The sequence below is a fragment of the Mauremys mutica genome, chromosome 1, assembly GCF_020497125.1.
Source record: "Mauremys mutica isolate MM-2020 ecotype Southern chromosome 1, ASM2049712v1, whole genome shotgun sequence".
Taxonomy (NCBI): domain Eukaryota; kingdom Metazoa; phylum Chordata; order Testudines; family Geoemydidae; genus Mauremys; species Mauremys mutica.
Genome location: NC_059072.1, coordinates 7,309,524 through 7,452,848, shown reverse-complemented (window position 1 = coordinate 7,452,848; position 143,325 = coordinate 7,309,524). Strand labels below are relative to the sequence as shown.

Here is a 143,325-nt window from a genome sequence, read left to right as displayed (position 1 = left end):
ACACGGATATTAATTTGCCTACGCTGCAAGCCTTCCGAAAATGGCTAACTAGGTGCATTGCTTTGCTCAGAAGAAAAGCCCTTGTGTATATATTTATTCTTTTCTGGCAGACACTCTGAGGACAGAAATATCCATAATCATGTCCATTTCAATGGCTCCATGAATTAATAAACTTCTAAAAACTTCTCTTCTGAGCCCAAGAACAGATGCAAGAGGTGAGCATTGCACAAACACCGCCACTATGTACGGCATACACTGAAACCAACACCTCTGGGTGCCGTACCGGCATTGAGCAGTAACTTCACACAATCCAGATGCTCCCGGGCACAGGCTACGTGCAGAGGGGTTCCAAAGTGGCAATCGTGGGCCTCCAGGTTCGCGCCGACGTCGATCAGGAGCCGCACGCACTCCGGACTCCCTTTGAAAAGAGAACCGAGCAGTGAGAAACAGCCTGGCTTTGAGGGGAACTTCCCCGTGCTTTGTATCAGCTTGGCCTAAGAGCCCGTGTACGCTGCAGAAGCTACCTTGAATCCAGCTAGCACAGTAACAACGGCACTGAAGACACCCCAGTGTAGGCATCAGAGCTGGATTGTGACCCGAGTATGTGCCCAGGGTCTACACCAAGCTTGTACTACCTGGGCTGATGGGCAGTGGAAGCGGAAGTGCTCATGCCAAGGATTTCAAAAATTAGGAGCCTAACATTAGCTATTTAAGCACCTGCCAGGCTTTCAAAAGTGCTAAGCACCTGACAGCTCCCACTGACCTCACAGTGGGAGACAACCCCTGCCTCTAACATCAGACAATCTAACAGGACAGGCAAAGGATGGGTGAAGGAAGTGTTACCACACCCAATGTACAGAGGAGGGAAGTGAGGCACAGAGGAAATAAGAGACTTGGCCAAGGTCACATGGGGAGTCCATGCCAGATCTGGGAAGTGGTCGCTGGTCTTGAGTTCCAGTCCAGCACCTTCACCAGAAGTTCAACCTTCCCTCGACTCAAATCTGATTTTGATGGGAGTGTAAGAAACGGAGAGGCCATGGGGTGGGCCCAACATAGGGACGCCTCCTGGGCTACATTAACAAATAATGGAAGTTGTTGTCCTACCTAGCCAGGATTTTCTATTGTGTCCGTCACATAGTGTCCAACTGCCTTACACCTGCAATTTCTGTATTTGCCCAGTCCTACTGAACTTTTCATTCTGACTTCAGCGGGATCTCTGCTGACACAATGGGCCCTAACACCACACAACTAATCTTAACAAAAAGAGACGACAGGAGATACTTTCCAGCTGTTACAGTCTGAGGAACAACAGAACCTTACGGTTATTCCAGGCCCTTTGCAGCTGCCATGGGCGTGAGTGCACGATGAATATCCCCGTAGGATCTCGAGGGCTCACCATTCATGCAGGCTTCGTGGAGAGGGGACGCCGTGTAGAGCGGAGGATTCACCTTCGCTCCATGGGACAGGAGCACTTTCACACATTCAGTACTGCCTGAAGCACAAGCGTCACAGAGCGGAGTGCTGCCATCTATGTTCCTGGCATCCACCTAGAAGGCAGAAAGATAGTATTGACTCAGGGGCAGCTGTATGCCAGGGCTCTCTTACCTAGGTCTTTAACACACACTCCCGAACCCTGCAGAAGGCAGGAAGCTGCCCGTGGATATTGTCACCAACCTAGCCTGAGTATGGTCCCGGCACTCTAAGGTTAACCAGGTCTTTTCTTCCCAGAACAGAGCTAAGGGAAATATTAAAAGGAACGTAGCAATAAAATACAAAACCTGCCAGAGAATCCACTCCAGTTGCTTTTCCTGCTGCTCCCTCAGCGGCTTAGCGATCGCTTTGCATAGCAGGGCTGAAGCGAACTGACCCTGAAGGACAAGACTCTCCTGTGACTCTATAAGTGTTTCACGTCCCACTGATTCCAGCGAAGGGTTGGCCCATAGCAAGGACAGCGCAGCTAAAGTTTTTCCCCTTCAGGGGACATGTCACTTATTTAACTGGATCTGTAGCAATATCTACTTCCCCATTAGAAGGGTAATCAAGAGCAAAAGGCTGGGGGGAGGGGACACTCGAATGTATACAAACCTGGGCCCCTGCTGCAAGCAAGAGTTTCACACACTGCGTCTGACCTCGCAGGCTCGCCTCATGCAAGGGGGTGATAGAGTCGTAGGTGACCAGGTTTACGCAGGCACCATTCGCTATCAGCTGCTGCAGCTGCAGGATCTCTCCCCTCCTGGCCGCTTCGTGAACAGGCGTCCTATCCGCCCAGAAGCCTGGGGAGAAAGGCGAGAATGTGAATGATAGTCTGGGGGCTGGAGACAACTCACTTTACTGGCAGAGGAACGAGCATGGGCTAGTGGCTTGAATAGGCAACTAAGAGTTTAGGGTTCTAGTCCCTCCTCTGCTAATGACTCAGTGTGCAGCCCTGGGTAAGTCACTTTCACTTGTGTGCTACCGGGACTCCATGTATAAAAGCTGGAATACAGGGGGTTTCGTTGCACGGAGTTTCATTACTATTTGTCAAATATGTTGCAATCCTTGTGTGAATGTGCTCTCTGTCTACACGGTATTACTGTTATTTAAACGGTGGCTGTATGAAACAAAGGCAGCACTGTCTCCGTGTCAGTATATTTTGCTTACAGAGTTAGTGACGAACGCAGAACAGCTCTGGGCTCTTTCAATCTAGATGTGATGCCTTTTAACAGGACGCGTTCTGCCTCCATGCAAACAGGGATGACACCCCCCAAATCCTTGCAAAACAAGCCAGTAGCATTCATTGGAATTTTGTCTTCCGTCAGCTGCTGCTGTGTTTTCATGCAAGTCTTGCTCATTTCTATGCATCGTCACATATGGCCCCTCCACAGATTACTGCAGCTAAGGGCAGAAATAACCTGCATGGAGCTGTGTGCATAAAGGCCACTACCAGGGCACCAAGAAGACTAACAGACAGGCCATTCTATCGGCCCCATGCTGGAATACCCTTCCACACAGCCCCTGAGAAGCAACCACTCCATGGTGCTAGGGGTGGACAGGCAGGTGGAAGAGATTTAAGGTGAGGTAAGTGGCAAGCCTGCCTCGCAGGGGGTTCTAATCAGCGTGTATCAGGCTGCTCCAACCTTTTCAGGGACATGGGCCGCAAATGCAGTTGCACGGCACCTCTGCAGGCCACAAAACGGCACCCACCGCACAGCCTGACCTTGCACAGCCCATACACGTGAGGCTGTGCCGCACAGATGTTGTCTGGTCTGCATGTTGCCCATGGAGATGCCCACGTCACGGAAAAGGCTGGAGCCCCCTATAAAAATGTCCAGCTGTAGCTGCTACTGGATTGAAGCGCCTCTGCTAAATGCAAAGCTGCAGAGTCATGAACATTGCAGCAAAAAGCAGCAATATGATGCATTTGCACCTTGTGTGCATTCTTGCCCCAATCCTTGGTTCTTCTTTTCTGTTATTAAGGGTTGGTGTTTTCACGGCATACTTATACGCTGTAGTCTTCTGGGACCTCCGTTTCCTCACCCCCACTTGGAGCAAAGATATTTTGTGTTTAATGGCATTAATCCCGATTTGCATCACTGTAAGTGAGAGGGGAATCTGGCCCAGGAGAGGGCAGGCTGTTTGCTAATGAGCAGCCCTCCCCTGTTAGCAGCAGGACCGGAGGTGAGAAAGAGGGGAGCTGGGCCATTCGGGAGGCAAAGAAGAAAAGCAAGCGGCCTGTGTTTAAAGGCGATTCTTCTTGTGGCACAGATCAGACCGTTCAGCTCCTGGGAAACGAATCCTGCACACTGTAGCCTTACGTGCACTATACTACACGGCAGCACTGACACTCCGAATGGTGCAGTGCAAGCTGCTCTAAGCACCTGGCTCCGGCAGCACCCGACCCGCTGCCTACACACCCGAGTCCCTGCAGATTGCTGCACCTATCCTACGACCCCCACCCCCCGCATCCCGGAGCAGGTGCATACCATCTGCAGTGTGGCACATGCAGCAGCATCCGGGCGGACGATGTCCTTTATTCTGCTCCCAATAGCCCTGCCCCGCAGGAGGTCGTGTCATGGGGGCAGGAGCTCTCTCCCCTACCCCCACATGTCTACCTGGGGCTCTACACATTCCTCCCTAGGCACCCCGGCCCTCTCTAGGGAGCAGGGCCCCTGGCCCCCAATGGCTCCTCTCCCTCCTTCCCCAGGGAGCAGGGCCTCCCCAAACCACTCCCCCCTTCCTCCCCAGAAGCAGGCCCCCCACTCCTGGATAGCAGGGACCACCCCTGCTGGAAACAGGCGCCCCCCCATAGCTCCCCCCATTCTCCTGGGGAACAAGCCCCCTGCCCCAAATCACCCCTTTCCCCTCCACTGGGAGCAGAGCCCTCCCTCCCCCCCAAAAAATCCCCCCCCCCCCGGCAGCAGGACTCACTCACCGATCTCCCCCAGCCTGGAGCCGCTGACCAGCCACCCTTCCATGGCCCGCGGCTGGCCCTGCCCCGAACTACAAGTCCCAGCAGCCCCTGCTCACTGAGGGGCGGGGGCTGATCTCCCCCCCGCTCGCGGACCCGGACCCCGACCACCGCGCGTGCGGCTCCTGCGTTGGGGGGGCTTCGCTGACCCCTCTGCCCAGCCTGCCTGCGTCAGAGCCGAGGAAGGGGGCCAAAGGGCCGCCGCAAAGGCCTCTGGGACTTGTAGTTTTATGTTGCTGCCCACCGCAGCCGGCTTGCGGCCAGGCGCTTTGCACGGGATGCGGTGTTGTTATGGCTGAGGCCAGCTGGCCACACCGGCCCCGGGCCGAGCTGCCAGCCTCCCTGCGGCTGCTTTCGGAGTAATGCACCATGCAGTGGCGGCAGGGCATAGATCCCTGCTGGGAACCAGTCCAAAACCCTCACCGAGCCCTGCCTGCAGCACAGAGCCGGAAGCCAGGACTCCTGGGTTCTTTGTAATTATTGTCCTGATCAGTATTAGGGTGACAGCTGGAAGCCCCAGCTGCAGTCAGGGTCCCAGCATGGAAGGTGCTGCGGGCCCAGAGTTAGAGACAGCCCCAGGCCCCAATTTCCACTGAAACCAATGGGAGTTACGTGCCTAAATACCTTTGAAGATCTCCCTGTTTGATATTCAGTTTGCACTGGCATGAATGTCTACACTACGTGGCTGGCAGTGGCAAATCAGGCCCATGGTTGGTTGGTGTCTCTATGGGGATATGGCTAAGGCAGTCTGGGTGCCCTGTTTGAGGCGTGCAACCTGGACTCTGCCTTTCCTGGGTAGCTAATGTTTGGACTCGGAGGATAGTCTTGTAATCGCTAACTTTCTCACTAGGTCATATGCACTCAAATCACTGCCACCTTAACAAACTTCCTTTTCAGATGTAACAGCCACTTGGACTTAGCGGGTACTAATCCCTGCCATGTGACAATGTTCTTAATTAACCTTTTCTCATTCAGATCCGGGACTGGGTCTGAGCTCGGGAAAGAAAGAGTCTAGTACCAGCTTTTTTTGTGTCACCCTTGTATTACAATCCATCCCCACCCCATAACAGTCTTCCTCTTCCCTGATTGATCCCCACCCCCAAATCACTGGAAAATTCAAGCCAGGAGTAAGGGAGTTAGAACATCAAGTGAAAGACACAAAGAAAGAAATTGACTAAAGTAGTTCAGTCTCTGAAGTTAGTTGTTCTGTTGGGGGAAAGGGGCTAGCGCAGGGTTTTTCCACATGGCTGCACTACCCTATTTTCGCAACCTTTGTCCTAGCTCTTCCCCCATCCGCCTCGCTTCACCTCGCCTTACCTTTTCTGTGTTTATTCCCTTGGTTTGTGTGTTATGTCTGAATTCAGACTGCAAGCTCTTAGAGTCAGGGTGCACCCGTTTCCCCCTTCCATCCAGAGCAGGGTAAAAAATGAAACTTTCCCCCAAGGGCCCTAGAAAAAAGAGGAGCCTTTCAGAGAGAAATGTAAAACCTATTATTGCTTCATCCTGGCTTTCCCCCAGTGACCACTCAAAACAAAACGTCCCCTCCCTTTGGGGAATGGACAAAGAGAACCAGGGATCCTGTGTGCGTGTTGCACAGGTTGCAAGGTGCTCCGCTTGCTGTGGTGATGATGGCAGGATACAAACACGGAGTGGACAGACAGTGGAGTAGAGCTGGCTGGGAAAGAAAAGACTAAATACTGAGTTTTTGGAAAGATTTTCATCCTGAGTCAGGATGAGAAGCCAAAACCTCACCGTTTTTCACAGAATTGAAGCCCTGCAATCTTTTGTTTTGGAAACCCCCAAACATTCCCAGAAGCAGGAATATTGCAATGTTTCCAAAATGAAACATACGTCTCAGGGTCGCTGACTCCCCAGCTGCCCACCGGGCAGGCTGCCACAGAGGCGCCAGGGAGCCTGATCGCTCCAGCGGCCTGGCACCTTGCCAGGTGGGCCTGGAAGTCCTGACCACTCAGCAGCCTGGCTGGCAGGCCACCAAGAGATGGACCAATGGACAAATCCGAATTTTCCACCAAAAGGGCAATTCTCCCATGAAAAAATGTTGACTTTGCAGAAAGTGATTTTTTCTGCCGGGCAATCATTCTAATTGGAAAATTCCCCACCAGCTCTACTATGGACTGCGGCAGCTCTCACATACTTTACCATGTATATGAAAAGAGCATCAGCGCCGTCTCTACTTGTTTCTCTGAAGCCCCTGGTTCGCTCTTGCCAGCTCAAAATTAATAGATTCGAATAGCTTCAGTGCTTCAAGGATCTGTGGAGGGTAGGGCTGCACAGTATGTTTGGGATTTTTGCTTTATGCCCATGTGTATGATTGTCTGATATGGATTTGATGGCAGAAGGCTACCCACTGAAACGCCGTGTTAGTTAAAATAGATATATATTTGGAGGATGCAAATAGCTGACACAACTGTTTTAAAAAAATGAAATTGGGAAGTCAGAGTAACACGGAGAGAGGAACACTGTCGGCCTGAGTCTGATCAGGTCAGTAACAGTTACAAGCAGATGTTTAGTGACTTTAAAATTGGTATCCCTATATGTAGGCTTGGAAGGATTAGATTTTTACTGGTAAATGCCGGTAAACGTTGATTTCACCGTACACACATGGACCAACACAAATATTTCTGCCCATAATAATCAAAATTTACAAACAGGCAAAGTAAGAAAAATGATGCTTGAGAACTTAGAGTTTGATTTAAGCATATTTACTTGGTATATTTTTGACCTGTGAAATTCACAGTTTATGGTTTAACAGAGATGAGCAAACTACGACCAGTGGGCCGCATCCGGCCCGCGGGATCCTCCTGCCTGGCCCCTGAGCTCCTTGCCCAGGAGGCTCGCCCCTGGACCCTCACCTGCTGATCCCCGTGCCCCACAGCCTCAGCTCACTACACTGCTGGCACAATGCTCTGGGCGGCCAGGCAGTGCAGCTGCAGAACCGCTGCCTGTCCTGGTGCTCTGGGTGGTGCGGCTGTAGCGCCGAGAGCCACCGGTGCTCCAGGCAGCGTGGTAAGGGGGAAGGGAGCGGGGGGGTTGGATAGAGGGCAGGGGAGTTCGGGGCGGTGGTGGGATAGGGGTCGGTGCGGGGAACATGGGGGCAGGGATCCAGGGGGGCAGTCAGGAAGAACAGGCGGGGTTGAATGGGGTGGCAGGGGGCAGTCAGGGGCAGGGGTTCCAGGAGCAGTCAGGGGACAGGGAGTAGAGGGGGTGGATAGGGCAGGAGTCCCGGGGGGGGGCCGTCAGGGAGTGAGAAGCAGGGGCGGTCAGATAGGGGGCGTTGGCCAGACCATGCCTGGCTGTTTGGGGAGGCACAGCCTCCCTACCTGGCCCTCCATACAATTTTGGAAACCCGATGTGGCCCTCAGGCCAAAAAGTTTGCTCGCCCCTGGTTTAACAGTTACAAAACTTTAACTTTTTGGACATCAGCATCTACTGTCATTAAATAAAAGCAGCAAAGAGTCCTGTGGCATCTTATAGACTAACAGACGTATTGGAGCATGAGCTTTCGTGGGTGAATCCCCACTTCGTCGGATGCTTTTACAGATCCAGACTAACACGGCTACCCCTCTGGTACTTGTCATTAAATAGTTATTGTCAAAAACCCACCCCCTCCATTTGCTGGCCCTTCCATAATTTCTTACAATTATGAATATTTAAATAAATAAAAATCTTTTTGAAAAGAAAAACTTAAAAATAAACATCAGTATTATCCATCAAAATGGGCCAGACCAATGGTCCACAGACAGGGTACTGGGCTAGATGGACCATTAGTCTGACCCAGTAGTGGCCTCCTCAGTAAAATAAGGATATTACATACTTATGGTACCCGGCTCATGGAGGTATTTGAAAATCAGTGGACGGGTTGGGTTCCTTCATGGCAGCTGGGGACTTGATCCTCCAAAGTGCTGAGCAGCTTTGGATCGAGTCCTTCAAGCACAAGCATTTCTCGCTGGAGGCTTCCATCTTATGGTCCACAGTCAAGACTTTCATTTAAAAAAAAAATCTCTAGCTCAGTGGTTCTCAACCTATGGCCCACAGGCCACCCGTGACCAAATCAGCACAGAGCTTTGGCCCATGTGACATCCTCGGAGCCGTACAGGTAGTATATATATTGTGTGGACGTGGCTCACATAATGCATTCGTGGCCCAGAATGGTAAATAGGTTGAGAACCACTGCTCTAGCCTTTCATAATAGACACTGGTGTGGCATTGTCTGCCTGAGTCTGCAGGCAGCCTGAATGAGCTCAGAGAGGAGTGTGAATTGCTCCAATTTACCTCAATTTGATATTAACACTGAAGCTTAATGATTGCACTTTAAATTGTAACTTTGTTAACTTTTCACTGCTGATCAAAGCACACAAGAAAGAAGTGGGACAAGCCTATTAACATTTGAATAATCTAATGTGGGCAGCATTTCATTGTGGCCTCATCAGTGGATGGGGCTTGTGTTATGGAAGGAATTTGAGTCACCTCTTAAGGCTTGGCTACACTTGCAGCTGTAGAGCGCTTTGAGTTAAACCAGCCTTCAGAGAGCGCAGTAGGGAAAGGGCTGCAGTCCGTCCACACTGACAGCTGCTTGCGCACTGGCATGGCCACATTTGCAGCACTTGCAGCAGCATTGGGAGCGGTGCATTATGGGCAGCTATCCCACAGAGCATCTCTTCCCATTCTGGCACTGTGGCTTGTGGGAAGGGGGCGGGGCATTCTGGGTCCTGTCCCAACGCCCCGTGATGCATTGGTTCACATCCCAGCATTCCCTGTGCTTCCGTCCACATGTGGCGCCGTCTTTCAACATTTTTTGTGCAGCACGCTCTGTCTTCCCTTTCCATCTGCAGGAATGGAGCCCAAACTGCTGAGGAATATGCTGACGAGTCTCACCAGCATGTCACGTTTGGCAGTTGAGTTACTCCTTAAGATCCAAACTGACAGCGAGGACTCTGATGATATCGACTTGAGTAATGCATATGACACGAGATTGCTTGTGGCATTCGCGGACATGCTCACCACCGTGGAACGCCGCTTTTGGGATCACATCGTCATGCAAGTCTGGGATGACGAGCAGTGGCTGCAGAACTTTTGGATGAGAAGAGCCACTTTCACGGGAGTGTGTGCTGAGCTTGCCCCCACCCTGCGGCGCAAGGACATGAGATTGAGAGCTGCCCTGCCGGTGGAGAAGCGGGTGGCTATTGCAGTCTGGAAGCTGCCAACTCCAGACAGCTACTGATCAGTCGCTAACCAGTTTGGGGTGGGAAAGTCGACCGTTGGAATTGTGTTGATGCAAGTTTTTAGGGCCATTAATCGCATCCTGCTCAGAAGAACTGTGACTCTAGGTAATGTGCAGGACATTGTAGATGGCTTTGCACAAATGGGTTTCCGTAACTTCAGAGGGGCGATAGATGGGACGCATATTCCAATTCTGGCACCAGCCCACCTAGCTTCCGACTACATTAATCGGAAGGGGTATTTCTATATGGTTCTCCAGGCACTTTTGGATCACCGTGGACGTTTCGTTGACATTAATGCAGGCTGGCCCAGAAAGGTGCATGACGCACACATCTTTCGGAACACTGGCCTGTTCAGGAAGCTGCAAGCCGGGACTTTTTTCCCAGACCAGAAGATCACCATAGGTGAAGTCGAAATGCTCATTGTGATCCTTGGAGACCCCGCTTACCCATTAATGCCGTGGCTCATGAAACCCTACACAGGGAGCCTTGACAGCAGCAAGGAGCAGTTCAACAACAGGCTGAGCCGGTGCAGATTGACTGTGGAGTGTGCTTTTGGTCGTTTAAAGGGCTGCTGGTGCTCTCTGTATGGAAAGCTGGACCTGGGTGATGATGACAGCATCCCCGCGGTTATATCCGCATGCAGTATCCTCCATAACATTTGTGAAGGGAAGGGTGAAAGCTTCACTCAGGCATGGAACTCGGAGGTTCAACACCTGGAGGCTGAATTTGCACAGCCAGAGAGTAGGGCTATTAGAGGGGCCCAGCGTGGGGCTGCAAGGATTAGGGATGCCTTGAGGGAGCAATTTGAGGCTGAAAGCCACCAGTAATGTCTGGTGCCCTGTACGGGAGTGAAGTGCAGTGGTTCCAATATTAGTAGGAATCTCTGTTTGCTACGCTGACTTGCAGTGCCTGTTTCTTTCCTGGGCTAAGGTAACTTTTACTTTATGCAATAATAAAGACTGTTTTCAAAGCCAAAAAATCCATTTATTGAAAAGAAACACAACTGCCTGGGAAACAGAAAGGGCTAAGGGGGTGGGGTGGGGAACGGTACAATCACAGATTTGTGTATGTCCTGCCTGAGCTCCCTTGTACTGTTCCCTGCTCAGCCCTGCTGCAAGAGGCCTGAGCTCCCCTGTACTGTTTCCTGCTCCGCCTTGCAGCCAAAGGCCGGAGCCCCAGTAGACTCTGACTCTGTTGTCTAGCCTTAAAGGGACAGGGCAGATCCCACGTGAGACCAGCGGGCCGGTGTGGCTCCCCTTCTCCCCTCGGAGGGTTGAGCCCCGGACGCACCTGTTACAGGCCCCTATACTGAACACTGTCCCCACATTTTCCACAGGAGCTCATCCTGGAAGATATTTCACTGCTGAGGGTGACCTGGGAAGCAAGGGAGGGTCTTCTACTACAATGCAGCTTCTGCCCTGCCCCATATGCAGCTTGCCTGTGTGCAGCAATGGTCCCCCCGCCCCTCACGGCGCAGTGGTGTGGACATGTTAGCCTGACTGGGACAAGAACCACAGTGGCTCTCCCAAGAAACCTGCGCAAGCGCATTGCCCAAGTTCTGGCTGAGACCTTTGAAGACATCACCGAGGCCGATTACCGCGATGAGAGAGAGCACACCAACGCCCTATTCTGCATCTAGGCATGCATGCAGCCCTGACCCTCCTCGCCCCAAGAGCCCGCACCGAATAACTTCCTTCCCAAAATAGAAGCCACTTACCGGCAGGGGCAGCTCCAGGCACCAGCACGCCAAGCACGTGCTTGGGGCGGGCAAGCCACTGGGGGCGCTTTGCCGGTCGCTGCGAGGGTGGCAGGCAGGCTGCGGCAGGGTCTGCTGGTCCCGTGGCTTCGGCGGACCTCCCTGCTGTGCTTGGGGCTGCAAAATGCCTAGAGCCGCCCCTGCTTACCGGGAACCTCCTCTGGTGTTTGTCCTTCCCCAAGCACCAGCCGCTGCAAGTGGCTACCTTCCTCTTGGCTTGAGAACAGCTCCTGGCTGCATGCATCTAGGGATTCCAGGTGTCTTCCTCCTCCTCAGCACCCTCGCTCCCACTTTGCTCCTCCTCCTGCCTCATTGAACTGTGCTCTGAAGTGTCCATGGTGGTACTCGGAGTGGAGGTGGGGGTCGCCCCCAAGTATTGCATCCAGATCTTTGTAGAAACGGCAGGTCACGGGGGCAGCACCAGACAGAGAGGGTGTGTGGGACGGGGGCAGGGGTGGAGGGGTGAGGACTGTGGGGTGGGGCTGGGGATGAGGGGTTTGGGGTATGGGAGGAGGTTCGGCTGGACAGAGGGTTAGGGTGCGGGAGGATGAGGGGTCTGGATGGGGCTGTGGATGAGGGGTCTGGGGTGTGGGAGAGGCTCGGAGCTGGGGCAGAGGGTTGGGGTGTGGAAGGGGTGAGGGCTCTGGCAGGGGGTGCGGGCCCTAGGGTGGGGCAGGGATGGGGATGAGTTTGGGGTGCAGGCAGGCTGCCCCAGGGATGGGGCCAGAGAGAAGGACTCCCCCCAGCCCTCTCTCTGCCAGCAGCAGTGAATTCGGGGGGAGGGGCCCCCACTTCCCCCCCACACCCCAGTAGCACACTCACCCCCACCACTGTCACTGCAGGTGCTCCTAGGGACCCTCTCAAGTACAGGAAGCCCCCTTGTCTCCCTGGTGGTGGGTCCCGGGGGGCACCCATCACATGTACGCCCCCTCCCTTGCTGCTGCCCCTCACTGTAGCCTCACTGGGGATGGCCCTTTTTGGTGCCCCCAAATCTTGGCACCCTAGGCGACCACCTAGTTTGCCTAGTGGTTGCATCGGCCCTCATTGTGGGACACTTCTGGAGGCCGATCAGTGCGCATTAACAGACCAGGGCATCCGCACTGGCACTGCAGCACTCCAGCGGGGGCGCATCAAATGTTATTCCACTTGCCGAGGTGGAGTACCAGGAGCGCTCTAGCTGCGGAGTCAGAGCGCGCTACATGCCTTCACAGTGTGGACACATCATGAGTTAGAGCCCATGGGGCTGCTTTAATGCACTGTGACTCGCAAGCGTAGCCAAGCCCTTATTCTGATCTCACGCCTAGTAAGGAGTGCTACTAATGTTTAGAAAGGGTTAAGTAAACACTACATACTGTGTTGTTAGAGATGCTGGGTTTTGCTTCAAACTGAAAACAATGGGTTAACCAACCCCGATTGAAACTTTTCAAGAATCTACTTTTAAACAATAAGTCCCGGAAAAACCCACAGAAAACGGCAAAGGGCCTTTAAGCAGAATTCACACGCAGGCCACTGTAAAAGGCAACCTGTGTCACCTCATATTCATGTCCTCTAATAGGTAATAATTGGAGATATACCAATCTCCTAGAACTGGAAGGGACCTTGAAAGGTCATTGAGTCCAGCCCCCTGCCTTCACTAGCAGGATCAATTTTTGGCCCAGACCCCTAAGTGGCCTCCTCAAGGATTAAACTCACAACGCTGGGTTTAGCAGGCCAATGCTCAAACCACTGAGCTATCCCTCCCCCTTCTTTGCCTCACTTCTTGGTGGCAACAAGAAGTGGGGCGTGATTTTTGGCAGTATGAGAACCCACATAAGAACACTGTTTCTAAAGAGCTCTTAGGAGTTTTTTGTTTTTTTTTAAAGGGGGCCTGAACTTATTTCTCTGCTGCTGAAACAAACCATTTCCACTGAAATCTATGTTTTCACAACAAATTAAAAAGCCGATTTGCCAAGGAAGTGACCAGGCAGCCAGAAATAGACACCAGAAATGAATAAAACCAGAAACTGAAAACTGGAAGTCTTAACTGTTAAATAGCATTGGAGACTTAAATAGCATTGGACACTTAAACAGTTAAATAGTATGTGGCACTTTGAGTGGAGAAAATAGCATACCGGCAATCAGCAAACCCGAAGTGAGATGTGTTCCAGGCAGATGTAATGGAACAGGCAGGGCTTCAGGGCCTTTCTCAAGGAGCAGAGGCAAGAAGGAATCTTGACAAACAAGTACTTTATGCATTTAAAATATGTTGTGCCTAGCTAGCTAGGCACACACCGAGCATGTGATAAGCAGGATGCTTGCAGGAGGAAGGAATAAACTATTCCTCAAGAAGGAATACTCACCTGGACTCTGTCCTTTGCAATAAATCTGTAGCTGATCTGGATGCTCAGAAAACAGGTGGTTAACACGCAGCACGGTTCTCAAACTGGGGGTTGGGACCCCTGAGGGGGTCACGAGGTTATTACATGGCGGGGGAATGCAAGCTGTCAGCCTCCACCCCAAACCCTGCTTGCCTCCAGCATCTTTCATGGTGTTAAATATATTTAAAAGTGTTTTTAATTTCTAAGCGGGGGGGTTGCACTCAGAGGCTTGCTATGTGAAAGGGGTCACCAGTACCAAAGTTTGAGAGCCACTGCTCTAAATGAGACTGCCTGCTCACAATCCTTGCTGGAGAAGATCCTTGAATGTTTTATTTACCAGCTTTATTTCAGAGGGGCTTGCTCTGCATGGGTAAAAGCAAAACAATTCCTCCGCCTCAGCCTCTCCCCACCCCACCCCAATAAACCTACAGGACTTACTTGGGCCAAATGCAGACTGTAGTCTGGCAAAACTCCAAGTGAATTCTGAGGCCTGCAGGATCAGAATCATAGAGGGGAATTGGATGGCTTGATGGAGAAAGTGGGGAGAGGTAGCAGTGGCCGGTTGGTATTTCCTGTCAGCGAGAGAGATAGTGGGTCTTTGGGGAAGGGGACATGATAGACAGACTAAGTCCTCTGCTTTTCATTGTGTGTCTTTCCCCGCTCCTTCGGTAGAGGACTTGTTTCTTTCCCTATGCACATAACAATAAGGCAGAGGTGAGTGGGAATGTCCCTCTTCAGACACAGCTCTGGCTGTTGTACTAAACCAGAGGGTCCCAGCCCGTAAGTCGCTACCCACAAAATGATCACCAGCAACTGTAGCGGGCAGTTCTGAGTTAGCGACGAGCTCCCAGTCCTCCTCTGATGCCCAGAAGCTCCACACAAGCCAATGGTTGGTTCTCGGACTGACGCCTATAAAGAACCTCAGGAATCTACGCCTCATCTGAAGCACTGGGGGAACAGTATAAAGGGATCCGTGCGTGGCATGAGAACAGGACCAGTGGTGAGTGGCTGAATGAGGAATGCAAATGAGCTCTATATTATTTTGCTTTAAAAAAAAAATTAGAGATGGAGCCTGAACTAAAATCCCAGATCCAAACAGGCCTGACCTGGGGGCTTTATAAATGCAAATCTGAACTTCCCCACCTGAGAAGGTGTTTTGGTTCATTGAGTGTGTGGATCTGAGATTATAGAGAGAGGTTTAGCCTGGAAACCTAGATCTGGTGCTGGCAGGCTGGATCTGAGGATTTGAGTGAGTCAGTCCCATCTCTGCTCGAAACCTAGCACTGTGCTGAACCAAACTGCACAGGTCAAGTCAATAAGGAAGACCCCTCCCTGCGTGAGAAGCATTTCGGGGCAAGGTTCACAAGCTTCAGTGATGGACGCTATAGAAACACTCTAGATAGGGCTGGCCCTAGGTTTCATGGAGCCCTTTGAGAAATAAAACGTGATAGGTCCCCTCCAGCTCCTTTCCAGCTATAACAGGGTGTCACAACTCCTAGCTACCTTTCTCTGCCAGCCTCTTATCTGCAGCTGCCTCTCAGTCTTTTCCAATCCCCCCACTTCTTTGTGAGGCTCTGCAGCCTATAAAGACCCCCCCACCACCACCCCACATGGATTAGGAAGCAGACAGGGCTGCGGGGGGGGGGGCAGGAGGGCCATTTGGCCTGGGCCTCAAGCTCAAAGGGAGCCTCAAATTTAGACACTTGTTCATTTTTTGGCATTTGGTAAGTGTCGCAACTTGTTTTTATGCGCATCCCTGTCGGACCAAAATGTGACCCACTCTCAGCTCAGAGCTGCAAATTGAAGCAAATAAGAGAGGTGCTTTGGTAAAAAACACAGATTTTGTCATATTAAAGCATTAAAAATGTTCATAAATGTTAATAAAAATATATCGGTTCTGATGGCACAAGATTAGATCGTGATGAACGTGTCCTCTCAGATCAGCTGATTATATAAACAAACCACTGCTAGTGGCTGGTGCTGGATCAAGTGCGTGTTGAGAGGTAGAGAATTGGTACAATTTAGTGCCTTATTTTGGTGCCTTATTTTGTTTTCATGTGTCGCCATGTATATTTTAATTATGGCCAGGGGATCTCAAAAGCTGGAAGTGGCCCGGGCCTCTCTGGACCTCTGAGAGGGCCTGGAAGCAGATGATCAAATTTCCAAGGCCACACACTTAACTCCCCCAGCCCCGGGGCTGAGACGGAGAGAGATGCCTCTCCCTCCCACCTCTGGGGCTATGGTGGGGAGAGAGGAGGACTCCCCCAGTCCCACAGCTGTCATGGGGAGAGGCGCCTCTCCCCCAGCCCTGGCCCCAGCCCCAGCCCCAGTGCCCACACTCCAAACCCCTCATCCCCAGCCCCACCTTGGAGCCCACACCCCAAACTCCTCATCCCCGGAGCCCGCATCCCCAGCCAGAGCCCGGAGCCCTCACCCCCCAAACCTCTCCCCCAGCCCTGGCCCCAGCCCCGACCCCACCCCAGAGCCCACACTCCAAACCCCTCATCTCCGGCCCCACCCTGGAGCCCACACCCCAAACCCCTCATCCCCGGCCCCACCCTGGAGCCCACACCCCAAACCCCTCATCCCCGGCCCCACCCCAGAGCCCGCATCCCCAGCCGGAGCCCACTCACCCCCCAAGCCTCTCCCCCGGCCCCACCCCAGAGCCCGCATCCCCAGCCGGAGCCCGGAACTCTCACCCCCCAAGCCTCTCCCCCAACCCCGGCCCCACCCCAGAGCCCACACTCCAAACCCCTCATCCCTGGCCCCTCCCTGGAGCCCACACCCCAAACCCCTCATCCCTGGCCCCACCCCAGAGCCCACACCCCAAACCCCTCATCCCTGGCCCCACCCCAGAGCCCGCATCCCCAGCCAGAGCCCTCACCCCCCAACCCTCTGCCCCAGCCCTGAGCCCCCTCCCACATTCCGAACCTCTGGGCCCCACCCCCGCCACACATCACCTCCATAGTGGTGCACATAGCAAAATTCATTCCGCACGTGCGTGGGAAAAATTAGAGGGAATGTTGGTCACGAGCCACTTTGGGGTCCCAACCCACCATTTGAGAACCGCTGTACTTTCTTGCTTCATTAGGATTGTGCAAAGAGGGCCTGAAAGAGGTGTGGTTTCCTCTGCTTGTTCTTGTCACTTGGAAAGAACTGGCTGTCCCGGCTATTGCAGAAGGATCCGTGGATGACTCAGAGGCTGCTCCTTGTTAGTTCTCTCACCTTAACTGAAGGAAGGAGGAAGATGAATGGTTATCAAAGGCTTCCTTTCTCCCCTCAATAAAGCTAAATATGAGTCAAACAAACAAAAGACCAAGTTTCAAACAGGCTGACTAAAAATTCCTTCCTCTCTAACTTGCTCCACTTTCACTCCTGGAATACTCAGAGGGTGTGTCTATGCTGCGTCCACCGAGCTGTGGAAGTGTCTTCCCTTAAATTTGAATCCTGCTGGCTTTAGTGCCTCTCTGTGCTGACTTAATAACACCGTCTCCCTGAGTGGCGCAGAGTCATGGTCGACGTGGCGAGGTCGACGCAGCGTCAGTGTCGACGCTGCGTTACTTACATCGACAGTTACTGGATTTCAGGAGCCATCCCACAATGCCCCACATGGACAATGCAACCGAGACAAGTGCTCCCGGCGAGGATATGCACCGCCGCCACGAGGATCCAAGTGCGCACACAGACAAGCGATTTAATAACTGCAGGGTCTGCATGCCGACGTAAACTCAGTCGATACAATTTTGTGGAGCAGACATGGCCCCAGCGTGGGTAGACAGGGTCACACTAGCGCTGTTCAATCCGGGGGGTGGAGGTTGTGGTAGCTCAGGCTAGCCACCTGATTAGGTACCCCAGGGGTCAGGTGGGCTCAGACTCAAGCCACAACGCACAGGCGCCAACTTTCCATTGTGCCGGGGGGTGCTGGAGCCCCAGCTTTGCCCCAGGCCCTGCCCCCACTCCACCCCTTCCCTGAAGGCTATGCCCCTGCCCCGCCTCTTCCCACCCCACTCTGCCCACAAGTGCACGCCGCATCCTCGCTCCCTCCCTCCAGCCTCCTGCATGCCGCAAAACAGCTGATTGCAGTGGGTGGGAGGCACAGGGGAGGGAGGAGGAGGAGGCGCTGATTGGCAGGGCCCGCTGGCGGGCAGGAGGCACTGATGGGAGGGGGAAGTGCTGATAGGGGAGCTGCTGGTGGATGCTCAGCACCCATCATTTTTCTCCATGGGTGCTCCAACCCCAGAGCACTCACGGAGTCAGCAGCTGGGCCGCAACGTCCAGCCTGCAATTTTTAGCATGCTAACTAGCGCATCTGTCTACCCGGGCTGGGAATCATGCCTCCCAGCTGGAGTGTATGAAGACCCACAGAGTCTCCCAGGTGAGACAGAACCTGGATTTATAATTTTAAAAAAGAGCAGACAGAACCTTTAAAAAAAAACCCACAAAATCTTTCATGCCATGTTCATACAGTGCAAAGGAAAAGGGGGAGGAGAGGTACAAACGTTGTGCTCGCCCATCTGCCTGTATCATCTGTTGTTTTTTGTCTTAGGGGACTATGCCGGCATAGCAATGTCACCGTAGGTATGCCAGCATAACCTGGTAGCATAGGCACAACCTTCGCTGACAGACGGGTTCTTCCATCTCTGGCCACGTCTACACTACAAACATTGGTTGACTCAAGTTATGTCAGCGTACAGCTGCCAAAGATGATATCACTTGTGCACATGTATCCCGAGCTGCTTGCACTGGCATGGCGCTTACTTACCTGGAGTGCTTGCATCATGCAAAGTGAGGTGTACCACAAGTGCAACGTGCCACCAACTGGCACAATGCCTTTTAGGGAAATTTTCACAGTGTGTTGTGAGGTAGAAATGAGTCATGCAAGAATGTCTAGGAGTGAGGGGTTCAAGTTCCTATTGTTCAATTTTCTCCATCCCATCCATATCCCATAATTTTCATGCAGCGCAAACCCACTAGGCACTTTTCGCTGTCGGCCATCTCAGACTGAAGCCTGGAGCTCACAGAGCTCTGCACTGTTCTCATGAATATTGTTAATACAGCACTCACCATCTTCTGGTATTTGCAGACCCACAGGAACTACCACAACAATGGAGGACATGTTGATTTCTTCATGGAGAGGGAGATTGTGAAAAACAATTCACAGTTATTGGTGGCATTCATGGAGCAGCTGCAGATGGTGATGAGAGACTTGTGGGCTGAAGAAACAAGCGCTGACTGGTGAGATCACATCGCAATGCAGGTTTTGGACGATGAGCAGTGGATATATAACTTTTGGATGCAAAAGGTGACATTCCTGGATCTGTGTGCTGAGCTCAGCCCTCCAGTGGAGGGATACCAGGATGAGAACTGCATTGACAGTGGAGAAGCTAGTGGCGATTGCTCTCTGCAAGCTGGCAACGCTAAATTGCTACCAGTCAATGGGAATCATTCTGAAGTTGGAAAATCCACAGTGGGGGCCATGCAAATACGCAGGGCCATTAATTGTCTCCTGCTATGCTGAATTGTGACTGTTAGCAATGTGCAGGACTTAATGGCTAGATTTTCAGCAATGGGGTTCCCGAATGCAGTGGGGTGACACCAGCACACCTTGCTACAGAGTACATCAACAGAAAGGGCTGCTTTTCTAGGGCTACACAAGCATTGGTGGATGACTGGGAACATTTCACTGACATGAGCATGGGCTGGCTAGGGAAAGTGCATTATGCTCATGTCTTTAAGAACACAGGACTGTTCCAAAAGCTGCAAGCAGAGACACTGTGTCCTGACCGGTGGATTACCACTGGTGACATTGAAACGCCAATAGTGATTCTGGGACTCCTAGCTCATGAAGCCACACACTGGCCACCTCAACAGCACCAAGGAAAAAAGGTAATAATTGGAGATATAACAATCTCCTAGAACTGGAAGGGACCTCGAAAGGTCATCGAGTCCAGCCCCCTGCCTTCACTAGCAGAACCAGTTTTTTGCCCCAGATCCCTAAGTGGCCTCCTCAAGGATTGAACTCACAACCTTGGGTTTAGCAGGCCAATGCTCAAACCACTGAGCTATTCAACAACTAACCCAGCAGATGCAGAATGACAGTTGAATGTGCTTTTGGTAGCTTGAAGGGTCACTGGTGATGGTTACTCACAAGACTAGACTGAAGTCAGAAAAATATCCCAATGGTTATAGCTGCTTGCTTTGTAATATCTGTGAGGCAAAGAGGGGAAAGTTGCTGCCAGAGTGGAGGTGGAGCAGCTGTCTGCTACATTTGAGCAGCCAGGCACAGGAGCCGTTACAAGAGTTCCTCATGGAGCCATGCAGTTGCAGCAGTCTTTGACAGAGCTCTTTAACGGTCAGTCACATTAATGCGCTGTGTTTGACTGCGCACTGGCCCTGAAGGGGTTTGGGTTGTTAAGATGTGTAGTGCTCAGTGTACATTCATAAATGTTACACTGTGCGTTGCACCGCACCTATGGATTCTGCAATGCTGGCTGTACCTATACACATATGTCTGAGTGTTTTCTTGAACCCATGAGTTCTGTGGTGCTGGACACTTACCAGTACGTGGTGCTTTGAGTAACTGCTATGCATCCTGCAATATGTGTTGAAAACTAATAAAGATGAATTTATTTAAAATAAATAAATACATTTATTGAGTGGCAAAAACAATGCAAAGAAACAGTGTGCAAATAAAAAAAATACAATACAAACTTCTAACACAAGTTAACAGAGCTTTAAAATTAGAAAGGCCGCAAACATTTCTATCCATTTCAGTGCACAAATGCAGCCCATTTTGGCTGCACGTACACGGACTGTAGCAATCATGGGTCAGTGTATGTGAAGCTGTGGTTGTCCTCACTGTCCCCCAACACGGAGTGGTAGGGAAGGGACGCAACCCATGATGCAACGTGGAATGTTGGCTACTACAGTGGAGTTCTCCAGAGACAGCATAGGGAAGCAAGGCCATTGAATGTTGGACCTTGATAAATTCATGGTGGCTAAGTCCATAAATGGCTATTAGCCAGGATGGGTAAGAATGGTGTCCCTAGCCTCTGTTCATCAGAGGATGGAGATGGATGGCAGGAGAGAGATCACTTGATCATTGCCTGTTAGGTTCACTCCCTCTGGGGCACCTGGCATTGGCCACTGTCGGTAGACAGATACTGGGCTAGATGGACCTTTGGTCTGACCCGGTACGGCCGTTCTTATGTTCTTATGACCTATAGATCAACCAGAGTCTGCAGCATTTGTGTTTGCTGCCTGAGAAGCCCCATTATGTCCTGGTGCATCTCTCACTCCCTCTCTTTGTCCTACTGGGATTCCTGAGTTTTTCTCCATTTTCTCCTGTCCTCTTCTGTCCCTCTCCATGTCTGCCATGTTGGCCCACCAGCCTTTTGTTCACGGTCTGAGGCAACACTGACTTGCAAGATCTCAGTGAATGTATCCTCCCTAGTTCTCTTCTTTCTCCTCCTTATCAGGGCCAGGCATTCTGGGGCTGTGAAGGGGCCCTCAAGGCCACAACAGCAGCAGCTACAGATAAAACAGGCAGATGTATCATTGGATTTGCCGCCACAATGGAAAGGGAAAGATAAGTCCCTTCCCCTATTCCCGAAACTGTTTTAGTAAGACGTGCTTATTGACGCTTCAGCTTTGGAGTGCCTCTGCACAGCACCACTGTGTCCCAGCCAGGGTGAGTGTGGCCCACCAGGGGCGAGTGAGGGGGGAACGAGGAAGACATTAAGATTCTCGGCTGCATGAAACAATAAGATTTCAGCCCCTATTTCCAGGAGTGTGAGTATAGGGCTGTGGCACAGAATACTGGCACAATTCTCGGCTGGTGGGGGTTACTGTAGTGGATATCTCACTCATGAGGGTAACAAAGGCACAGAGAGCACAGCTGCTGCTGGGTGTCCCAAAGTCGCAAAGGCCCATATGCCACTAGCCTGTTGACTCCAATGGCGCCAGCCGAAGTCATCGTGGAGTGGCCTGGGAAAGTGTCCGTCTGCAGAGGAAGAAATAAGGCAGCCATCCCTAGAAACCTTCAGGAGAGGATTGCAGAGTATCATCATGAAAGTTTCATTGAGATCTCTCAGGATATAAGAGACATCCCTATGTACATAATATAACTCCTGGGGGAATTCTGCACCACTGCGCATGCGCAGAATTTGTGTCCCCAGCAGATTTCTTTGCTTCCCTGCAGAAAAATGACTTTCTGATCATAAAATATCAGGGTTGAAAGGGACCTCAGGTGGTCATCTAGTCCAACCCCCTGCTCAAAGCAGGACCAATCCCCAGACAGATTTTTGCTCTAGATCCCTAAATGGCCCCATCAAGGATTCTGACTGATTCTGAACTCACTACCCTGGGTTTAGCAGGCCAATGCTCAAACCACTGAGCTATCCCTCCCCTCTGGGAGGCAAAGGCAAGCTACAAGAGTGGTCATGCGACCCTCCCCAGCAGTATGTTTCAGGGGGCCCAGGGCAGCCGGCAGAGAAGTAAATCACTGTGGGGCAGGAGGTGGGACTGAGGAAGACCCAGATGGTGGCTCCTATCCTGTGCCAGGCTCAGCTGGTAGTCCCAGCTGATCTAGAGAAGACAGGACTTCGTCTTCTCCCATCTGGGGGTGGGTTAGATCAGACCCACCCCCAGATTTCAATCCTGGCTGAATGAAGCTCAACAAACTCCCCCCCACACACACTTCCTGTACCCATCACTCCTCAGCTGAAGGGGGGAGCGGTCCCTGTACAGGGAGCTTCTCCCCCATCTGTCCAACCCCTGGGCATCCAGACCCCCTCATATCCAGACCCTCACCCCCCCACACACACACACTCAGAACCTCTCCATCCAATGAGCTCCACTCCCCCTACACCTGGACAACCTCGATGAGCCACCTGCACTCGGATCCCCACCCCACCGTGCCCCAACCAGCTGCATCTGGACCCCCAACTGAGCCCCCACACCCATACCCCCCTGCCGAGCTCTATCCCTTCCACATCTAGATCCCCACACACACTGAGCCCCAACCACTTTCACCTGGATCCCCCTGCAGAATCCCATTACCGTTGCACCCAGAACCCCCCCTCCCAACAAGCTCCTCTGCATCCAGATTTCCCCCCCTCCCCTGCACCTGGATCCTGCCTGGCTGAGCCTGCCTGCCCACCCCTGGTGCACCTGGCACACAGGGGCAGGGCCCTGGGGTGTTTCTGGGGCAGCCCCAGGCCTTGCGCTGTGTCAGGGTTGGGTGCAGCCACTCTGCTGAGTCCGGGGCCGGGGCCGGGGGGCAAGCTGCATAGTGATCTCCCACCTCCCTGCAGCCAGTGGCCTCTGCTGCCCACTGCCATACTGGAGCCTCCACATTTATTTGACAAGTAAAATCCACAGAATTTTGCAGACTCTTAAAATATTGTGCTCAGAATTTTTATTTTTTGGTGGAGGCACAGAATGCCCTCAGGAGTAACATAAACAAACTGCTCTGCATGTCCCCCAGCCAGGGGCGGCTCCAGGTCCCAGCACGCCAAGCGGCGTGCCGAGGAGGGTCCACCGAAGCCGCGGGACCAGCGGACCCTCCGCAGGCAAGCCGCTGAAGGCAGCCTGCCTGCCGTGCTTGGGGTGGCAAAATCCCTAGAGCCGCCCCTGCCCCCAGCCCTGCAGCCTGACCCTCAGGAGAATGAACAGCAGATGTCAACTCTACCGCTGTTTGTTGTGCCAATACTACTTCTCAGACGAGTAAAACAACTGAAAGGCAATACCTGTGTCTTGTAAACATGGGGCTGGGCTGGACACCATGTTTACATTTAAACACTGTAAGGAAAAACGCACGCATACTCTCACCCGAGGTCTCTTCCCCTTCTTCAGGCTCGTCTGTACTCGCTGGCTACACTGTGGTGGAGTCTTAAAATCACAGACTCATAGGCCTAGAAGGGACCTCAAGAGGTCATCTAGTCCAGTCCCCTGCACACATGGCAGGACTATATGATAACTAAACCATTCCTGATAGGTGTTTCTCCAACCTGTTCTTAAAAACCTCCAATGACAGAGATTCCACAACCTCCCTAGACAATTTATTCCAGTGCTTAACTACTCTGACAGGAATAGGAGTATTTGTGGCACCTTAGAGACTAACACATTTATTGTAGCATAAGCTTTCGTGGGCGACAGCTCACTTCATTGGATGCATGTAGTGGAAAATACAGAAGGAAGATACACACATACATACATACATACACACACACATACACACACAGGGGAACATGAAACAATGGGTGTTACCATACACATTATAAGGAGAGTGATCAGTTAAGGTGAGCTGTTGTCAGCAGGAGAGAAAAAGAACTGTTTGTAGTGGTAATGAAAATGGCCCATTTCCAGCACTTGACAAGGAGATATAAGGAACTGTAGGGGGTGGAGGGAGAGAGAAGCATGGGGAAATAGTTTTACCTTGTGTAATGACCCATCCACTCCCAGTCTTTATTCAAACCTAATTTAATGGTGTCCAATTTGCAAATTAATTCCAATTCAGCAGTCTCTCGTTGGAGTCTGTTTTTGAAGGTTTTTTTGTTGTAATATTGTGACTTTTAGGTCTGTAATGAGTGGCCAGGGAGGCTGAAGTGTTCTCCAACTGGTTTTTAAATGTTATAATTCTTGACGTCTGATTTGTGTCCATTTATTCTTTTACATAGAGACTGTCCGGTTTGGCCAATGTACATGGCAGAGGGGCATTGCTGGCACATGATGGCAGATATCACATTGTAGATGTGCAGGTGAACAAGTCTCTGATAGTGTGGCTGATGTGATTAGGTCCTTTGATGGTATCTCCTGAATAGATATGTGGACAGAGTTGGCAATGGGCTTTGTTGCAATGATAGGTTCCTGGGTTAGTGTTTTTGTTGTGTGGTTGCTGGTATTTGCTTCACGTTTGGGGGCTGATGTTTACTTTTTTTGCAACAGTGTTACACTGTTGACTCATATTTAGCTTGCGATGCACTATGACCCCCAGATCCTTTTCTGCAGTACTCCTTCCTAGGCAGTCATTTCCCCTTTTGTATGTGTGCAACTGATTGTTCCTTTCTAACTACAGTACTTTGCATTTGTCCTTATTGAATTTCATCCTCTTTACGTCAGACCATTTCAACAGTTTGTCCAGATCATTCTGAATTTTAATTCTAACCTTCAAGGTACTTGCACCCCCTCCCAGCTTGGTATCATCCGCGAACTTTATAAGTGTACTCTCTGTGCCATTATCTAAATAATTTATTGAACAGATCCTGGCTTGTGACATAGCTAGACCCTGCCACCCCACCGCATCTCCCCCCACCCCTTCTCTTCCTCGCCTCACTGTTCACAACAAAGGTTTGTGTCTCGGGCTCCTCAAAGGTTTCTATGGTGGTTTGTGGGGTGCTAGTGGGGTCTCCACCAAGTATGGTATCCAGCTCATTGCAAAAGCGCCAGGTCTACGGCTCAACACCAGATCGATTGTTGGCCTCCCTGGCCTTGTGGCTGCCTTCCAGAGTGCCTTCACTTCATCCCTTTCCTACCCCATTGCCTGCATCCCCTATCCAAACTTTTCATGGATGTCCACGTTTCTGTGGCTGGGCTGTAGCTGTCCTCTCCTCATAGGCCCAGGAGATCCAAAACCTGTCTGCTCCAGGCAGGAGTAGCATGTAGTGCATGAAACCAGCATGGGCAGCTGGGCAGCTGCATGGAACAAGGAAGTGCTGGTCGCTGTGCTTGCCACTGTGGGCAATCTGGAAAAAGCATTTCAAGAATACGTAGGGTGTATTAAGGGGAAGGATGTGGCTTCCAGTCTCCATGATCCCTGGGCAGTGGAGTTGACAATCGAGATCAGAGCAGTCACTGTCGCAGGACTGCTAGGGTTGACACAAGTCACACCGTGTCTACACTAGCACTGCGTCCACCTCAGTAGGTCAACCAGGGCTCCACATTGTTCAGAGAGGTGGTTTTACTGAGTCACCGGAACTGGGTGCTTACATCGGCCAGAGACAAATTTGAGCATAGACACATGCACAAACAGGTCAATCTAACTCTGTAATGCAGACCAGGCCAGCCTAGGAACAGCAGCTCCCTGAACGACAGTATCTCCATGAATGGAAGCATTCTTACATTGACTTAACTGCTTTTAAACTAGGGGGTGGGTCAGTGTATCTATGCCATAGAGGGAGGGAGATTTTTCACACTAACTTAGCTCTGTTGACCTAAATTTTAGGTCCAAGGACCAAGCCTGATATTAGTGAGTTTTTTGGGACAGGGACTATATTTTTCTTCTGTGTTTGCACAGCAGCTAGAGCAATGGGATGCTGGTCCATGACTGTATACCACCACGATACTATTGCCATCCCATTATTTTTTATCCTTGCTTGTCACCTTTAAACAAAGTCAATTTCAGATTTCAAGATATCCCCTTTTTTCCCCTCCAGTTCAAAACATTTTAACATAACCTTATTTTTTTCCAGAATGGCTGAAAGTGTCTGATTCTGTCATTCAGTTTTTCTGACTAAACAAAAGAGGAACTTAGTCTAAAAATGACGACTTCTTTATTTTAGGTTTCCTCGCTGTACTTAACACCAAAACCAAAGATGAGTCATTGTTTCAGGGAAGCCAAAAATATAGTACTGCCAGTAATAAGGACCTCATCAAAGCTAGGTGATAGCCGCTTCTATTATTTCAAGTCGCACAAATGCACCTACAAGAGGGCACGAACAAACATTTAGAAACGCTACAGTCGCTCTAATTAGGGTGCCATCTCTACATAAAATTCTATTTAGCTCACAGAAAATAATAAGCTAGAGGAATTGCTAATGCCCTTCTCACCGAGAGACTGGAACAGAGCACTGAGAACAGAAGCTGGCATTAGAAATCCAGAATTGATTCTAATACGACCTGTGTTTTTAGCACACTCCCTGCTGTAACGCCTGAGCACTTAACAGCTTGTGAAAGAAACACATGGACTTGCAATTTCATTCTCAAGTTCGAATGGTCTCAAGTTGCCGTGGGGCAGGTCTAGGTTGGATATTAGGAAAAACTTTTTCCCTAGGAGGGTGATGAAGCACTGAAATGGGTTACCTGGGGAGGTGGTGGAATCTCCTTCCTTAGAGGTTTTTTAAGGTCAGGCTTGACAAAGCCCTGGCTGGGATGATTTAGTTGGGGATTGGTCCTGCTTTGAGCAGGGGGTTGGACTAGATACATCCTGAGAGCCCTTCCAACCCTGATATTCTCTGATTCTACATTTTATAACAAAAGCAGGGAAGTTCATGGCCTTTTTGATGTGTCCAAGTGGCAGGGTCCACAGATATAGATTGTACTTTATATGCCCTTGAAGGGGCAGGTTGGAACTCTGGCCTGGAGAAGGTTTTTCTAAATCATCTGACCCTGTAATGAGAACAACGGAACCTGGAAAACTATTTTTACCCCCAAGCCATCTAGGATCTGGAAAGATTTCTAAAATTAATCTTACTTGGTGGATTTAGGGCCACGAATGCCAATGGGTAGATTTCTGGTAAGGCAATGGGATCTAGAAGGGCTCTGACAAGCCTGAGCTATGTTGTTCAGTGGAGAAAGTGATGCACTAGAAGTCAGAACTCCTCCGTCATACTCCCAGCTCTGCTACTGACTCACCATGTGACCTGAGGCAAGTCACACAGCCCCTGTGTGCCTTCGTTTTGCCCTCTGAAATGATATGGGGCTAATAGAACACTTACCTATCTCTCGGCGGTGTACAAGAGTTCACCAGGGCTCGACCCTCTCCAGGGCGGTGGGGAGCCACGCCGGCTCACTACACACCGATGGGTCCAAGGAATCAGTCCGGCCGGGGGGGCACCAAACACTGAGTCAGGGGCTCAGGCCCTCAGGCAGGGCTGAGCAGTAATAATGGGCTCTGGCCTCCACAGACCAGGGAGAGGGGGAGTCTGCCACCCAGGAATGGGGTGGCAGAGGAGACGCAGGCGCTCCCACACCACTGTGTCCCAGCCCGGGGCCCTAGCAGCGGCCAAAGATCCGCTGCTTAGTCAGTGGGGATCCTGGCTGCAACACACCGACATAGGCTCTGGTAGTGCTGCAGCCAGACTGGGGTTGGCTGCCCCCAAGCTACTTCCACACTCCCCCTCGGGCCCTACCTGGGTCCTGGCATTGGCCTCTGGGGGGTCCAGGAGCATGGGTTCATCGCAGCCGGGGCTGGTCAGCAGATCTGGCAACTCCCCCGGATAGCGGGCGCAGGGCAGGTCCGGCAGCTCCTCCGGGTAGCGGGCACGGGGCTGCCTCGGGCCGCAGGAGCTTCCCAGTCTCAGGCTCCCCTGGGGACATCTGCTCCCTCTGGCGGCTGGGCTTCTACTGAGCTCTAAGGGCCAGCCTTTATAGTTCCGGGTCACCGCCTGACCCTCTGAGGGGCGGGCTCAGAGCTCCCTAGCTCCGCCCACTCTGGCCTCCGGATGGGCTTTTCCTCCTCCAGGGCGGTGGGGAGCCACACCGCCTCACTACAGGCGGCCATGTGGTTTAATTAATTGTAAGCTGCTTTGAGATCCTTAGGTGAAAGAATTATTTGTACTCTCTTGCGTCTTTGGCTCTGCCATTGACCTGTGTGTGATGTCAGGCAAGTCATTTCGTCTGTCCGTGCCCCCATTTCCGCTCCCACTCTTTGTGTGTCTTGTCTACTCTTGTTAGTTCTTTGGGGGTAGGGACTCTCTTACTCTGACAGTATATAGCACCTATAGGGCCCTGCTCTCAGCTGGGGCCTCGACACACGGCTGCAACTCAAATCAATGAGGATGGTGTTTACTACATGTTTATATGATGCCCAGAATGAAGAGGTCATGAGTTTGAAGATTCCAGGCAATAATAATGTGGTGAATGATAATGAAGCGCATTACAGGTACCGCAAGCCTTTATATCAGTACCGTCTAGATTAGGCTATCTATTGCAACACCTATAAGGGGCTGTGTTAGCTCAGTCTTCAGATGTACTCCCCAGCTAGATAGATAGATAGCATTTCAGTAAGTAATAATGAACCTAACCCCAACTACAGTCAGTCACTGGAGCAAACACAAGGTCGGCATCCACAGGTACCATGAGCGGCTCAGTAAAGCAAGACCTCCCTGCCCTGTGTATTTTGCCAGGCCTATTCCAGGCACAGAGGAGCAACAAAATCAACTAGTTAAATTTAAAGGGGTGGAGAAAGCTGGGGTCAGAGCCAAAAGATCAATAACGGGTCCTACTTCACTCCACTCTCTTTTTATAAGATAAGCAGCGACAAAAGTAACCACTCAACTCCAACATGGACTGATACAAGCCAGCTCTTGGTGGTTGAGGGAAATACATGTATTATTTATCTACTGTTTTTAATTTTCACTCAGCAGTTTTACTAGGATAGAATTTGGTTTAATAGAGGTGAATGACGTTATTTATCTGTATGTCTTCATTTAAATATACTTCCCTGGAAGAAGGGGAGCTGAAAGCGGGGGTGAGAGATTGATGATAATTTTCTTTTGAACGGGGAAAAAAATAATTGTGGGTTGTATGCTTGATTTCAGCCCACTTCAAGTCTTAGATCTGGCCCAGATCTTCAAAGGTAATAACTTCCATTGATTTCAAGGGTCTTAGGCATTTATAGACCTTTGAGGATCCAGGCCTTTGATCCTAACATTTAATAGCACTATATGTAGGGTTGGCAGAATTTGATTTTTATTTTTTTATAATTTAGTCTGATAATATCAATGTTTATTTTTAAGGTTTTTTTTCCAATTTTGATCTATTTAAATGTTCAGACTTGCAGGAAATTGTGGGGGGTCGGACAATTGTTGAATGACAGTAGACGCCGAGATTCAAAAAAGTTAAAGCTTTATAAACTGTTCAAACACCCGATGCCAACATCACTTGGCAAAATATACAAAGTAAATATGCTTAAATTGGTAAATCAGACCTGGTTTGGGTATCCATTCACTAGACCATTTGTAACAAGCCTGATTCAAAAGTCTAGTAAGTTCTCAAACAGGGGGTTTCTCACTTTGCCAATTTGTAATTTCAGTGATTATCAGTGCAATTATATTTTGTTTGGTTTGTGGGTATGCCCTGCAATCCATGTTTACTGACATTTATACAAATCTCATCTTTCCAAGCCTAAATATATGCATGTTTTCAACAGGGACATGTCAAGCTGAGTGATTTCCTATTATACCTTGTAGGGCATTGATATTCAAAATACACCTTTTTAACAGTCATGTTTCCTGCCTTTCCCCTTTAAACTCTCCTGTTCTCTTTAGATGTTAATCCTGACGCGCAGGCCAAAGATTTTCCTTTAGATGGAGACTCCTAGACTTCGGATTAATTGTATTGAATTAGATTTACTGTGCTCACCCAGGCCACGGGCGGGGTGGGTTTGCAGAGCGGGATGCCCCATTCCTTTTAACGAGGAAGGCTTTTACTGAAACGTCTCGCTGACCCATGCAAGATCTCTCTCTTCCTTCCCAATCCCCTCCAGGCAGCCTGGCCTCGCTGGGAAGGAGAAATGGGGATTCGAGTGTGTATTCGAAGCGTGCGACAGTGAAAACCCCATTCACACGGTAACACCTCTTTCTAAGGATCAACTTTTGTGGCACGATTTTTTTAAGCTCAGCCAACGGGTTGGCTCCCTGCTCCCGCGTGGGGGGGGGGGGACCCCCCAATCCCTCCACTCCTCTGCATAGGTGATGGCCACAGGGAAAAAAACTAAAGGCTTCGTGGCACTCAGCAGAACCAACTCCGCCTCTCGCTGGTTTGCAAAGGCAGCTGCTGGCTGGCTTGCACGGTGACCTTGCGGGAAGTATAACGCGTTAGCTTTCCGGTTCAGTTTTCACTTTCTCTCTCTCTCCTTTTTTTTTTCTTCTCTTCCTCCTTTTCCTCCCCAGCTCCGTTTTACTTCCTGGGGCTGGCGGATGGTGCGGGCAACCTCCCCTGCGAAAGCGGAGCCCGCCTCCGACATGTTTCCCTTGGCTTAGCGATGCCGCTTGGCCTGCCCGGGGGAGGGGATGGAAGAGGAGACCTGCCCCGCCGTGACCAGAGACAGGGGGGGGAGATAAACCCACCCTCCATGGCCCTGGCTCCCCGCTTCCCTGGCAGCGCGGTGCAACCCCAGCGCGGGCTTGAGAGCCGGGGGGGGACCCCCCCTGTGCCCCATTGAATGAGTGGGTCCCCCGCCCCCCTCCCCTCCTGCACCCGAGCCCGAGGCCGGGAGAAGCCCCCCCGGGGGGTTTGGAGCGGCCGGGAAGGCGCCGGTAAAGCCCCCGGAGGAAGCTGGGGCCACCCGCTGCCCTGCCACGATGCGGAGCGGCGGGGAGGGGCCGCCCGGCAGGCCGTGAGGGCGCGGGGGGGTGGCAGCGAGCCGGAGCCCCCGGCCATGGGAGAGCCGCGGAACGATGGCCCCGCACCGGCCGGCACAGGTGAGCGGGGCTGAGCCGCCGGGGAGGGCGAGTGGTGTCTGGGCAGGATTGTCTCTGTCCTTTAGGCCGATCTCGGCACCAGGGCGGGCTACGGCTCTGCACAAGGGGGTCATTGGGGGGGGGGGGGGAGGGTCTTTTTTTTTTTTTAATATCAGACGACACCGTCCACCCAGCTGGGCTTGGATGTTTAACCCTGTGCAGTGCCCAGGAGAGGCAGTCACGTGGGCATGTAGATTTCTTCCCTTCAGAGGTGATTCTCCTGGTTTTTTTTGGAGAGAGGGTTGTTGTTTTTGTTTTTTTGCAGATGGCAGGCAGCCTTAGCCATCGGAACAGCCCAGTCTCCTGGCAGTGGGGGTTTGAGCCTTGAATAGGCATTGGTGTGTTAAGGAGCCTGTACCATGTGATGCCTAACTCAGAACTATTGCTTGTCCAGTGATTGAAGAGGGAAGAGATTTTTTTTTTTTTTTTTAGTAAAGCCAGGGCTGTGTGCTCGATGCTGTATTAACCATGCCAAGGGAGACATGGCGCCTATTCCCAGGAGGTTATCTTTTAAACAAGCAAACTGCGTGGTCATTGAATAAAGAAAGAGAATGGCCCTGAGCTACCTGTTGATAATGCAATGCAAGAAAAGGGCAAATATAAACAAACAAACAAAAAAAATCTGTGCCAATCCTGCATGTCAGTGTGACCTCTTGAAAAATACACACGTGGAAAAGAAATCGTGTAGCTTCACTTTTTCCATGGATGAATTGCTACTTTACTTGAATTATTGTAATGTATAGCATTTCCAGACAGACATTTCTCCATCTGGAGACGAACAGCAAAATCTTCATATCGCCCTGCTGTCTCCGGATGGTATTTTGTGTGAAGAAAATTACCTGGTTGTGATAAGTGAGTGGGTTTGAGGGAGAGAGCCAGGAGGTCAGCTTATTTATGTATTGGAAACGTATTATTTAGGTCCCGAGTCGACAATGTGCATTGGATGATCCCCCTGCTCCTGCGCTGATTCTCTGCCTATGGAGAGGCCTGTTTGTGTGGATCATGTTGCAGGATAAAGGCCTGAGTTATTTATTAATTTTGCACAATGGCTTCAGATTCTTTGATTATTGCCAGTGCCACTGCAGAGGCAGTAAGAATCAGCCAGCATTTCATAAGAGGTGCTTATAAATTGACATTAAACCAGAAAAAAATGGTAAAGGGTCCAATTTACACACAACTCAAAACTGAAAAATCCATTCTTTGTTTATCATTTGTCACTTCAGTGTTCTGCTTAGGGATAGATTATTTGTTCAGTGCTATAAAGGCACTGGACATTTAAAGGAGAGTGTTGCGGCCCTAAAGAGTGTGTAATTTGTTATACAGGGGTCAAGTGAGTTTGTACTCGGGTGGCTAGTCCTTGCCATCATGGCCACACTGCCTATTTTAGTGTGCTAGTCAAGCACTAATGCCTTGTACGCCTACCCAATTAGGGAAATGCATCGCCCAGCTCCTGGGTAGATGTACCTTTTAGAGTCTCTGATCCTGCAATGTTCTATAATGTTTGGTCTGTTTTCCTCTTCAGTTAGGCATGAGATTCCCATTACCCTTAGGACTTCTCTCAATACTCAGAACATCTAATATATTCAATTGAAAAAAAAAAGTAAAGAGGAAACTGAGTTCCTCACACATCCAAATGGCATGTGTAGGTAGGCACAACAGATATGAATTACTTCAGCTACCACTGGAATACCACAACTGGGTTGAAACACAACAGCTGTTTGATCAGCTAACAGCAGGTTTGGAGGGAAGGTGAAGAATATTTTATCCAATATACACTGTATGTGATAGGTGGAGTAAATTACCTGCACTGCAACTTGGTCAGGACACTGCAGTTAGGAAGGGTTTTCTGCTACTTCACAGCTTTGCTTTTCTGCCTACTTGAAGCTGTAAGTGTGACTCAGTGATAGCAATGTGATTTCCTCTGAGGACTTTTAAACACATGATTATATCTTCACTGTTGAGTCAAGCAGGAGGAGAAGCTGAGCTGTGTCGGAGAAACACTTGGGCCTGGTCTATGCTTAAAAAATAGATCAAGCCAGCTGCGTCATTGCTCAACCCTGTGAAAAAATTCACACCCTGAGCTCCATAGTTAGGTCAGCCTAATCCATGGTGCCCACAGTGGAACAGCTTCAAGAGGAGAGAGTGGGAGAGCCCCCACATCAGAATATCCCACAGCTCGGTGATTAGAAGCACTAGCCTGAGAAGTGAGAGAGTTCTGTGCGAATCTTTTCTTCCGTCCACCCTTCAGGGGAATCGAACCTAGGTCTCTTACATCCCCAGGGAATGCTCTGACCACTGAGGTAAAAAAAGCTATAAGGTGGCCACCTCCACTACAGCCTCCCTCTGCCAGATTGTAAATGGGACCCGTTCTAGTAGGTAGCCCTTAAGCACGCCCACTGGATTGGGCCCATGGGTGAGCCAGACCTGGTTCGTGAATCACTAGGGCTTAGGAGGGAGATAGGTATCCAGCTGCCTCACCCTCACCCCCTGGTTTGTGAATCACTAGGGCTTAGGAGGGAGATAGGTATCCAGCTGCCTAGAAGGAGGCAGGAGTGCACATGCCCAGAAGCAGAAACTTAGACACTGAGGCAACTGCTATCCTGAAAATGTAGGGACTGAGTGTGTTTAGGTGCCTAGGGGGTTCACCAGGAATTTTGTGCATTGCAGTGAGGCCTAAAACTGGGATTTAGGTACCTAAACCCCAGACTGACACACCTATGGACCTTTGTGAGCCTCACCCAACACGTTCAGATGTGGGTGGCTAAATCAAAGGACTGATTTTTAGGGGTTCTAAGCACACTAGCTCCTATTTAAATTGACAGGGCAACATGGGTACTTGGCACGCCTGAATATCAGCCCGTATGTCAATGCCTAACTTTAGGCACCCAAGTTTGAAAAATCTGGTATAAGATTTGCCTAATGTCACAAAGGATGTCAGTTTCTGAGCCAGGACTAGAATCCAGGACTTTAGACTCCCTATCCTCTGCTCTTACCACAAGAAAATGCTGTTTCATGTTTAATTCAGGTATAAGTATTGCATTTTTTCCCTAGTATCGATGCCCCTCTTACATTAATAGGAAGTATAGGCCCAAAATCCAAGTTTGGGTTTTGTTGTGGTTTTTTTTTTCTTTTAATGCAAAACCTATCCAAAATATTTCTTGAAAATATCCTTCTATTGGGTTTAAACTTCCCCTGGCTTCCCTGGATACCCAAGTTCATCATCATTGTGCTTCTGTAGATGAATCAGAAAGTGAAACTGATTAGACACAAAAATGAAAGGGAATACAATAGAACCTCAGATTTACGAAAACCGGAGTTATTTATGAATGGCTGGTTAACCACACATCTCATTTGGAACCAGAAGTACACAATCAGGCCCCAGCACAGACCAAAAAAAAAAAAAAAACCAACCCAACTATAAAACTACTAAAAATATAAAGGGAAAGTTAAAAAAAAATACTTAACAAGGTAAGGAACCTGTTTCTGTGCTTACTTTGTTTAAATTAAGATGGTAAAAGCAGTATTTTTCTTCTGCATAATAAAGTTTCAGAGCTGTATTAAGTCAATGTTCAGATGTAAACTTTTGAAAGAACAACCATAATGTTTTGTTCAGTGTTACGAACATTTCAGAGTTATGAACAACCTCCATTCCCGAGGTGTTCGTAACTCTGAGCTCCTACTGTACTCTAACTTGTTTAACACTGTACCCACATGATTTGGAGGACAGAAAAGTGGAGGTTGCTAAAAGTGGTGACTGGATTTTGGTGAACCATAATCTTAGAAATGTAGGGCTAGTCCGTCCGCCTGCACTGAGACAGGGCCAAGTATACCTAGACCATCCCTGACAGATGTTTATCTAACCTCCTCTGAAAAACCTCCAGTATCAGGTAACTTGTTTCAGTGCTTAACTATCCTTATATTTAGAAAGTTTTTCCTAATATCTAACTTAAATCTACATTGGTGTGATTCAGAAAAATCAGGAGAGCTATATGAACCAGTTTTGTTGGAGGAAGATCATAGAGGAACCAGAAGAGAGGAAGCTAAATCATGTCCTAAGACATATAATATAGAGAGCAAGGAACAGGAAAACATTTAAAGTGAATCAGGTGAACCAGAGCAAAAGAGAAACCTGATGCCTGAAAAAGAGAGAGAAATAAGAAATGTGGCATGTTATTTGAGGATCAGAAGATTGTGAGCATCTTCTAGATGTGTAGGCTGCAAGTAAAAGTATCACTAATTTCCTAAATGCTAAAAGGTCTTTAAGTCATGGTGAAAGTGTGGTAGATTTGGGAATACTCAAATCAGATAAGTATTTGCAGTTAAGTGAATCCACAACAGGATGGCAACCAATTACTGGACCATCAGAAGAGATTATCTCCCTATTCCAACTAGGAAAGAATAAGTGAAGCCACCCAGGGAGGTATTTGAGAATAAGAAACTAAAATTTTCCAGGAGTGTTTACTGATTTTGGGTGCCTAACTTGAGACGCCTTTCTGCCTGATCTTCCCAAGTGGTAAAGACTTGGAGCTCCCCTTGATTTGGGTGGTATGGGTGCTCATACATTTGGGTAAAAATAGCCCAAGGAATATCAAAGCTTGGCAATCTAGACAGAAGCCATCCACTAGCTTCCTAGGGTTATATAGAAACTTCCCCTATGGACAGGTTAGTCTGTAATTGTCTGTTACAGGAATTTGCTAGTGCCAGAGCCAGCTTTAGGCCGATTGCCCGGAATCAGGCCCCACACCCATGCCTAAGGCGGCCCCGCACCCTAAAGAAGAGCGCCTAACTTTTTAATTTTTACTCACCCGATGGCGGTCCGGGTCTTCAGCGGCATTTCAGCGGCGGGTCCTTCAGTGCCGCAGAAGACCCGGAGCGAGTGAAGGACCCGCCGTCAAAGACCCAGACCGCCACCAGGTATTCGAATCGGGCCCCGCACGTCCTAAAGCCGGCCCTGGCTAGTGCTATCGGTTGTTGTCAGATGGGATACTGGACCACTGGTCTGACTCGTTAAGGCTTTTCTCCATCTTAGAATAGGAGATACCTTCATGCCACAATCACTCCAATGTGATAATTACATAGTCTTTTAAAATGTGCCTCCCCATGTGCCTGATTCAGAGCACAATGAGGTAAATAGAAACATTCCTGTTGCTCAGTGGTTTGAGCACTGGCCTACTAAACCCAGGGTTATGAGTTCAATCCTTGGGATCATTTAGGGCAAAAATCTGTCTGGGGATTGGTCCTGCTGTGAGCAGGGGGTTGGACTAGATGACCTTCTAACCCTGATACTTTAATGGAGGTTGGATCAGACCACATACACCTAGGAAAATGTGAAATATAAAAAGACTGTTGGAATCCTCTTCTTTTCCTTCAAAACATCTAGGTGGCTGCAACTAGCCTGGCTTTTCCCAGAAATTATTAATGCTGATCTCACAGGCAAGGGTGATTACTCAGGCACGCCCTTGCTCCAGGATCAGAACATACAGCTGTGCAAGTACTCCCATCCCCAGGGTTGACCTCAAGCTGCAAGACTGTCTCCTAGGTATACCCTTGATCTCTTATGTCATGTTTATTCCCCTGGCCCTACAGCTCTGATCACTAGAAGCACTAGGCACTTTAAACCCTACTCAGTGCTACCTGTGCCTGAAATACTAGAACCGTTGCCAGTGTCTCATAGTGAAGAGCTCAGGGAGGGGCAATGGCCAAGGGGGAGAGAATAGGTCAGGTAACAAGGGAGGAGATGACAAAGGGGAGCAGTAGAGAAAAGAAGAGAGACAGTGGGATTGTCCAATTTGCAGAAAGGAACAAGGTTGTAAAAGGAACTTTGCTCTCAAAAATCTGTCTCACTCTTGTAAGGGTGGGACTCCCTACCACTCAAGCAAATTTCTTGAAATGAATCCTGCCTGCCTTGGAAAAGAGGGCCTGAGTATGGCAAGGCAAGAGCCATAGCTATCGGAGATGCTTGCAGCTTTATCCATCTTGCTCTCTGAAGCATTCTGGTGCCACTGAGCTGCATATCGAGACTCATCAAAGAAAATTCTAATGGTCTTTCCTATACTGTGATTTGCCGAGTCCCTGGCAAGAATCTAACCATGCAGACCTGTACTTAGAAGTAGACAGTCAATATCTGCATGAATCTAGGCTGAAATCATTTGCCTTCCCTGTAATTACAGTGTTTTGTTCTATAGGTAGAGATTCTGACATACAGCAAAGGAATTAATTTCTAAGCATCTATTCATTGCAGTGCAGTAAGTGTTTGTTCCAAAACACTGCACTATATGCTTTATAAAAGTAATAACATGTCACTTGATCCATGAAGTGATTGGTAGACTACGTCCTGGGTTAGCCCCCGGTGGCCAATTTCCAAGTACCCATAATAACAATTAACCATGTAACAGTCTGTTAATTCTACGTGTATTGTTACTCTTGGAGCAATGCACATTATCTTACTAATTAGGAATACTTTGTTGTAGTCAGATGATAAAAAGTAGCATCTTTCCTATTAACGTATCTCAATGCCTTACAGACGTAATATATTTATAAATGGAGGCACCAGCCCTGCAAACTTTGATGCCTCAGAGTAACTTTAGGCATGTGAATAACCCCACAGATATCCGTAGGAGTAGGTGGGTGAGTGGAGTAGAGTAGAGTTCCAGGATTGGCCCTTAAATAGCGAAGGATAATTACAGAATGTGTACCATACAGAATATAGCTAGAGACTCAAAGTTAAAAAGATTTAATCAGGTATGTAAGACTACTCATTTTACGCAGCAAAATTCAGGGGACTCTCAGTACAATTTGTATAATAACTGAATGCCTGGGATTACTAAAACAATTAGCCTTACAAATCTAATTTTCTTTTCACCATTTATGCGGTTACTTTTCTTTCTCTTCTTATACTCAGCTAAGATTGTGGAAAATAGGCAGTTTCACTTTTGTTTCTATTCTTCTCTGTTTCACTTTCAGCTTCTCAGTACAGTGCAGACACTACAGGAGAATGCTTAAAGCTGAAACAGCTCTTTCCATTACAATTTTAAAAGCTTTCAATTTTTTAAGTTTTGCAACTTTTTTTTCAATGCAGAATCTAAATTTGGGCCTAAATATGGTTGAAAGTGCCCCTTTAGCCTTAAAGAGAATCTGAGAATTTTACTGAATTTCCAGATTTGTTGCATTTTCTGTAATTGTTTTCTCTGATACATATCTACATACTAACTTTTTAAATTTTCTCCAGTTTTTACTGAATATCTTATGCTTTAGGTAACATAACTCCTTGTTTCTAGTAAACTATAAATGTTCTGTTTCTGTCACATTTCAGAAAGCTTCCCAGGCTCTTGTGAGGTTGCCTTGTTGAACCTGATCCTGAAAGATGTCAGCCACTTAAAATTCTCATTGATTTCAGTCCATCGGGCCCTTAAAATGCATTCGCCTGCTCGTACAGGTTTATGACCCTCTATTATCTTTCTTTAGGCTCAGTGTGGCATTCACCTGCTGCGTAGTTTATATATAAGGATCACCAGCTAGGTATGATCTAAGGTTCTCAGTGCTGCAAGTACTGACACATACAAGTAACTTTACTAATGCAGCCACTCTGGTCAAACTCTGATGCTACGCTCAGTAATAAGTACCCCGAGCCTGGTAATATTTGCAGGATTGAGACTTTCGAGAAGGACACACAAGGCCCAGTGGCAAACTTGTAGCTTAGGGTTTTTAATAATGAAAAATATCATTCAAAATTCCTTAAACGATTATTAAAGCAATAGTGATTCAAGAATAAATCCACCAACAGGCTTGTAGTGATTGCAGCATATCATTTAAACATTCATGTGTTTAAGGACAAGATCTGCCATAGGTTTTTGTGGTTCATAAGGCATTTACCTGGGCGTTGCCACCTCCCCCTCCACACATAAAATCCTCTCACCTGAGTTTCGTGGTGCTTTCAGCCAGGGCTAGCTGGCCCAGCCAGGGGGTGGATTAGAGCCTGAATTCTGTTTTTACTTAGGCAGGTAACCCGCCCACTTTGCGGTATAGACACAAGCTAAACCACTTGAGTTCTCAGTCCTCCAGTGCCATCCCATAATTCCCCCCAGGTGCCCAGGAGGATGGACACATTCTCCCACAATTCACTGGGAAAGAGCAGCTCAGCTTACTGCTGCACAAAGAACCGTGGCATGGGCCCCCAGAAGTCGGGGGGAGCAGATGCAGTCACTCAGGTAGGGTGTTGCACAGGGCCGGCTTTAGGATGTGCAGGGCCTGATTTGAAAGAGCTGCCACCAAAATGCCACCAAAGACAGTGGCAGCGATTGAGCCGCTGCCAAAGATAGCTGCTGCAATTCGGCGGCAGCTCAATCGGTTGCCGCTGTTTCCGGCGGCACTTCGGCGGAGGGTGCGGGGCCCTCTTAGGCGTGGGGCCCGATTCCTGGGAATTGGGAGAATCGCCCTAAAGCCAGCCCTGGCATTGCAGGGCAGCTGCTCACACCAGGATTAAGCTAACCTGGATGCTGATCACCTGAGCTAACTCTGCAGCTAAAACAAGCCAGTGGAGTCTGAATTCAGTGTCTTCACTGTTCACTTGAGTTCTGCTGTCTGCCAAATTGTGTCTTCCAAGCCACAAATAGCCCACATTGGATGTAACATTTGGCCACGAAATGGGAAATCACTAAAAGGCTTGAATTAGCTGCATGCTGCTACCTTTCCTCCAGGCAGAATGTGGAGCTAGTTTTGCACACCAGGGAAAACTTACTACTGAAGGAATATGTTAATAATTCTGCATGAGAGAGACAGGCTGAGGTGTCAGTTCACCATTCCTCTGGCTCTTTTTTTTTTTTTTTTTACTCAAAAGATTGTGTTGCAGAGGAATGGTGGGAGGATCCCAATAAATGTGCGGGTTTTTATTTGGAAGTAGGGCAAGAAAGAGGGGATTGAATCTTCAAGCCATAAAGGGGCCAATGATGTTTTTTAGCTGATTAACCCAATTATGTTCCTGAAGTTAGCCAGGAAAAGTCATTCACGGCAGATGCTGTTATCAGTCGTGTAATGAGGTGAGACGAGACCTGGGTAAAGCCTTCATCCTCTTACCATCAGCCCCTTCTCCGACTGAAGACACGACAGTACACAAAGGTGAACCTTAGGAGAAGATCTGTTTCTCAAAGAAAAGCCAAGCGCCAGGCTGTAGCCACTTGCAGGGCCCAATCCAGCCCCCTTTGAAGTCAGTAGAAAGATGAGCACTGACTTCAGTGGGAGTTGGCACAGACCTTAATATATGGAGATATGCCTATATCTCATAAAGCTGGAAAGGACCCTGAAAGGTCATGGAGTCCCACCCACTGCCTTCACTACCAGGACCAACTACTGATTTTTGCCCCAGATTCCTAAGTGGCCCCCCCTCAAGGATTGAGCTCACGATGCTGGGTTTAGCACGCCAATTCTGAAAACCACTGAGCTATCCCTCCCCTTAGGGCATTGAGGGACTCGGACACACCCAATAGTCTCCTGATGTCATCGCTCGGCGTCTGAGGCCTGGTCCACATACTGCTTTTGTATAACTGTCAGTTAGGGGGGTGAATCTTTTTGGCTGGTACAGTTAAAGCAGTACAATTGCCCAGGCTGGCTGCAGTTATATATAAGTGCATCTTACACTATTAGCCCTGCTCTATGCTTAATATTTAGGTCGACATAGGTATGTGGTCAGGGGTGTGAAAAGTCCCCACTTCTGAGGGCTGTAACTATGCCGACCTAAGTCCCACCCCCAGTAGATGCAGGTAGGTCAACAGAAGAACGCTACCGTCACTGGGGGAGAAGGTGTTCCTATAGCAACGGAAAACCTCTTCCAACGGTGTAGGCTGTGCCTACACCATGGGGTGATGCTGGCATGGCCCCCCTCCCGATCCCTTCCCTGTGGAAACTGCCTCCACCTCCTGAAAACTGCCCCACTGCCCCCAATTCCCATCCCCCTGTAAAAATTTCCCTCTTCCTCCCAAAGTGCCCCCCAGATCACCCCCCCCTCCAGCCAGTCCCGCTCCAGCCAAGTCTCTGTCGCTAGGGGCATGCATCGCTGGCCCCTCTTCCAGCACTTAGCTTCGCCGGTGTCACCTGCTCACTCGGGATTGCTGCCCTCAGACAGGCCAGGCTACTCGGAGAGAGGTAACCACCCTCGGCTGGGCCTGAGTGGGAGAGGAACCAGCCTCCTGGGAGTCAGCCAAGCCTGCAGTTGAGGGGAAGGGGAAACCGCCTGCCCCACTGCCTCATCGCCTCCAGTCTCACCCTTCTCCTTCCTTCAGTGCCCTCACAACCAGCCTCCCTCAACGCCCCCTGCCCCCTCAGCCCTACCCCCAAATCCCCGGCTCCACCCACACACTCAGTCCTGAGCCCCTCGACCCTACTCCCAACCCTCCTAGCCTTCATCTTCCCCAAACTCAGCCCCCTCGTGCCCCCAACCCTACCTCATCCATCCTATCTTTCCTCACCCCATCTTTCAACCCTACCCCAAACCCCCTAGTCCCCATGCCTCCACACCCAAACCACTTAGCTCCCCATGTGCCCCACTCCCAGTCCCCAGCCCCCCCACACAACCATAGCCCTCCATCTCCCCTCCACACTCTGTCCCCAGCCTCCCCCACCCTAGGACCCTATCTCTCTCCCCCACTCCAACTACCTCCCACACCCTTCTTCTTTTGCCCACCCTGCCCCACATACGTATCTTTCCAAGCCCCCTTTCAGACCTCGTTCCCTCAATTTATTTCCCCCACCTCGTCCGATGAACCCCTACGCCCAGTCCCCAGCCCCAAACAGACATCTTCCCAATTCATTGGCATTGGAAGCCATCTTCCCAGTCTTCTTTCACACGCAGTCCCAACCCTGCCTCTGCCCTGTTTTACAGATGGGAAACTGAGGCCCGGGTTGACTTTCGCTTGGCCTATGTCACTCCGGAAGGTTGTGTCAGAGCTGGGGACCACCCTAGCAGAAGGAAGAGAGAGGAGAGCACAGATATGCTCTGCGGCTCGAACTTTTATGGCTTTGTGGCATTTCTGTGCCTTGTTTACTTTGAGAGAGCTGGACCTATGCAGGTGCTCAGAGGATAGAGCTAAACCTCTCCCACGTGCCCCTTTTTCCACACATACACACACACCGGAGAGAAAGTCCAGTAGGGAGTAGAGTGCACACACACTCCTACCCCACAGATCCAACATGGGAAAGCACAGAGTCCCATTGGAGTTTGGGGTTGAGCATTGTGGGAGACCATTTAGAAAGCCACATTCCTGAAGATTAACCCCTCAGCTGACTGTTACCCCTCAAATTCTCTTCCACTGCCCCCAAACACTTTATGGGGTCTCTGGGCCCAGTTGAGCCCCCATCTCTTGCAAAGCACGGTACAAGGCTTCTCACCCCTAATGGGTTTATCTTCACTAGACTTGTGGTGAAATACAAACAGCTGCATTTCCCCCTGTGAATTTCAGTATTGAGTTCCGTAGGCTTATGCCAACCACCCCCCCTTTAATGCCCACCACCTCTATTGATTAGGTTCTGAGAATTATAGGAGCTTCCTGCAAGTGGCTACTGCTGGTCCTGAAACCAGGTGTAAATCAGAAGTGTTTAAATGAGAATTAGAGAAAAAGCGAGAAATATAATTACAAAATGTGGCATTCAAAAGAGATTGCTTTACAGGCAGACAGAGAAGTGCCATCGAGTTGAGTGTCAGGCCTAGCTTCCCTCAGCCAATAATACATGAGTATCTGACACTTTAATAGTGCTTTCTAATCCAAAGGATCCCAAGGCATTAGACAAACACAGGTCCCAATACTGTAATTGGATCCATGCAAGCAGACTCTTAGACCCGTGTGGAGTCTCACTGAAGCCCCAACACCCCAATCTTACAAACGCATGGGTGAGTGACTCTTGTGAGTAGAATCGCAGGACTGGAAGGGACCTCGAGAGGTCATCTAGTCCAGTCACTTGCACTCGCGGCTGGACTAAGTATTAACTGGACTATCCCTGACAGGTGTTTATCTAACCTGCTCTTAAAAATCTCCAATGATGGAGATTCCACAACCTCCCTAGGCAATTTATTCCAGTGCTTAACCACCCTGACAGTCAAGAAGCTTTCCCTAATGTCCAACCTAAACGGCCCTTGCTGCAATTTAAGCAAATTGCTTCTTGTCCTGTCCTCAGAGGTTAAGGAGAACAATTTGTCTCCTTCCTCCTTGTAACAACTTTTTATGGACTTGAAAACTGTTATAATGTCCCCTCTCAGTCTTCTCGTCTCCAGACTAAAAAACCCAATTTTTTCAATCTTCCTTCATAGGTCATGTTCTCTAGACCTTGAATCATTTTTGTTGCTCTCCTCTGGACTTTCTCCAATTTGTCCACATCTTTCCTCAAATGTGGTGCCCAGAACTGGACACAAAACTCCAGCTGAGGCCTCATCAGCGCAGAGTAGAGCAGAAGAATCACTTCTCATGTTTTGCTTACAACAATCCTGCTAATACATCCCAGAATGGTTGCACTTTTTGCAAAAGTGTTACACTATTGACTCATATTTAGCTTGTGATCCACTATAACCCCCAGATCCCTTTCCTCAGTACTCTTTCCTAGGCAGTCATTTCCCATTTTGTATGTGTGCAACTGATTGTTCCTTCCTAAGTGGAGTTATTTGAATTTGTGCTTATTGAATTTCATCCTATTTACTTCAGACCATTTCTTCAGTTTGTCCAGATTATTTTGAATTTTAATTCTATCCTTCAAAGTACTTGCAACTCCTTCCAGAATGGTATCATTTGCAAACTTTATAACTGTACTTTCTATGCCATTATCTAAATCATTGCTGAAGATATTGAACAGAACCAGACCCAGAACTGATCCCTGCAGGACCCCACTCGATATGCCCTTCCAGCTTGACTGTGAACCACTGATAACTAATCTCTGGGAACAGATTTCCAACCAGTTATGCACCCATCTTATAGTAGCTCCATATAGGCTGTATTTCCCTAGTTTGTTTATGAGAAAGTCATGTGAGACAGTATCAAAAGCCTTACTAAACTCAAGGTATACCACATCCCCAAGCCTTGTTACTCTGTCAAAGAAAGCTATTAGGTTGGTTGGACATTATTTGCTCTTGATAAATCCATGCTGACTGTTACTTATCACCTTCTAGGTTTCTTCAAATTGAGAGTTTAATTATTTGCTCTGTTATCTGGAAGGGACCTCATCTAGTCCAACCTCCTGTGCAAAGCAGGATCAATCCCCAATTAAGTTGTCCAACAGATTTTTGCCCCATATCCCTAAATGGCCCCCCTCAAGGATTGAACTCACAACCCTGGGTTTAGTAGGCCTATGCTCAAACCACTGAGCTATCCCTCCTCCTCTCTTATTGTTTTTTGCCTCTCATTGAGTAATGGGCCTAACCTTTCCTTGGTCTTCCTCTTGCTTCTAATGTATTTGTAGAATATTTTCTTGTTACTCTTTGTGTCTCTAGCCAGTTTAATCTTGTTTTGTGCCTCGGCCCCATTAAAATCACAGGGACTGCCTGTGTGAGTAAAGTGATTTCACGAGCTTACGTATTTGAAGGATTGGGCCTTTATTACTTCCTTCACCAATGAAATTCAGCCATCACTGAGGTGGAATGTAAAAGCGTACAGCAGCACTCTCATAAAATTTGGGACAGGAAGGGAAGAAAGCTAGTGTATTTCAATTGCAACCGTCGAGGAATTTTATATAGGTAGAATAAAATTACCGCATCCGATTTACAGGAGTAAGTCTGACCTCCCATGTTATCTTTTTAATATCTTCAAGATGTGAGAGGAAAAGCTATAGACAAAGCAAAATAAAGAGGGGGCAGGAAAAAAACCAAACTAATATATTGCTCTTTATCATCATTAGGGTCAATAAGAGAAAATACATTTAATATTTTTCATCTTTGTGTGTTTAGGAAAAATAGTTCTGCTTCTTACTTTTTTACTTCTACTTTTAAATAATAATCCCGACAGAGTGATTAGTACAATGCAGGATAGATAAAGGGCAAATGTGAGCAGGGAAAAAAGAGGTAACCTTCCCACAGGAAGGTTAAAAGAGAAAAAGGCACTTTTGAATAATTAATTTCCATAATTATACACCTGATGTCCATTCTTGTCTGTCCTCTAAATGCATTTATTACAACAATGATTTAACTCTGGTTTTCTACTGATATAATTGCCTTTCTTCATACCTTTCATTTGACTCACAAAGCTAGAGTTTATCTCCCTTTTATTGTTGTAAATCATATGCTGCAGAAATGCAAAATCAAATAACTCGGAGGCTATAGAGAAATAAATTAAAAGCTTGCCAGTTTGGGAGCGTTGGGCTGTTATTTTCCTTATGTTAGAGCTTCTTGGATCTGAGTAATTGACAGGGATAATGGGATTTGAGGACTAGGGAAGTTTTTTATTGCAAAGAGGCAAAAAAGAAAAAAGATAATAAAAGTGAAAAATGTGGTGTGACTAATTATCTCTTACTTAGTCTTAGCTATGATGAAGATAATACTTTTCACGTGAGATCTAACCCCTTGTCTTTACAGATCTCCTGGTATCTTTCTTAAAGCACCACTATACACTGAAAAATTACTCTCAAAATGGCACTGTGAGCTTCCATATTTATTGACTTTCAGTGACTTCAAGCTCATGTTCTGTTTAAGTTCACAGGTTACAAAAACATCTTTTCTAATTTGTCTGTACTGCAAACTAAACCTGTGAACTGAAGCTTCCGGCTTGTGCACCCTCACCAGTAATAAAGATTTCTAAAGTCTAAGAATCTTAATTCAGGTTTTCCTGTATGTTAAGTGTTTGTGTTTTCTCTGAATGGACTTTAGCAACTATAGTTCTATAGTAAAACACTGTTTTTTCCTAGTCAAATATATTTACATATAGTTTGTAAAGTTTGGGATCTGTTATGGCATGAATCACCAGTTGCTACTGTTACACGTGGGTTTGCAATGGCCTTTTCTTAGCATGTGAGCAGTATACGGTCTGAAGAAACACTGTATTAATGTTAGTTTTGTGACTGGCTGTTTACCACATTTCTTTTGCGGGAGCTGTGGTAAACAGTGAGTTTTTCTGCTTTAATCATTCTCTCTAACTAGAATTAATTCTTACTGCTGAAGGGTGGCTTCCTGGGAATCAACATTGGTGTTTGGCCTGAGATTTCTTAAAGAGGGATTGGGATTGCCTGCATGTGGTTAGTGACCTTTGTTCAATGACCGGTATATATAGTGTAAATAAACAAGTTACACAGAGAAAATACCCTGACTCCACATCATTGATTTCTCCTCCGAGACAAAGCCAACCCCCAAGGTCCCAACATCCGCTACTTCTCAGCAGAGGGACAACAGATCTAAGATACTATTTGTAACATTATGATCAAATCTGGCATTATTAGGAATCACAAACATAATTTGCTGTAAGGTCTCATTTGTCCTTATTATTTAAATGTTATTCTCTTTGGTTTTGCATTTATATAATTTGCAAAAAAACCAAAAACAAAACAGAACAGGGCTGTGAAAAGGAATTTGAAGGTGTGCCTGTTCGGAATAAAATAAGTCTTCCTCAGCTTCATGTCTCTTTAGAGAGGATTGAGAGAAGGGGTCCTGTGAGAAAAGTGTGGGGACTGAACTCAGTAGTTATTAGAGCTTATTAATGAAGCTAAAGGAGAACAGTGCACTCATATTCTTCCTGTCTGATATAAGTTTAAACTGCAGCTCTAAAGTATTGTAGTTTGCATGAATTTGAGGGTAGTTGCACCAAGAGACTTCCCAATTCAATAGAAACTACAGAGAGATTGATATACAAGTCCTACGTCGAACTGAGTTGCATGTACCAGGGAAATGAGTTGAGACCTCACTTCCCCATGTACTCAGTTTTATTTTTCATTTTTCATTGTAATTTAATGTCAGGGTTTGTTGAATTGTCAATAAGTTTAGCAATGTCTGTTATTGTTTTGTTCGGCTTCTACCAAAATCAGAAGAGACTCTTGTGGTGATCGGTGTACACACACTGTCTTCATGAATATTTTCACTTCTTTTATTGTTTTACTTACAGCTTTTCACCAAATGCCAGTGGATTCAACTTCCCTTTACCAGACAGCAGTTTCGGTGCTGCATAACTCATATTTGGATTCCACATCTCGGAATGGCTTTCAGTACAGTCGAGTGACTTTGGTGAAAAATGATGTCTTTTTAAAGGAGGTATGTTTTGTGGGCGAGGGGTTTAGTTAAAGGTTTTGCAAGGGAGGGAATTCCTTCTGTGTCTTCCAGGGTTCTGTTATGTTCCATTGTTTTTTTGTGCCTGCCATTTATGGCAGATGTTTGATTCTTTGGTTTCCAGAGTTCAGTTAATTTATACATCCCATTGTGACCTTTGCCCAATTTACAATTCCTGAATGAGTCGAGCATTTTCTTTCTTTTCTCTTCTTGACCCTTCTGCTCCGCACCCCGCGCCTTCCTTTGACTGTGGAATAAAGGCTGCAAAACCTGCAGCTGCAGGGCCTCCTCTGCAAAGTCATGGGGGGCCGTCAGGACCGGTTGAAATGCTAATGCGATGCTTGCTGCTTATGCTCGAGGGCTTTTGGTGTGAAGCATGAGCAGCTTCACGCTGCCTTGAGCCCCAAGTTAAATCAGGATGTCTCTCCATTTATCCTGGCCCTGGCTTTCCAGTACCATCTTCGTTTGTCTTGTGCTTGAGGCTGTATTATTTGAAGACTGCAGATGACTCTTTTCTCCGAGCCCCCAGGAACCAGTGCTTCTGTTGTCATTAACTAAAAATAGAGTTGAAATCTTAGTCGACACATCACAGGGCAGGGTTCCCTCACCCTGGATTCCTCTCCTCATGTAGGCCAGTGGCAAGTTCAACACCAAGTGCTTAATTTACGGTGGACAAGTCCTTGTTCCTCCAACAACATAAAACTTTTACATTCCCTCTAGGCAGGAGGGGGCGGGGGTGATGGCAGGGAAGGTGGGAAGGAAGAGCTCTCACCTCCCTGAGATCCTGGGTTTCACTGGCCCTTCCTTCCTGTCTACTCCTCCCTGCTCTTTCCTCTTCCTGTCTCTCTTTTAACTGTCCTCAGCTGAGGAGCTGAATCACCTTGTTAACTGGTTAAACATCCTATTCTTAGCCAATGATCTCCTCAGCTGGACTCGCATGGGGACGATTGCCAAATCAGGCTTAGGCCGCTCTGACACTGTCACACTGCATTACACTGGCACAGCTGCGCTGTAGAGCAGGGTTTCTCAAATAGGGGTCGCCGCTTGTGTAGGGAAAGCCCCTGGCGGGCTGGGCCAGTTTGTGTACCTGTCCCATCCGCAGGTCCAGCCGATCGCTGCTCCGGGCCAATGGGAGCTGTTTACCTTCCTCTGCAGCATGGGGCGTGGGTCACTTGCAGGTTTAAAATAGTGTAAATGGTGGATTATCTGTAACTTGAAGTCTTTAAATCATGATTTGATGACTTCAGTAACTTCAATCAGAGGTTATGGGTCTATTACAGGGACGGGTAGGCAAAGTTCTCTGGCCTTCAGTGTACAGGGACAGGAGGTCAGACTAGATCAGGGGTGGGCAAACTTTTTGGGGCGAGGGCCATATCTGGGTGAGGAAATTGTATGCAGGGCCGGGGCGGGGGGGGGGGGGTGGAGTGCGGGATGTGGAGGAAGGGGCTCAGGACAAGGGATTGGGGCAGAGAAGGGGTGCAGAGTGTAAGAGGGGGCTCAGGGAAGGGGGTTGGGGTACAGGAGGGGTACGGAGTGCAGGATGGGGCTCAGGGCAGGGAGTTGGGGTGCAGGGTGCAGCAGGGAGCTCAGGGCAGGTGGTTGGAATGCACAGGAGTGCAGAAAGGGGCTCAGGGCAGGGAGTTGGGTGCAGGAGGGGTGCGAGGTACAGGCAGAGGGCTTAGGGCAGGAAGTTGGGGGGCGGGGGGCAGGAGGGGTTTGAGCTCCAGCCCGGTGCCGCTTACCTAAAGTGGCTCCGGGGTGGCAGTGGCGCACACCAGGGCCAGGGCAGGCTCCCTGCATGCCTGCCCTGTCCCCACGCCACTCCAGGAAGTGCTGCGGCCCCTGGGGGGGGGGGGCAGAGGGCTCTGCATGCGCACATGGAGCCCTTTGCCTCCCGGCCCGGGGGCTGCTTCTGAGAGCAGCGCCGGGCCCGCAGCACCACCAGGGGTAATCCCGCGGGCCGGATCCAAAGCCCTGAAGGGCCGGATCCGGCCCGCAGGCCATAGTTTGCCCATCCCTGGACTAGATGATCATGATGGTCCCTTCTGGCCTTAAAGTCTTTGAGTCTATAAATACTTGTGTTGAAAGGCTTTTTAGGTGTTTCATGATCTGTGTTTCCCCTGCACCAGCAGTTGTTTATCTTACTAGCATCTAAACAGTGCAGGTAGAGGTTTCCTTGCATTGCTTACATATTAAGTATGTATGCTTTCAAGACTGTAAGACCTTATATGCTTTCTGAAATTAAAGAAAAAAGCATTTTAGTTACCTTTAGTTTATGTTTGTAAAGCACTTTAAGATCTTTAAATGAAATGTGCTATATAAATGCATAATATTCCCCGTGTCACAATATTAATATGGGTCTAGTACTTGGAATATATAAAAGAAGCAGCCTTTTTGTGTCTCCTACAGTACAAAACTTTTAGCCAAGAAAAGGAAGCGAGTGGCTATACCAAGGAGGAACTTGACGAGACCTATGCATTTCTTCTGTTTGATAGTGAAAGAGAGGTAACGTGGAAAAGTGGTTCAGCATAACATATTGAGATGCTGCATCTCTGAGTACTTTCATTTTCAATGAGGCTCCTCCCCAGGGAAGTCCATCAGAATTATTCTTAAATGGTTTAGTTTCTCTTTGTAATCTGCACTGCCTCTTCATTGGGATCATTGCTGGATAAATAACCCAGAGGAGAATTTATCTGATAAAAAGGATCTGACAGTGACTCCTGATCTTTTTAAAAAACTCTGTTGTTGTTGCTATTGTTTGAGTGCTGACAGACTGTGCAAACAGAGGGAAAGGCATTTTCCCTTCCCCAGTGAATTTACAGTCTAGTTTAGACATGAGCAAAACAGCTCAGATGCATTTAGAATGAAAAAGAACCTCAGTGACAGAAAACAGGAGTTTACAAGCATCCTTTTGAAGAAACTCTGTAGGCTGTGGAAGTAAAGTGCTAGAAGATTAAGAAAGTGCAAGACGTCAGCCATCTGTCTGCCAAGACATTTCTGAGGGGGTGGAATTTTCCAAAAACTTCCAAAGCATTGTGTGTTGCATGAATATAAAATGTTCATTAAATGTCATAGCCAGACCTGATAAATGGCTCTCAGCATTTAGGGCCATCTTTCCCCTGACTTCAATGAACATTGGATCTGTCCGTAATTATATTCAGATCATAAGTGTCTTGTGGATGTGAAAATAATTAACTTTTTTTGCAATACTTAAATACATTTATTAACTGAAGGTATAATAATAGAAGATATACCAATCTCCTAGAAGGGAATCTTGAAAGGTCATCAAGTCCAGCCCTCTGCCTTCATTAGCAGGACCAAGTACTGATTTTTGCCCTATATCCCTAAGTGGCCCCCGCAAGGATTGAACTCACAACCCTGGGTTTAAGAGGGCAATGCTCAAACCACTGAGCTATCCCTCCCCCTTAGTATGTTTGTGAAGTGTTGTAATAGTGACAGGATAGCTATATATCTTATCTTTAAAATAAATAAATGAGGCTCTAACTTATTTTGAAGGCAAAAGCAGTGTGTCAGAGTGGACTTCGTATAAACACCAGATCCCTTACCACGCTAGGTGATCCAGCAAAAGGTAAGATTTAAGTACAGAGGGGAAAATATCTGACTTGTTATAATGAACTGCAAGCAGTTTCTTAAAAAGAAACATACAAATGAACTTTTATGACATTTTGTTCACTATAAAGCAAAATAGTACAAGCAAATCTAGATGATTAGGGCCGCTGATATTCGTAACTTGATTTACACACCCAACTGTATAGCTGATCAAATGCATAATTCAGAGGCTTACATCAATTTTACATTTTAAAGTTCAAACAAACATACAAAAAAACCACCCTGAGAAGTTGAACTAAAATTTGAAACTAAGGCGACATATTTGTTAGCATTATATCTTTTGTTTTAAACTACTTTTATTATTGGTATCAGGGAGCTGAACTAGATTTTTGGCTCCACTGAAAGTGATATTATTGTAACTATACCTCCTTGCTCAGGAATCGTACATTCTGGAATCAGTGGACTCAAACGGGTGTAAACTGAAGTAGTGTGGCAGTGAATCACACACTACATTTTTGAGAATTTAGACATGCGTTTTTGTTTTTTTGGGGGAAAGGGGGCTACATGAAAGCAATGCTAAAATAGAAAGTGTCTGAAATATTTTAATTTCTTAGTGTTTTTTTTCTCCTGCTTGACCTAATATTTTTGTACATAGCTCCTATTGAAAGTAGTTCAAGATATGTTATGGTTTCATTTTTTTCTGATGTTTTGTACACTAGCAGCTGCCAAGAAATTGTTGCCTATATGAATTCAAACACATAATGTCACTCCCTTCCCTTGCCACCCTTTTGTATATGGAAATCAAGGGATAAATGCAGCCAATGAACTGGAAGATATCGTTTTTGACTGTTGCTGGTAGCTATCTGTGTTTTGGGTTGTAAGCACTGTTGGATTTTCCCCACAGAGAAAGGGGGTAGGAGGTGCTGACTTTCACATAAAGCTCCCTTGTATCATGAAATACTTCAGAGTTATTTTATCTGGAAGTTGAGAGGCATGTAGAGGTTACAGAGAAGGTGTAGGAAGAAGTGGTTGTAATCTGGTCTGAACCACAGACTGTCCCTCTTTAGTTAACCCAGGTGAAAGCTGAATAAAAACAAGCCCTCAGACAACACCACATGTTACATCTGGTCTGAGCTCTCCTACTTATGTAAATTCCAAATTGATAACCCAGCATGTATTAACCCCTTCAACGCTAGGCCAACATACGCAGCTCTTTCTGACCTTTCATCAGGTTTCACCATAGAGTGCCCTGATCCTGCAAACGCGTACTGTAAGTACTCCTACTAAGTCAGTAAGACGACTACTCACAGGAGTAGGCCCTAAGTTTGGTAGTGTATGAGGTACACTGTAGCCAGTCAGGTCTAAAATAAATCCATAGGCCTTAGTTTTAACTTTGAAACGGATTTAAACACTTCTGACTGGGAAAATCTTATAACATACACATCTCCTGTGAGATTTGAGGGTCTTGGGAGGGGTGCGAAGTAATCGTGCGGTCTTACATGGTAGGCTTGGGTTTCATACAAACAATATATTGCAGGGCCCACAATCTACAATAGCAGACAACACTGAGCCGTCACAGTTTCAGTCCTTTAAGAACCTTTTTCAGGGTACAAAGGGACACTTTCAGGTAGCTTAGGCTCAAAATTAAGGTTTTACTCAAAAAACAAATCATACAGTATAATACTAAGATTTTTTCATCGGGATTTTCTTATTTAGTCATTATTTATAATCCAGAATTCCAAAAAGAATATTAAATATATTTTTATTTTATTTTTTAAAGGGGCGTATATTTCCAAGTACTCAGACTACCTTCATCCAAGGCCCTGGTATCATGGAAAATCTGGTTGTATTGTAATTTTTAAACTAATTAAGGTAAAACTCAAATTTTTTTTTTCCCACAGACTGGTTAATGAAAGTTCCCATAGAGCAGCAGGCAAAACAAAAATGTTAATATTGGTGTGTTGTCTTAATATTGATATGATATAAAATCAATACTATACTGATATCTTTTTTTTGGAATTCAGGGTATTTAGTACATATTGATTAGGGGCACGGTGCACCATGAAAGTATGAGATCAAAGAGCACCTTGATTTTACTCCAGAAGCGTGGATATCACTGAGGGTTTCATCTGAGAAGGGCTTTCAGTATTTGTTCCACAATCCGTTATTTACTACTAGGGTTGCCAACTTTCTATTGGAACAAAACTGAACGCCCTAGCCCCGCCCTTCCCCGAGGCTCTGCCCTGCCCCTTCCCTGAGGACCTGCCCCCCAGTCACTACATTCCCCCTCCCTCGGTGGCTCACTCTCCCCCACCCTCACTCACTTTCACTGGGCTGGGGCAGGGGGTTGGGGTGTGGGAGGGGGTGAGGACTCTAAATGGGGGTGCGGGCTCTGGGGTGGGGCCAGAAATGAGGCGTTCAGGGTGCAGGAGGGGGCTTCAGGCTGGGACAGGTAGTTAGGGTGGGGGGCGGAGGGCTCTGGCTGGGGGTGTGGGCTCTGAGGTGGGGCTGGGGATGAGGGATTTGGGGTATAGGAGGGGGCTCCAGGCTGGGGGGTGGGGCCGAGGGATTCGGAATGTGGGAGGGTACTGCAGGTTGAGGCGGGGGTTGGGGTGTGGGAGGGGTTAGGGCTCTGGGGTGGGGCCGGGGATGAGGGGTTCAGGGTGCAGGAGGGGGCTCTGGACTGGGGGGGGGGTTGAGCTGCAGGGGGGGTGAGGGCTCTGGCCTGGGGATACGGGCTCTGGGGTACAGGAGGGGGCTCTAGGTTTGGGGGGGCTCAGGGTAGTGGGTTGGGGTTCAGGGGGGGTGAGGGCTCTGGGCTGGGGGTGCGGGCTCTGGGGTGGGCCCAGGGATGAGGTGTTTGGGGTGCAAGAGGGGGTTTCAGGTTTGGGAAGGGGCTCAGGGCTGGGGGTGTGGGCTTTGGGGTGGGGCCGGGGATGAGGGGTTTGGGGTGCAGGGGAGGCTCAGGGCTGGGGCAGGGAGTTGGGGCTCGGGGTTGGGGCACAGGCTTACCTTGGGCAGCTCCCTCTCAGCGGCGCAGCGGGACTAAGGCAGGCTGCCTGCCTGTCCTGGGGCACCGCACTGTGCCCTGGAAGCGGCCAGCAGGTCCGGCTCCTAGGCAGGGGGTGGGGGAAAGGAGGCTCCGTGGTGCGTGCTGCTCTCGCCCGACTGGGCTTTTAATGGCCCGGTCAGCGGTGCCGACCGGACCTGCCAGGGTCCTTTTCGACCGGGTGTTCTGGTCGAAAACCGGACACCTAGTCCCGCTATTTACTACGCTGCTAGACTTAAATGACAAACTCAGCTTTTGGGTGCAAAGATGGGGCTTCCATGGAAGCTGATTGGAGCTGCACACATACTCCTATCCAAAGGCAGAATTCCAGCACTTCCAAATGTTCAGCATCTGGCGTGACACTGATGCATCCGGCAGCCATGTCACCATAGGCGCCAACTTTTCCCGGCACAGTGGGTGCTTGCGCCCCCCGCCCCTGGCCCTCCCCCAACTCCACCCCTGCCCCGCCCCCATTCCAACCCCTTCCCCAAAGTCTCTGCCCCAACTCTGCCCCCTCCTTGCCCCTATTGGACTCCTTCCCAACTCCCTGCCCCAGCCCCGCCGAGTTCCCCCTCCCTCCCAGCGCTTGCCGTGCGAAACAGCTGTTTCGTGGTGCAAGCGCTGGGAGCTAGGGGGGAAAAGTGGGCACGTGGTGCGTTCAGGAGAAGGGGCTGAGGTGAGTTGGGCGGGGGGGGGCAGGGAGCTGCCGGTGGGTGCACAGCACCCACCAATTTTTCCCCGTGGGTGCTCCAGCCCTGGGGCACCCACGCAGTTGGCGCCTCTGCGTGTCACACAAGCTTGCAGCCTTGCTACAGTGTCACATATCTGGCTGTGCCGGTGGCCCAGCAGTTTGAAGTTTGTCCTCCTGGCCACTGGGCGCCGCTGTGGTGCTGGATTTCAGGCATCCTCTCTTGCCTCCCCGCTCTGTGGTTCTCCAGGTGGTGCTTGGCCAGCATTCTCTGAGCCCTCCTGGCAGCAGGGAGGTGGCGGTGGCAGAGCGGTGAGGGGGGGTGTGTGTGGAAATAGGGGAGCCGAGTGGGAAAGGCAGCTCCAAGTTCCTTACCACTCCCAAGGCTCCCAGCAATCCACCCACGCTTTGTGCCAGGCTCTGTCCCCCAGCCCCCTCCACCCACACAGCCCCAGACGGCCATCAGTGCTCTGGTTCTGGTTCTTCTCCCCTGCACTCACCGCAACGAGTGTGCGGTGGAGGACATAGGCTCCCTGTGTCCCCGCCACCTGCTTGCCTTGCTCGGCAGGTCCCCAATGTGGAGATCGATTTGTTGGTCTCCCTCTTTCAGGGAGTTGTGGAGGATGTGGATGCAGCACCTTTTATAGAGAGCTTTGAGATTCGGGGAGGGATGGCAAAGTTATCTTCAAATTCATGGGTGGTTTGCTTCCGTTCAAAGCATTTTTACCAGCGTTATTTTTTGGCAAATGTGTTTGTCACAGGGAAAAGTCAAGTTCGTGCCAGAGAATTACACGGCGAATTACACCAATCCGACTCCTGGCTATGACTGCCACATCTCTGTGAACATAAACAATATTTCCTTGGAGACTAGTCATTTTCGGGCCTTCGAACTGAGTCAGGTACAGTGGCTGGCAACAAAGAGCCGTCTTGAAGAAATATTTCTGAACTTAATGTGAGATGGGGGGTGGGATTCAGGGCTGCATTAAGGCACTGCTGAGTGAAGTCATTCTCTTTCATCTGTTTTTTCTTTTTTTCCTTTCCAGTATTACGTGTATGAATTTTCCAGTGACAGTGTTGTTGAACGCCCTAGACAGATCTGTCCCTATGTAATAATGGCCTTTCAGTACACGGAGCCTAAAATAATGTCAACATTAAATCATAAAAGAATGTAAGTGACTTTACATTATTGTACAACATTCAGTCATGTGACATTTTTCCTTGACAATTTTTAAGCATTCTTCTTTTCTCCCTCCCTCCCCCGCCCTTTTTTCTCTAGAATTGAACTTGAAAATAAAGGTAAGAGAACCTCTTGTTGGTTTGAAAAGTTGTCTTTAACTGTAGCTTTATTTGCATTGTTTTCATTTTCATATGATAATTCTTTTTCTAATTTCATTTTTAGTATATTGTTGCCCATGGAGAGGGCAGCTTTCTATCCAGGGGCACATTTTGTGTGATATCACCCTTAGGTCCCCATATAGTGCTGTGATTCCAGCACAACTGTAAGTATACGTATATTTTCCCTTTTTTTAATGCTTGGGTAGCCGCAGAGTGAAATGGAAAAAACCCCACAATTTGAGGCTTTATTGACACTGATGCTGGGAATCACAGATGTATCCTTTGGCACCTTAGCTAGAAAGGCAGTTTCCAGCTTCAAGCAGATGTAAAAGCTAAAGGCTCAGTCATAAACTCAGCAGCACCCCTGCTTAGTGGGGTAAGGAGCTCCTCTTACTCCCTTACATGGTCCAGATGTCCTGATATTATCGGGACCATCCCAATACTAGGGGCTATGTCTTATATAGACAACTATAAACCCCCACCCCAAAAAAGTGTCCTGATCTTTCACACTTGCTATCTGGTCACCCTACATGGGCTACCCTTATCACCTGATCTTTTACACGGGGTGTGTTAGGGGACAGCAGCCACTAGCATTTCTGAGCTGCTGCTCCTCCTACTTCCCTCCCATGCACAGAGGTAGCAGTGGCTGATCTCGCCGCCCCCCACTTCCCTCCCCTCCTCTTCCCTCCTCTCCCCTCCCCAGACTCTGCTGTCCCTCCACCCCTGTGCTGCCAGATGAGCTGGCACAGCGAGGAAAATGAGCTGCATCAGGGAAAGGGCATATTTCGCTTGTGCTACATGAGGTGTCTAGTTTTGAGTATTGAGCCCAATACGTTATTCCCGGTTTTTCCTTTTCTTTTTCCTATGGCAAATAGACTTTGTTATTATACTAATAAAGTCAAACTGCTGAACTATAGCTTGGGGAAATGGTGAATAAGCTATTAAAGTAAGTGTTTTGAAATATTTAGTCAGAATTAGATAACGGTGAAGAATTTAACAAGTTAGAGGGTTTGTAGTCTGTTTGGTGCTAGGGATTAGCTAGTCACTCATTTTCTTCTGATCATACTTTCCTCCCAGGTTTTCTGTGGTTTTTATGAATTTCGTGGGGAGCGTATATTGGCCTCTAAGCAAAAAACATATTCTTAAAAAGTTTTAAAGTGGGAGAGAGTAGAATAAATTGTCTTCTGCTTTTCGTAGGTTCTTATCCAGTATCCAGACAGGAAGGATACTGGCTATAACTCTTCAGGTCAAAAGCTGTTTTTTCCAACATATGCCCTATGACTTGCAGTAACATGCCGCTGTTTAAGGTTACTTTGGGTCAGTAGAGACCAGGCCAAAGTCTGGTACAGAACACACAATGCCACCTTTCTGTTTCTGCAGTAGGCATCCATGTGGCTTTGTATCCTAACCGTTTCTACCTCATGAGGGACATGCTTTTATTTTTGAGACATCTGATTGGACACTTCACTATTAGGTGGCATCACCTGTATCCAGGATTGTTAATTCTTTCTGATGTCCGCTCTTTGGAGACTATTACTCATTTGGCATCATTATCAAGCTAGTGAAAGAAGCCATAAATTGGTATTATTTTTAAAAAGTAATTTTTGGGAAGACTATTCTATTTTGTCAACTGAAACTAATTAATTCTGTTAGGTCCACTTCAGTATTCTTTCTCTGGGAGCCAATAATCAATATGAGAGAGACAAAGTAGGTGATGTAATATCTTTTTATTGGACCAGCTTCTGTTGGTGAAAGAGAGAGAAGCTGGTCCAGTAAAATATACTACCTCATCCACCTTGTCTCTCTCAGATCCTGGGACCAGTACAGCTACAACACTGCATATATCAGAGCTCGGTTCAGTGGAGTGAGCAGTTGTCCACTTTTCAGTTTTACAATGGTATAATAACCTTAGATTCATCATTCGAGTTAGAACTATACATATATTTAATCTTTACCACTTTTGCTCTTCTTTTGATAGGCCAGACAAACTGGAAATGAAATATATCATAGGTGTGTCTGATCTGAAAAAAAAGCTACCGGAAGCTGCATTTGGAAAAAGTAATTACACAAAAAACGAAGGTACGTGTACAATCACTCACAGTATGAATAATTATTTCATAATTTTCCATATGTGGCTTGTTTTCTTTTAAAGCAGCCCTTTTTATAGGGTGACAGAGGGTAGCACAAGATACTTCTGTGGTTGCTTATCCACACTCGGAGGCTGAATCTGCACAGTGTTGAGTATCCTCATCTATCATTGATCTCAGGGTACTTTACATCCTGCCTGATCAAACCCATAGTCACTCGCTCCTGAGCCAGCAGGAGGCATTCAGCAGCCAAAGTGTAGTCCTCATGGCACAATCTAGCAACCTTCAGTAAGCCCAAAGAACAGAGTCTGCAGGGAGCAGCATCCAATGGTCTGCTAAGGGAGCACTACTGTGACTTTGGGTGTCCATGAGAGGGAGAAATTAAATGGGAAGATCCACAGGGCTCTGAGAGAGGCTCGGAAGATACCATTTGAAGTCAAGTGTGAGGAAGCCTCATATCAAAGCAAATTTAGGGAGGGGAGAGAAAAGAGATTGACTAGGTTAGTAATTTATACTGCCCTTGTTGCTGTGCTATAAAGTATACGCATAGGGATTTCTTCTTTTCTCTCTCCCTCTGCCCTAGTCAATGGGGTGGGTGGAGGGAGAACAAATGTGAAGAAGAAAATGTGTTTCTGTTTTCAAGTTTGGGTCTGTTAGTTTATATTTCTTTTGGTATGGAATTCTGACCGTTAGGGTATGGTTTATGGAATCATGCAACCAATTTTTACCATGCTGAATGACAGGTTTAAACATTCATTTGTAATGGGGAATTCTGCTACTGACCTCAGTAGCTGTTAGATAGTGTGTTCCACTACACCGCATATGGAATCCAGGATATAAAAGGGGTGTTGTTGATAGCGTTCATGAGCATTTTATGATAATTTGTATTTTATATTGCATACTACATACCTCTGGACAACTCCACAAAGCACTGCAAAATCAGTGAAAATACATTAAGTTGCTTTTGTCTGCTTCAGTGTTTCAACTGCAAACTTCCTCTTAAACTGGTGATAGCAGTAGATTCTTCCTGTGATGTGAATTCATGCAACTGTTTAGAAAATCTCTGCAGTATTTACTCTTTTAAAACCCAGGATTTTCATTCTCTGAACCCTAATCATGCTGGTCAATGAGCAGTACTACTTTTTTATTTCTGTTTTGTATGTCTGAGGTTAATTTAAATCAGTTATTTAAATATAAAGTGCTCTTTGTTTCCTTCCCAGTCTGTTATCAAGATATTTACTTCAGTTTGTATGAAGTTGAAATTTCAAATAAAGACCAACATAAAATGGATCCATTATTAGAAAACCTAAAGGAAAAGGAGTTGGTAAGAATTATTTTAAGTGATTGTAGTCCAGGGGAAAATGGTCATATTTAATTTTTATGTGCAGATTCTTAGCCTTTTAAAAGGGGTTTACAGGTCTCTTCCTAAATAATGCAAATTGGCATCTGAGTTACTTAACTTTGAAAAGTGGCGTGTTGTATATTTTTAGATGGCGGACTGTAATTTATGGAGTGTTGACAGAAGATTACAGGGTACAAGTTGTGACCTGATTTCTAGCATGAATTAAACACAGCACTGAATACAATGCACTTTTCAAGGCCTTTGAGTCTTCCTTTTTGTCTTGTCGAGATGGGGGGGGGGTTTACTATTGCACACTAAATCATATAGTTAAAGGGCTCTTAGTGCATTATATGTATTAAGCTGGTGGAGACTGATTGCTGCCGTGCAAGCAGAATGCCCACTTACTGAGCAAAGGATACCAGGTGGCCCTCTCTCAGAGTTCTCCTTTATGGCTGATAGGGAGCCTCAATCTAACCAGATATTTGGCAGCTGTCCTCTAGAAACTTCATAGGCTTCCTGTGAAACTGTGGAGGTTATGCTCTGATCTGAAAAAGAATTTCTCCTCTGCAATTTCTCCTCCTGAGTCAAAGCTAGAAATCCTCACCTGATGTAAACTGGCAAGGTTCTGTTGACTTCAGGTACGGTATGCTGATATATACCAGCTGAGGACTGGCCCAAGGAGTGCAGCCTTCCACAGCATCTCATTCTTCAGAAAGGCTGAAGAGGTTGATGGCTGGATTTCGATCTTGTGTGACATGGGTAGAATCAGTGCTTAATTTGTGCCGAGGTTTGCCAGGGCTGAGTCCTGGCACCTCTAGGCTTGGCAGTTCATACATAGCCTTGGCACCTCTGGGCCTGCCGTGTCAGTTTTGAATGTAAAAAAATTGCTTGAGCCCTGGCACCTCTTTCATTATAAATTAAGCACTGGGTAGAATGGAATCTCAGAGGAGCCTATGAAGTCAAGGTTTCAAAGTGACAGTGAATGGGGATTGGGTAGAATGGAATCTCAGAGGAGCCTATGAAGTCAAGGTTTCAAAGTGACAGTGAATGAAGATTGGGTAGAATGGAATCTCAGAGGAGCCTATGAAGTCAAGGTTTCAAAGTGACAGTGAATGAAGATTGGGTAGAATGGAATCTCAGAGGAGCCTATGAAGTCAAGGCAGCAAAGAGTCCTGTGGCACCTTATAGACCAGGGGCGGGCAAACTTTTTGGCCTGAGGGCCGCATCGGTTTTCGTAAATTGTATGGAGGGCCGGTTAGGGGAGGGGTCGTGGCCCAGCCCCCACCTCCTATCTGCACACACACCCCGGACTCCTCCCCCATCCAACCCCCATCCCCCATTCCCTGACAGCTCCTCTGGGACCCCTGCCCCATCCACCACCACCACCCCCCACTCCCTGTCCCCTGACCACCCCTGGACCTCCGCCACCCCATCCAACCCCTCCTCTAATTCCTGACGGCCTCCCCGGGACGATGGCCCCATCCAACCCCTCTCCTTCTTGACTGCTCCCCCAGGATCCCTGCCCCCATTCAACCCCCTGTTCCTCCCCCAACCACTATCCACACCCCCATCCGCTGCCCACCACCCTGAACTCCTCTGCCCCCTATCCAACCCCTTCTGCTCCCTGTCCCCTTACTGCACTGCCTGGAGCACTGGTGGCTGGCGGTGCTACAGCCGCGCCACCCGGCTGGAGCCAGGCCACGCTGTTGCCACCGCACAGCACAGAGCACCGGGTCAGGCCCAGCTCTGCAGCTGCCCTGCCCCAGGAGCTCTCACAGCCCCACTGCCCAGAGCATTGCGCCGCTGGCAGCGCAAGCGAGCTGAGGCTGCGGGTGAGGGGGAAGAGCGGGGGAGAGGCTGGGGGTGAGCCACCGGCACCGGAAACGGGGGAGAACCAGGGAGCCATGCCCGCCCCCGCATACCCGGTCCCTGCCTGTCCCCGCCCGCCCGCCCGGCCCCGCATACCTGGTCCCGGCTCGCCTGTCGCCCGCCCGCCCGGCTCCGCCTCGCCGCCCGCCCGCCCGCCCGGACCCGCATACCTGGTCCCGGCTCGCCTGCCGCCCGCCCGCCCGGACCCGCATACCTGGTCCCGGCTCGCCTGCCGCCCGCCCGCCCGGCGACGCCGCGCCGCCCGCCCGCCCGTCCGCCGGCTCCGCTTCACCGCCTGCCCGCCCCCGCATACCCGGTCCCTGCCTGTCCCCGCCTGTCCCCGCCCGCTCGCCCGTCCCCGCATACCTGGTCCCTGCCCCACCTACCTGGTCCCGGCTTCTCCTGCCGCCCGCCCGTCCGCCCACCCCCGCATACCCGGTCCCTGCCTGTCCCCGCCCGCCCGCCGTCGAGATAACAGGGTTTAACTGTATTTTCAGAATTTGCTGCGGGCCAATAAAAACTGACCCGCGGGCCGCAGTTGGCCCGCGGGCCGTAGTTTGGACACCCCTGTTATAGACTAACAGACATATTGGAGCATGAGCTTTCTTGGGTGAATACCCACTTCGTCGGATGCATGTGAAGTCAAGGTTTCACAGTGACGGTGAATGGGGATTGGGAATTAAATGCAAATAAGAACATTTCATAATTGTATTTAAAGTATCAAAACATAGTCAAATTGGGATGAAAAACCTCTTCTGTGTTTCAAGGAGGAGGCAACAAGCGTTGCCCCACTCTGCTTTGTGGCTTTTTATTATATTGTTATTTACCATTTATTTATGTTGGTTAATTGCTGGTGATTTTACTTCGATGGCACCAAATTGAAAGTGAAACTAAAATTACCAGCATTATAGTTTCATTTTCAACTGTGTGTGTGCATGTACTCTTCTAGCAGTCTGAAAGTGAAAGTGCTATTGGGGTCATTTGTGCTGCTTGAAATCAAACTGCACCTATTTTGTTCCGTATAAATTTCTGAACTGTATTTTAAACTCTGATGTCTAATAAGAGTTTGGCTTTCCTCATCCTTCCTGCTTGTAGCCTTCATACTGATAAGAAATGTCATTGTTTTATTTATTTGGACATGCATTGTAATAACTTTGTGATGAACTTAGCTTTTATTCTTTTCCCGTACTGGTTCAAAACAACCGTAAAATGTTTTAACATTAATTTGTTTAAACATTAAATAGTGAAATTATTTAATGTTTCTAAATTACTGTATTTTCATTGTGAATGTGGTTTTTCAACGTTTCCCATTTTGTATTGCTGATATTAATAAGTCAAACGTCTAGAATATTTTATTTTCACTTTAGTCTGGTGATGTGGGTGGAACTGTTTATTGTACACAAGTCGGATACTGGAGTTTTATTTCGCTCCTACTCTTGGATTTATTTGGACACTTTTTTTAGTTGTGATATATTTATAACTATTTCTTGTTAAGGTGCTTAGAGGCTTGTGGACCTGAGCCTCAAACTATGAGGTCTTTTTAATTATTACATACCTTTGGATAAATAATATGTTATTAAGAAATAAGGAGGAGTGGCTGAATTTGGGGGATTGATAATAGACTATATGGAAGATTTAATCTCTGGGTCACTAGCTCAAGTTGGCACAGGCTGGTACTGACTGAAACGTTTTTACCATCTGACTGTGGTTCATTGACCTCATCTATAAGAAATGAGTTGATCATGCTGGTCTATTTCTAGAGGAGTGGTTCTCAAAGCTGGTCCACTGCTTGTTCAGGGAAAGCCCCCGGCGGGCTGGGCTGGTTTGTTTACCTGCCGCGTCTGCAGGTTTGGCTGATCGCAGATCCCACTGTCCGCAGTTTGCCGCTCCAGGCCAATGGGGGCTGCGGGAAGCGGCACAGGCTGAGGGATGTGCTGGCCACCGCTTCCCGCTGCCCCCATTGGCCTGGAGCAGCGAACCGTGGCCAGTGAGAGCTGCGATCGGCCAAACCTGCGGACGCGGTTGATAAACAAACCGGCCTGGCCCGCCAGGGGCTTTCCCTGACAAGTGGCGGACCAGCTTTGAGAACCACTGTCTTAGAGAACAGTTATATTAGAAAATCATCACAGCTGGCGCTCTTGTTGACAGTCTCAGCATGGGCCGAGAGGTCTGGAGGCTGAACTGTTGCCTCATCTCTAGAGGAGGTGCCACTAAGATTTTGTTGAGACACATTGGTGGGGAAACCTGCAGTGGTGGTGACTATGCAGTGTGTTTTTAGCAAGTAATGAATTTGTTTTAAAAGAAAAGAAAAAAACTCACTATAGTTTCATATGCACTTATTCTAGGCAATCATCAAATATTTACAAGATCAAGGGTTTCTTATTTTACTTACATCCTCTGCGTTAACAGGGGACAAAGGTAAGAATTTATTAAGGTCTAAATAAATACTTCACATTGTATGCCTTTTTTTAAATTGTAGAACACTCTCTTTTTTATAAATAAACTGCATTTTCTTTTTTTACAGGTTTTGACCTAGACAAGCCCATCAGTCTCCAAGCGTTGTTTTTATTCCCTTCATCTAGATCAGTACGTTTGACAGGTAGGGTGTTCTGTTTGCATCTATTATCTGTGTAAAAATATTGAACATGTATAAAACAGCATTTATATTTTGATTATATGATTCCCTTTAGGCCTCTTTGTCAGCAGATTCTAAAACTCTAATACTGATGGAATTATAAACAGTGGTTTACCTATTTTAAATCTTTGAATGATATTCCCAGTAAGAACTAGAAGTTATCTAGGAGCTTTGCTGAATAAAGCATTACTTACATTTACTGCTGTTTGTGGTCTCTAAGATTTGCCTCTCTTTTATGTAAAAAAATCGAATGAATGGAAAATGAAGATTGCAAATTTAAACACACACAAATCTTGAAATATAATACAATTTCAACTTCGTCGATGTTATATTCACATAACATTTTATATCTGGGTATTAATTTTATACCAGGCCTTTTAGAAGGTGATGGTGTTAATGTGTAAAGTTTATTTATTTAATCATGTGAAAAAATGGTTATTCGCTTTTTACTGCCCCACCTGCATTCTTTTCGCTAATTCACTTCATTAGGGAATACTTCTAATATTGCAAACCTCTGAACAGTACAAAGCAAGCAGCAAATGGGGGGCACATGACCCCACATCTCTCACACACACACACACACACACACACACACACACACACACACACACACACACACACACACACACACACACACACACACACACGTATCCTCTCTGGTGGCTCATAAGATACTGGACTATAGTCGGATCTGTGTAATCCCAATGAACAGTAAAGCAATTTAAAGTCATGTGTTTAAAAATGTATTATAACTTTTCTCTTCCTCTGAGACCGGTAGAGTTCATCGCATAGTAACGAATGGTACGTCTACACAGCAAAAAAAGACTCTGGCTCTCAGGACTCATCCTGCGGGGTTAAAAATAGCCGGGTAGATGCTTGGGCTAGATGCCAGGCTGAAACACCCTCCCCTGTCACCGGGTTTCAGAGCCCGGCCTCCAGCCCAGGGCCAAACGTATAAGCTGCTATTTTTAGTGTTGCAGCACGACCCCAAGTCAGGTGACCCAGGCTCTCAGACTCGCTGCCAGAGGCTTTTTTCTTGCTGTGACGATGTACCGTAACGCAGCTAACTGGACTGTACAGGTGGAAGGATACAAAAAATTGTAGCACTAAAAATGTTGCAATTCTAAAATAGTTTCTGAAACAACTTTTTATTTTAAACATATGGAATGTAATAGGTGGTGCTGGTAGAAAAGTTGTATTTGCTTCTCCCTTTAAATGACCTGTATAACTTTTCTATAAGGTGCCACAGGATTCTTTGCTGCTTCTGTATAACTTTTGGCTTTGTTTTTGGAGATTCATCCTAAACTCAAGCCAGCAAAACATTAGATCCACAGACACTATCATGTATTTCATTCTGTTCGTGTTTTAGTGATTATTTGTATGGTGCTGACAATGTGCTCCAGTGCCATATAGCACACAAATAAAAACAAACCAGGCCTTAAAGAGCTCATAATTTAGAAAGTAGACAGGAAATCCAGAGGTGGGGAGAGTTTAGCTTGTATTTATAATTTGAACTAAGCTATAAACTCTCTTCCTTCGGGCAACTATGGCAGAAATAGGGGTTTAAAAGTAATTTGGATGAAAAGACGATTGTAGCTTGGCACACTGCTTTGGGAATGGCATTCCATGCATGGGGGGGGAGGAGACATACGGAGACGGATGTGAGAGAAGGAAATCACAGAAAATGGCAGAACAACAAGGGGAAAATGTGATAGCAGACAAGATCCAAGATGAAGGCTGGGGCAGAATTATGGATAGCTTTGAAGATAAATGTGAGAATTTTAAACTTGATGTGTCTCCAAAGGGAAGCTCCTGGAGGGATTCAGAATGGGGAGTGAGATGGTCAGTCTGTCAAGGAAGATAATTTTGATGGCCATATTTTGGAGAGACGAGAATGGGGATGATGTGGGTGTCACTGAGGCCAGAGAGGAGGATTTTGCTGTAGTCAAGGCTGGAAATGATTGAAGCCCAGCGCTGTCCAGATGAATGGGGCAGAAAGGACAGAGCTTTGATGTGTGGTAGAGAATGAAGTGGCAGGGTTTGAGCACAGTGTGGATGTGGGAAGGAGTTTGCCATTACTTCCTGGTTCCAAGCCAGGAAAAGAGGGAAGAGGAGAGGATAATGTATAGTAATTAGAGCAGGGGTAGGCAACCTATGGCACACGTGCCGAAGGCAGCCCCGCAAGCTGATTGTCAGTGGCACTCACACTGCCCGGGTCCTGGCCACTGGTCCGGGGGGCTCTGCATTTTAATTTAATTTTAAATGAAGCTTCTTAAACATTTTAAAAACCTTATTTACTTTACATACAACAATAGTTTAGTTATATATTATAGACTTCTAGAAAGAGACCTAAAAACGATTAAATGTATTACTGGCACGTGAAACCTTAAATTAGAGTGAATAAATGAAGACTCGGCGCACCACTTCTGAAAGGTTGCCAACCTCTGAATTAGAGTATTAATTATATTACAGTTCTTAAATTATTTTGATAGTGTATTTTCAATTAGATTGCACGGTAGGATTTTAACATTTAGTAGCTTCCGGTTGTTGGTTTCAACAGGAGTCCTTATTAGGTTGCTGTTTAATTTCAGTTTATCTGAATGAGCTATTGTAGACCTGTGTTAACCCAGTTCAAATCTTGCTTTCCTGCCAGAACTGGACTTTCTGCTTCCCAGTGTTAAAAATAATGTTGTTACAGACTCTCTCCTAGCTCTGAGGGAAGGCGTGGAGAGCCTTTTGGTTGGCTGTGCACTGAGGTTTTGTGAGGCTATAAAGATAGTAAGATGGCAAAGGGGAAGAACAGGGAAGGCAGAGGGAGAGGAGGAGAGAGGTGGGCACTGAATTTACTCAGTTGCTGTTTCTCACTTTAGAATTCTAAGAATTAATAGTCATGAGAACTATACACATACAATGATGGGGGATAAATTGGTTATTACCACTCAAGAAAGAGATCTTGGATATTTCTCTGAAAACATCCACTCCATGTGCAGCGGATATCAAAACAGCAAACAGAATATTGGGAATCATTAAGAAAGGGGTATATAATAAGACAGAAAATATCATATTGCCTCTATATAAACCCATGGTACGCCCACATCTTGAATACTGCCTGCAGATATGATCACCCCTTCACAAAAAAGATATATTGGAATTGGAAAAGGTGCAGAGAAGGGCAACAAAAATGATTAGGGGTAAGAAATGGTTTCCGTATGAGGCGAGATTAATAAGACTGGGACTTTTCAGCTTGGAAAAGAGATGACTAAGAGGGGGGGATATGACTGAGGTCCACAAAATCATGACTGGCGTGGAGAAAGTAAATAAGGAAGTGTTATTTACTCCTTCTCATAACGCAAGAACTAGAAATCACCCAATGAAATTAATAGGCAGCAGGTTTAAAACAAACAACAGGGTTTATTTCTTCACACAAGGCACAGTCAACCTGTGGAACTCCTTGCCAGAGGATGTTATGAAGACCAAGACTACAACAGGGTTAAAAAAAGAACTAGATAAGTTCATGGAGGATAAGTCCATCAATGGCTATTAGCCAGGATGGGAAGGAATGGTGTCCCTAGCCTCTGTTTGCTAGAAGCTGGGAATGGGCGACAGGGGATGGATCACTTGATGATTACCTGTTCTGTTCATTCCCTCTGGGGCACCTGGCACTGGCCACTGTCAGAAGACAGGATACTGGGCTAGATGGATCTTTGGTCTGACCCAGTACGGCCATTCTTATACCCTTGAAGATCTGAGGGTTAAAGGCTTTGAAAATTAACAGTGTCTATTGTGAGCTTACTTAAGGGTTTGTCTACACAGCATTTGGCAGCAAGCCTCCCATCCCTGGGCAACAGACTTGGGCTTGCAGGGCTGGTGCTAATGCTCTAAAAACAGCTGAGTAAAGAGCACTTTGAAGTTTCGGCTCAAGTTGGAGCTCGGGCTCTGAAGCCCACCCTAAGTGTAATATGATGGGGATGGCTCAACCCAGCCAATGTGCTGCTGCATTCTTGAACAAGCAACAGGCACTGCTGGGAGCCTTGCTAAGAGTGACATATGTCAATCAAGACTTGTGCTCACAAGGGCTTGTGTTGCAGTTGTGAGATTGCAGCAGGCTAAATAATGAAGCAGGTTGCACAGATTGTGCATCTGGAAAAACCTGGCAAGCCATGTCTGACATTGGTTATTCATGGAAAGGGTGTGGTTGAAAAACATCTGACTCTATGCTCAAATTAAGTCCCTCGAACAGCAGGGACATTTAACAAATGGAGATACGTACCTTCAGCAAGACAGCTGTTCAGAAGCGGCGCCAGGGTTTTTGCCGCCCTAGACGGCAGCGCTCCTCCTCTGAGCATTCAACGGCGGGGGGTCCTTCTGCTCCGTGTCTTCTGGAGCAAGTGAAGGACCCGCCGCCGAATTTCCACCAAAGATCTGGAGTGGAAGGACCCCCTCACCGCCGAATTTCCGCTGAGGGCGGCAAAATGCCACCCCGCAAATCCTGCCACCCTAGGCAACTGCCTAGGGTCACCTAGTGGAAGCGCTGGCCCTGCATCTGTTTCCCTAACGTTGAAGACAATGGGTGGTAAAATTCTGGCCCCATTGAAGTCAATGGTAAAACTCCCATTGTCTTTAATGGGGCCGGGATTTCACCCAATGTGTCCAGCTGAGAGTAGCGTTCTGGCATTATTATTATTATTTATTTGTATTACCATAGCACGTCCTGTTTATAGCCTCTTGTCCCTAGTCTGCACAACATACTATATGGCTTTTGTTTAGTAGAACTGTAGTTTCTAAGCCAATTACTTTCTCCAGTGGTCTGCATAGTAAAGATGCAAATACTCTTGAAGGCAGCATCTAAACAGGGAGATAAACAGCACAGGCCAACCCCCGTTAACTGAATGTTGAGATAACTCAAATTTTAAATTGGTCTGGAACCAGAAATTCATTTATTCACAACTCTGTTTATCCCAACATTTCAGATTTCCTTGGAAACATTCAGATAACTGAATTTGATCTGTGTACGATATGTAATGTTACACTCTTTTCTCTAAAGCCTCTGGAATAACTTGCACAACAAGGCAAGCTCATGAAAGAGTATTAGCTTCGAATTTCTTTCTTGATTCTGAGGGGTCTAGTCTATGTTTGTTATCCACGTGGAACTCCCCTTATCTTTAGCAGGAGTTGAAAGCATCCATCAAAGTGAGGACAATGTTTTGGGGATAACTTTTTGTGGGTTTTTCAGACCTTTAACGTTACTTTAGCATTGATATGTTTGTGTGTCTGCGTGATTATATTGTTATATTATTGAAGTACTTTTTTTTCTTTTCAGTAAAAAAACAAGAATTGAACTGTGAAAACGAACTTAACGAGATCTCTTTAAAAGTAACCTCTATTTTGCCTGGCCTTCGCTATGCCATACAGGAAGCTACAACATGTCCACCTGAGGCAGGAGTCCATTCCAGCATTTTGGTTAAGCGCTACTTCCAGAAATTTGCAAAACTTGATAAAAATTCACTTGCAGCTTCTGGCAGAAATGACAATTTGCCCTTTTCTTGTGCTCTATCACTAAATAAGTCTGAAAGTGTTTCTCCTTCTGAAAAATGCCAAAAAGAGTCATTTTCCCAACTGCAGTCCTACATTTCTGACCCCAGCAGCTATTCTTTGGAAGTGTCCATGGCCTTAGACTGTTTGGCGGGCAATCCTCAGTCCCTGTGCGGCGTTTCTGACAGAACCTGTGATGCTGACTTTTCTTCCATTTTGCCACCGGACTCTGTGCTTCCTGACATAGCAGCAGAGATAAGACTTGAAACTGAAAAATCTAAGAATACTCCAGAATTGAACCAGTGCCAGGAAGATACCAAGATAGAAATGAACGCAGCAGGTAATCTGAAGATGCAGCAGAATAAGAGGAAATCCAGCAGAGCCATTGTGACTAGCACAAAGAAGAAATGGGCCCCTTTGAAAATTCTTTCTGTGGTGGACAGCAACAGAAAAGGGACCAAAAAGAAAAAGATGAATGTTTCTTTTCCTTTCCCCAAAAAACAAGGACTCACAACAAATTCTAATGAACCCACACTTAAATTAGCAAATTTGCAGTTTCCACATAAAAGGAAAAGAGGTAAGGACCATATAAACCAACTAGCTCAAAAAATGTATCCTATATAATCCATGTCTGAAGTTTAAAACTCTATCACAATTGTCTTACCTTGTTTGTGTGCTGATATACTTCAGGAACACCACTCGATTCCTGCCTTGGGTGAGAATGTTAACAATAAACAGGTTTCAATATCTCAAGCAGGTAGATCAGTTGCTGAGTCATCACTTGTTGCTAGTTGATTGAAAAACTTCCCTTCATGGTTTTCTTTCTGGCTTCCTTACAGGGGACTCTCATTCTCACTATGACCCTGATGACACTAGGTGAAAACACATGGTGATAAATTTGCAGCCAAAATGCCTTGGGCATGCAACGCTATTGTCATATATGTCCACACACAACAGTCATTCCAGACATTTTACAAGTGTTGTTTGTCTCAGTAGCTGCAACATCTGGAGCTGGTCTTTAGTTCGGGTTGGGCTGAATTTGTGCAGTCTACAATGGTTTCTCCCCCATGTGGATTGGAAACAATGAGTATGGCTGCACCTGTTCAGCTGACATGCCAGACTCCTTCCTGCACTACGCTGCCTTCTATTTGGAAATTACCCCAAAGCTTCTGTTTCTGGCAACCATTCTGAGCAATATGAGACAAGTGCTCAGAATCCACTTGGGATGCTAAACAAATACATCTAGGCTTTACATCTAGGTGTGCCAAGCAGGAAGAGTACAGTCACTTGTCTGCAGGACCTGATCAGGTGTTGATTCTTGGACAGTGAAAGTGTTGAAAAATAGTGTACTAATAAGCTTGTGAGTTGAAGCTTAAATTTTAAGAACAACTTGCTAGTTACTTTCAATTATATACAACGGACCCTTGCTAGAAAGCGCGTCAATATAGCGCGAATTCACAAATAACGTGGTCATGGCCATGGATCCCAAATGTAATTACTTTAATTGCAATTCATTTTAGCGCAGTCCCTGTGTTAAACGCAGTACCGCACTTGGATCCCAAATCCCGCATTCTAGCGAGGGTCCAGTGTACTCCTCTTTATAAAATCCAATTTTTTAAACCGATTGTCATTGGGATTGTGTTGTCACCAGTGCTTACTTGTCAGCAGTAACTTTTACAGTCCTATGTCTAGTGAAACCAGTGTTTCTTTAAAAAAAAAAAAAGTTTTTAACTAACCCCCTTTAAAAAGACCTTTCTTTATCCAAGGTGCTGAGGTACTGTCTGCAGAATTTGTACACAGAACACAATCTGAGCCTACAACTAAAGGAACTTCTTTGCCTGAAGATATTAGTTTGGATACCAAGAAACCAAGGAAACTGAAGCAACCAGATGAAAAAAATGTTCAGACTTCTGACAAAGTCGCAAAGCAAGCAAAAAGTAAGACAATAATAAACATTCCTAAAGAGAGCTGTAACCCTAAAGCCATAAAGCAATTGGAACCTGGTAAGAATGTTGTTCTTTGTGTAGCTTTTCATCTAAAATATTGGGGATATCATAACTATCTGATTTGATTTGTAAATAGTTCCGGCCTCTTTGAGATACTTCGTAATCACTCAAATAGTAAGCTTTGAAAACGTGCAGTTCTCTGATCATTCAAACTGCCCTTTCCACATCTCAGAATGGTTCATGCTTTTAAACTGCTTTAAGGCAAATTGTGTAATATGTCTTTTAAGCCCAATAAATATTTGGCATCTGACCAGATGTTTAGCTTATTACACTATAAATCCAGTGGTTTTAAAAATAGTGAAATTGCCACAACCCAAAAGAATAAACTAGAGAGAGTTTACAAAGCAGCCTGGAAAGCCTGTTGATACAGCATGTGCAAATGTTGGCTTGCAAGACTCTCTGGCTACAACTGAGAACTAGTATTAAAGTGCCAGAATAAATGATGGAACAGGAAAGCCCTTACATTTTTTAAACTCAGCATGTTTTACAACTGGATCTCTCTGTCTCCAGTCTTTCTTTCTCTCTGGCCTCTTTGCCAAGTGGAGAGGAGGTTTTGGAGAGTAATCTCACTCCCTGGACTCAAATTGTGAATCGTTATTTTACTACAGATCATAAAAAATAAGCAGTGCTGTCTGTGGTGTAAGCAATATACTTCATTCAGTGTTTGTTAGATTAGCATTCTTCTCCTACCTGTGGACTGGCTGTGGCGGAGGGGAGGTGGAGTCTCAAGGCTGAGCACCACGCCCCTCCAGTGTCTTGGTTATGCCCTCAGAGGGGACATCCTGTTGGTTTGGTTTGGTTACACAAATACGTAGGTATGTAATATTTTAGTGAAAGAAGCTGGGAGCAGAGTCCCAGCATGTGCCAACAAAAAAAAAAAAAAGGGAAAATTTTTAGAAAGAAGAAAAACACAACTTAAATGCCTTGCTACAGACCCAGAGCTTAGCCCTCAGGACACTATACAAAGCTTATCTTTCCATGGCTTTGCATGAAGAGTGGGAAGGGATATTTTTTGGTACTTTTGGTATATTTTTTATGATGAGTCTACTTTATGGAATGTTATATACATTTTGTATTGTTTTTACATGCACATGCCCAGAGACCTGGTGGTGGGTGCATTTTAAACATTGGAAAAATAAATAAATAAATATTCCTGACGCTCTGGAGGTTTGTGTCACTGGCTGACTTGCAGGGGGCACCATAATTGTGCCTGGGTCTGTATAAAATGCACAGTCTTTGAGATGCATGTGTCTGTATTATGCACTTGGAAGCACTGATTATGCACTACTTGGAAGCGTGCATCAGTTTGTTAATGCAACATGAAGATTGCAAATTAAAATGAAAAAAAGAGAGGAAGTGTAAAAGTAATGTTCCCAGAGCCGTTACATTGTATAGATGTCGTATTTTTCCTTTCTGGCTGGATTGTTTAAATGTATACTTGAATATATACAGTGTGTGCATGTGCTCAAGTTAAGGTTGTTACATTGTAAACTCTCAGCCTCTCTCTGTATGTACAGCTCCTTGCACAACAGAGCCCCATCCTAAAATGCTACTGTAACAATAATAATAGCAAAATTAACTTTTGTATTTCTTGAACTTTATTTTAAATTTGCAAACTTACCATTCAGTAAATATCTTTTTACTTGCAAACTGGGTATATTTTATGTGGAAATAATTGAGAAGTAATAAATCCCATGATGCCATTTGGACAGTCACTTTTAAGAGCAGAACTCTAAGTATTTCTCATGATAGAAATCTGTGGTTCAGTATTTATTATCTGATTTTATTTTTCTTATGCAGTAAGGAAAGAGACTTTGTCACTGTCATCAAATGAAATTCCATCAGAAAGTCAAGGGATAGTCAGTGGTGCAAATGAGACTTACACACAAAGTGTTACTGCTCCAGATGTCAACCTGACTCTGAAAGGAAGTAACTGTGAATCACATGGGTTGAATTTGTTGGCTGATCTAGCTCTGAGCTCTTGCATTCCTCCACTTGATCATAAAGATAGTAGAGTTGCCTCTCCTGATGACCTCTCAAAAGAGCGACGCTCTCTTCGGAAAAGGAAGCCTTCGCGAATTGCTTCAGATCATGAATACCACAGGGTGGATAAACATCTAAAGGGAGGATCCTCTTCTAGCAAAACAGAGAATCAGAAACTTCCTTCTCCTGCAAAATCTGATTTAAGAAAAGACTTAGCTGCTATCCCAAGAGATAAAAGCCCTGTAATTTCCAGCAAGAAGAACTGCACAAGCCCTAACTCTGCAAAAGCCCGGCCATTGCTTTCCAAGGAGGTGCTAGATACTTCAGATGTGAGCAAGCATTCTTCTATTGCCTCTGAGCACTCTTACGCCTCACAGGTGTCAGAACATTCTAAAAAACACACCCTCCCAAAAGGAGGACAGAGCCCTGCTGCCTTCAGAAATGGAGCTAAAAGTGCTAACTCAAGTCCTCTAGTTGGGAAAGTTCTGCCTTTCCGGCATCAGCAGAACAATACTCATACGCAGAAGGCCTTTGACGACTTGGTAGTAAAACGCAGAAGAAGTGTCCTTTCTTCCAGGTTGAAGGAAGACTTCTCCAAGTCTCACACAGTGAAGAGCTGTGATGGATCTGTTACGGTGACCTGTCAATGGGAAGCTGAATACCTCTTCAATTTAGATAGCAAATACACCAACAATTCTTTAGAGAAAACTGTGATTCGTGCTCTGCATGGGTAAGTGGCTCAGTGGTGGGTAAATTTCTTGCCCTAACTTCTCTACAGTACTTCTGGAGCACTGTTGAAAAGAGGTTTCTTTGGCCTGCTCTGCACTACAGAGGTAGGTTGACAAAAGGCAGCTTATGTTGACCTAACTTTGTCAGTGTCTACGCTACAGCCTGGCTCCTGACAATGTAAGGGCCCCACTGCACCAACATAATAACTAGGCAGTCAATTAATTGCAGTTAACTCACACAATTAACTCAAAAAAATTAAGTATCAGAGGGGTAGCCGTGTTAGTTTGGATCTGTAAAAAGTGACAGAGAGTCCCGTAAAAAGAACAGGAGTACTTGTGGCACCTTAGAGACTAACACACGAAAGCTCATGCTGAAATAAATTTGTTAGTTTCTAAGGTGCCACAAGTACTCCTGTTCTTTTTGCGGATACAGACTAACACGGCTGCTACTCTGAAAAGAGTCCTGTGGCACCTTATAGACTAACAGATGTATACCCACTTCGTATTCACCCTCGAAAGCTCATGCTCCAATATGTCTGTTAGTCTATAAGGTGCCATAGGACTCTTTGTCAAAAAAATTAATTGTGATTTAAAAAATTAATTGCAGTTTTAATCGCACTGTTAAACAATAAAATACCAATTGAAATTTATTACCTATTTTGGATGTTTTTCTACATTCCAAATATATTGATTTAAACTAGAACACAGAATACAAAGTGTACAGTGCTCACTTTATATTATTATTTGTATTACAAATATTTGCACTGTAAAAATAATAAACAAAAGAAATAGTATTTTTCAATTCACCTCATACAGGTACCATAAGGCAATCTCTTTATCGTGAAAGTGCAATTTACAAATGTAGATTTTTTTTGCTACATAACTGCACTCAAAACAATATAAAATTTTAGAGCCTACAAGTCCACTCAGTCCTACTTCTTGTTCAGCCAATTGCTAAAACAAACAAGTTTGTTTACATTTACGGGATATAATGCTGCCTGCTTCTTATTTACAATGTTACCTGAAAGTGAGAACAGGTGTTCACATGGTGTCAAGTATCAGAGGGGTAGCCGTGTTAGTCTGGTTCTGTAGAAGCAGCAAAGAATCCTGTGGCACCTTATAGACTAACAGACGTTTTGCAGCATGAGCTTTCGTGGGTGAATACCCACTTCTTCGGATGCAAGTCCGAACAACAAAACGTCTGTTAGTCTATAAGGTGCCACAGGATTCTTTGGTGTTCACATGGCACTTTTTTAGCCAGCATTGCAAGGTATTTAGGTGCCAGATATGCTAAACATTCGTATGCCCCTTCATACTTCGGCCACCATTCCAGGGGACATGCTTCCATGTTGATGATGCTCGTTAAAAAAAAAAGTGTTAATTAAATTTTGACAGAACTCCATGGGGGAGAATACTATGCTTCCTGCTCTGTTTTACCCACTTTCTGCCATGTATTTCAGTCTCGGATGATGACCCAGCACATGTTGTTCATTTTAAGAACACTTTCACTGCAGATTTCACAAAATGCAAAGAAGGTTCCAATGTGAGATTTCTAAAGAGAGCTACAGCACTCAACCCAAGGTTTAAGAATCTAAAGTGCCTTCCAAAATCTGAGAGGAACGAGGTGTCGAATATGCTTTCAGAAGTCTTAAAAGAGCAACACTCCAATGCGAAAACTACAGAACCCGAACCATCAAAAAAGAAAATCAACCTTCTGCTGGTGGCGTCTGACTCAGATTATGAAAGTGAACATGCATCGGTCTGCACTGCTTTGGATCGTTATTGAGCAGAACCCGTCATCAGCATGGACGCGTCCTCTGGAAAGGTGGTTGAAGGTGCAGGGACATATGAATCTTTAGCGCCTCTGGCACATAAATATCTTGCAACGCCGGCTACAACAGTGCCGGGAGAATGCCTGTTCTCACTTTCAGGTGACATTGTAAACAAGAGGGGGCAGTATTATCTCCTGCAAACGTAAACAAACTTGTTTGTCTAAGTGACTGGCTGAACAAGAAGTAGGACTGAGTGGACTTGTAAGCTCTAAAGTTTTACATTGTTTTATTTTTGAATGCAGGGTTTTTTTACATAATTCTACATTTGTAAGTTCAACTTTCATGATAAAGAGACTGCACTAAAGTACTTGTGTGAGGTGAATTGAAAAATACTATTTCTTTTGTTTTTTTACAGCACAAATATTTGTAATAAAAATAAAGTGAGCACTGTTCACTTTGTATTCTGTGTTATAATTGAAATCAATATATTTGAAAATGTAGAAAACATCCAAAATATTTAAATAAATGGTATTCTATTATTGTTTAACAGCGCAATTAATCAGAATTAATTTTTTTAATCGCTTGACAGCCCTAATAATAACTCTACCTCTACAAGAGGTGTAGGGCTTGTGTCGGTGTAGTTAGGGTGAGGCAGCATCTGTGTAGACCAGGGGTCAGCAACCTTTCAGAAGTGGTGTGCCGAGTCTTCATTTATTCACTCTGATTTAAGGTTTCGTGTCTCAGTCATACATTTGAACATTTTTAGAAGGTCTCTTTCTATAAGTCCATAATATATAATTAAACTATAGTTGTATGTAAAGTAAATAAGGTTTTTAAAATGTTTAAAAAGCTTCATTTAAAATTAAATTAAAATGCAGAGCCCCCCGGACTGGTGGCCAGGACCAGGGCAGTGTGCGTGCCACTGAAAATCAGCTCACGGGTCGCCTTCGGCACATGTGCCATGGTTTGCCTACCCCTGGTGTAGACACGACCTTAAATTGCCTGCTGGCTAGCTTGTAAATTTCATGGCTCTGCTGGGGGCTGTGAAATGGACAAGAAAACCAGCTCCCCCTGGGGAGGTCTCAGCTCCAAGCCAGGCTGCTACCCAGGCTCCTGGCTTGGGCTGCCGCCCGGGCTCCCCACGGGGAGCACGGCAGCTGACCAGACTCTGGTCAGATTCCTCCCGGCTGGTGTCCACATCCAATGATTTGAAAATCTGACACTATAGCCACTGATTTGTGGCTACAAATTCCATCCTTTTCCAGACAAGGAAAAACAAAAACAAACAACCTCCTCGTTTATAATTTAGACCTCTGCTAAGAACTCCCTGCAGTTGAGGCTTCTGACTCCATTGAGCGGCTGTGGATTCGTTTTGCACAACCAGCTAGAGAAATTAAGTTTATTTGTTTTCCCCTCCAGGCCCTGGGACCCTGATATGCCCGATGATGTGGAAGAAATGAAGCTCATACTTCACATGTGGGTAGCTCTGTTTTATAGCAAACCAAACAAATTCCTAAGCAGTACAAGAAAGGTGGTAGAACACAGTAACCCTGAAAAATATGTATCAATAAACAGTAGTCTGGATGCTTTTGAATTAAGTGATGACTGGGAAGGAGCTTTTGATCTAGAAAAGTGCCCGGCAGACTCTCAGTCTGAGGCCAATCAGGCTTCCAGCACTACTCTGGATCCTTCTGAATTAAGTGATGACTGTGAAGGAGCTTTCGGCTTGGAAAAATGTCCTGCAGATTCTCAGTCTGAGGTCAATCAGGTTTCCAGCAGTATCCACAGCACAGTATCGTATGCCTCTGAGCAACTGCTTTCTTGTGATGAACCGTCATCCACAAGTTGCGCAAAGACCTTTTCAGACGACGACTGCCGTGATCCTAGCAGCCCGCCTTTGAAGGATGGACCACAAGAGGTGATTATCGATGGCTGCGTAGATATCATCCACGCGTGCAATAAGGTAAGTTCATGGATTTCAGTTGGTACAGTAATGCAAGAAACACAACACTGGGAAGACACAGGGAGTGTTTGTAACAAGCACCTGCCTCTAAGGCCCATACTAAGTAATGTAAAAAGGGGACACAAGAGGGCTTGTTTGCCACACCAGTGACCCGTGCTCCTTCTGCTGGGTTCATAGGCTACCAGTGTGCACGGGAGCTGGAAGTAGCTGTATCCATCCCTGTTAGGGGAATGTTGTCTCAACAGTGAAGCTTTTGATGGAGAGGAAGGTAACAGAGCGGGGAGGAATGTGAGGAGTCCTGAAGGCTCTGAGCATGCCCTGCAGGTGGGAGCTAATCAGATGGTAGATTCCACTGATTAGCCACCCCTCTGGTGCCAGCAAAAAGTTGCCATTACCCAGCAGTTGCTAATAAGTGGCAGGCAGGTTTGTACAGAAGCAATCAGGGAAGGAAACACAGGGATGAGCCTTCCCTGACTGTAGCCCTGCAAACCTGCCTACAGGCAGGGCAGCAGCAGGGAGCTGCAGGCCAGACAGGACCGGTGCAACCATTTAGGCGACCTAGGCGGTCGCCTAGGGCACTAGGATTTGGGGGACGCCATTTTCTTCGGCAGTGACCACCGCGGCCGGATCTTCGGCCGCCCCGGTCGCCGCTGGCATTTAGACGGAGGGAGCTGGGGCAGGAGAGCGCGGGGAGGGCCACCTGCAGCAAGTAAGGGGGGGGCGGCACGCAGGGGAACCGCTCCCTGCCCCAGCTCACCCCTGCCCCACCTCCTCCCCTGAGCACGCGGTGGCTGCTTCACTTCTCCCGCCTCCCAGGCTTGCGGCACCTAAGCTGATTGGCGCCTCAAGCCTGGGAGGCGGGAGAAGTGAAGCAGCCACCGCGTGCTCAGGGGAGGAGGTGGGGCAGGGGTGAGCTGGGGCGGGGGGGTGCCTCAGGGTGGGGGGTGTTGAGTTGCTGCAGGGGGGGTGCCTCAGGGCGGAGGGGGGGAACTGCCGCGGGGGGGGGCACCTCAGGGCGGGGGCTCGGGGACAGGGGAGGGCGCAAGGTGGAAGTTTCGCCTAGGGCGCGAAACATCCTTGCACCGGCCCTGAGGCCAGATGCTGGGGCTTTCTATGGGGAGCAGGGGTGCTGGGGGCCTGCACCCTACCTGCACCATTCAGGGCCCAGCCCGTCCCAGCTCAGGGTGCAGCCGGAGAGTGCAAGGAGAGGTACTCTGGTATCCAGGCTGCACCCTCCGCCCTTCCCCTTACCACTGCCCTGCCCACTGCCTCCCCTCCCAGCCCTGCCCACAGCCCCTTACCTCCGGTGTGGTCCCTGCGTGCCAGCAGGTTTGCCGGGTCGCAGCCCACAAGGAAGTGCTGTGACAGGCTGAGCGCCAGCTGCAGGCAGGTTTGCGGGGGCGGGGGGCAACCCGATCAGGCATGTCCCAGCACTTCCTTCCCTGACTGCAGCTGCACAAGCCTGGCTGCAGTGGGGGCATTCTTAAAAAAAAAAAAAATGCTGCTCATAAGCAGCATGCCGGTGCCAATATCCGAACTCCATTATCACTGATGTTCATGGGATGGGGTCCTGGGGGTGGTTCCCAGCAATACGTTGCCATTAAGCAGAAGTTGCTAATGCCAGGATTCTGTTAAGTGGAATCCGCTGGGCTTAGAGAACACCTGACAGGCAGCTGAGTCCCCCATTCAGGCTTCAGTTTCTCCTAGAGCATCTCCTGACATCACAGACCCCTCGGCAGAGGCCGGGAGCGTGTTCGCCCCTATTTTCATTGCTTAGACCCTAACTAAGCTGTTCGCTGTTGCATGTGAAGCACTGTGGACCCTGATGAACGCATGACCTGGCTGACAAATGAGGAAGGAACTGATTGGCAGAAGGCGCGTGGGTGACGTTTTGGTACCTTTTTAAGTCTATAGATACTGATTTCAGGATCATGAACCATACTTAAAACAAACAAATAAAAAGCTCTACAGTGCCTCTTCAAGCTGACCGGCCTTTCAGTCATTCGTTGCTGAGACAAAACCGCGAGTGGCTTGAGACGTGCTTACTTGAGAGGCACCCGATCTCCCCATGGGATACGGCCGCGTTGTGCTCGGCCGGTGGAGTCCCCAGGCACTCTGCCCAGGCAGTCTCCATTCCTCTGTGCTTGGAATTCACTCACCCTCGGTCCAAAATAGCGGGACTGTGTTGTCCCCTTGCAAGGGCTGCCTGTTTGCAGGGGTGTTTGGGGCTGGAGGGTGGGGGTGGGGAGGGTCGTTTAACTGTTGAGGTTGTGATAGCTTGTTATGTTTGGGGGGGGGGGTTCTCCCTAGGGCAGGGGTGGGCAAACTTTTTGGCCCAAGGGCCTCATACGGGTTGCACAACTGTATGGAGGGCTGGGTAGGGAAGGCTGTGCCTCCCCAAACAGCCTGGCCCCCCCCGCCCCTTATCCGCCCCCTCCCACTTCCTGCCCCCTGACTGCCCCCCTCAGAACTCCCAACCCATCCAACCCCCCTGCTCCTTGTCCCCTGAACACCCCCTCCTGGGACCCCTGCCCCTAACCGCCCCCTGGGACCTCACCCCCCATCCACCCCTTCCCACTTCCCACCCCCTGACTGGCCCCCTCAGAACCTCCAATCTATCCAACCCCCCCGACCCCTATCCAACCCCCCTGCTCCCTGTCCCCTGACTGCCCCAACCCCTATCCACACCCCCGCCCCCTGACAGCCCCCTGGGACTCCCACCCCCTATCCAACCGCCCTCTGCTCCTCATCCCCTGACCACCCCTTCCTGGGACCCCCTGCCCCTAACTGCCCCCCCAAGGACCCCGCCCCCTTATCCAACCTCCCTGCTCCCTGTCCCCTGACTGCCCCAACCCCTATCCACACCCCTGCCCCCTGACAGCCCCCTGGGACCCCACCCCCTATCCAACCGCCCTCTGCTCCTCATCCCCTGACCACCCCTTCCTGGGACCCCCTGCCCCTAACTGCCCCCCCAAGGACCCCGCCCCCTTATCCAACCTCCCTGCTCCCAGTCCCCTGACTGCCCTCCTGACCTCTGTCCACACCCCCGGCCCCAGACAGACCCCCTGGGACTCCCACTCCCGACCCTCCCTGTTCACCATCCCCTGACCACCCTCCTAGAACCTCTGCCCCATCCAACCACCCCATCCTCCCTGACTGCCCCCCAGGATCCCTTGCTCCCTTACCCAACCCCCTGCTCCGCGCCCCCTACCAACAGCAGGAGCTCACAGACGTGACACCTGGCCAGAGCCAGCTGCGCTCCCCACGCTGCCCAGCGGGAGCAACGGGCCAGAGCGCGGCCAGCATGGCAGCATGGCTGCGGGGGAGGGGCTGGGGACTAGGCTTCCCGGCCGGGAGCTCAGGGGCCGGGCACGGTAATTGGTCCATACAATGTGTAGACCCTGCTGGCTCTACAGCGTACTACTTTTATCCACTGGGGCTTGTTTACATGGTAGGGTAATGGGCTCTCCAGGGGAGTGATTTCTAAAGCACACTAACATGTTGCACATTTACTGGTCCATGTAGACCCTGCTGGTGTGCTTTAACATAGTGCTGTTTGAAACAGTACTTCCTTAAAGCGCACCAGCAGGCGCTACACAGACCAATTAATGTACAACACATTAGTGTGCTTTAGATATCACTTCTCTGGAGAGCCCATTACCCCCCCCCCCAGGTAAACAAGCCCCACGTGGACAAAAATCAGAGCTTTTACAGCCAAATTCAGCTCTCAGATTAATGTGAACAGTGTCTGTTGATTTCACTATCTCTTGTACTGGAATAGCACCCAGAGGCCATAATTGGGATCAGGAACCCATTATGCTAGGTGTTGTACAAATGTAAGAGGCAGTTCCAGGCTCCAAAGAACTTACAATCTAATTCAAGACGACACAATAAGCAAGAGTAAAGTTGGAAAGAGAGGACGAAGGTGGTAGAGATAAGAGTGTGAGGTTAGATTAGCTATGTGCACCATGAGATGGTTTCAAGGCAGTTCTTTATCAAATAAATATTAAAATATAAATAAACAAAATAGAAAATCAGAAATTCCTACTTGCCATCTCCCTAGCTGTTGTTAGCTGCCAATATCTTATAAGTATCACAGAAGAAGCAGATCTTGAGGGGGAATTGGAAGGATAGGGGACATGAATGGGCTCATTTGTCTATTTTGAGGACAGAATTTGGCAGTAAAATGTTTGGGATGTGAATTTAAAATCATTTCTCCAGGGCTTTTAAACAAGATTGGCTTATGAAAGTTTGAGGATTTAAAAAGATAGTTCTCTGCAACTGGAGAATGTTTCTCTTCCTACATTTGTCTTTCTCAGTAGTTACATTTCAAATTTTGTAATTTCAGGTTGATGAAGAGAAGAATGAAAGAGAGGAATTGCTGGACCCTGTAATTTCCATCAGTAGCTCTACCTGCAGCCCTCCTGGTAAACCCAGCAATACAAGGATAAGACCTGAAGAATTTTCCACTGATGACTCCGATGAAGCACATCAAGCCCTTGATTTAAGTAAAGTTTCACAGAGTGACTCTGCGTTTTCACAGACTGAATTTCCAGAGAAGCAGGAAAATGAACAGCCAGCGATTATTAGTGATGGTACCGTCATTTCCGAGGAAAAAAAGACACTGGACAGCATCACTCTCTCTGCAGAGGATAAAGACAATTGCCAGGTTGGTGGTGATGAATCACTATGTCTCTGTGAAGCAATTCAATTAGAAGTGAATATGAAGAGCACAGAACACGATAGCCCATGTGGAAAAGGGAGAGAATCGTATGATCCATTAGAAAACCAGGGAGAAGAGGAGGAGGAAGATTTTGACTATGAAAGTATAAATGTAGAACCAATTGATTTAGCGCTTTCTGAAAGTAATGATGCTGATCTGGAACATGAAGATATGGACCAGGATCCAATCAATTTAGTACTTCCTAAGGAAATTTGCATACCTGACGAGAGCAAAGCGATCAGTCCAGTTGACTTGGAAGAACCCTTTGATAGTGTATTAACTCTAACATTATCACCTGGTGCAAGTCCTGTCCAGGACGTATCTTCTGATGAAATAGCACAATCTGCAGATGCACTTCCAGAGAACCAGGAGGTCACTATCAAACCAGCTGAAGAAATTAATGATGCAGATCTGGAACATGAAGATATGGACCAGGATCCAATCAATTTAGTACTTCCTAAGGAAACTTGCGTACCTGACGAGAGCAAAGCGATCAGTCCAGTTGACTTGGAAGAACCCTTTGATAGTGTATTAACTCTAACATTATCACCTGGTGCAAGTCCTGTCCAGGATATACCTTCTGATGAAATAACACAATTTGCAGATGTACTTCCAGAGAATCAGGAGGTCACTGTCAAACCAGCTGAAGAAATTAATGATGCAGATATGGACCAGGATCCAATCAATTTAGTACTTCCTAAGGAAATTTGCATACCTGATGAGAGCAAAGCAATCAGTCCAGTTGACTTGGAAGAACCCTTTGATAGTGTATTAACTCTAACATTATCACCTGGTGCAAGTCCTGTCCAGGACGTACCTTCTGATGAAATAACACAATCTGCAGATGCACTTCCAGAGAACCAAGAAGTCACTGTTCAACCAGCTGAAGAAATTAAGTCATCAGCACAAAGTGATTCAGCAGAGGACAGCTGCATTTCTCAGGAAGACAAAGGAAGTGATTCTGCCAATTACACTTCTCTGAGTATTAAAGAATCAGATCAAGTACAAAGCAATACAGCAACTCAAGGAGAGCAAAAGAACTCTTCTACTCACACACAAGAGCTGCTGAACAAATCTTCAGGAGCAAGTGAAAGTCCATGCCTAGTCTTTGAAAATACACACTTGGAAGCTGACTCTGAAGCTGAGAAAAGCTGTGACAAATTTAAGAATACCAGAGTCTGTTCTGTTACTAAAAAGTCACCATGTAATGATGAATTAAACCAGATAACTACGGTTGTTACACATGGAGAACATGAGGCCTCTCTTTGCAAATTGGTAGAATCAGCTTGTATCTTATCAGTGGATAATGAAAAACCTTTTGCTAAAGAACATTTGGACTTGAAACAAATTCATGTGGTAAACCATCAGTATACGCCCAGTCTTATTTTGCGTGAGGAAGAGACAAGTCCAACTGCCAAGCCCACTCGTACTGACCCAGAATTGATGACCGGCTCTCCTTTTCAGCAGCCCGGCAGCCCTATTAGCAGAGAGACTGAACTGCCCAAAAGTATATTAGAGCCAAGTGAACGTGATCCGGTGCTTTGCAAAAATATGACTTCTGACCACACCGATCAAAGAGATGTTACGGAAATGTGCTCCATCTCTGAGAGTCAAACACCCTTGTCTGCTGGGGACGACTCCTCAAGTTCTTGTTGTACAGAACGACCAAAGAAAGACAAATTGATAGACCGTGGAACTCCTGTAGGTAAAAGAGCAGACTTACTGGGGAGTAAGGAAGAGATTTCTCCAACTGACAAGCCCACTTGTACTAACCCAGAATTGTTGACTGCTGTTACTTTTCAGACACATAATATCCCCATCAGCAGAGAGACAGATGTGCACACTAGTTTATTAAAGCAAAGTGAGAAGAATACAGTATTTTCCAAAAGCATGGATTCTGACCACACTGATCAAATAGCTGTGATGGAGATAGCTTCTTCTGCTGTGGAAGACTTCTCAGGTTCCTGTTACACAGAATGGGCAAAAAAAGACATGTTTTTAGAACATGAAATCCCTGTCGGCAAAGTAGCAGACTTAGTAGAGAATGATGACAAAGAAGAACCCACATCATGTGAGGAATTTGATCTCGGAAGCACTAGCCCTGCTGCGAGCACTGCATCTGTCTTAGAAGAGGAGGAGGAGGAACAGTTTGCAGAAGCATGTGACCAGAGCTCTGTTTGTGAAATAACAGAACTGCAGAGTGATTGTATGATGGAAGAATCTAATATGTTTGCTGATTTACATCAAACCGACTCCGATGTCATGAGGGAAGAAATTCCTGTTTCCTCTGTTCAAATGCCTACAGCATCATGTGCACACACAGACTCTAGAGAGATTCTAGAACTTAGTGATACTGAGGATATTTTGGAGGAACATTTGGCCAAGCAAGGTACAAAATTCCCTAACAAAGATAGAGGTGTGCATTTGACTTTTGAAAGTTTATCGTATGAGTCTTTTTCTGGAGACTCTGACCAGGAGTACTTTGGAGGTACTGTACCTCCCACAGCTAAATTTAGGGGTTCTTGTGGTACAAGAGCCATTGGTGCGATCCCTGCAACAGCAGTTACAAGGACTAATTACAATGATTCATGTATAAGCTCAGAGAATGAAAACTGGAAGCGTGATGACTGGGACTCTTTGGAAGCAGACAAAAGATTTTCAGTTGTTGAGTCAGGCTGGCCCACTGGGTTTAGAGAAGATGATAGATATGTGCCCCCTTTTGTCAATATTAAAGATGATCAGGGCACTCTGAGGGATTATACAAACTTTATTGTTACCAAAAACCACAAAGACAAAACTAGACCTTTACAATCTTCAAAGAGACATGACCATTCTGTGGACCGATCTGACTTAATAAGCTCATTGACTAGGACCTGGAAGGTTATTGATGATCTTACCCAGAACACTTTAGATATGGAATATATGCGGTTCAGTTATAAGCTAAAACAAGTAATAAAGAGCCAGAAATCACGACTTTCTACCTCCAACAGTATCTTTCGAAAAGAGTTTTCTGCCCAGGGAATGGCTGAGACTTTGCCCCTGAGAGAGGCTCCTGAAGCCCCTAGTCTAAATGCACCATCCAGGAGTAGGAGCCCCCTTCTGGTAACAGTTGTGCGTTCAGATACAAGGCAGCGTAGTTCAAGTTGGCACCCGAGAAACGATATATACACAGATTTTGCTGAACCACCTCTCTTTGTGCCATGGCAGGATACATTTAGCAATGAAAGAAACGCTGCAAAAGTCAAAAGTCAGGGCCGTGACTATGCTAGTCCTTTACATCTCGGCAAGTTAAAATATGATGATAAACTAAAAGAATCCCGGGGGGATATTTCGGTCATTTTAAATGAATATGCTGAGTTCAATAGGGTGATGTTGAACAATGTACATGCGGGTAATAAAGGAAGAGGTCAGAGCACTACCTCAGAAGAGTCTGCAGGCAAAAGGAAAAAAAGCACAAGTTTTCCCAAAAGAACAGCCTCCTATGAGAACATGATTAGTGACTTATGCAACACTCTACATTACAGACTGAAAAGTGTTGTTAAAGAGGCTTGCAAAAATGCTTGTATGTTCTACCTGGTTGAAACAGAAGATGATCCTTTCTTTGTGAGAACGAAGGTAATGTGGCAATTTCTAAATCTTCCTAGTTCGTTTAAAATTGTGAATGATCTTGGTGCTTCTTGTAATGTTGAACTGGTACCAGTGGCTTGAGCCAGGAATGACACAGGCGGTCTCTGTGCAAGCTTTCTCACACAGTTTGGCCAATGCTTCGTAATGCTGACCTGCAGTATCTTCCTGCTGTGTTAGTCGTAGGGGATTTCAGTCCTGATCAGTAACACCCTCTGCTACTTGGTCTTGGCTCTCTGGAGCCATAATTCAAACCAAATCATGCCAAAGTATGTGGTAGTTTAGTGATGCATGCACAGAGGGAACTAGGATCAGCGATCACTTATTAATTTTCACTTGTGATCAAAGAAAAGAGGTGGACTTCAGGCATTTAAGGCTAATACAGCTCCTCAGATTTTTTCTGTTCATAATAGTAAAGAAAATTGGCAAACCACGTGTCAGATGGCTACGGTTTGAGTTTGCCAGGCTGTACCGTGGCTGTCGTTTGTGTATGCTTCATAATTTTTTAAAAATGTTTATACTGGGAAGAATGTGAGGCAGCCTTTGCTCTGCCTTTGTCATGGTTTTGCACAGTTTAGGAATAATCCTGGCTCCTTGATTGTCCCGGAGTCTCAAGTGGCTTCTCTGGCTTGAAATGCCTTTTTTTGTTTGCATTTGGCACAACTAGGACTGTTTCTGATTTAGGTTTTGCGTACTTGCTCCGGTGACGTGGTGGCCAATTATTTCCACAGAGAGCACATTGCACCAGTGTTCCATAGACTGCACTGTTTGCTTTCGATCACAGTTCAAGACATTTATGATGGTGCTTTTAAAAAAAACCTTACAGTACATGGTTTGATTCCTGTTTAACCTGAGAAACCGGCCTCTCTCATGTTACCTGGGGTTCTTTCAACCCAAAGCTCTTGGTAACATTTACTCTGTGCGAGGTAGTGTCAGGAAATAAATCAGGGGAGACACAGCCGTCCGACCGATAGATGGCTGGCACAAACAGGACAACACAAGAGTGCTTTCACTTAAAGCTAAACTTCGCTTAGTGTCAAGCACTTACACACTTCTGCAACAAGTTAGTAAAACACCCCCAACCCTTGATAATTACCAAAGCTGAGTGTGGCTCTCGAGTGACACAGCGGCAGGCTTCCGGTGGCCAAATCTTCCATCTGCCAGTGGGGACCGCAAGATGTATCCAGAGGGAGAGTCCAAAAAGAGTCCCACTATCTCAAACCTTTCCCCCTTATTTAGACTGACATGTCCCTTAAAGAAAACTTGTTAAGGAAGCAGTTTCAATGGTCAAGCAAGCGGTTCCTTCTGATTATTGATTAACCAGGTGTGGGTTTGTCCAGAGTTTGCAGCCTTGAGACCCCAATAGACATTCCTGGGGTACATCCTGCTCTTTTAAAATGCATGTATCAGCAACTTCAACACAATTCTTATCAGGAAGGATGCAGGGTCAAGCTGCCTTTTCTGAGGCACCCCAAAACTGCCCCCCCTCCTGCCTTGGTCAAGCTGCGATTGCTGAATGGCCAATTTACAGCTTGCTGACTAGACCGCCTTTGACAATAAGCCCTAGTGGTTTCAGGCACTGTACTGGTTTGCTAAAGTCTCCCCGTACACTCACTGTGCCTGATTGTGACAGCCGAGTTTAGCCGCGAGTCCGAGTGTTTTGAACATCTGTGTGCTACTGTAAGGTGGTTTTCAGTGGGGGGGTCTTTGACACTAGAATTTGTTTCCCCGATTAGACTATATCTATACTAGTGTTTGGGGGGAAATCTCTCCGTTTCAGCTGCATTGGAAGTAGCAACGTTGCAGAGCTAGTGTAGCCAGTCACTGGCATCTTTACCACTGTCGTTGTCTAGACCAGCTCTGAACTGGTCTAGAAACAGGTGGCAAAAACAACGGTGTGTCCCAGCGCCTTCTCTGTGCTCCCAGTTGTGCCTTTTCTGAGCCAAAAAAAAAAAAAGGGGGCTTTTTCACAAAACCAAAATTTTCCACAAGAAAATTTCAGTTTTTCAGGAGGAAAAAAGAGACTTTTTTTCCATTAGGAGAATCAAAAGAAGGGCTCCCGGGCTGCCTGACAGCAAGGCTTTGGTCAAGTGCACTTTCTGCCCGTGAACCTGACAAAGGCTTTCCTGGAGGGCTGCCAGACTGTGTCACTCTGAGACTCTCTCCCTCTCCCCCAGGCAGCCTGGAAGGCTCTTGCGAATTTCACAGGTGTAGTTGACAAGTGTCTTACAAGTGGGTAGCCAGGAAGCCAAGACATTCTGTTTCAGTGCTCCTGAAAGAGCATATTTCCTGAAAACCCTTCCCCTTCAAAATGGTGCATTTCTGGCCTTTTGTCCCACGCTGGGACAAAAGAAACATGTCAAACATGCAACATTTTACGCAGGAAGGTATATCTGTTTTCCGGCCAACGCTAGTAGACACGGCCTTAGTCTGACAGAACCTCAGGCTGATTTCCAGGGCGTGGTGGAAAGCCCATCTGCTTACTCATGCTTTTCTATGTAGGTGATTGACTGGGTGCATTTTTTTTTAACGTCAGCAACTTAATGCTGCGGGGGAGTTTGTCTATAACGGAAACTTTAAAAAATGTAAAATTAAATCAGCTAGTTTGCTGTCTCAATACTGGATCATCTACTCTCTGCATTGTGGCTGCAGCGTACTTCCCTGAGAGCCCATGTAAGATAGGGATCGAGATGTTTATCTAACCAAGAGTATATTAGAGTACGAAAATCGATTTTGCTGTGCTGAGGAGTTGAGATGATATAGGTGCTGGCCGTTCTGAATCTCTCCTCACTGCAAACTGGTTGGCACAGGGAGAGTCCACTGCAAAATGCTTGCCATTTTTTCTTGTTCTTTCTTTGTCTGTGTGGTGGTTGAGTAAGTGGTCAATTTATTTTTAAAGTTTTGTGTTGATATTTAGAGTAAGTTGAATATTCAGATAATTAGATTATTTTAAAAACAAAATAATCAATAACAGAAATACACCTTTGGCCAGTGGTTCTCAAACTTCTGTACTGGTGAGCCTTTCACGTAGCAAGCCTCTGAGTGTGATCTCCCCCTTAGAAATTAAAAACACTTTTAAAAATATTTAACACCATTATAAATGCTGGAGGCAAAGCGGGGTTTGGGGTGGAGGCAGACAGCTCGCAACACCCCATATAATAACCTTGTGACCCCCTGAGGGGTCTTGACCCCCAGTTTGAGAACCCTTGCCTTAGGCATATTGATAAAATAGCGTACTCTTTCCAGTCCTGACTGGTACTCTCATCAAACAAGCCTGGACTATATAAGTTCAAACTTTATATAAATTTGTTTGCAGAATTGGGAAGAAACCCCATCTAATAGTAACTAAACAAAACAAGATTTATTCTTCATGCTGGGCTTTAGCATATCCAGGGTCTGAATATCCAGGTTATTTGCAGATAAATCAACGCTTTCATACTCAACTGGAAATCATATTAAATGGCCTATTTTTGGTAAGGTGTGAATATGTTGGCCATACAAACATTCTTACTTTATTGCAATGATTTATTTGTGTTTCAGAGCTTATTGAAGAAAGGTGGCCACACTGAAATTGAACCTCTGAATTTCTGTAAAACACAACACCTGGAGACAGACAGACTGATTGTCATTATTAGAAATGAGGACATATCTTTGCATATTCATAAAGTAGGTTCAGAAGTATCTTTCTTGTGCCAAAACTGGAAACGCCATTTCTAAATACGACAGTCCACTTTTAAACATGTTTCTAATTTTGCACCTATCCAGAGTTTTATTTTTAATTGTTCATGTCTGCATACCTATTGGTGATGTCCTAAAGATGTCGCAGTTTAAAGCTAACCTAATACTTACGCAAGGTACGTGGCTAAGGAGTTGTAAAAAAAACAAGAACAGAGGGCCCATTTCTTTCACTGCTGTTGCTCCATTTTAGATCACAGAATAGCTAGCGACCTCAGAAGTCAGTACAAACCAGGGAAGGCACCAGTCTGGGTTGTCTGGTTTAGCTTCTCCAAGTCGGCACAGTAATCTAGTTTGAGCCAGGGTTAGAACGCAGGAATTCCTGGCTCGTAGGCCCGTTAAGATCCCATCCACATTCCAGCAGCACCAATTGCTGCAGAGTCTAAGTACAGTAACTCCTCACTTAAAGGCGCCCCGGTTAATGTTGTTTCGTTGTTACATTGATGATCAATTAGGGAACATGCTTGTTTAAAGTTGTGCAATGCTCCCTTCTAACGTCGTTTGGCAGCCGCCTGCTTTGTCCACTGCTTGCAGGAAGAGCAGCCCAGTGGAGCTCGCTGGTGGGTGGTTGGAACAAGGGTGGACCGACAGCCCCCCATCAGCTCCCCACTCCCCTAAGTTCCCTGTGCAGCAGCTGCACAGCAGGCTAGCAATTGCAGCTGTCCCTCCCCCCACTGCCATGTGCTGCTCCTGCCCTCTGCCTTGGAGCTGCTCCCCGAGACGCCTGCTTGCTGTGGGGGGGGGGGGAGGGAAAGGGGGGCTAATGTCAGGGTGTCCCCCTCCCCCCTGCTCCTGCACCCCGCTTACCCCATCTTCCATAGAGCAGGGGGGACACACGACAGAGGGAGCTTCCAGGCAGCTGCAGCTGCCCTCAGGTCTCAGCTTGCTGATCTAATTAACAAGGCAGTGTTCTTCTGACCCCACTCGTCAGACTTAAAGGGGAAATGCGCATCTCTCTCTCCCTCACACACACACACACACAGGGTGTGTGTCGCTGTCTCTATCTGCCCTCCCTCCTTTCCTGCTGCCTTGTACAGTAGAGTGTGAGAGTTAACCCTTGAGGGCTCAGCCAATTGCTAGTTCATCATTTAGCAGTAAGGGAAATATCCCACCCTCTGACTCCTCCACCTCAGCCAAGCTTCACAATCATCATCACAAGTGTACCAGTATTAAATTGTTTGTTTAAAACTTATACTGTGTGTGTGTGTATAGATAGATAGATAGATAATATAGTCTTTTGTCTGGTGACAAAAAAACTTCCCTGGAACCTAACACCCCCCCCATTTACATTAATTCTTATGGGGAAATTGGATTCGCTTAACATTGTTTTGCTTAAAGTCGCATTTTTCGGGAACACAACTACAGCGTTAAGTGAGGAGTTCCTGTGCTGTACTCACGGTGTAAAACCCAGGTGAGGCTTTCATTGAAGTCACTTTGCACTGACTAGACACAGGACTTGCCACTTTCTGAAATGATGGTATCATTATCCTAGGGCCGAGTGTCATTTAGAATACTTCTCTGGGGCCTGCGTGGTAATTGTCAACCCTGCATTTCCTCAGTGTTACCTCTTAGCCTATCCCAGCAGTTGCTAATTCTAAGATGTGACCAGAGACTATTTATCAAAGTAGCCCCTTCCTGTCCACAGCTCCAGCTTTTCTCTGTCTTTTTTAACTTGCATGTTTTAAGATGTACTAGAGTTCACTGTACCCTGTGACCCAGTTTTGATTACTCTACCTGGTCTCATGTCTATACTGCGCACTAAACCCAGGTCTGTGGACTCTATCTTCTCAAGCCCATGCTTATGCCTCCACACTGCATTGTAAACCTGGGTTTAAAATTGCTGGACCCGGGTTTCACGGCCGAGCTAATGTTCATACTGCACTATACAGACTTTCTGACTCAGATCTGTGGCTTGGGCTGCGTCCACTCTGCAAGACGATAGAACACGGGCCTGAGTCGCGGCAGGACTTGGGCTCTGACACATCCCCTTAGCAGGCTCCTTGGACCCGGGTTCCGAGTGCTCGCTGACCTGAGCCCAGCTGCTTTGCATCTTGTGTCTGTGGACAGGAGGAGGTCTTGGGCTCAAACCTGAGTCAGAGCCTGGGCTTAGCATGCAGTGTAGACATACCCATAGTCCTTGATTTGCTGCCAGTGCGCTGGGAGCACTGTGGTGTGTTCAGCCCTGTGGCTCGGAGTGAGAGAGAAGTACCTCATAGCCTCGCAGTGATCACCAGTGGACTATTAAAGAGAAGCCTAAAAGGCTCCTACAGAGTCCCACTCAGTCATCCACAGTCCAGAGGGGCTGAGCTGTGGAGACTTGAGGATGGAGTGCGTAAAACAGGAGGAAATGGGCAGCATCCTCAAGACTCCAGCAGGGACACACCGTCTCCTGGAAGAAGAATGAGAGAAGTTCCTGGTTACATGGTGTGAAGTCTCACCAGTTAAAGGTACATATTGTACATGAAGAATGTTTTTGCCTTTAACAGATCCCTTCCTTGCTGAGATTAAAGCACTGCCCAAATGTCACCTTTGCTGGAGTGGACAGCCCAGAGGATATAACCGATCACACTTACCAGGAGCTGTTTCACATGGGGGGGTTTGTGGTCTCTGATGATGAAGTGTTAGAAACTGTAACTTTAGGTGAGTCTAATTACCCCCACCCCCTTTATATGCATGAAAATCGTTGGTATTTGTTGCAAGAGGATGATCGTTACCACACTGTAATAACTGGGACTTAAATAGAGCCCAGGTTTACGATGGATATCTAGGGAAACACGTGGCTCTAGAAGGCCTTGGCATAGTCAGGAGCCTGTCGAGAGATGTTGGTCAGTAGCAGATGCCAGTATTCCCAAAGCCAGTCAGGATGGAGCATTTTTGCCCGGAAGAGACAACTTTCCAGAGGCTTTTTCTTTCTGTGTATTGAATTTAATGCTTGTGAAAGGCATCAGATTGGCTTCCCTCTGTCCACAAAATGGGCACCATCACAAGTTTTCCTTAACCATGACAATGCGAGATCATCTCTTGGACTGAGAGGGTAGTTCAGTGTCCTGGCTCTTCACGGGCATTAAGAAAGGAATAGACAATAAGACAGAAAATATCATATTGCCTCTATATAAATCCATAGTACGCCCACACCTTGAATACTGCCTGCAGTTCTGGTCACCCCATCTCAAAAATATATTGGAATTGGAAAAGGTTCAGAAAAGGGCAATAAAAATCATTAGGAGTCTGGAACGGCTTCCGTATGAGGAGAGATTAATTGGACTGGGACTTTTCAGCTTGGAAAAGAGACGACTAAGGGGGGATAGGATAGAGGTCTATAAAATCACGACTGCTGGGGAGAAAGTAGATAAGGAAGTGTTATTTACTCCTTCTCATAACACAAGAACTAGGGGTCACCAAATGAAACTAATAGGCAGCAGGTTTAAAACAAATAAAAGGAAGTATTTCTTCACACAATGCAGTCAACCTGTGGAACTCTTTGCCAGAGGATGTTGTGAAGGCCAAGATTATAACGGTTAAAAAATGAACTAGATAAGTTCATGGAGGATAGATCCATCAAAGGCTATTAGCCAGGCTGGGCAGGGATGATGTCCCTAGCCTCTGTTTGCCAAAAGCTGGGAATGAGCGACAGGGAATGGATCACTTGATGATCACCTGTTCTGTTCATTCCCTCTGGGGCACCTGGCACTGGCTACTGTTGGAAGACAGGACTAGCTGGACCTTTGGTCTGACCCAGTATGGCCGTTCTTATGACAGCTGTGCTGTCAGTTCATTCCAATGAGAATGAGAGTATTTTGTGGTGTCAACATCTGTACACTAGAAACTAGGCAGAGATTCCCACTAATTGATTTTACATAGGCCAAAGGACAGTGGTTAGTTGGTAATGTCTTTTGGCCGATACCAACCTTCTCTGGATCCACTGGCGAGTTGGAGATGAAAGATGCCTCTGTTCTAATAACCCCTTGAACTCTCACTGAAAACAATACAAAACTCCTAGACTTTTTGCTCTTTAAGAACACGATAATGTACCTCCTATATGTAGTAATACTTGGACATCTGGTTTGCCAACACCACCTGATTCTCAGACTGAAATGTTTTATTCCCACAGGCCAGCTGAAGGAAATAGTTAAAACACTGGAAAAGCTGAATAGTCACGGAAAGTGGAAATGGCTGCTTCACTACAAAGAGAGTAAAAAACTAAAAGAAGACATAAGGTAACAGTCAGCACGGCTCTGTCAAGAACAAATGGTGCCAAACCACCTTACAGCTTTCTTCCACAGGGTAACAAACCTTGTGGATGGGGCGGGGGGGAGTGGTAGATGTGGTATAGCTTGACTTTAGTACAGGTTTTGATACGGTCTTGCATGACCTTCTCATAAAGAAACTAGGGAAATACAGCCTAGATTTAGCTACTATAAGATGGGTGCAGAACTGGTTGGAAAACCGTTGCCAGAGAGTGGTCCACAGTCAGGCTGGAAGAACATAACGAGTGGGGTCCCGCAGGGAGGGATCAGTTCTGGGTCCAATTCTGAGAGGACACTTATAAAGTTGGCAGACGATACCAAGCTGGGAGGGGCTGCAAGTGCTTTGGAGGATAGGATTAAAATTCAGAATGATCTGGACAAACTGGAGAAATGGTCTGAAGTAAATAGGATGAAATTCAATGAGGACAAATGCAAATAACTCCACTTAGGAAGGAACAATCAGTTGCACACATACAAAATGGGGAATGACTGCCTAGGAAAGAGCACTGCGAAAAGGGATCTGGGGGACATAATGGATCACAAGCTAAATATGTATCAGAGGGGGAGCCGTGTTAGTCTGGATCTGTAAAAAGCAACAAAGAGTCCTGTGGCACCTTAAAGACTAACAGATGTATTGGAGCATGAGCTTTCGTGCCACTTCGTCAGACGCAAGCTAAATATGAGTCAACAGTGTATCACTGTTCAAAAAAAGCAAACATCATTCTGGGATGTATTAGCAGGATTGTTGTAAGCAAGACACAAGAAGTAATTCTTCTGCTCTACTCTGCGCTGATTAGGCCTCAACTGAAGTATTGTTGGGGGGAGGGATAGCTCAGTGGTTTGAGCATTGGCCTGCTAAACCCAACATTATGAGTTCAGCCCTTGAGGGGGTCACTTAGGGATCTGGGGCAAAAACCAGTACTTGGTCCTGCTAGTGAAGGCAGGGGGCTGGACTTGATGACCCTTCAGGGTCCCTTCCAGATCTATGAGATAGAGGTATATCTCCATATAGTATCCTGTTCTGGGTGCCACATTTCAGGAAAGATTTGGAGAAAGTCCAGAGAAGAGCAACAAAAATGATTAAAGGTCTAGAAAACATGACCTAGGAGGGAAGAATGAAAAAATTGGGTTTGTTTAGTCTGGAGACGAGAAGGACTGTTACAAGGAGGGAGGTAAATAGTTGTTAACCTCTGCAGATAGATCAAGAAGCAATGGGATTAAATTGCAGCAAGGGAGGTTTAGGTTGGACATTAGGAAAAACTTCCTAACCGTCATAGTGGTTAAACACTGAAATAAACTGCCTAGGGAGGTTGTGGAATCTCCATCATTGGAGATTTTTAAGAGCTGGTTAGACAAACCTGTCAGGGATGGTCTAGATAATACTTAGTCCTGCCATGAGTGCAGAGGACTGGACTAGATGGCCTCTTGAGGTCTCATCCAGTCCTACGAGTCTGTGATTCTAAAGTAATAACAGCACTGGCTGGCTGGTTTCCCAAGGCTTGTCTACACGGTGGTGCAGTGTGGACTACAGGGGTGTGATTTCTAGAGCACTCTGCCCTGTGTAGCCGCTGCTGGCACGAACTACAAGAGATCTCATTTGTGGTGATGTAGTCCTATTTCAAACAGGACTACATACATGCACATTAGGTACCTTTAAGACCACACCAGCAGGGTCTATGGAAAAGTCTGAACACAACATATAGCTCAGTGGTTTGAGCATTGGCCTGCCAAATCCAGGGTTGTGAGCTCAATCCTTGAGGGGGCTGTTTAAGGAACTGGGGTAAAAATCTGTCTGGGGATTGGTCCTGCTTTGAGCAGTGGGTTGAACCAGATGAGGTCCCCGATGGTCTATGATTCTAACATGTTAGAGTGCTCTAGAAATCACACCCCCAGAGTCTGCACCGTGGCACCTCGTAGACCAGACCCCATCAGATTCATTTAGCTCCCAGCCCCTCTGCATGGCCTTTTATCAGTGGTGTGAGTAATACAGCCTGACATCACAGTCTTCAGAAAGTCCAGTACGGATGGACAGGGCTAGTTAAGCATCTAAAACTTTGTCTTGGTCCCTTATTGGACTGATTAGAGGATTTAAGTTCTGCTCATGTTCCTTTTTGTTTACATGAGCAATTTTTTGTTAGACAAGGACCAGTTCCCACAAGTTTATAATTAAAATCTTAAATCCAGCCCATCTATAAATCAAGTAAAGGTTCCAAAAAATCATCTGATACAGGTCAGCAAAAACACTTCTTTAATCTGTTAACCTTGGGGAGTGTGAAAAAGGGCCTGTCAGCGAAAGCACACACACAACGGTGGTAAAAGAGATTATGTTTGCAAAGTCAAGCACTCTCCAGTTAGAAAATGCCAGAATTAAGGTTGCTTGTGCGGATGGTGATAGTCTTTAATTAAATGATCACATACTATCCTTCCACCAGACACCTGCCTCATTCAGTGCACATACAAACTGTGCAGCTACACCGAAAACAAAGTTATATTGTGTAGGCAATTAAAAAGCTGCTCATGCTGTACTGGAGTTGCTGGCCAGATCCTGAAGTCCTTACTGAGGAAAACTCCCATTGAAATCTTTGGGAGTGTTACCTGTGTAAGGAGTTCAACATTTGGTTTATTGAGGGCTGCTGGGAGTTGGGTTGTGGGTTTTTCAATTGATATTAAAAAGGAAATTATTAATTTTACAACTTTCCCTTAAGCAGGTTCAGATAAAGTGGATTTGACTGTATTGTTGTTAAGCTGTCAGATCAAATTAGGCTCAATGTAAGCTTTGTAAAGGCAAAGTTTTACAAAAGCAGAAGTTAAAGGGACATTGTCAACCTGAAATCTAGTCAATTTTCAAAAAAATAGTTCCAAGTATGTTGTGGTCCTATGTCAGCCACTAAGTTTCCAGAATAATGTTTGTGGCTTTGTATTTTTTTAAACATTTCCCCCCCTGTTGCTGTGTGAAAGACTCGCACAAACAATGAGGGGACTTGACTGTGCCAGGAAAACAGTGAAACCAGCTATTGAGGAAGTACTGTCAAATGGACAAAGTTATACATGCTGGCAAAAACATCTCGATCAGTCAGTCATTTTAGGTGCTACTTGTAAGTAGGGTGACCAGACAGCAAGTGTGAAAAATCGGGACTCGGGTGGAGGGTAATAGGATCCTATATAAGAAAAAAACCCAAAAATCGGGACTGTCCCTATAAAATGAGAACATCTGGTCACCCTACTTGTAAGACCCAGAAGTTTTTTTAAAGTTTACAATCTCCATTTAATAGTATTGCTTCCATGGTTTTTTTTAATGAAAACAGTTAGTTTGGATTTGAACATTCCCCTGCTGCGTTTTTTCCTGCTAGTGAGTGAGACAGGAAGTGAAACTTACTAGAATCAAAGGGGAAAACTGAGCAGTCTGTTTTCACTGCCCGAGCAGAGAGAAGCACAGAAAGGAAAATCTATTTTTAAAATTCTTTCACCTTCAGCGACCTAACGCGTGAACACAGGTCAGGAACTGTGATTGGTCATCGGACAGTGCGTCCCTTTGAACGGCCTCTGGGGTCTCAGAAACTTTGGGCATCTGTGGATAAGTCTGCACTGCAAAAATACCAAAACAAACCAAAGGCCGTGGCAGCGAGTCTGAGCGCCTGGGTTTACAGACTCGAGCTTGCGCTCCAGTGATGAACAAAGCCATGTAGACGTTCCCGCTCGGGCCCAGGTGGCTTTCAGAGCCCAGGCTCTTGCCTTGGTGGGAGCATCGAGGCGGCTATTTTTAGTGCCATAGCGGGAGGCTCATTGCTGCAGCGTTTTATTTGCAGCATGGACGTACCCTCAATGTACTCTCTCTTCAGAATCTACCAGACTAGGATCCTGCAGTGAGTAACAGCTGGAGGTGTTAGCTACATCGATGGAACCATTACTTCAGTTAGGCTCAAGCAGCCCTTCTGAAGTCCTGTTCCAGTGCTGGTAACAAGACAGGGCTGCCCGGGGTGGAATTTGCCACGGGCCCCACAGGGGTCCCGCGAGCCCCGGCCTGGCGGCAGTCCAGGTCTTCAGCTGGCATTTCGGCGGCGGGGGGCCCTTCAGTGCTGCCAAAGATGCAGAGCGACTGAAGGGACCCCCACCACCGAAATGCCGCCGAAGACCCAGAGCGCCGCCAGGTGAGTACAAGCCCCGCAGCTCCCCCGCTTTGCCCCAGGCTCCCTGAATCCTCCGGGCGGCCCTGTAACAAGACACCTGAGCTGACAATAACACGCCACCCTGAGACCACCTAAGCAGTGGTCAGCCTTGGGAGCTCCCTTGGCAAACTTTCTTGCAAGGTGGCAGGGTGGGGGTGAGCTGTAGTGACAATTACTAATGTAATTGCATTGGCACCGGTTAAAAAGCAAACAAACATGTAGAGAGGAAAGTCAAGGGGAAAGGAACAAGTATGTAGAACGAAGGCTTTAAATATTATCCAGGATTATTCTGTCTGAACGTAAACTGACGCCATGATTCACAGGGTAAAACTTGTTTCTGTTTCAACAGGGTGGATTCTACTGCGCACAAAAAGAACTGGATACTGAAATCGTGCCAGGAAGCTAATACCATTGAAGTCCTTCACTACCATCAGTGTGACTCCAAATCGTGCACAAAATCCGAGCATCTGAAGTGCTTGTTGAACTTGCAGGTTCAGCAGATCAGCGCTAGGTTTGCTGTGTATCTCACAGGTAAGAGCTGAGCTCAGGACACCACTAATGATTCGTTTTACAGTAGCACCTTTTAGCCCCAGCCGGCATTGGGGCTTCATTGTGCTGGCTGCTTTACAATCGTCAAATAGACAGCGTCTGCCCTCAAATTGTTTATGTTCTAACGAAGGACAGACACAGTAGGTGGGTGCGAAACACCGCACGAGGCCAGGTAACAATACAGGGACGTCCGGTTGCACATAGTTCTGGTGTCCCCAGCCTCTGTTTGCCAGAAGCTGGGAATGGGCGACAGGGGATGGATCACTTGGTGATTACCTGTTCTGGTCATTCCCTCTGGGGCACCTGGTACTGGCCACTGTCGGCAGACAGGATACTGGGCTAGATGGACCTTTGGTCTGACCCAGTCCGGCTGTTCTTATGGATTCTATTAAACATTCCCTTTTGATGACAAACAGATTTTGACATGAATTATAATTGGTGAAAATAAAGAAAAGATTCCTTTGGGCGCTGAACCGTAATTAACTCAGAGCTTGTGAGGCAAGCACCTGTAGCGTCCTCTTATCCTGATAAAGGGGGATGTGTAGGGTGACCTGATAGCAACTGTGAAAAATTGGGACGGGGGTGGGGGGTAATAGACGCCTATATAGGCATAGGCGGCAGGTTATATACGTTTGCGGTGCTTGAGCACCAGGAATATTCAGGGCCGGGTGCCCTGCTCCAGCAATATTTGGACCTGGGTCTCTCCCCCGGCCCTGCCTGGATCGGGCCCCGGCCCCCGCGGGTCTCCCCCTCCCGCCGCGCCGCATCCCTGCCTGACAGAAAGCAGCGCGGCGCCTCTCCCCTGCCTGCTTCTGCTGCCGGAGTAGAACGGCTCCCGGCAGAACTGCTGTCTGCTGCCCCAGGATCTTAGTGCCTGCCATCCCCTACTGGCAGGGCAGGCTGCCCTTACCCTGTGCTTCCGCCCTAGCCCTGAGCCTCTCCAATGCCCCAAACCCTCATCCCCCCACACCCTAATCCTCTGCCCCAGCCCTGAGCCCCCTCACATCATGAATCTCTCATCCTCAGCCCCACAGCCCTCACCCCTGCACTCCCTCCTATCCCCAAACTCCCTCCCAGAGCATGCACCACCTCCCCTTTCCCACACACCCCTTCCCACCCCCAAACTCCCTCCCAGAGCCTGCACCCCTCACCCCTTCCTACACCCCCAGCCCAGAGCCTGCACCCAAACTCCGTCCCAAGCCTGCACCCCTCACCCCCTCCTGCACACCTACCCCCTGCCCCAGCACCCAAACTCCATCCCAAAGCCTGCACCCTGCACCCCTCCTGCACCCTAATCCCCAGCCCAGAACCTGCATCCCAGACCTCCCCCCCCAACCCCTCCCAGAGCCTTGGGCAGGTGGGGGTGGAGTTTGGGGGGGCGGAGTTGGGGGGTGGGTTCTGGGCACCACCAAAATTTCTACAAACTTGCCACCCATGTATATAGGAGAAAGTCCCAAAAAACGGGACTGTCTCTATAAAAACGGGACATCTGGTCACCCTGGGGATGTGTCTATAGCGTAGGGGACCAGAAGCACAGACATCTTGTTGTCTTCCCAGCTTTGTTACTGTCTGGCTTTTTCACTGGACGGATGCACCTGACCTCTGGGCTTTCATTCACCCTTCTTCCAAAGGAGCATGATGATGTGATAATGCTAATACTTACTTGCCTTGCCGATGTGCCCTCAGGCTCATCGTGTGCTCTGTGAGCACAAAGCGCTGTGCCGTCTTTCAGTGGCGGAGGGTAGAAAATAGATGGGTCCATGGAAAAGGCACAGCAAATAACTGTACTTGGTGTAGCATACTCCAGAGTTCCTTCGCTCGGATAATCTCACAGTGCTGTACAAGCATGTAAAGGAATGGAAGCGTAGAGTAGCCTTGTGAAGTGATCATGTTAACTGCTCTTTAGATCTGGGGAAGCCGATGCGTAGACCAGTGTCACACAAGGCGAGCAGGAATATGATCCAGGTCTCCCATTCCAGTGCTCTCCTCGGCACTGTTGTACTGTATTGCTCAGTGCAAGTATTTTTTTTTTTTGATCAGGCAGATACAATATTGTTTCGTTATCATTCGTCACAGTAAAGGGCAAGAGAATCTTCTGCCTGGTTTGGTATGTTTTTTGTGCCCATTTTTCAAGGCTATTTAATGCACTAATGTGTTTTCTTATAGTTGATTATTTTATTATTGGCTGCTCAGCAGATATTTACAAAGCACTTTCATTAATCTGCTGAAATTTGCAAAACAGCAAATAAGAATTGGAATCAGTCATTTCACACAGGGAGAGGAACCTACTCCACTCTGACATGATAATACCTGCTGGTTAGATATGTCAGTTTGACGGTGCTGAGTTACTTTAGGTTTTCCATAAGCAAAAAGACGGGTTTCATTCCATCAAGGGGACTCTTCTTACTGTTGCTTTTCCATTTGCAGATAAGCCCAGTGTCAGCAGAGAGGTCTTTGAAAGCAAAGGGATCCTAGTCACTGATGTAAATAACTTCACTGGAACTGTGCAGAACGTGGTTGCCCCATTTCAAAGCAGCTATTGGTAAGAGCGAATGAGTGCTTACAATGTGAATCCCTCTAGCAGAAAGTGCGCTAATGCCCATGCAGCAAATCTAGTAACAGACTTCTCCATAATCGAGGGAATTTATCAGTGCTCTGTGGGGAGAGAGTGGAGTCCTGGAGTTTAGAATTACTCAGAGGAGGCCGATCTAGCCTGTTCCACCAGGGGGCGATATGGCATTGTAGCTTGTCATTGTTCTTTTCCTCCCAGTCACTGCAGGAGCTGGACTACTCAGTGGCTCCATCTGGTGGTTTGGGAGAGGGAGTTACCTTTGTAGCTAAATCCTTTGCGTGTTGTGTCCAAGACCCAGGAGCTGGGATTCCCGAGCGCTGCTGTCTTTTGCACTAGTGCTTTGCATTAAGGGCTAGGCACAGCCAAGCCAGGGATTGCTAGCGTGGTAGCTGCCTTCCAGCAGCTGAAAAAGGGACCAGCAGGGGCCGGAATCCTAGGGCTCCGGAAGGGAACATGCTCGAGCTCACTTACCTGCCTTGTCATGGGCTCACTGCTGAATCCATTGCAGTTTTTTAAAGCTTTGAGGGCGAGGCAGAAAGGCAGCACCCCTCATACCCAGCCTGCATGTTTCCAGTGGCCAGCGGAGTAGCTGCTTCCCTCGGTCAGAGAGTTGAGCTTGTCGAAGGGCAGTGCTGGCTCTTGGACTGCGCACAAGTAAAACGGGTACAGCGGAGTCGTGTCAGCAAACACTTCCGCTAGGCTCTTTTCTTCTCCCCCCCCCTTTGGTCTGCAACACTTTGCCACGCAAGCTGCCTGGCCTCCCACCTCTTCTGCACCCCACTGCTCTCCTGCAGCTCTCCAGCTCCCCACTCCTACCCTGCCACCAGGGCGTTCCCTGCCTAATTGTCGTGCGGCCACTGGCCACCTGATTGCGCCCCACTCCTCCCCCAGTTTAAAAGCCGGTGTCAGAAGGGGGGGTCTCGGTGAAAGAACTCTAAGACTATGCAAGGAAAAGTCAGGCACTTGTTAGCTTTAACTCTCCAGTTCCTGATTATTTTGGTGCCCATGTAACGCCGCAGGGCTTAGCTTCACTGCTGTGCTAGCAAATGACCTGGAGCTAGCGTAGCTCTGCTGAGCGTGCTCACGCTGCAGAGCGACTGCGTCAGCAGCACAGAGCAGCTGAGTCCCTGCTGCCTCACTTGCTCCGCCGCGTTAACCCAAGGCCCGCGCCTCTCGGACAGACCAACCAGCACCATTTACCAGGAGCTAGAGCTTGGCTGGACAGGAGGCAGAGTGGGGTAACTACTCAGGCTAACACTGCAGCGTAGATAAGCCCTTAGCGCGCCCCGTGGGTTAACATGCACGTTGTTATGCACAGACCAGTGGTTCTCAACCTGTTTATCACTGTGGGCCACAGGTTGAGACCCACAGCCCTCCTCCCCCGCCCCCAACCTCCTACAGTCCCCTATGCCCAGCGCCCGCCCCCCAGGGAACTCTCCACAGAGGGGAGCCCTGGGAGGCAGCTGGAACCCGGGACCCCACCATGGGGAGCTGGACCATGACCCTGCAGAGCAGGGCCAGGCAGTGGGGAGCCAGACCCTGCTGCACTGAGCGGGCAGCCGGACCGGGACCCCAGGACACCATGGCATGGAGCCGGGCAGCCAGACCCTGGGATCCCGCCACACAGGACTCCTGCTCCGGGCCAGGAGTGGAGCACCAGAGGCGGGCCGGCAGCAGAGTCCCTAGGTGCACAACCCCATCTAAAAGCTGGCACCCCGCAAACCTCTGCTTCCCAGCACCCTCCACTCCCTCACAGCCCAAAGCCCCTGCCCAGAGCCCCACTCACCAGCCCCCTGCTGGCAGGAGCCCTCCCTCAGCCTGCCCTGCCCCCTATCAGACCAGAGCGGCCAATTTTGCATTTTTTTTAGCTCACAGCTGGGCAGGGGGGAGAACTGAGCAGACTTCCTGAAAATGTTTTCCCCTAGTGAGACTCTACTGGAGGTACCACCAGCTGGTAGTTTCAGTGCGTGGATGTTCTGACAGTGTGGCTATCCCCTGTGAACGTACAGAACATCCTGCCTGCCACACAGCATATAGCGGGTAGCCAGTGCCATTGAAACAGCTACTAAAACCAATTTGTGAAACTTCATGTGTTGCAGGTGATGCAATTCAAGCACTGCGCAGGTGGTTCCAGTGACCAAGAATGAAGCTTTTCTTAAAATAGTTTAGCTAAAGGTAACTTGTTGGGGTTCTGCTGTTACAGACTAAAGCTCGCGGCGCAGAAGGCAGTAGTTTTCCCTTTTTTAGTAGGATGTTAATTATTTGAGGCTAGCCAGTGAGTAGCAGTAGAGGAGCAGCTGCATAGGAAGGGAGCTATGTTAATGTATACAGTATTTAAATTATTTGTTTTCTGAAGTTAGTACAGCTGCATCTGGAAACAGTAGGGGAAGAAGAGTTTACTTGAAGCTTAGAGATGTTAGTCCATTTTAGCAAGTGCTTTTTATAAATGCGTGTTTATGTACATAAGATACACAACAAGCATGTGGTATGACAGGATTTTTGTACATTTTCCATGTGTTCAAGATTACTACTCCAGATCACTAAGTCTGCGACTGGTCAATCAACACTACATTAAGTTCTCGCTGGTTTTCTAATGGTACCATTTGACTTGTGGGACTTCTGGTTTCCACTAGCTGGAACTCTTGTAAATAGCAGAATGTCAGGATTCTGGAACAAAAAGCATATTTATGGTATTCTAAAAACCTAATCGATTTTGAAAGGAAACTTCAGCACACAAGCAACATTTGTAAGATACTTAAGGTATCTACTGGGAGGAAGTGTTTTGTAACTAATCATTTTTTAAAATAAAGCAGACAAAGTAAAGCTGTCGTGTACAGGAGGACTTTGTATAATGTTTCACTAATAAAACAAGACAATTCAAAGTCTCGTGCGTTGCTGTTGGGTTAGAACTTTACCAAAGCACTCAAACTTTCTTCCCTGTAATTGAGTATAGCCCCACCGAATCGTTCTGGTGAACTGCATTGACCCAGGGAGCTGGCCGGGAAAAGAGAAATTCCACATCTGTAGCAGGGTGTAATAGTCCGGTACGGGGGCCGTGCCCTCTCAGGGGCCGCCAGGAGCCAGGCCGCCTCACTACACGGCCCCAAATCAGTCCTCGGGTTCTGAAGGTCTCGGGTTCTGCCCCTCAGGCAGGGGCTAAACAAAAGGCACACGGTCACTGCAATGCCCCAGCCCTTGGTCAGGGCTGGGCAGCAAACCAGTTCTAAGCTCCGGTTCTTGCAGCCGGAGCTGAGCAAACACCAAGTCAATAAGCCCTAACCCTAGCTCCGGGCGGGGCAGCACACAAGAGTCCAGGGGCTCAGATCCGGTCTGCAGGCTGAGCACCCATACAGTCAATACGCTAAGCCCCGGCCCTCAATCAGGGCGGGGCACCAAACACTTAGTGCTAGGTTTAGGGCTCCGGTCCTTGCCCCAGGGGCGGGGCAGTAGCACTAGTCTCAGAGCTCAGGTCCTTACTTTAGGAGCTGAGCAGTAATAACCAAGTCAGGAAGCCCAGGCCCTTAGTCAGGGCGGGGCAACACACAAGAGTCCAGGGGGGCTCAGGTCCTTGCAGCAGGAGCTGAGCCCTAACAAAGTCAGGAAGCCCAGGCCCTTAGTCAGGGCGGGGCAGCAACACAGCAGTTCTAGGCTCAGGTCCTTACGGCAGGGGCGGAGCAGCAATGATAGTTCAGGGCTCAGGTCCTTACAGCAGGGACTGAGCAGCAATGATAGTTCAGGGCTCAGGTCCTTACATCAGGAGCTGAGCAGCAATGATAGTTCAGGGCTCAGGTCCTTACATCAGGAGCTGAGCAGCAATGATAGTCTGTAAGCCCAAGCCCTAGGTCAGGGCGGGGCAGCAACCAATAGTTCAAGGGGCTCAGGTCCTCGGGCAGGAGCTGAGCAACAGCAGGTGCGTGCAGGCTTCTATGCCTGAACGCTGGTGTGAAGGGGAGACTGCCACCCGTAAGTGGGGTGGCAGGGGGGACACAGGCCCACCCACTCCACTGTGTCCCAGCCCGGGGCCCTACCAGCGGCAGTCAGTCTGCTGCTGTGTCGGTGGGGTCCTGACCGAAACACACCGACATCGGCTCTTCCTCTGTCGTAGCCAGACTGGGGTCAGCTACCCCCGGGCTACTTCCCGTCTCCCCCTCCATGGGTACCTGCTCATTGCGGGGCTCGGCAGCGGGGTCCCACACCATGGGCTCCTCGGCGTGCTGAGGGCTGTCTAGGTCGGGCCGCTCCTCTGGACTCAGGTCAAGGGGCCGCTCCTCGGGATACCAGGCTCGGCCAGTCCACCTCGGGGTACCTGGCTCGAGCGGTCCACGTCCGGATACCTGGCTCGAGGGAGGCTCGGTCCGTCTGTGTCCGGGTACCTGGCTTGAGGGAGGCTCGGTCCGTCTGTGTCAGGGTACCTGGCTCGGGGCAGGCTCGGTCCGGCAGGAGCCCGAGTAGGAGCGTCTGTCCTCTCCGGCCGCTGGGCTCCAATTGAGCGCTGGGGCCGGGCTTTTATACTTCCTGTCCCGCCCCTTGACTTCCGGGGGGACGGGAACAGGTGGCGGCAGCTCCGCCCACTGGGGTGGCTGCTCTGGTTCCTCTCTCTCCGGGGCCGCCGGGAGCCAGGCCGCCTCACTACACAGGGCTATAATGTTTCTTATCTGCAGGTTGGCAGGATCAACGCTGCAGTGTGCCAAAGAACCTTGGCCAGGTCCAAAAGGGCCTTATTGACAGGGGAGGTTCTCTGTGCTGACGTAGAGGTATGCAGGAGGCCAAGCAGCTTGTGCTGTTGCTCTTTCACTTCCTCCAGAGGCAGACTCGGCTCCAGGCACCAGCGCAGCAAGCAGGTGCTTGGGGTGGCTAACGGAAAGGGGCGGCACATCCGGCTCTTCGGCGGCAATTCGGCGACGAGTCCCTCAGTCCCTCTCGGAGGGAAGGACCTGCCGCCAAATTGCCGCCGAAGATTGAAGCAGCGGCGTTAGAAGTGCTGATAGCGACTTCCCCCCCCCCCACTTGGGGCAGCAGAAACGCCAGAGCCGGGCCTGTCCAGAGGGAGCTTGAGCCTACAAAACCAGGACCACACAGCTAGCTAGCTCTCTCTCTCTCTCTGATAGACAGGTAGATGCCACTCACAGCACAAGCTGGGTGGACCACACATGCAGTCCAACAGGCACTGCTACCAAAGATCTCCAATCCCAGGCGCAGGGGGCACTACTGCATGTAGAGTGGTGCATGCAGGGGGCGGGGACCTACATCTTGAAGAACCTCAGTTACTGTACAGGGGGAGTAACCGTCTCTTCCTAGGGGATATTCATGGCATGTAGTCAGAGCCTGGGTTTCAATGGGCTGCTGCAGGGACACCAGAGCAGTCGGGCATTACTGGTTGCCACAAGCTAAAACCCAGGGCTGGTGGTTGGTTAAAGATTCTACCTCCACCCGACCCCTCAGTGGGCTTGTACTGAAATAGCAGTGCAGAGAGTTAGACAATAGTTCTAGGAAAGCCCTGACTTTTCCCCTGCATTGGGCAATGGACTGATCCTACTCTTCCTGGTGTATTTAGTGTCTTCAATGAAAGTTCACTCTGTCCTGTCATGTCAGGGTGCTGCTGTGCCCCTGCCTGGCTGTGGTTTTGGATGGCTCAAATAGGCTGCAGAAGTCCACGAATCTCTCATGTTCCATGATTAAAAGGGTGCTAGAAGCAAGGGAGACCAAGTTGAGATGGAGTCCTAAGCCTACGTCTTTCAAGTAATAGTAGTCCAGGTGGGCAACCCCCCTCCCCTTACCTTAAAAGATGAAGGATTTCATAAGGAAGATACTCCTCACGGTATTGCAGGGCAGGGAGAAGATGCCACTTCCCACAGAGGACACCCCCATGAAGCAAACACTCCACTCCTATTGATGTCGGCTTCCAGGGATGTCCCCTACTCCTTCCCCTCTTGGGGGTGGGAAGGGAGAGGAGAGCACTAACCAGACATGGCTTAAGAAACAAGCCTCTTCACTTAATACCTCCAAACAGGAGTTGAGCCTGCAGCCAGGCAGCACTTACGGAAAAGGTTTCATGCCAAAACCACGAGCTGACAGCACGAGGGGGAGAAAAGGTTCTTGGCAGCGATGGGAGAGTTCAGGGTTCTAACAACTCTGAAAGCAAATTCTGGAGCACAGAATGGCCAGACGCCAGTTCACTGTTTGAAGCCGCAAACGAAATGGAGGGATAGGAACAGCACAGGAAATGCACTGTTTTTACTACAGTAACATTCCTTGTCCACCACCTGAGCTTTCAGTGGAAGACAAATTAGTTCCACTAACTTACCTTTACACACTCCTCTGCAGTTGCATTGGTGGCCAAACTTAGGGAAAGGCAAGATTTACTCCTCCCATAGCTTGATTGTCACCTAAGAGTAAGACCAGGCTCCAAAAGCAGTTGAATCAGACAAGAGCTGAGACTCTGGCTGCTGAAAGGTGAAGAGCGTGGCCAGCTCTGACAGCAATTAGCAGATGCCTCCAAAGAGAAATCAGTCGATTGAGAGTAAAAACAGACTAGTTGGAGATAAATCTCTCCCCTCAGTTAGTGGCTGCTATGTGATAGTAAGAACTAACCGCTCATGCAAGGTCTCAAGGTGCATTAGTTCACGTTAGATGCACTTGTGCGAGTACATCTGGAAATGGCTCTTGCTCTACCAAGCACAACTGTCACTACCTACCTATTAGGCGCCAGAGGCTTCCAGCCGTGCACAGATCTTCAGAGAAGCCCCGTCTCCAAGTCACTCTATTCCTCGCTCTCCTCCAGCACAGCAATGGAGTAACGCTCACTTTCAGCACATTACTGGAATACCTAGAAACAGATTGGGAATGGAACTGACAGCCTGGTCCCTTGGTTTACAACTAAGCACGTTAGTTTTATTGTGGTGCTATGTCAGAAACCATCATTTCTGCCTTTTTCCAAGAGCCCTGCGAGGCATTTGCAGGGTACTGGTGAAACTCTTCATTTTGTTCCAATTTCGCAGGCAGCACTAGGGTGTCTCTGCACTCCTGGCTCTGTTGTTCAGCTGGCCAGTCACTAATGCCACGCGTTGCCCCCACAAGCATTTTGGCTCACCAAAGGGCTGATAGCGAGCACCCCTGTCTCAGGGTCACAGGCCCAAGGACTCCCTCCCTCAGGGGGTCCCATGGAAAGGCAGATTCGTATTGTATGTTGCTAGCGTGGTTGTAAGCATTGCAAGGCATTTTGGTGGAGGGAAGGGAAGTCAAAGGTGTGAATGTGGAATGGAAGGTTCCTTTACAGGTAGCAAAAGGCCAAAAGGGGAAAGGACACAACCGGGGGGGGGGGGCACGAAGCAGAGCTGTGCGTCCCTGGAGCTGGTGTGTTTTGGGGAAAGCTGAGAAGGCCACAGAAAGCCAGTTTGGACTGGTACAAAGAGCACCAGGAACAGAGGGCCCTGAATGAAAACACCCCAAAAGAACCCAAGACTTAAAAACCCTCCCGAGAGCCAAAGCAAGTTGGAGATCACAGCGGACCCCAGACGACCTGGGCCCAGGACAGAACTCCCGTCCACTCATCCCCCTCTTCTTCTTACGTTACACCCAGGCTTGGCCAGCTGTGGGTAAAGCATGTGTGAGTATGAAAGTGGGTTAGGGCTTGGGGCACTAACGCTTTTCTTCCTTCCTCTGAGTGACATGGGGAGCACCCATCACTCTCCACTGTTATTTCATTAATCAAGCTTTAAAACTCAGTCACTTGGTGTGCTCCATCATCTCCTCCCCCAAGGATCTTGCAGCCTCAGGCAGATTGGTAACAGAAATCTGGCACAGGTTTGGTGGAGAATTACAGAGGGGGGGGGAAAGCCCTGCACAGCACACCCTTGGCATTTCATGTTTGCTTGGTCCAGCACTGTTGGTATTTCAGGTTGAGGATTTTATAATTAAAGGTGAACCCCACCCTCAGTTGTAGCATGATAGAGAACCGGATGGAGGTTTATCATTCCTCTCTCCACCCCAGTTGGTGGGGGGAAGGGTGGAGGTAGGTCTACCCCCCGTCATAGCAGTACCAGGCAATAGGAGGAGGACTTAAGAGATTCTCGCTCCAAAGGAACAATCCTCGGCGCAAACACCCTGTCATAGTATGACTGAGTACAAGAGAAGAACTTGGAGTTTCTCGCCCTGCCCAGGAAGGGTGTTGGAATTGGTGTAAGGACCCTCGGTGGTCAAGAGGACCGAGTAACATGGAGGGAGGCTTAGCATCTCTCCCTCCGGCCCAGGGGGGTGAGCATTGTAAGCCCGGGTCGGTGTGAGCCACATAAAATCTCAAGTAATTAAAAGATCTTCTGAGTTGTACAAAGGGATTGTGACATGTTCAGGAAACAGACAGGTACAGCTGCGGGCTGAGGAGTCATGGGCAATAGCATCATGGATGGGTTCAAGGCCGGACGTACGGGCATTAGGGAGCGCAGACACAGTAGTCCAGCTGCCCGGGCAGCTGGCATCACGGGAGGCAGGAGAACCTGATGCCCAAGCTATGGGAGAGGCAGCAAAGAGGGATGGGACACTGCTGCCTCTTTCAAAGGGAGGTAAGGACCTCTCCCACCTGGAGAAGGCTCTCACCAAGGTGGGATACAATCCCTGGGGTTCTGTGATGGAGCTTCAGAGGAGGGTCCATTCTTGGCAGGATCTGTTAGACTTGTATGCTGAATATAAAAAGCTGGAGGGTAAAAACTTAGGGGCAGCTGTAGGATTAATTTGGACTGCAGCCGCCATGTGGTATCAAAAGTTGTCAGGACAAGAAGAGGAGTTGGGTATATACCACCTCCCTTCTCCCCAACAGCTGGTGGAAATTGAGCAACTTAAAGTGCAGATCACTCACCAGGCAGCAACCCAGGCCTATGCCCAGGACAAGATGCAAGCCTTACGACCGGACTTCCAGGCGGAAAAGGCAGAACGCACCCACCTGGAAGCACCGGCTAAGCAAGCACCGGTCCTTCAGGGACTAGTCAAAGACTTGACTATTCGTGCGCAGCATACGCCGCAACAGCAGTACGCTTGCCCTGAAAAGGAGATTGAACAGTTAAAACGTCAGCTAGCCATGTGTGCGGTCCTGATGGGATGATTCAGGTAACCCATGTGAGGGCTTTGATCTCTCCCCCTTTGTGAGGATCCTCAATTTTGGGCAGAATGTTGTTACACCCCAATAGCAGCCCTCATTAAGACCAAGGAGAGGTCCAGCACGTGAAGGGGAAAAGGTCGTATGTAGGGCACCCCCAACTACAAGGAGAGCACCCTGTGGGGTAATTACAAAAAGGAAAGGGACCAGGAGGGATGGGGGCTAGTTGAGGAGCCCACCCTCCTTGCTGAATTAGTAGTGGAACAAAGCTTGTGCCTAGGGAAAGGGACAGTTCAACCACCACCACCACAAAGAACACACAGGATCAGGCCCAGACAAACAGGCAGGCAACAAATAAAAAAGATTTAACAGGTGGGAAGCCTTGAGGGCATAGTGCCAGAAGCAAGAAAAGGAGTAAGTGCAGACATGGGAATTTTAGGTCCCTGAAACAGTACTTGGAATGGTAAAAAGCTAAGTTAATAAAGGTGTCATTTTGGAAAATAAGCAAGTAATTTAAGGAAAGAATAAGAAGTTAACTCTGTAGATGCTGGACGAAACTGAGCAGTTAAAGGTTGTAAAAATGTTGAAGAAAAAAATTCTTGGTTTCTTTGCACCCATTCTGAAGGAAAAAGGGGCCCTTTTCCAAAGGAATGTCTGTAAATAAGCCAGGCACCAAGACAATCTGATTTAAATCATTTGACTATAAACAATTTAGTCAAATTTGCTAAAAGAACATAAGGGGTGTCTATTGGAACTTGACTGCCTCCAAATGAATATAAATGTCATCTATGTACAGGTGTGTAAAAATTAAAGCAGTGTAAGGGGTGTTAAATAAATTGGTTTTGTTTTTAAATAAAAACACTAAAATCCATTTGGATATTTCATTCAAAGTTGCAAAACCAAAAAAATGGTTTTTTGCCTGACACAGGTGACTAGTGGTGTTTGGTATTTAGCATTTAAGCCTTAAGGGGTAACACGATGCTTTACAAAATTTAAATGTTTTTGAATAAAGACCAACATCATGGCTGCAGCCGGGCAGTCAAAGCCAGCCGTGGGTAGAGCGTGAGAGAGTATAAAAATGGGTTAGGGCTTGAGGCACTAACGCTTTCTTCCTTCCTCTGAGTGACGTGGGGAGCACTCACCACTCTCTGCTGTTATTTTATTAATAAAGTTTTAAAACTTAACACTTGGTGTATTTCGTCATCTCCTCCCCTAAAAAAATCCTGTGGCTTCAGCCTGATCACCCGACACCTCAGGCAGACTGGTGACAAATCCGTTACATCAGTGACAAGCCTCCTATCACTTCCTAACCAACACATCCACTGAGTGTTCTGAGTGTTGCTTTACAAGCTCCCATCGAGGTCTGAGTAGCAGTGTATAGCTTTAGTCCAACACGCTGTGCCGTACCCTGCAAAGCTTGTTCTGGTAAATGCAGGATTACTTTGTGCGAACATGGAAATGAGAAGTACTAAGAGATCTGGCTAAAGTTTGAAGTACCCCCATCAAAAGGAGACCCATGAATCTTTAAAACAGCCAACGCTTGTTAATGGGCATCAAGTTAAACAGGAGTTTGCAGTCCAGAACCAAGGTGATGCTGTGCTGTTTTCAACTGCAACAGTGGTACTTGAGGGGCAAATGAAAGTAGTCAGCCCTGGCAAGACAGCATAGAGTGTCTAGGAATTTGGCTGCACACCAAGCTGTTGAACTTCCCGCTTAGTTAGAGAGAGAGGATAGGACCAAGTAAGGCCTGAAGTGTTTAGCCCAGGTGCTACAGTGCCCTCCATGTATAGTGATTGATCTGCTCTACTCCCCTACTGCTGGTTAGTAGGGACAGATTGAATGTCCATGAGATGGGCTTACAGCTTGCATGGTCATCAGCTGCTCTGAAAGTAAGTGCACAGCAGCTTTGAAAGTCAAGCCAAGGATGTTTAAGTCCATTGTTTTCCCATGTATTTGAATGGTTGAATTCCAAGCCATAGACGCTTCACTCTCTGGCAGGCATGCATCTTTTAAGATCTTAAGCAGACGCTATTTGTACAAAGTGGAGTGAATCAGACCAGAGCAGAGGACTAGTTTCCAGAATTTGGTTTTACTTTGCAGTACAGAAATCATTTGAGCCTTTTCAAGAGACATCAGAAGCTCTGTCATATCAATACTGCAGTGCAGTTTGGTCCATCCAAAAAGCCACATGGGATACAGAAAATACTTTGACATCATGCCTGCTTTGTAATTTGTTCTCTCAATTTTATTAGATTGACACACAAAGGAACCTTAGGCACAGTTGTCCCAACTGATGTAAACAGTTTTAGAAGCTGAAGGGTGGGTTAGGTTCTGTGCCTAAAACTATGCCAAACATTTGCTGCTACAATAGATGTGGGCTTTGTCCATAATACAACTTGCCACAAAGTTAAGATTGATGGGAAAGACTTTAGGGATGCTGTCCACAATAATGGAGTGCTCAGTTTAGAGTTTTCTTGGTATCAGGTCTGAATGGCATCTGTCAAGTTCACTGATCCACCAGAAGCACATAATTGGGAAATGGTTTACAAATGATTAAAAATACAAAGGTAACGGGTCAATGAGTTATTTCAGTTTGCACCAAAGTCTAGGTCCGCAAAAAAAAAAAGTTCAGTAGTCTGCTTTTTGCTTACAAGGTTAGTGAATAGTTAAATCAGTGTCAGTAATTAGCCAGATTCTGGACAGCAGCCCTACTAGAATGAAATTAACACATGATATCCCAAAGGGGAGCATTTACCAGTGCAGTACTCTTCAGTCTCTCAGAGATGTGATTACAAAAGCAGGCCTTACAATATTGAGTTTCATACAGAGTTCATTAAAGTTCCTTATATTCATATTAGCCGATTTAATTTCTCCTAATTAGACATTAGCTCATTACTGCTGCTCCTGCTCCCCATAGATATCGTTTTTCTTGCGTTTCATCTCTTCAAAGTCGAACTCTGATCCCATCATCCTCTTATAAATATCTTTGATGTCATCACACGTCGTCTCAAAGTGAGTGGTAGCATCGTAGGTGCGAGAAATAAAGATCTGGAAAATAAGTTTTCAGGCTTAGTGTCTGGAGATTCTCCCCTTACACGGACACACCAATTTGATTGTTTGCCATTTCATACTAACCTGGCTTTCGGTTCCCAAGTCAGTTGGGGCAAACAGATCACTGATGCTAACAAACCTATGAGAGAAGACATATTTCAGAAACCTCTCTAATCCCGGCACCTCAGTGAAAGGTGAACGAATACAGGAGCCAGGTAACTTGTAATATGATCAAATGCCAAAGCCCTACAGCAAGAAGCGCACATGAGAAGGTTTTTGGTGCTAGGGCAGAACATTGGAGTAGTTGTCTTGGGTGGGAGGGAGTAGGCTGAGTGAGTATTCTGATGACAGATACATCCACTCCTACTGGCCTTCCAGTCTCCCTCATCTGCCCCATGACCTCTCAAGGTCAGAATACAACCAGAAGACACCCAGATTTGTCTTTGTGTAGCAAGTCATAGTGAACTAGTCCACTGTGCTAGTTGAGTGACCACTAATGCATATGAGCTGCTAGATTGCTGATGCGGGGCGGAAAGCTTACTTCTGTTCAATGGGTTCCAAGAGATCTAAGGCAGGTTTGATTTCTCTCTCTGGATCGCCTGTTTCCACAGTAGTACTAACGATGGCTATGTACTTCCCTTGCGCTGCCACGTTGTGTGCAGAGGAGATCATGCAAACGTAGATGTCTAGAAAAACATTAAAGTAACGAAAGTTGATCTACAGCACATGCCAATTGAGAAGAGCTAGGAGATGCTGATAGTGACTTTGGCTGTGAGCTGACTCACCCACCTAGCTGCACACATAGCTGGGCCATGTCGATGTGCATTCACATTTGTTTCCCTTTTTCCTCCTAGAACTTGCTGCATTTGAATCTTGCCTGAGATCCAGTTTTAGTTTGTTGGGACAAGGATTTACATGTAATTCAGACCTCTACATATATCAAGCCCTTGGCCTAAGTGTATAGGGGGATTTTAGATGAAACCCCCTAATTTCAAGGAGTTTTTACACCCAGTAGAGATCTCTGGTCACACAAACCCCCATCAGCTGATTGCACTAGGAACAGAATTCAGCCCTCTGCCTCCACTGCTTGAGCAAAGGACAACAACTGACAGACAGGAGAAGAGGTGTCCCTTCTCATCAGGCCAATCAACTGAGTTGCAAACCAGACAGCTCCAACTACATCCAGTATTGGGCAGCTATGTATAAGCCAGTACATCACAAGCCTTCAAGGAAGTTTCTGGTATAAAAGTGTTCCCAGATCCAAGTGAATTAGAAGCAGCAAGTTTCACATTCTGGCTCATGCCTGTGCACAGTACTGGACTGCAAACACCTGGAGGCTTTGGATTCAGACAAGGGATTGAAGTATGAAAGCCTAGGGGCCTAAAATCAGTCTGAAATAGAAACTTCACCTAAACCTTTTAGTTTCTCATGTAGCACTACTGGCACTTGGTGCTTCACATACAGAGGTCCCTGCCTAGATTATGGGAGGGTGGCAAACAGCTCAAACTTGGGTCCATAAACACTTGGACATCTTATGCATGCTGGGGAGAGTGATGGGCTTTGCATGCCTAAATGATACCATCACCTGCAGAAACAGCCAACAGCTGTCTTCCTCAGGAACCAATGCTGCTTCCACAACGGAAAGAACTAGGAACTAGTGTGGGGGAGCAGGAGTCCAGGAATTACTGCCACCCGATGCTGAGACAACATGGAGCAGGAGTGGAGAGCGCACATTGCCTCAGGCAGCAAAGCATTGGAAAATTAGAGAGGAAGCTGAACTGAACATGAGACAGGGATCTCAACTGCATAATGCACCCACTTCATTAAGGCTGCACATGTGCAGCCATGTTAGCATTCTTTTCCCCAGTAAGAAATCCTGCCTTTGCCAAGTGTGGGATCAGGAAGGGAGCTAGAGGACCCCAAGAAGCAGCACATGTGCGAGCCATTAAAAAGGGAGGTGATCATGTTCTTTGGGAGGGTGGCTTCATTACCAATTGTTTAAATGTTTTCCTTGATGACTGATCAAGTTCATTACTTGACAGAAGCCTGAGACTTTAAGTGGACTTGCCTCCGCTGGGCCAAATGAAATTGGCATGCTCATTAAATCCACAGTAAGTGCAGACAGATAGTCTATAGCAACACCTACTTATGCACTGACAGGCTAAGCTTTTACCAGCCACTCTTCCCCACACACCTGATTTCCGGTTGACCTGATTCTGTGGAATGATGATCTGGCAGGAATTGGCATCATTTGTGTTCTTGATTGGGTGGTTTAAGATACAGATGACTCGAATCACTAGGCCAACTTTTGTTACACGATCTGGGACGTAACTGGGATCACAGATGAGTTGTTTGCAGCGAGCAACCTGCCAAGGACAGAAAGTACAAACTTGCATTCCTCAGACTGGAAGAATAGTTTTCCCAGGTGTTCTCAAGCACAGAGTAGCCTCTTAGCATCTCTAGTCAGAACTGATGAGACGCACTGCTGCTCACCAGCAACAAACTATTTTAGATTTAGTTCTAAAACTAAATCTAGGTGGTTGTTTCCAGTAGATTAGCCTGACAGTTTAGTGCAGTGTCAGATTTTCACAGCAGAGAAGTAAAAGCCCCCAGTATTACAAAGTATTCCATTTAGGAGCGATTTTCCTCCACCTTCAGTAGGAGATGGGTTTTTCACCATCTGCTATAAGCCATAGTTTGTACATGACATTTCAATACAAGTCATATGCAACTTTACAAGCAAACACTTACATTTTTCTACACTTTTGAGCTATATGCATGAACTATTGAAAGGTTACAAGTTAATACATGCTGCAAAGCTTGGTTTCCTTAATCCAGATGTTTGTCTAGTGTATATTGTGCAATCTTATGGATGTATCAATAGTAAGAATGTAGGGACATTGAACAAGAATTGCCCCATCAGCATCAGAGGGATTAAGGTTATGAATGCATGTGTCTAGTCAGTGAGGCCACCTGGAAATTTGGAAACAGAATTTGAGCACAAGTTAGATATTTGGTCTATACAGCATCCGTCATTTGTAGAGTTTTATTTGGATTCACCCTGGTATGAACAACTGTGCCATTTTTCAATGATTTGAAGATTAAGAGGTATCTGTATTATAGAGATGGTTAGCCAGCGTGACAAATTCAACTCGCCCTGTAAAATTGCAAGCCAACTGGCAGATGAGTGAAGTGTATTTAGAGCTTCCATCAGATATGGGCAAGTAGATTTTCTGCTTGGGCTGGTAAATGCTGATAGTTGTGCAAGGCTGATTTACTGTGTATCTGGGGAAACAGTAAGGAAATTCAGTGCCAGAAATATACAAGCAACTAATGCATCTTAAGGCCAAGGGCAGAGTCAATTTTAGATTTAGGTTAGATGCACTGACAGCTGTAAGGAAAGGTGTCTCGTTTTGATTGACCTGCCTCCTCAGCTTTCAAGGAATACAACAATCCTGACATAGAGCCAGAGTGAAGATTTAGGATAAAATCCCTCTGAAGTTATTTTCTAAGTCTACTTCAAGTAACATAAGAACATAAGAAAGGCCGTACCGGGTCAGACCAAAGGTCCATCTAGCCCAGTATCTGTCTACCGACAGTGGCCAATGCCAGGTGCCCCTGAGGGAGTGAACCTAACAGGCAATGATCAAGTGATCTCTCTCCTGCCATCCATCTCCATCCTCTGACGAACAGAGGCTAGGGACACCATTCTTACCCATCCTGGCTAATCGCCATTTATGGACTTAGCCACCATGAATTTATCCAGTCCCCTTTTAAACATTGTTATAGTCCTAGCCTTCACAACCTCCTCAGGTAAGGAGTTCCACAAGTTGACTGTGCGCTGCGTGAAGAAGAACTTCCTTTTATTTGTTTTAAACCCGCTGCCTATTAATTTCATTTGGTGACCCCTAGTTCTTGTATTATGGGAATAAGTAAATAACTTGTCCTTATCCACTTTCTCAACATCACTCATGATTTTATATACCTCTATCATGTCCCCGCTTAGTCTTCTCTTTTCCAACACATGAAGTTCACCTGTTTAGATTTTCTTACTGTCTTTTTTACCACATCACTCCAGTGGCACAGCTTTGGGAGCTTAAAAGCCACATTAAGATTGAGTCAAAAATTCTGGCAAGTTTACAATCTGATAGCTCAACCTAGTTTGCGTGCGTACCAAACCAAGCCCGAGTTCCTCAGACACTGCACTTGCTTTTGCGCTAATTGAAGAGGAGGTCTCTAACAGCAAATATTTGAGAAAATAATCCAAAGCATTACTGTACCTCTCCTTCAGATTTCACACCAACCACTTTGCCATTTTCTATCACAATCTCTTCAATTGGCTTGTTCAGCATGTAGGTGCCTCCGTAAATAGCACTTAGCCTACAAGAGTAAGGAGACTTCAGCATAATGAAGCTTCACGTTTGCTACAGCCTCCTTGTAGCTGATTGTTCATTCACTCTGCCTTAACAGGCAGTTGCACACCAGAAGTTCAGTCACTTCCAGTGTAACAGTTCCCTGGCCTCTGTAAGGAGTCAGAGCCAGGAGGGTTTGGAGAAGAAAAATCCCCTTCACCCCCACCCCACCTCATTCAGGGGACACATGCCCTGCCCAAGTCTAGGTAGCGGACTGTTCCTCAGGCGGCCATTTAAATGGTCAGTGAACCTTTAGTTTGGAGTCAGAAGTGTCTTATTCCTGTAACTCAATCTGGGGTCATAATTTTACTGCCCAGGATGCCATTAAGAATATACTTCAGTGACTTAGAGAGAGACTCTCCCCCAAATTCTACCGGCCACCAAAAACAATTCACTTTTAAGAGCAATTGCACTTGTAGCCAAAACATGCATCTTATTGTAGCAGTTGCTTATTTCAAATATTAAGAGGAGAGGCCAATATGTGGTAACTTAAGCAACTTCTTTTGAAATTGCGTGGGAATTACTGAAAGCAGAGACTCAGCACGTCCAGTCACTACCTACTTCTTTGATTAAGAGTCAAGGACTGTCAATTTAAGGCCAAAGGAGGAAACTGAAATGAACTATCAAGACACCAGCCAGTACTTGAGACTAGTCAAAGCCATGATTTACAACTGCTGAATGGTCAGAATCAGCTACTTGATGGCCAAGTAACTCAAATAGGCTTCAAACCACTAGTAACTCCAAGACCCGCAGCACTCAGGGAACTGTTCTGTGGTGGAAAAGCCAAGTCTATTCAAAAAAGCTGGATACTGTTTCAGCGTTAACGTTTGGACTTTGAACAAATTCTACTCTGCTTATAGGGATCTCCCTGTGTCCCTGAGAAAGGTTTAGTAATTCTGAACATCAGCCAGCAGGGCCTCAGATAGGAAGAAGCTGGAATGTGATTCCACATAAAACACTGGCACATCTGAAGTAGAAATGCTAGTCACTGCATTTTACTGCAGTTTCCAGTTTTAGTTAAAGACCCACATCCCCCAAAGGCAGCTTAGTCAGTTCCTGTAGTACGTCAGATGCCCTGCTAACTGCTAAGTTAAGCCAGTATTAACATCCTCTGCTTTAGCACACCTCTGACACTAAACAATTAGCTTAGACCACGGCTCAGCTCTGCAGAAAAGTTTAGTTTGAAAGAGGAAGGTCTTTCAAGTCAGTTTAGTTAACCTGGGGCCAGAGAACTAAGATGGGACCCACTAGACACTTCACCCTCTGAGAAACACCCCACCCCATCCACACTGCTTATTCAAGTACCATCCTGCCCTACCCCTCCTGCAGCAGCACTGCCCCTCCCAGCTCCTGGCTGATGCTGCCCATCCCACAGAGGGATTTACCTAGAGAAGAGAGGGAAGCTAAAGAAAATGCTGTTTAATAGTTAAGAGGTTCTTAGCAGAGGGTATGGCTACACTTGCGAGTTGCAGCGCTGGTGGAGGCTTTCCAGCGCTGCAATTAGTAAGTGGCCACACCTGCAGGGCACTTCCAGCGCTGCAACTCCCTGGCTGCAGCGCTGGCCGTACACCTCACTTGGCATGGGGAATAAGGATTCCAGCGCTGGTGCTGCAGCGCTGGTCATCAAGTGTGGCCACACACCAGCGCTGTGATTGGCCTCCAGGGTATAAGGGTGTATCCCAGAATGCTTTTAACTAAATTACTCCCTTTGTTTTGTTATGCAGCCTCTCTTTGTTTTGTTGTGAACCTCCGGAGCTGCTTTGCTGTGATCAATCTGTGAACAATCAAATGAGATCCTCCTCCCTGCGTGATTCACAGGGGTTGAGTGTTTGCATTTTGCTTGACCAGCAGCGAGAAAAGGAGTCATTCACAGGGGTTGAGTGTTTGCTTTACTTGAGAGAAACAGGGGGAGGGGGCAGAGGGGGGAAAGAGAGTATGTTGGATGCAGGCTGTTTGCAGTTAACAGTAAGGGGGTGGGAAAATTCTGATTTTGCACAGTGTCAGTTCCAAAAATCCACTCTCTCTTCCCCCCCCGCCCCCCCCCCGGTCCCTGTCACACTGTCCCACACCCCCCTCTTTTGAAAAAGCACGTTGCTGCCACTTGAATGCTGGGATAGCTGCCCATAATTCATCACTCCCAACAGCGCTGCAAATGCTGCAAATGTGGCCACACTGCAGCGCTGGTAGCTGTGAGTGTGGCCACACACCAGCGCTGGCCCTGCACAGCTGGACGACCAGCGCTGCAACTACCAGCGCTGCAGATTTGTAAGTGTAGCCATACCCAGAGTCTGCACATTAGATTCTAACAGAATCCTCAAACACACCCGATGCATTTGAGACAAGGTTATTCACACCACCACAACCCAGTCCTCACCTTGCAAATCCCTGGGGCAGCTCTCCAAGGCCATAGAGGGGATAAAGGTAAGGGCTTTTACCATATCTAGCCAGAGACTCGCTGTAAAGTTTAATCCTGTTGATTGTTTCTTGGCATGGCTGGTCTAGGTAGCTGCAAAAAGAGAATCGAGACTGTAAAATGCATTTGGCGACATGAGTTACTGTTTACTCAGACCCAAGATGGCCTTGGCTTAGGGTGTGCTTTAAGCGTTAACATTCATCCCCCATGAAGTTATGTTCCCCGTGCTTCCCCCGATTCCACTGCTTCTGCTTAAAGGCTTATGCTTCGGAAGAGCTCTTCCCCTTCAGCCTGACTGAGAGAACATCGTATTCAGTGTACCCTTGGAGAACCCATTTAGGCTCCAAGCAACGCTGGAGGATACGTCTGCTTGTGAAAGAAACCCAATCAGTACTGAAGACCCAGCGTTTAAAGGCTCCATTCCAACAGGCAGCACTCAAGGATGCTGCATGAGATTTACTTCAAGAAAGGTACATTTGTGGCTAATGGAGGTGGTCCATTACTCTGAAGGATTATCTCCCAACCCACTGGCCACTAGCTTAGTTTGGGAAAAGCCGGTGAATAGCGAACACTTACTCATCAGTTCTGTAGAGTGCAAGGGCATGGCCTGTGAAGTCTATGACATCTTGGCCCAGGTCAAACTTTTTATACACATCTCTCATGGTGGTCTTCTTGGGATCAACACCTTCAAAAGTCCGGGGGTCATTTTCATCAAAGTTGGCAACATACACTAAGAATTTCCTGAATCGGCGTTTCTCAAACAAGCCCATTAAACCTACAACACCAAAAGAATTAGTCAGATCAGAGGTTAGAAGTGAGGAACTGGAGCTACTCTGAAGGTCCTTTCAAAATAAGCTTTCCTGCAGTCCCATGGCAAAGACCACAGAGTATTACAACAGCGATGAAGGGCTTTGTTTAGCCCTAGACAGAAGTAGTTTATACTTTAATCTTTCCCCAAGGTACCCCTAAGTTAATTTTGCCAGAGTATGAAGTAACCATTCAGGCTACAGAGGCCAAAAATCCAGCTAAGCATGGAAAACCAGTTTGCTTAATACTGGCAGCTGCCATAGCAACTGCCTATTAAGAGCTTGGAAGATGTGCCAGACACTACTCAGAGGCAGGAATAATGACAGCCACACCCAGAGAGTTCAGAGACAACCTATATGTAGCCTGGCTTCCACTACTTCCAGTCACTGGAAGAGGGGTGGGAACTGACCTGACCATGGTTAGTGAGCTTTTCTGGATCAGTCTGTGTTCAGCTCTAGTACCCTCTAGCTAAGGGAGAAGGAACTCTCTCTTCTATCCAATAGGCTGGGAACCAGACATCCTCTGCCACAGCATTTGGCTCCTCCCCAAGAGACTAGCAACTGCCCATGTTGCTGCCAGCTTTCCCCAAATTAAAGACATGAAGCAGACCTGATCATTCCACTGCTGCTCTCAGCAGAAGCAAAAGGTAGTCACGGTCAACCGATAGCAATGCTGAACTAGACAGAGCAGCAGCAGCATTTGAGCAGGCTGCAGATTTAGGCAGACATTTCATTGGTTGCATCCAGTTCACATTTGAGAATTCTTTACAACAACTTTAATGGCTTAGTTCCCCATACTTGCCAGAGATGGCTATGAAATGCTGGTGCATGTAAACAACTGTAGTAACTACAAGGATATGAACGGCAAGTGGGAGAATCTTGCTCCATGATCGATTATTCAGGTGTGTTCCACAATAGGAATGCATAAAGACCCCGTATATGATTGCAAGTGACTAGACTGTCTTTTTTTTGCAATGGGTACAAAAGGAACTGAAAGGGCTACCAAAATAACTCTTCCTCAGTTTATGCATCTTGACTGCTTAGTGCCATTTAAGAGTCTGAGTGCTGGTCTACATTACAAAGTTAGGCCAACCTAGCTACCTCACTCGGGGGTGAGAAAAAACTCCTCAGAGATTAAGTTAAGCCACCTAAACCCCAGCATTCTCACTGCTAGGTCAACAGGAGAATTATTCCCTTGACCTAGCTACCGCCTCTTAGAAAGGTGCATGTACTACAGCAGCACAAGACCACGCCTGTTGCTGCAGTGTCTACACTAAAGTGCTCCAGCTGTGCCATTTCTAGTGTACACATACCCAAAGAATCAAAGTGCCAAGAGATGACATTGCTACTGAGCAAAAGGCCAAATACACCAACTTCCTGGAGTCTCAGGAGTTTACATGTCAGTAACTTTTTCAGGTTCAAATAGGAACTTGAACCAGGGAACACCAAAGAAAACTTTTATAGAATGCCAATTAATCAGGACAAGAAACTAGCCACAAAGGGCTAATTTGACGGGGTCACCAAGGGATACAGTTTTGCATCTGGACCTGTTCTCTCTGGTTTGCTAGCAGAGATGTCTGCTACTGACAAAGAGGTCTCCCCCTGCATCCTGCATGAGATGTGCATCTGGGGAGCACATGCAACATCCTCCCTGGCACATTCAGAGCCTCCCCAAGCATGTTAGCAGGAAGGGTATTTCTGCACCTGTGAAAGATTCTGGGCGGTCTTGTTCCTCTGGAGAGGGCATTACTAGAGCCCTGCATGGATACAAAAATTTGTATCCACATCCAATCCGTATCAATTGCCTGCAGCTCCACAGGTCATGGCACAACAGTGACACAGGGCTATGCCAAACCCCCAACTACTTCTCCCCAGAGACCTCCCACAGCACACTCTACCCCCATCATACCTCCTTCCCAGCTATGGGCAGGGAGCCTACATCCTGGGCCCTCATGTGCAGCGCCACCCTCCCAATGGGGGGCTTGGACACCCCCCTGTGCAGCTGCAGCAGCTCTAACACAGACTGTGCTTGACTCACTGCACAGGAGCGGCATGGTCACACTCCCTTCTGGGAGTTGTATTTTATGAACAAACTGGGGGACACCACCACCCAGAATGCCCAGCAGGCTATTGCTGCTGCTGCATGATACAGAAAGCAGAGCTGCAGCCTCAGGGCTGGGTGACAGCCACTCTGTTCTGATGCGTGTGCGCTGCAGAGCCCTGCATGGATACAAAGTTTGTATCTGCATCGGAGCTGCGATCTGCAAAAATGATCTGCGGCTATCAGTGGATTTGCAGGGCTCTAGGTATTACCTAGTACCCCAACTTTAATATTTGGGAGGTTTGAGGAGTGCCTGACTGTCTTAAGCCATCCTAACCAGTTGTACTGGACTGTGAATAATCACTACCATGCTATTTGGAGACAAAACTGTTCAGTCATTAACCTTAACTGTTGCTAGCTGTCTCCTAGTTTGTATTAAAGGAAAGAGAAAGTTCAGGTTTGCCAGGTGAAAAGGTATTTAACACATTCATATGAGGAAGAGAATTTTAACATTAGTTTGCCTACAATACAAAATAAGCATCTCTGTTCGTAGTGAAGAAACTTGGGGATGGAAAGATTAAAGCTACAGGGTAAAAAGGCTATGGCAGAGCCAGAAGCAGAGTCTGGTCTGCTAGTCCTGTACTACAGTAGACCTTCTGCAGAGGTGGGCAAACTACGGCCCGTGGGCCAGGACTGTCCTGCCTGGTCCTTGAGCTCCTGGCCGGGGAGGCTTCCCCCGCTGTCCCCTTCTCTCCCGCAGAGCCACGCCACCGTGTGACCAGTGCTCTGAGTGGTGGAGCTGCATGCTCCTGCTGAGCAGAGTGGCAGTGTGTCTGGCTCCAGCCAGTGCAGCAGCCAGACATGCTGCTCTGCTCGGCACGGTAAGTGGGCTGGGGGGAGGAGGGAGGTTGTATAAGGGGCGGGTGGCCCCAGGGGGCAGTTGAATGAGGCGGAGGTTCTGGGGAGTGGTTGGATAGGCATAGGGTCCCAAGGGGCCTGTCGGGGGCAGGGATGGAGTCAGGGGACTGGGATCCCAGGGGGTGGTTAGGGGTTCTGAGGAGGGCAGTCGGGGCTGGGAGGGGGCAGAGGCAGGCTGTTTGGGGAGGCACAGCCTTCCCTATCTGGCCTTCCATCCAGTTTTGCAACCCCGATGTGGCCCTCAGGCCAAAAAGTTTGCCCATCCCTCTTCTAGAGAGTCCATCCCTCAGAGACCCAATAGGGGGCAGAGCATGTCAGACCCAGTTTGAATGTGTGGTGATATGACTTGGCGTAATGACTTGCATGAGGTTACACCACCATTCAAATTTGTTCCAGACAGACATTCTTCAATCAAGATCAGGTGGGGGGGAAGAGAGTCAGAGTAGGATGAGCATGGGGCCTAGTTCCCCAGGAGGCTCCCCTTGCTCTGGTTCTGTGTGAAGCATCGCCACCTGCATTCAGCCTTGCTGGCACTTCGTACTTCTGCCTCTGCCAGAGGATGGGAGCCAGGCCTGCTGAGCAGTAGCAGCTCGTGCACACCCTTGAGGGCTGTGCCGGGGAGAGAGTGCGTGAGGCTCTAGTGAGTGGGGCCAGGTCTTGTGCCCTCTGCAGGGAGCCGGGCTAGGACACGGGAGGCTGGCAGTACCAGCCCCCCACAGGGGCTTAGGCTCCCCCACCCCAGTTATGGCAGAATGGGGGGGATGCAGCCCTGAGGAAGGGTAACAGGCCCTACTGCCAACTCAACAGTTAATGAGTTACAAAACTGAAAATTAGGTCCTGCACCTGCCTGCAGCCACCCACCTGTGTCCTGAAGCCCTCCTCGCCCCACCACCTCTGCCTGGAAGGCACTTCTTCACACACCTGCATTTGCCCATCAGGGAGGGGCTGTGGATCAAATCTGAATGGTCCTGCAACCCCACATGCCAGGCAGCATCCTTATAGCTATTGTAAGGGGGAGAGGCTCCAAGCAAAAGAGTGCTAAGGCAGGGTGCAGTTCAAAGAAGGTTGAGAATCTCTGTTAGCTACACTGACCACATCTGGTGTTCGCAGCAAGAAATAGATTTCCCATTTGGAAAGTGAGCAGCTGAGGATGATCCCCGTACTCAGGCACAGAATGTGCTGCTGGAACAGAGCACATTATAAACACCACTGCTAATGGGCAGCATTACCGTGACGCATTAATCAAATCGTGTTACCCTTTTCTATAGTGTGGTTGCAGATGAAGAACACATCCATGAACGAGTCCCAGTTCATCTGAGACCCACGATGACCTTGGTACAACTCAAGTCACAGGAAATGCCAAATATTTAAGCTCACAGCTGTGAGCACTCAGAAGGACACAAGCAATAGTATAGCGAAGTAGAACTGCTTACTGGATGCCAGGGCTTCTGCCTCAGTGGAAGGAACTTTGTAGATTTTTCCTCCCTTGTAGACAAAGCTTCCTTCAGTCACTTTGAAGTCTAGGTAGCGAGTGACTTCTGTGTAAAGCAGCATCTTTACCAACTGACCTGCAATTAAGAAATTTCAGCAGAGAAGTCAGCCAGCAGTCTGTGGCCAGGTGAGCATTTACCCTGTCTGAAGGACAGGACTGTTCCTCTCTTTGCAGGGGGCCCATTATGATAGAAGTGTGCTTTTTCAGTTTAGGATGAGCTCCAGCAATGCCAGGAGCACTGCTCTGCCACAGTAGTCCCACAGATTAGCACACATAAGGTAGAGATTGCACAAGTTGTAGAGATTTATGAAAAACGTTGACATGCTATTAATTTTAGCCAGCTTACAGCCGTTTAACAGCTTCCTTGGATACTAATTACACTCACTATAGCTTTGGTAAGTATACAGGAATATTACAAACACTGTCCCAGCTCTATTAGTATTCCTGTCATTTTATTATGGAGCCTGCTACATACAGCAACATTCAGACTTAAGTTTCAACTTTGCAAATAATGTTACATAGAATATAGACTAGGAGTACTTGTGGCACCTTAGAGACTAACAAATTTATTGTAGCATAAGCTTTCATGGGCTAGAGCTCACTTCATCAGATGCGAAAGCTTATGCTACAATAAATTTGTTAGTCTCTAAGGTGTCACAAGTACTCCTGTTCTTTTTGCGGATACAGACTAACATGGCTACTACTCTGAAACCTGACAGAATAGACTGTAGTAGCAGCGACAGGAGCTCTTGACTAATACTCCAGTTTTATGGACCAATATCCAAATAAGTTAAACAAAAACTGTTGCATGCAGTTGTAGGGTGGGCCCGTGCCCCTCCCGCTCCAGAACCCATGAATACATCCCTGGCAGGAAAGTACATACTACTACCTAACCTACTGACAGAAACAGTCACATCCCTAGTTGTTTTCGTGCGGGTTAGTTGAGTTTAGGGTTCTGCACACAAAGTAGTTTCAACGTAATGAACTGTTCCAGAGTGCTTACTCAAGCTTCAGCTAGTTTTATATAGTATTGTCACTATGCAAGGACAAGTTTTATGCTTGGTAGTGTCTTATCCCTTACATACATTTCAGCAACAAAAGAGTCACTAGAAGTAATACACTGTCATACTGAAAGTATTAAGTTCCCAGGGACACACCACAGGACAAGTTGTTGACCAGTCAATAAGACAACCGGACCCTAAAAATTCTGCAGCCGCCAATGAAAGAGAGGAAGCCATTCCAGAACATTTATCAGCGCCAATAAGGACTGAGGAGCAGGAAACTCAGTATTACCGAAATTGTCAGTGGTTATAGAAATAAGTTTTTGGAAAAAGTTGGGAAGGGATCACTGGAGTCGAGAAGTATGCAAGCCACTGACACAGGCTGTTATAGTCTATGAACTCAATATTTTCCCACCCTACACAACTGCAGTCACTGTTTCTTCCTACAATTTTAATTAGGCTGCAGTACTTATGGCATCCACTCTAGCTAAAAATTCAAAAACCTTGCTTTAGTAAGCACAGAGGTTTTAGAGTGTGTTTTTCCATAAAGTCTTCACAAGTCACGGCTCAACTTTTCCCGATTAATTGGTGTGCAAAATAGGTGTTACTGTCATCTACAGACAGTTTTTTTTTTTAAACCACACACACACACACACACACACACACACACACACTTACTTCCCAATTATGTTTTTGGGATTCCTTTAGAGTAGCATAGCATGCTACAGTGCATCTACTAGGAGACAGATCTTCATGTGCAACATCTCAGCTGGAAAGACAGCTAGAACTGTGACACCTGTGTAATTAGCCATTTGAGGCTAGATAGGTATTACAAGTAATGAGAGCACGCTCTCATATCTGGCTGGTTTGGATGAGCAGTATTTCAAGCCCTGGAGTAGATACAGCAAGAAACCAGTCCTTAATAGTAGCTGTTAGAGTGACTGATACATAGAAAGTTTACTAGCTTGGGACCTTCAGTCTGATTTAAGTTAAGTTACTTACCATTAGCCATAAGGAATTTTGGAATTAAGTCCACGTTCCAGTCTCTTCCTCGGCCCATTGATTCTGGTGGAGATCCTGGTATGTTAAACCTTTTGTAAAGCTTTAGGAAAAAAAGGATAAATGCTCATGTACAGTGGAGAAAACATGCACTATTCATTAATAATCTCATCACAATACATGCTTATGCTCCCCAGAACATGCCAAAACTTCTTGTGCACTCATCTATAGCCCTCCCACTGCAAGCCTGTGGCCAGCCAGAATTTAGTTCAGCAGAAACTGGACTAATTGATACCATGTGCAAATCACATCAAGCTGTTGCTACTTTAGTATAGCATCAGGTAGCCTGCTTGCCTCTGTCTTATTTTCCTCTAATACAGAGCCCTTAAACTGGAGACAAGCTTGTCAGGTTTGTGACCTGTAGAACTGAAGTTGCAGTTGTATAACACAGCAAGAATAATTTCACTCCGCTGATCAAGTTGACCACCTTACTAAGCAGAAGGACAAAGAATACCCATATTTGTAAGCCTGATTTTTAAACAAAAGTTTCCATGTGAATTAGTGTTTTGACCATTTTATATTGTAGGATTATGTGTTGAGATTGCTTAGACCAATTCCTAATAGAATATTAATCAGTGATTTGCAGAAACTGCAGCTTTGGGGCTAGGATGCTGAGGCCTGGTCTACACTAAGAACGGGGGTCGAACTAGGGTACGCAAATTCAGCTACGTGAATAGCGTAGCTGAATTCGAAGTACCCTAGTTCGAAGTACTCACCCATCCAGACGCTGCGGAACCGAACTCCGCGTCTCCAAGGTCAACTCCGCCACCGCCGTTTGCAGTGGTGGAGTACCGGAGTCGAACGGAGCGCTTCCGGAGTTCGAACTATCGCGTCTATATTAGATGCGATAGTTCGAACTCTCCGCGTCGAACTGGCATGTAAGTGTAGACTAGCCCTGAGAGAGCTTTGCAATGAATGGAATAGACCTAATTGCTTAGCTCAGTGACTTTTGGATTAAAATGAATTAGTGCTTTTACTTTTGATCCTATCTGAGTGCTAGACATCTTGACACATTGGCATAAAAATGCAACAGTCACATCACTCAGTAAGCAGGACAGCAATACAAAAGACAGCCAAGTCATATCCATGACAGTCGAAATGAAGCTATTTTGGATCAACTTGTTTCTAGAGACATGTTTAAAAATACTAGCTATTAGCATAAACACTGAACAATTGACATGGGGAGCTTAAGACTAAGGACAGTTCATTCAGCAAGTAGTGTAGGAATAAGGACCAAAGACTCTAAGACAGCATTTCTTTGTTTTAGGTGTCGGCTACATTTTTGGTCTCTTCCACACCTGTACTAGCTGCACTCCTGGTAAGATGTGCAATTAATCCTCCCCTTAGGAACAGGAGCAAGCGTCAATCTTCAGTTAGGAAGAAGACACAGATTTAGAAGCAAGACCACGTAGGTACAGGAGTTAGTACAATATAGTGCATTATTCTAGGTACTTACATCCTCCAGTGGTGTTATAGATGCACTTTCACCTCCATAGTAAGAGTTGCGATCCATGTGAAGCACCTTCTTTCCATTCACTGACATGATGCCAGAGAGGATGCATTCCTGTACAAATAAGAGGAAGTTTTAAATGCAGGGAAAGAGTCCTTTGCTTCAGTTATAGGACTGGGTAATCCCATCCCCCAACCCTCTTTTCTTCAATTCTCAGAAACAGCATGGAGCTAGTTATGCTGTTTCAATGAAAGCCCCAAGGACAGGAGCAGCACCTTAAGTTTCCTTAAGCACCTGGGTAGAGTTTAACAGCACTCAAACCACTTTTGACTATTTTACCCCATAAATACAAGTTGGATGGGCAACGTAAGATGGCTTGTAGGGACAATATGGGGTAGACAGCAAGAGTATGCTGGATATTTGAGCAGTGGCTCAAACTTTTTTCCTGGTGAACCCCCTTTCACATAGCAACCCTCTGAGTGTGACACCCCCCCCTTAAATATATTAAAAAATGTTTTAAATTTATAACATCATTATAAATGCCGGAGACAAAACAGGGTTTGGGGTGGAGGCTGACAGCTCGCGACCTCCCATGTAATCACCTCACGACCCCGAGGGGTCCCGACCCCCAGTTTGAGAACCCCTGTATTTGAGTATATAGCCACTACATGCCAGGAAGTTGTACTTTTTGACATGACCACCAGGCAGACATGAGGAATGAGCATCTTTTTAAGATGCTGTTACACAAGCATATGCCAAAGTAGTTATTTTACTATTTATTGCAAGACAACTTATAAGCAACAAAAATTGAATAGATGCAAGCAACTCAAAGTCCAATGTTGATTTGACAAGTTGATACAAGCCTGCTAGTCTTTAGCATTTTTGTTTGTGATAAAAAACATTGATATCAAGTGTTTCAAAACAGCTGTTCTAGATATTCTGTTTCAAGTATCACTCCACGCTGTGAACATTTCTTTTTCAGAGTGAAGCTCGTCAATCTGTTATATGCAAGTAACTTTTGGCAGACTAGGAGCATACACAGAAATGTAGGGCTGGAAGGGCATCAATAGATGTACTCCAGTTCCCTGCACTGAGGCATGATTAAGTAATGTTACAAGACCATCCCTGAGTTGTTTAACCTGTTCCTAAAAATCTGCGGTGAAGTCTATTCCAGATCTTATAGTTAGAAATCTTTTCTAATAGCCAACACAAATCTCCCCTGCTGCAGATTCGCATGTCCACTAAAAAGGTAGGACAAGCAGTTGTCATCCCCACACTCCATCAAGTTGGAAGGAAAGCAGTGCCTGGCATCAGGGTTGGACTGTAGAACACCCAAGCTGTGTTACAGTTTTGCTGAGCTTTGTTCAAAACAGATGCTACAGTGGCTCTCCCAAGAAGCTTTAGGAAGTTTTATAGTGCATGTGTGTCAAGCCAGGAAAGCCGCCTGTTGTGGGGCCATAGGTTATGCAGTTTAAAGATGCCCATCTTATGGGGAGATGCAGCTGCTGCTATTTCAGCCCTAGCCATGCTAGCCAAGCCTTGAAGGACTCAAGGCCTTGATATTTCCTTAGTAAGCTTCAGTTAAAACCGAAGGTTTATTTTGCCATTTGTTTCTGTTCAAGCAGATTGATGTGAAAAGAGCACAGAAAACACTGTGGTTCTTATGAATTTGACTTAAAAGCCACCACAATTGTTATACTGCTGCTGCATGCGCTCTTTAAGAGCAGATGTTACTGAACATTACACCAAGGACTCCACCAGTCATTTAACAGTGACCCAGTTGTGGCCCTTCTTCCCATTCGCATGTTTGAAGTTAGAACACATTGACATCTGGCCTGTTGAGAAACAGCTGAAGTGATAGCCTGAGCACATCAGTGAAACCTGGTTCCTCCAAGAGAAATGTTAGCTCTGAAAGTCTCCATGTAACTAGATTTAGCTATGCAACTCCCATTGAGGATAGTTGGAGTTGTGGCTAAACCCCCAACCAGCTTTGAAAAAATGCAGTTAGTTGGAGCAGAAAGGCTATGAAGTATTTACAGCCCTGAAGCAATTGGATAGCCAAAGACCAGATCAGAGAGCAGCAAAGGCACATGCCCCCTCTGTGCCTCAACCCTGTTCAACAGGGCCGACCTCTCAGAGCAAGAGCATAAGAACAGTTATACTGGGTCAGAGAAAAGGTCCTTGTAGCCCAGTGTCCTGTCTTCTGACAGTGGCCAATGCCTGGTGCCCCAGAGGGAATGAACAGAACAGGTGATCATCAAGTGATCAATTCCCTATTGCTCATTCCCAGCTTCTGGGAAACAGAGGCTAGGGACACCATCCCTGCCCATACTGATTAATAGCCATTGATGGACCTATCTTCCAAGAATTTATCTAGTTCTTTTTTGAATCCTGTTATAGTCTTGGCCTTCACAACATCCCCTGGCAAAGAATTCCACAGGCTGATTGTGCGCTGTGTGAAGAAATACTTCCTCTTATTTTAAACCTGCTGTTTATTAAATTTCATTTGGTGACCCCTAGTTCTTGTTATGAGGAGTAAATAAGACTTCCTTATTTACTTTCTCCACACGTCATGATTTTATAGACCTCAATCATATCCACCCTTAGTTGTCTCTTTTCCAAGCTGAAAAATCCCAGTCTTATTAATCTCTCCTCATATGGAAGCCATTCCAGACCTCTAATCATTTTTGTTGCCCTTTTCTGAACCTTTTCCAATATATCTTTTTTTGAGATGAATACTGCATGAAAATGTGGTCGCCCAAGATGGGGGCATACCATGGATTTATATAGCAGCAATATGATAACTTCTGTGTTACTATCTATCCCTTTCTTAATGATGCCCAACATTGTTCACTTTGACAGCTGCTGCACATTGAGTGGATGTTTTCCAAGAACTATCCACAATGACTCCAAGATCTCTTTCTTGAGTGGTAACAGCTCATTTAGACCCCATCATTTTATATGTATAGTTGGATTATGTTTTCCAATGTGCAGTACTTTGTATTTGTCAACATTGAATTTCATCTGCCATTTCGTTGCCCAGTCACCCAGTTTTGAGAGATCCTTTTGTAGCTCTTCGCAGTCTGTCTGGGACTTAGCTATCTTGAGTAGTTTGGTATCATCTCAAAATTTTGCCACCTCACTGTTTACTCCTTTTTCCAGATCATTTATGAATATGTTGAATAGGACTGGTCCCAGAACAGACCCCTGGGGGACACCACTATTTACCTCTCTCCATTCTGAGAACGGACCATTTATTCCTACCCTTTGTTTCCTATCTTTTAACCAGTTACCAGTCCATGAGAGGACCTTCTCTCTCATCCCATGACAGCTTGCAGAGTGAAGTGGTAGTTCTCCACATTCAATCCTTGACTCTTACATCCACTGTCAGAGGCATCAATAGTGATGGTAAGTCTTTTGGCCATGCCTATTAGCTGCCTGTTAGCTTGGCAGATGAACGCTATCTGACCTGGAGCTGGATATGCTAACATCCATCCTTAAGACATTCAGATGTCAAACACTGCCCTCAAGAAGTAAGCTAAACCCTTGGCCATTCTAAAGAAAAACTAATGCCTCTTCTCCCAACTTCCTGAAAATCTGCAGCATGCAGCTGGCAGCCAAAAGCCATCATATCTAGTCAGGCTCTTTCACCAATGTTCACCTTATGTTGTGATTAGTTTGCTATTTTCAGCATTGCCCGCTGCTCTCTTCTTCCAGAGTCTGGTCTACCACAATGCTAAGTGAACCTGTTAACCCATATTGGTTAACAGTCCAAACATCTGCCCATTGTGGGTCTACATTTTAGTGTATGGTTCTCAAAAAAGAAATAAGTTGCAGAACTAGAATGTTCTGCTAGTCAACCCTTGTTTGCTCTTAAACAAGCCTTTTAGACAGTTAGAACATGGATATGTTGAACTAGATCACAATAAGGGCTTGTCTTCACTTCATTTTTAGCTCAAGCTGCAACTGTTGCCTCTAACCTGACTCCCACCCAAACACAGAGTCTCAAACTCAAGTTAAGCAGTGCTTTAATCTTCAGATAGCTAGCTTGTGTTGGTTGGGTTTGGGGGGGGGGGGGCGGCGTTGGTTTTTTTCTTCAGCCTTGGCAACACACACTAATTTTTGTCTAAGCGTATTCCTGACAGGAGACAAAGGTACAAGAACACCCAGAGTTCTCAAGTAACTACATAAACATTCTTAAGAGATGGTAAAGGAACACACCAATCCCTTATAAGATAGGGATGGGATGACAGGATAAGGGATAAAGATGTTCTGTTTAAATTAGCAGGTACAAGGAGAAGGTGGTAACTAGCAATAGCTGGAGTGTAAGTAACTTGTTTGTATCAATGTATAAAAGGAGAAGTCATAGAAGGGGCATCTTTGGCCAGCCAAGGGGGTAGCATCTTGGTACACTCACTGAGCTGGTCCCATTGTTGTGGTCATACATGTTTCTATATCTGTAACCATGGAGCCAGGGCACTAGTACTGTGCTTTGTCAACAATAAACCTGGCTGAGTGCCTTCGCCACCAAATCAAGCTTGTGGTCTCTTTATAGTAAGATCAAGGTCTGCTGAATTCACATCGCACTATCCGCTAGCGTGGCTAACATCAGAGCTCCAAGAACTACAGCAGCAGCAACATTCCTCAGCACTTACTAGTGCCAGAATTCAGGCAGATGTGAATCTCTTTCGAGTAAAGTGAAGTTATTGCTGGTTGGTTACATACCACCCAAATGGAATACATAACTACATGTCTAGATTGCCTTTGTCCTGAATGAGGGTTAGCCTAGCTACTGCTCAATCCAGAAAGTCGTCACACTGACAGAGAAGCAGAGCTGGCAAAGATTAGTGATCCCTACCTGAGAGAGGGTGCCACTAAGCGCTATTCTGACAGTGAACAACAGGATTTACCAAGTGCAATTAATTCACTAGCTGATTTGAAACCCTGGACTCAGTTCATTAAGTTAACCTGCAGAGTCTTCATTTGTAGTCTTGTGGATTTGGCTTGACAGGTCCTCATTAACAGAATGGCCTGTCTCTTCAATAGCCATGTGCCTACAGTGACATATTTGAAAAATTAAAATCTGCCAAAACACTGGCTTGTCAGGTCTGGCAGATGGTGGTACAGCATTGATCATTTCCATGCCTGAGTTCAGCCATGAGAAAGCTGAATAGGATTTCAAAACAAAAGAAAAAAAAGTCAACTTAACATATCTGAGTTATGCTAATGCCTTCAATAACTAAATTCCTGAAGCTGGATGTCAGCTGATTTCCTCTCCCCATTAGTGACACAAAGAGACATTTTAGGTATCTTTTGCCTCATCTCTCTCTCTCAATTCACAGGTGTATGCCACTTCCAGCAGGACAATCTTAAGAGGAAGCAGCAGAAGATGAATTTGGAGCTGGGCAGAAGTCATATAAAATGTTCTAGTTGCCTCATTCCTTCAGTTCTGTACTTGTCTCACCTGAATTCTTCTCACACAACTCAGAACTCACAATTTTATTTAAGGTCTATTTGTAATAGATTAAAATCCCTGCAACTAACGGCCTGCTACACTACCACCAAAAGCATGTGCTAGCACAAAGCACTGGACTTCAACTTAAGCAGTTTGTACCCAAATGCCACAAGCCTATATCAGATGGAGAATGTGAAAGAGGCAGCAACATACTGTATCAAGCCTTGTTGTGTCCTGTATTAGGCTGATATGGCATCTTTTTCTCTGATAAGATAGCTGCAGATAGACTGTACAAAGGCAAACTTGTTGGCTGATCCAGCTTTTGAGGCCACATCCATGCCCCAGGTGCAGCATTTCACACCTGGGACCCCACTGCTGAAACTTTATGCCCGTATGACAAATTGGGATGGGGAAGTTAGTCAGAGAACAGAATAAGAACAGCCTCTGGGGAGGGAGGAAGAGATGGAGAAAGTGATAGTTTTTAACTGCCAAACTGCCCTTCCAGTAGAAGTTTGTGGCCCTCCACCCATTTTATTGGTAGAACCAATCAGGCCCTTCAGCCTGCCACATGTAGTCTTTAAAATAAGTTAGTGGCTTTGGAACACAAAATATTGATGAAACTGCACCAAGGCTTCTGAAAGGGGACCAGATAGCCCAGGGAATCTTAAAGTATAAGAAAAGAATGAATAAGCAATGAGAAAGAGGCTTAGCATGCTCATTTGGCATATAAATGACAAACACCCAAGAGATAGTTTGAACAATCAGAAAAGTGAAAGTTAGTGTTAACTGTACTCATGCAGCAACGTGCCATTGTTGCATATGCAGTCAGTCAGTGATAAATCCTTTTAGATTGCAAGCTCCTTGAGGCATAGACTGTTTGAGGGCCTTTCGGTGCTAGTTGTCAGATAGCTGAAAGCAGATTCCCTTTGGCCTCATGCTTAAGTGTCCGTCCAAGAGCCCAGTTTGTGATTCAGCATAGTCTGATACAGTAACAGGTTAAGGAAAGATATGAACCTATATCAACACAGGGACAGAAAAAGATAATTCAGAGGCACTGGGGCTTATGTTAAGCTTCCTAGTGACAGCTTTTCACAAGCAAGGACACCAAGTGACCTGCCCTGTTTACATGAACAGGATTTGCTTCTCTCTGCTGGTGCCAATATGATAGGAGTCTCACTCTCAAACAGAAAACCTTCCAAGAAAAAAAAAAAAAAAGTCTGCGTTTGTATGGATTTTCTCCTAGAGCTTGGTGCCAAGGATGGCAAGTTCAGAAACAGCCTCAAACTGCCAGAATGATCGAAACTTCAGCCAATTGTGTCATTGTCTGTAGTGGGAAAATTCTGTATTCAAGTGATCTTGTGACATAGCCTCTAGTTTAGAAGATTAAGCACTGATTTTAAGAGCCGCTCTAAATACATGTTGAGGCATAACTGTTCTAACCTAACAAGCTGGAAGCCCAGGTGATCCTGACAGGCAGTATGTCAGTAGGTGAAGATCTTCACTTACCAGAGAAAATAATACTCATCTTTAAGTTACATACACTAGCTGGCTGCATGGATATTCAAAGCTCTCCCCATGCTGCCCCCCCCACCCCCAAAAAAAAAATCTCCAGGAGGCTCACAGCACTATCATTAATATATTCCAACCAATGGATATCAAGGTAGAAGAGAGTTAAGTCAGCTAATTTTAAAGCTCCGATTAATGCGATATCCCATCTCATAATCAGCTACCAGAAGAGATGACATGCATGAAACAGTGTGCCATCCATTTGGAAATTACATTTCCCCCAGAGGTAGATTGAAGTTGTTCAAGGAATCTAAACCAAAGTTGTTACCTATGCAGTTGCAAATCAACCCCAAGTTGCAAATCAACTGACAGGCTGAAAAGCTGAGTTACCTGGAATTGTTTTCTATAGGACCTGTATCTACTGATGTGTTTGTATAGCAATTTAATCTGTGGATACAATTTAGTTCTATAATTTTTGCCAAGGTGAAAAAAATATCTAATTTGGTGTATTACTATTTGACACACAGAGTGAAGACTCATATGGAGATACTGTTATGACTATTACTTTGTTTGAATGTATACTGATTTGACAGGCAGTCAGACCAGACTCCTCCAGCCCCAAGTACACTTTACTTTCTGAAGTGAGCTCAAGCCATTACATTAATCAGTTTAATTTCTGATTAAACTAAGAAAATAAGGAGGAAAACATTAGTAACAAGAGGTTTGGAATCAATTTTGTTTAAAATAATATTTTCCAGATACTTGAAAGGCATTAGTATATTGGTAAGACATGTTCTTTCTCAGTGTTTAGAGTAAGCCTATCTAGCATGCTAACCAAGCATGCCATGGGAATATTTTTGACAGCGAACCCTGGTCAGCAAAAACTCATTCTTTAGTCTCTCTTTCACGTCAACCCATGCTCTTAGGCCTTGTCTACACTTGTGGGAGGGGAGGGCGGGGGGGAAAAATCAATCTAAGATACGCAACTTCAGCTACGAGAATAATGTAGCTGAAGTTGACGTATCTTAGATCAACTTACAATCACTTACTTTGCGTCCTCATGGCGCAGGATCGACAACCGTCGCTCCCCTATTGACTTTGCTCTCCCGTCAACTGCTGAACTCCAGCTCAGCAAGAGGCGGAAGCAATCAGGGATCAATTTAATCGCATCTACACTACACGTGATAAATCGATCCCCGATAGATAGCTACCCTCTGATCCAGTGGGTAGTGATTTATCACCTATTCATTTAATGGAATGATGCTGCTATCCATCCCTATGATGCCAGCCAACACCAGGCTGGAACCAAGACATAGGTTCAATCTAACATGCACTCTAAGCACATAACTACAATAACTAAGATTTAGATTTTATTAGGAGCCTACTGACATGCAACTTGGAAATGCCATTCACCACCAGGATTTCTAGGACATAGTAAGAAAACTGCAGGGCATGTGGTGGCTCTGGTGTTGTACTAATCATAGTTTGCAGCAGTCAGCTCTGAAAATAAACTATCCTTTTGGTAGACATGTAGGCAGAAAGGCACCACGTCTTAAGATGGATCAACATTTCTCCCCCACCATCCTCAGACATCTTTAATTTGATGGGTCACAAGTAGCATCTAAGTTTTAATTCCTACAGACAAAAGATTGTGAAATCTGTCATGAATTAGGAGTTCCCATGTTCAGTTGTACTTTTAACTCTAGGAAGACCAAGTTTCCTAGTAATTTAGGGTTGCACAAACATCCCAGCACCTCTTTATCAATAGATACCATGACTAATTAGCATTGCAACTGATCCATCTCCCACTAAAGTAACAATAAAAGAACTACCAATCTGACTTACATAAGTGTTGGGTTTACTTTTTGTAGGCTACCAATCCCACCAGGCTCCTTGGGAAATCAAACTCTGGAATTAGCTTGTTTTAATTGACTAGCGGATCTAATTGGTTTCTAAATGTTTCAACTATTAGTGATGTGATGCCTTTGGATAGTCATAAGAGAGGCTTATTTAAATTTGTACAGCAAGTTTTCCCTAATGTGACAAGAGACCTCAGTTGAGTAAGTATCAAAACTATTTGACAATACAGTAGATTAGCAGTTCTCCACAACATTTATGTAACAGTGAACCTATGGACCTGTCTAGAATGATCACCAATAGACAATGCATGTTTTTATGCCCCAGTACAAAGGCTTAAGCGATACTAAAGCTGACAACTTATTGATTTTATTTCACATTTGATGTGAGTGACAAAATGGGGAAGCAACAAGTGCCTTCAGAACAATATTTGATTTTAAAATAGTAAAAAGAAAAAGAGGTGGTGGGAGGTCATAAAGGAAGACATGTTAGCATGTGGTGTGATAGAGGATATGGCATTGAACAGAGTACTTTGGAGGGAGGACTCATTAAGCGGATCCCATTTGATGGGATCAACACAAAGAAGATGATTTTATATATTTTGTTTTATACAGACTGGAATTTCAAAGTTCTTGACATCACTGTGTTGAGAGTTCAGCAACATTTGGCATGTCCACCAAAAGTTGTGCTGATATGATGGCAGTTTGAAGGACAGGTGCAGCATAGTAACACTGTACTATACTGTACACACATCTGAGTGCTGACACTTCTCTAGTGCCTAGGGATACAAATTATTCTACAGTTTACTTCTGACAAGCAGGTTAAGGGTATTTCCATGTAGACTATATTAAGGTTCCTCATCCCTAGGAGCTCCGTCATCTCTCTATTCCCCCTCAAAACACACACCAAATGTGAACCCTCAGAGACTCTTACACAGCTTCTCAACCATCCCATAAAGCACCCCGCTCAAGAAAGTTGAGTAAGGCATGTTTTCTAATCTTCCTACCTGGGCCTCTGAAGGGAATCCTATCCAGCTTCTCTCAAATGAAGGGTATGTGGCCAGCCAACATGTGACATTTCAATAGGGGTTTGGGTATCAACAGGGCAAAGAGGTTATTCATGTCGTTCTGTTATAGCTTTACTCTCTAAGGGCTAATCTACACTGGCAACGCTTTAATGTGGCTTGTGTGGCCGCAGCAAAGAGCTCTCCCAGCACTCTAAAAAACTCACCTCCACAAGAGGCATAGCTACCAATGCTGGGAGCATGGCTCCCAACAATGGTGCACTGTCTACACTGGCACTTTACAGGGGTGTGGGTCTTTTTTCACACACCTGAGTGAGAAAGCTGCAGCACTGTAAATTGCCAGTGTAGACATGCCCTAAGCCGCTACCCCAAGTAGTCACTGGACTCAAAGCAACATTGACCACAGGACAATAATTTCAAGCTTCTTGTTTGTGACCTTGTTTATTTGATGGGGCAGAAATCCTGTAGTCAAGTTTGAATTAGATTCCAGCTTTGATGTTTACCACTACTTTTGGCTGGTAATCTATTTCCCTTTCAAAGTTGGAGTGTATGTTATTGATCCTAATCCCTTAGCTATACCATTCCTCCCCTTGTTCCCATGCATTCACCCCCCCCACATTTGAGTCTGTTCTTACAAAAACACATTTTTTTCTCTTCATAGTATTGTTTTGAAGAGGAAAGTCTTTTAGAAGAACTTCCACAATTAAATCCAATACCTACTATGACTGGAGCTCCTAGGCACTACAGTACAAAGAACTAACAGTTAAATTCTACCTTTTACCACAAGCTATCCAAGTTTCATTCAAAGCACTTCATAACAATACAGACAGTTGCTCAAGTATACCTATTCAAATAAAACTACTGATCACCTGTAGCTCTTAAATGGGTTAAGATCAATGTGATCTTTTAAGATGTGTTCATAAGATGAACACAAAAGGATAGTGCAGCTGGACAACCAGAAGAGAAGAATCCACTTTGACTTGTATCTCAGTCATGTAAAGTCACAATGAACGCACTAGATATGTAGGTTAAGTGCTTAGCTTGCCAACTCGGCTTTACCATCCTGTGTTTCAAATGCAACAATCACAGGGAGCTGCATTCAGGCATTAGTAGTGTCAAACTATTGTAGGAGAAAGAACCAAATACAGAAGTGTTTCTAAATAGTCTCTTGTTAGTTATTTGGAACTTGAGCCATTTCCCTAGTTTTTAATACCACATATATTTTGACTGACTTTAATACTACGACAGAAGCCCTATTTCCCAAGGAAAATAAAGGGAGCAGCTTGTGTTACTATGAACTTCTCTTGCTGACTCAAAAAGCATCTGTCAGGGAGATGGAGAATGAAACCAGCTAGGATTGTGTCAGTTTCACTCACCACTTTTAGAAGGTGGGACAAGTAGCAACTGTCAAGGTGTCTCCCCCAGGGAAAGGGGTGGAAAGCCTTCATTTCACACATTTAGCCAGACTAAGGCACAAGTACTGTAGGAATAATCCTGTACCAACAGGGAATGGCCTACAGGAACAAACAGGCCATCTCAAATGGCAAAAATATGGCTATTTATCACCATAGGTAAAGCATCAGTCCCCAAAGCACGCAAGTGACAACAGCATGTAGCCTATAGGAGGAAGTGCATGCAGCTCTTTATAAGGTATTATCACAACCCTGAGCCTGAGGTGCAGGGGGAAAAAAAATGGGGGAATGCCCACCCACCTCAAAATGCAAAATTGTGTGTCTGTCCAGATTAACAAGAGCAAGAACGACAGTTTTAACAGTAAAGGAAGCATTCATTCACAGCTATATTGTATTTTCTTTCTCCATTCCTGGAAAAGAACAATGCCTATCTTATTCTGTGCCACTCACAATCCAGCTCAGACTTTTCTTACTAAACTTGTAGTAGAGAAAGTTAAGGTGGAGGGAGATTTCTCCCCCCAGTTCAAAGAATGAATAATAGGAAGTCAGTAACAGCAGACCCTGAAGCAGCAGCATTGTTACTTCTCATCTGCAACCTGCAAAGCAGCATCCTCCACCACAGGAGGACGAGATTACCGAGGATTTTGTAGAGCACCGAGTATTACCAATAGTCAAATTTCAGCAGGGGAGAAAAAAGGGACAATTTATGAGCAGAAGCAGAAAAAAAAATATCCCTTGAAGGGATTGGTTGACTGTTTACAACTCAGTCACGCAATTGCTTATTCTTTTCCCCACCCCCTCCTACTGCAGTCAGGGATTGACAGAGCATGAACGCTGCATTGAGGAAGGGAGGGGGGAGAAAGAGACTGCCTGCCTCCACCCTAAAGCTAGGCTTGCGCCTTTCCAGCTCCAACCCACGGAGAGCAGAGTCCCAACGGAAAATCCTTAAACCCCAGCGCGTGCATTTTTTTCGCGCGGGGGAGGGGAGCAATCAGCACCAGGCAAAATAAAGCCCTGTCGGTGTTTTATTGTTTTTTCTAACAATTGCATTTCCTGGGGCCTCCTAGAGGCAGCTGCGGGGAACGTGATTTTACAGTTAAATATTCAAGCCCCCTCCAAGCAAGGGAGACCCCCCCCCCACTACCGACCCTAGCGCCGCAGTCACACGGGAGCCCCCCACCCACAAACCGGGCTGGGCAGGGCCTCCTCTCGGGCTCCTGGTGGGACCCACCCAGGCTCGGATCCCGGGGTGGGGGATGAATGAGGGAGGCGGCAGGACGGGGAGATAGATGCGCGGCGGAGGGAGGGAGGGAGGAAGGGGGCGCAGCGAAGGAGGGGGGCAGGAGCGGGGGGAGGGGGCAAGAGGCGGGGGGAGGGGCAGAGAAGGGAGGGGTGGGGGGAGGGGAGAAGCAAGGGGCGGGGCCAGCGGTGAGGGGAGAAGTGGGAGGACGGGGGGGGGGAGAATCAGGGGGAAATGGGGCAAGGGGCGGGGCAGGGGTGAGAGGGGACGGGGCGGGAGCCCGCTGCGGCCCGGCCCGGCCCGGGGAGGGGAGGGGAGCGGGGACGAGGCCCGGCCCGGCCGCGCGCCCCCTCCTCACCGTGAGGCCGGTGCCCAGCACGATCACGTCGTACTCCTCATTCATGGCGGCGGGGTCGCGGGCGGGTCCGGGGCGCGGGGCTCGGGCGGGTCGGGCGCTGCAGGCCGCGGAGACAGAAGCAGGATAAAATGGAGACGCCGCTGCCGCCGCCGCCGCCGTGAAGAGACCGCGCCAGGGGGGTGGGCGGGGCCGCCGCAACGAACCGAGGGGGCGGGGCCGAGCACCAGCCCCTGTCAATCGCGGCCATTCGGCCCCTCCCGTTGGGCCGCTCGCCTGTCAGTCGGGAGGCTCCGCCCCCGCCCGTCGCCAAGGGGCGGAACGCCGGCCGTGCCAACGGGAATGCCACCGTGGTGCCGGGGGTGTGCGCCTGCGCGGACGGAGGCGGGGGCTGCGCTGACCCCGGGCCGCCGCGAGTGCTGCAGCGCGAGCCGCCCTGGGCGCCGCTGGTGCAAAGACATGATTGCACATCCTGAGCCGCCTGCTGCTGCTGCTGCTGGGCAGAGCCGAGCTCAGCGGAGGCATGTTGGGGGGGGGCGGGGCGCGATGCGTTTGCAGGGGTGCATGGCGATATATTTATTGCACTGCGTGTATCGCGCCCCAGGCCCAGCAGACATCTCCTTCCCTGCAAACGCCCTGTCCCAAAGCCCATGGGAGTGAAATACCAGCCGGGGCACTGAGATCGCCGGCGAGCCATTCACAAGCACCATTGTGCTGGATAAGGTATCCCAGTTGGCTTTGAAATATGGCTTTGCAGTGCACCATCCCTACCCCATCAGAAATGCCTTCCTTGGCGATATAGTAGTCTCCTCGCTCAAGTGGCAAGTCCATTTTCCACGCGAAGTAGCTGGCTTTGTTATAGAATCAGACGTAGGGCTGGAAGGGCCCGCAGCCCGCAAGAAGTCATCCAGTCCAGCCTTCTGCACTGGGGCTATCTCTACACTATGGATCTCACAGTGGCACAGCTGAACCGCTGCAGATGTGCCACTGTAAGGGCTCCCACGTAGCCGCTCTTTGCCAGCAGGAGAGCCTCTCTTGCCGACATAGCGCTGTCCACGCCAGCACTTTTGCTGGTGAAACTTACCT

At 47.1% G+C, this 143,325-nt stretch overlaps 3 protein-coding genes across 8 annotated transcripts in view; 1 reads left to right on the top strand and 2 right to left on the bottom strand.

Annotated features, from left to right (window-relative positions):
• Positions 1 to 4,529, bottom strand: part of ASB13 (ankyrin repeat and SOCS box containing 13) — a 13,507-nt gene extending 8,978 nt beyond the window's left edge. For 4 of the 5 annotated variants that reach the window (XM_045002456.1, XM_045002455.1, XM_045002457.1 and 1 more), the window contains exons 1-4: positions 4,412 to 4,529; positions 2,086 to 2,273; positions 1,397 to 1,547; positions 284 to 418 (exon numbers count right to left, since the gene is read on the bottom strand). In XM_045002456.1, coding sequence (XP_044858391.1) covers positions 284 to 418; positions 1,397 to 1,547; positions 2,086 to 2,273; positions 4,412 to 4,454 — 517 coding nt within the window. In that variant the 5' untranslated portion in view covers positions 4,455 to 4,529. Of the gene's footprint in view, positions 1 to 283; positions 419 to 1,396; positions 1,548 to 2,085; positions 2,274 to 3,962; positions 4,030 to 4,411 lie in introns of all 5 variants that reach the window. The other variant, XM_045002458.1, reaches the window with a different exon arrangement.
• A 36,560-nt stretch (positions 4,530 to 41,089) lies between these two features.
• On the top strand, positions 41,090 to 104,527 carry TASOR2 (transcription activation suppressor family member 2). 2 transcript variants are annotated; one of them, XM_045031715.1, is made up of 24 exons: positions 41,090 to 41,402; positions 47,324 to 47,469; positions 49,894 to 49,989; positions 51,001 to 51,073; positions 52,835 to 52,926; positions 55,553 to 55,690; positions 55,835 to 55,959; positions 56,068 to 56,087; positions 56,191 to 56,290; positions 58,105 to 58,205; positions 59,434 to 59,537; positions 63,770 to 63,842; positions 63,949 to 64,023; positions 69,380 to 70,168; positions 71,358 to 71,528; positions 73,398 to 74,310; positions 77,500 to 78,043; positions 82,392 to 86,381; positions 89,931 to 90,056; positions 92,612 to 92,765; positions 94,237 to 94,342; positions 98,888 to 99,069; positions 101,515 to 101,629; positions 103,759 to 104,527. In XM_045031715.1, exons 1-24 carry the CDS (start codon positions 41,306 to 41,308, stop codon positions 103,760 to 103,762), a joined length of 8,334 nt encoding a protein of 2,777 aa, XP_044887650.1. In that variant the 5' UTR covers positions 41,090 to 41,305; the 3' UTR covers positions 103,763 to 104,527. The 2 variants fall into 2 exon arrangements, with proteins under 2 accessions (XP_044887650.1, XP_044887641.1); XM_045031706.1 differs by having other exon boundaries at positions 71,358 to 71,594.
• Positions 104,528 to 112,817: 8,290 nt separating this feature from the next.
• On the bottom strand, positions 112,818 to 142,401 carry GDI2 (GDP dissociation inhibitor 2). Its single transcript, XM_044989625.1, has 11 exons — positions 142,243 to 142,401; positions 129,397 to 129,504; positions 127,884 to 127,983; positions 125,822 to 125,956; positions 121,200 to 121,398; positions 120,585 to 120,716; positions 118,079 to 118,178; positions 115,993 to 116,164; positions 114,340 to 114,484; positions 113,883 to 113,937; positions 112,818 to 113,795 (listed from the first exon to the last, which is right to left on the bottom strand). The coding sequence occupies exons 1-11, from the start codon at positions 142,285 to 142,287 to the stop codon at positions 113,640 to 113,642; spliced, it is 1,347 nt and encodes a 448-aa protein (XP_044845560.1). The 5' UTR covers positions 142,288 to 142,401; the 3' UTR covers positions 112,818 to 113,639.
• Between the last annotated feature and the right edge of the window lie 924 nt (positions 142,402 to 143,325).

Bases quoted from the DNA above. Each gene is read 5' to 3' on its own strand.
- GDI2 (XM_044989625.1), bottom strand. From the start codon at position 142,287: ATGAATGAGGAGTACGACGTGATCGTGCTGGGCACCGGCCTCACG. The intron at 121,399-125,821 runs GTAAGCAGTTCT...TTGGTGTTGTAG, and splicing joins GGCAGAAGCCCTGGCATCCA to GTTTAATGGGCTTGTTTGAG. The intron at 120,717-121,199 runs GTAAGTGTTCGC...CTCTTTTTGCAG, and splicing joins GCACTCTACAGAACTGATGA to CTACCTAGACCAGCCATGCC.
- TASOR2 (XM_045031706.1), top strand. From the start codon at position 41,306: ATGCATCGCTGGCCCCTCTTCCAGCACTTAGCTTCGCCGGTGTCACCT. The intron at 71,595-73,397 runs GTAAGAATGTTG...TTTCTTATGCAG, and splicing joins CATAAAGCAATTGGAACCTG to TAAGGAAAGAGACTTTGTCA. The intron at 92,766-94,236 runs GTGAGTCTAATT...TTATTCCCACAG, and splicing joins GTTAGAAACTGTAACTTTAG to GCCAGCTGAAGGAAATAGTT.